General features: G+C 42.0%; 2 long non-coding RNA genes across 3 annotated transcripts in view; both read right to left on the bottom strand.

Annotated features, from left to right (window-relative positions):
* The window catches only part of LOC122421495, a 14,156-nt gene extending 5,157 nt beyond the window's left edge, over positions 1–8,999 (bottom strand). The window contains exons 1-3 of one of the 2 annotated variants that reach the window (XR_006263504.1): positions 8,110–8,999; positions 6,406–6,721; positions 5,489–5,580 (exon numbers count right to left, since the gene is read on the bottom strand). This is a non-coding gene — a long non-coding RNA (uncharacterized LOC122421495). The remainder of the gene's footprint in view (positions 1–5,488; positions 5,581–6,405; positions 6,722–8,109) is intronic. The other variant, XR_006263505.1, reaches the window with a different exon arrangement.
* Positions 9,000–50,557: 41,558 nt separating this feature from the next.
* LOC122421496 lies at positions 50,558–113,815 on the bottom strand. The gene is made up of 3 exons (XR_006263506.1): positions 113,757–113,815; positions 113,108–113,177; positions 50,558–51,006 (listed from the first exon to the last, which is right to left on the bottom strand). It is a non-coding gene; the product is annotated as an uncharacterized LOC122421496 (long non-coding RNA).
* Between the last annotated feature and the right edge of the window lie 30,364 nt (positions 113,816–144,179).

Genomic DNA, 144,179 nt, shown 5'->3' with positions numbered 1-144,179 from the left:
CCCCCAGGCTGCCCTCCCTGGAGATGTCACCAGCCTCCTGACAAGCCACTTGGCAGGTATGGTCAGGGGCACCCTCAAAGGGCAAGGAGGGAACAAGCCCCAGGAAGACCCAGGACAGTTGCTCACGTGCTAGGGACAGGGGGGTGTGTGCAGAAGTGTCACCAGGGAAGCCATGAAGGGCCGGCAGTGGTTCAAGGGCAGCAGGAAACCGGGAGAGGGCGTCACCAATCAGAAGCTGAGACTAGAGTTCAGTCAAGGGAAAAGTTTAGGTCCAGGCTGGTCAGAAGCTGTCACAGGCCAAGCAGCAGGAGTCCTCAGCCTATTAGCAGCACTGAGGCTTGGACAATCCCATTCAGACTTGTGGTGCAAGCTTAGCACCTGAGAGAGGGCTGGGCTGGGCATCAGAACCTCCACTTGGAACCCTAGAGCACACAGCGTGAGGTTCTACTTGAGACAAGGGGACTTGGTCCCCAAAAGAAAGATCTAGTAACTAGATTCTCCTGAGGACCAGTGGGAGTGAGGTTGGGGCACAGAGACAGACCATCCAAAGAAAAATGGGGCAACAGCCTCTATAGCATCTTTGTTTTCAGCAGCTGAACCTACAAGGTTCAAACTTCGGAGATTTAAAACAAGCTAAGTGGGAAAGCTATAAAATATATAAAGGCCACTTAATGACGGGACCTTCAGATGGGAACAGCAGTCACCTCCCTTAGGTTTCCAGGTGTCTAGACACATGCTCAATACCACCTGGGACATCTGGTTCCCACCCACCCCCTGCCAAAACTCACTCAGAGAACCTGCATATAGCCTCCTTGGGGTCTTTTTTCTCAGTATGGGAGAATGGCCTCTCTTGAAACCTGACTATGAAACTGCCAAAGGGACCTCTGAAAAGACAAATGTTAAAGAATAAACATCAGGGCAGTGGCTCTTACTTCCTACCCCTTTGTAATCATAATATGCCCATTACACTGGTAAGAGATGAAGACATTTGCCTGAAGGAAAAAACCAATGTCTATGGACTGAATTGTGTCCCCTCCAAATTTACACATGGCAACCCACTCCAGTATTCTTGCCTGGAGAATCCCATGGACAGAGGAGTCTGGTGGGCTACAGCCCATGGGGTCATACAGAGTCAGGCACAACTGAAGTCACTTAGTATGCATACAGAAATTTATACGTTGAAGCTCTAACCTCTGATGCAATAGTACTCAGAGATGGAGGCTTTGAGAGGTAATGAGGTTAGATGACATCATGAGGGCGGGGCTCCCATGATAGGATTAGTGGTCTTATTACAATACCAGTGCGCTCACTCTTTCTGCCATGTGAGGACACAGTAAGAAGGCAGTCCTCTGCAAAGCAGGAAGAGAGCTCAGAACCTGTCCATACCGGCATCTTGATCTCAGACTTCCACCCTCCAAAATTTTGAGAAAATCAATTTCTATTGTTTAAGCCATCCAGTCTATGGTACTTTATTAAGGCAGACTGAGAAGACTATGACACCTATGAATGGTCTTTTCTTCATTTTTCTCCGGTCTGGTTTTGAAGCTACACTGTTGGCCAAAAGGACTCGGTGAACGCCTTGCACAAGAGCCAGATGCAGACGCCAGCTCTATGCAGATGCTAGTTCTAAATGAGTAAAGGACCCTCTAGAAACTGTCAAGAAAATGCTAGGACCCTGATGATGAGAGGATCATTCACAAAGACAAAGGCCTTCACTAATCTTCAATTGCTCCATCTCACTACCTGTCAGAAGATGATATGTTGATGCTAAGTCCCAAAGACAGTAAGGCCAATGGGGTGAGCAGTGGGTGGAAGAGGCACCAGCCTCCAACCCCATCTGGGACTTCTGGACATTTCAACCCATCAGCAGAGCAGAGAAGGAGGATGAAATGTGTTCCCTCAGACTCCTCACATTGCTTCACAAATACCACCCCGAAGCCCAGGGGATCCATGAGTGAAAAAGAAGGTCTCCAGGACACCTACTACCCAGCTGCCTGGTATAGGAAGAACACTGGACCAAGAGTCAAAAGGCTTGGTGTCTACAGACCAGCTACTCAAATTGTAAGCTGTAGCCTTGGGACAAGTTACTTAACCTCTGTGTGCCTGAATTTCCAACCTATAACATGTATCCACACCTCCCACATTTGGTTATTATGGGGATCAATGAGAGAATAAACAATGGAGGTTCTATAAGGGTTATTTTCCTTCCTCTTCCCTTTTTCCCTACCTTGGCCTCTTGTGTTTACCTGTTTGCTGTTAATTTCATAGATATTTCACAAAACTCACTGATCGGGGAGAAAAATCTTCCCCTTAAAAAAAAAATGATGTCCATCCAGGGGCTAGGGCTTTGTGCTTTCAAAGCAGAGGCACAGGTTCAATCCCAGCATAGGTTCAATCCTGCATGTCACATGGAACAGCCAAAAAAAAAAAGTCATAGTTTTTTTGGAAAGACTATGGGTCTTAGTTCAGAAAAAGACAAGACAAGGGGGAAGAAAAATGTTAATGAGTCTGGCACATAGTAGGTGCTCAATGAATATTTGAGAAAGGAACTCTGCAGAAAGAATGAGTCCTTCTCTCATTGGGCTCCTGTGTCTTAACTACAGTGCACACTCAGAGATGTGGGGGTCCCACCTATGCCTGCCTCTCTCTCTCCCTCTCTCTCAAGTCTTGAGTTCAACTAGGACAGGCACTGCCTAACACTGAACCTGACCTTTGGCAAAGCTCAGCAAACTTGGGGTGAACAGAAAGAGAGCTGTGAGTTTTTATACACGATAGACATGCAGATTACCAGACTCAATGGCATGGTTTTCAGGCTAGCAGGAAGCTCTTGGCACCTGACTCTTAGAGGATGGGTGGCATGTGGGTAAGAAGAAGGCAATGGCAACCCACTCCAGTGTTCTTGCCTGGAGAATCCCAGGGATGGCGGAGCCTGGTGGTCTGCCGTCTATGGGGTCGCACAGAGTCGGACACGACTGAAGCGACTTAGCAGCGGCAGCATGTGGGTAAAACAGAGTGTGATCCTTCTTTAAGAAAATGCTAGCTTCAAAGACATGAAAACAATCAACTTGATCCAATAAGAATCAGAAAAATACACTTTCCATGAATTACTATTGACAGTGCCAAATTTGTGAGGTCACAGAAATATTTATCTTTCTGCCCCTCAACAATCTCTTTAGTCCTTGTCTGCATAGTGTGTTGTTCTTTGATTTTTGGTAGTTTGACTCAGATGTGTCTAGATGTGATTTTTTTTTTTTTGAATTTACACTGCTTAGGGCTCTAAAGGCTTTCCTGGTAGCTCAGCTGGTGAAGAATCCACCTGCAAAGCTGGAGACTCCGGTTTGATTCCTGGGTTGGGAAGATGTGCTGGAGAGGTTTAGGGTACCCACTCCAGTATTCTTGGGCTTCCCTTGTGGCTCAGCTGGTAAAGAGTCTGCCTGCAATGTGGGAGACCTGGGTTCGATCCTGGGTTGGGAAGATCCCCTGCAGAAGGGAACAGCTACCCGCTCCAGTATTCTGGTCTGGAGAATTCCATGGACAATAGTCCATGGGGTCACAAAGAGTTGGAAGTGACTAAGTGACTTTTACTAACTCACAGGGCTCTAAACAGATTCTTGAATCTGTGGATTTATGTATTTCATCAACTTTGGAAAATTTGTGGCTATTATCTATTCAAAAATTGCTCCATTCAGTTCTCTCTCTCCCTGTCATTTTCTGGGGCTTCAGTTACAATTTTGCTAAAACCTTTTACTATGTCCAAAATGTGATACACTCTTTCTGTATTTTCCATTCTTTTATCTCTTGGTGATTCATTTCAGATTATTTTCTATCTTCCAGTTCACCTCTCTTCACCCGTCTAATCTACTTTGAACTCATCTAATATGTTCTTATTTTTAATTACATTCTCTCAGTTGTAAAATTTCCATAGATTCTTTATATACATATATATATATTTCTATTACCTGTTGGAATTTTCCATTTTGTCTTTATCTCCTGAAATGTATTGATCAGAGGTTATTCTATCAATATGTGTCTATATCTGATAACTCCAATAACTGGATTTCTGTGAATCAGTTTATATTATCTACTTCTTCTCTTGGTTAAAGGTGACTTGGTCTTATCTCCTAGTATGCCTAGTAAATTTTGATCAACTGCAACATGTTGTATACAAAAGGCTGTAGAACAAATGTTGTATTATTGTAGGTAATGCTTTCTCCAGAGATTTTCTTTTGCTTTTGTAATGCAGTTAGTATAGAGGCCGACCATCTTAATCTCATTTGAGTCAAAGTTGAACCTTTGTGAGAGTTGAATTGGTCCTTTTTTGATTTGCCCTTCCTACTGGTGTAACCTTTCAGAGTGAAGTCACCCAGTCGTGTCCGACTCTTTGTGACCCCATGGACTATAGCCTACCGGTTCCACCATCCATGGGATTTTCCAGGCATGAGTACTGGAGTGGGTTGCCATTTCCTTCTCCAGATTTTCCTGACCCAGGGATTGAACCTGGGTCTCCCGCATTGTAGGCAGACACTTTATTATCTGAGCCACCAGGGAAGAGACCTTTCAGAGATCCTAACCAAAAGCCCAGGATGTTACCAGGGTCTCTGTGAGATTGCCAAAGCTTTTCTCAATTTCTTAGCATTGAAATTACTGTTTTTAGAGATGCCGTAAGGGGAATGAATAACAGTGCTGTTATGTCCTGAATATTTGTGCCTCCCTCATCCATATATTGAAGCCCTGGCCCTCAAAGTGCTCATATAAGGAAGTGAAACCTTGGGAAGGTAATCAGGTTTAGGTCGGGTCAGGGGTAGGGTGTAGCCTCTGCAATGGGATTAGTGCTCTTGTAGAATGACAGAGAGACACCAGAGCATCCTCTCTGCCATGTGAAGACAGACACAGAGAGAAGGTGGCAATCTGCCAGGCAGCCTTCACCAACAACCAAATCTGCTGACACCTTGATCTTGGACTTTCAGCTTCTATAACTGTGAGAAAGAAATGTCTATTGTTTAAACCACCCAGACTCGGGAAAATTTTATAGCAGCCCAAGCTAAGACAAATGTCAAATGTCAGGCTCACCTTCCTGTGTTTCCATTCTCTCCAGGATCTTGCCCTGTCAGGTTCTCACTATCAGATATATTTGTTAAATTATCCAGCTGTTTTACTTGTTTGAGGTAGGAAGTTTAGTTTGATCTAGCCTGGTGTTCCAGAGCCAGAAGCAGAGGTCTCAACTATTCTTATAGCATAATTCCTCACTTATAATGATGGCTAGCACAAAAATTAAGGTTTAGGTTATTAGCTTTGGTGTAATAAATTCCATCTGGGTGGGTAAAAAAAATACAAATTGGTTCAACCGATTGGAAAAAGTAGAAAATTATAGTTTCCTATTAAGGTAAATTATTCTAATTAAATTAGTATAAGAAGCTTTTGAGCAGTCACTGGAAACATACAATATATCATAGCTAATTTCCCAATATTTTCCCACAGTGAAGTATACCTTTGGTTTACAGCAGTAAAAATTAGAGGAGCTGCTAGCATTCCCAGCCCTCCACCAGGCTCTGGATCACACTGCGGGATGCTGCCAGGTCCCTAAAAAAACAGCATATTTGACTCAGCATCATAGCCCAGGCAAACTCATTCAACAAACACAGAGCAACCAAATTTAAACAGTCATATCTTACTTCTCCAAGAGTTTCAGAAATTGTCCTTTTAAAGTACAAACATCCACAAAAACCAAGAAAATGAAAAGAGAATAATTCTCCATAATGGAGTAAAGATGTGATACTGCCAACTACTTGCTAAATGACAACTAGTGTTTTAAGCTTTGCCCCAACAGATGGTTCATGTCACATGGGTGAAAAGGCCATCAAAGCACAAAGTTTGACCTGTTTTGGCAGAGTATCAGCATGAACAATTAACCTGAAGGCCAGGCTGCATGCTGTATATTAAACTGCATGTCCTACAGGAAGAGAGGGAGGTTAAGAACAGTTGGGAAGGCTGAGAGTATTCACTACAGGCACCCATGTTTTGAGGAGCAAATGGGCTTTACGACCAAGGCTGAGTCTTGGTAGAGCTAAAGTTACTAAGTGAAATGCCTTGGGAACCAGATAGACAGAAATAAATCTAGGAGCCCAAGAGACCATTCCCAAAGAAGGTTATAGACTGGTTAATATGATGATGCTTTGGCCTTCAAACACAACTGGGGGACTCAAGTTTGGATTGTCTCAGCTAACAAAATAAAGGATGATGACAGGAAGTACACGGGGCGGGGGGAGGGTGGTGCAGGCAGTGGGGGTGGGGCGTTGCTCAACTCCCTGGAGGGACACACAGAGAATAAAACGTTGGTTACAGGCAAGTTACAACCCCAGAATCTATTAGGATTAAATGGATGTAGACCTAGTCTAACCACCTTACCTTATAGAAGATGAACTGATGCCACCCTGGGAACTCCTTTTCATCTGTCAGAGTCCATATCAAATGTCAATTCTTTTGCAAAGCTTTCCATGCTGCTATTTGGCAGCTTCCTTCTTTGTTATTTTCTAGTCTAAAGTGTCAGCACCATGATTTAGAAGCCCAAGCAGACAGGAGGTTCTCCAGAGTTTTTGTTGAATGGCTAAGTGAAAAGTGACATGTACAGTCACAGAGCAAGACAAGGGCCTGCCGTCCTGAGCTCCATCCCAGGTAATTTTGTCAGGCTTCAAGGCTGGTTCCCAAGTTTGAGAATACCTTGCTAAAAGCAAAACATAAAAAAAAAAGAATAATAAAATGAACCACCATATACTCATTACTAATGTTCAACCCTGTTTCCATCACTTACTTTTTCTTATTTCTACATAAAATTATTTAGAAATAAATTCCAGATTTCATATCATTTCATCTGTATTTTAGTACCGCATCTCCAAATTTCAACATACACTGAAAATCTTCAAATGTTTGTAAATACTTAAAAATATAACCATGATATTATCCATCTGAAATAATGTAATAATACTTTAAAAATATCCAATACCTAACTTTTGTGGATTCATTTGAAGTCTGCTCAAAAGTACCACTGTCAAAACCACTAAAATGTATGTAAAAAAATTGTGCTGTAAACTAAAATAAAATTGTTACTTGGACTTGTTAAAAAAAAAAAAATAAATAAATAAATAAAATATCCAATACCCAGTAGTGTTTAAATTTACAAGTGTCCTATGAATGTCAATTTTTCCTTTCATTTATTCAATTTAGAATCTAAATATAATATTTTCCATACAATTATTATTAAAGAACTGGGCCATTTATAGTTTCACAAGATGTAGATCGTTTTGATTATGTTCCCACACTGTTGTTGATCTAGATGACCCTTGATCAGATGCTGCTTTGATTTGTGTGAGGGCAGGGTTGTAAGGAGTATCAAGATGATTTCATAGCTGGTGCTGGGTTTTTTCATTAGCATATCATGTGGGTTCTCCCTTTTTAAGACTTAGTAGTCATAGCTTATCATGCCTAGATCCAATCATTCATTAAGAATACAAAATGGTGATGTTCTGTCTATAATTCTTTCTTCATTTATTAGCTGGAAATACTTTCACAAAGAGAAATTTCCCCCCATCTACCATCTGGCCACCCAAGCCCAATTTTAAAAGAATTTGAACCAAGACCATGCTTTCTCTCAAAGTAGAATCCTCTGCAGGAGGATGAACAGCTTCAAGGAAACCTTCATTTATTCTTTATTTTTTAGTCAAGAACTAACTGAGAGACAGTGGGCCTGACAGCTGCAGAAAGACCATCTCACTAGGTTCTGAGGACCTGCCTGCCCTGAGATTTTCTTTAGAAGCATTGCTCCTGGGCTTGCTCTAAAGGTCTACCTTTTCTCTTTGAAAATGTTTTCTCCTGTAATTAAGGGAGTTTCTAATTTGGAAAATGGATAAAAATTCATCAAACTTATATTTTAAAAAATCCTGAAGCTGCAAATATCTGGCTCCAGGGAAATCCTGGATGGAGGAAAGATGCTAATCAGGATAGAATTTAAGACAATAGTTTATAATCTTTCATCCTCAGAACCGAGACTAACCCAAGGAAATGCCAAGCAAAAAAGTAAAACCGGCGATTGATTCTGCATTTTGAGAAACTGACCAAGTTTCTTGATCAAATGCTGATTGCAAGTCTGACTCAAGGTTGAGCATATAAAAGAATCCTCCGGGGTACCCCGCTTTCGGTCTCAGCATGCTGCGATTTTGAAAAAAACAAGACTCTGGCAATCAGAGACCTCACTCGTTCCACTGCCGCAGAGGAAATGAAGGATGCTTCGCCTCCAGTTCCTGGCTCCTGCTGACATGCCCTCGGGTTCATGCTGGCGCCAGGCTGGGAGGGAGAGTGGTCGCTGTCTTACTGTCTGCAGAGGTTAAACGGAATCTCTACTCCTCGACTGAAGAAAGAAAGGCCTTTTCCTCATTAATTTCGTGAGCCTGGGGACCGCGCGGTGATCCTGCGAAGCTGTCAGGGCAGCGTGCCCAGACCTTCCTGCGTCCCTAGCCCCTCTCTTCTACTCCACACCCTCAGGACTCAGGTCCTGGGGGAAATCCTGGCCTTCGTGGGGTCTCTCCTTGTAGGCTTTCCCTTGGCTTCCTCGTGGTTGGCTAACTTAAGGTGAGGCCTTGGCATAGTGTGTGCCTCAGTTTCCCCAGTTGTAAAGTAATAAGGTTAGACTGGAGCCTTGATTCGCAGAATCACCCAGGAAGCTTCAACATAAACCTTCGGTCAGGGTGCCCTTGGCGAGCCACCGGATCGGAAAGAGGGGCTCCAGAGCTCGCAGCCCGGGCTGGAACCCAGGACCCGGGCTCTCCGGCCTCTCCAGCCGCTCCACCCACCCGCCTGCTCTCGCCCTCGGCCCGGGCGGGGTCGTTCATGTCTGCGAGCGGGTTCCGGGAGGCCGGGCGGGGCGGACCCGGCTGGGCAGCCCCACCGGAAAGACTCGTTTCAGCCGGCGCAGGCGGAGACCGGGAGGAAACAGACTTGTCGCCCCCGCCTCGGGCCGTCCGGGTCCCCAGCCCCCAGCGCAGCCCCACCGAAGTCGGAGAAACGCCGGCCGGCAGCTGGGCAGCCCTGGGGTCACCCACTCCCACGCCCGTCGGGCCCCAGCCCCCCAGGCCACACCTGGGCTCCGCCTCGGGTCCCGGGGCTCTGACTCTGCAGAGCTTCAATGGGGGAGGGGAGACCGACCCAGAAGAGGGAGGGCGCGACCCGTGCAAGGGCCCCGTTGCCTAGAAACCGACCCCGCCTTGGGCACAGGCCGCGAGCAGCCGCGGCGCAGCTGCTTCTTCCCCCTTCCCCCACGCCCTCCTGAGCAGCCCTGGTAGCCGCAGTGCTCAGGCGACCCCAGGCGGAGACCGGAACCTCGGACGGCTGCTCTGCCGGTGAAAGCCCGCGGGCACGCCAGCGGACGACCCCCGCCCCGCCCGCCCAGCCCGCCCCGCGTGGGCCGCGGGCGCCGCGCCTCTGGGCTCCGGGTGGGGCCGGCCGGCAGTCACGCCACCTCCGTGGGCCGCACCTCCTCATGGGGCGCTCGGGCTGAGCTGAGCCTTGTGGCGGCGAGACCCTGACCCGGGTCTGGGGGCTGCCAGAACCCGCCCGGGGTCTCTGGGGTTTGCAGCTCAGGCCATCTGGTCAGCCGACGCGCCCAGGGCCTCCAGCTTCGCCCCAGGGGCGTCAGGGCACGAGAGAGGCCGGCGCCTGCTCAGGCTGCGGCCCTGCTGAGCCGGACAAAGCACAGCCTCCTCTGGGGCCTCATCTCTGCCTTTACTGTTGGGTAAGATCGCCCCCTCCCCGGTTTCTGCTACAGCTCCCCTAGGGACACAGTGACGCACGGGGTTGGGCATCCAGGCGTTTTACACGCCCTCTGTGAGAACGGAAAACTATACAGAAAACAGCCCTTTCGGGGAAGACGCGCAGGTGACCAAGAGCGCCTGTCGAAGACCAAGAGCATGTCAGATCTCTGCTTACTCTCTGGCAATTTATGCCAGGCGAGGAGGGCAGATCGGCAAGTACGGCTGTTTGGAAAATACCCACAGTAAGCCTTGGCCTCTGAGAACAAATGCTGCTTAATTGTCAAGCTGGGTTTAGACGGAAACCAGTCTGGAGATCGGTTAAGAGAGAATTGCCAGGACCAAGGCCCCCAAACTGGGCATCAGGAGACTTGAGAGCCAGGGCTGCCCAGTCCCATAATCCTGTGTGACTTGGTCAATGTATGTAAAGTCTCTGAGCTTCACAGTGTTCTCATGCCTAAGAAGAGCCTGCCCTACTTCAGAGCACAACAGGAGACAGCAGACATGACCGCTGACTGCTCCCGGTTTTCTTACCCCCTGGAAAAGAATGTACAACTGCCAAGACTTCTGGGAGGGAGAGGATCCCATCCCTGAAGGAGGAGAACTTAAATAAGAACTTTATTTTTCCTTCTGCAAAAGTATAATTCCATCCTGGAGAAATGTAAAAAATCAAGGAGTCATTAGAAACCATTTATTGGGTTTTAACTTTTTTTTTTTTTTTTTAATCACAGAGATGGATGGAGGGTGGACAGGAATGCTGGTGTTCTAGATCTAAGAGAGTTAAGAGCATCAATTATGGAATCACACATATCTGAATTAGAGTCCCACCTCTATTTACAAGCGTTGTTACTTCAGATAAGTGACTTAACGTCTCCGAGCCTCAGATTGCCTAGCTATCAAATGGGGAAAATAATAGCACCAGAAAATAATAATACGGGGCTGTTAGAAAAGTGACATGTTTATAACAGTGCTTGGTACAGGCCCAGCATATTGTAATACATGATAAGTGTGAACTAGTGCTTTTTCTTTTCACAGTGGTTCCTACGCTTTCCCTTACCAACATTCTATTGTAAAAAATGTCAAATATACAGAAAAATTCAAAAAATTGTGCAGTAAACACTTATGCATGTTCCATCTACATGATACAATTAATATTTACAATACTTGCTTTATCACATATCTGTTCATCTTCAGGCCTTCAGGACTGTGAGAAATTGAATGTCTGTTGTGTAAACCACCCAGTCTATGGGGTTTTGTCATGGTAGCCCTAGCAAATACACATAGAACACTTTAGGATTAGATGAAAATTTGAGTTATCAGTGCAAGTACATGGTTTTCAATGTACATTAAGATAGATATAAAAATAAATGCAGAAGTAAGTGTGTGTGTATTATATAAATGGGTGTATGTGTGTTTGCATGTATGTATATGCATTCATGTGTTTCCTATTTCTGTTCCCATCCCTGTTCACTGAGAATCCCTGGGTCTTGCTTTCTAAGTACCATTCTCCACTAAAAGGGCAGAGTAGGGAAAGAATAGGATGAGCCTGGAACATCTTGTGGTGCCAGAAAACAAGGAAGTGCCCGAGGAATGATACGGACAGGTCAAACACACAGAAGGCGCTCCCCCTGGGCACGTCTGGGGCACCTGAATGAAAACCCATGAGTCTGTACTGATACTCATGAGTAAATGGGGAGAACAGTAGAATGCTTCCCCAGGGCAGAAGGCCAGCTGTGTAAAGAACAGTGGGGTCAGAAAAGCATCATTTCACAACTAAGAGTAATTCATTTAAGAATCACCAGTGGATGTTAGAACTAATAGGAGGAAGTTTGATGAGGAATGAGATAGTATTTTCAAAACACTTTCCCCACAAAATGTTTACTAATTACAAAGGTAAAAAGTAATTTTGTAGTAAAGAAGCTTGGTAGATACAAATACAGCTTAATCAAGTTACCATCATCAGTAAAAATTATCTATAGAAGATATACAGGTGGCAAATAAGCAAATGAAAAGATGCTTAACATCATTTGTCATTAGGGAAATGCAAATCAAAATGGCAATGCAACATATTAGAATGGCTAAAGTCCAAAAAGCTGACAATACCAATTGCTGATGAGGAAATGTGAAGCAACAGGAACTCATATTCCTGATGGGAATGCAAAATAGAGCAGCCACTTTGGAAGATCATTTGGCAGTTTCTTACAAAGTGCAACCCAGTCTTACCAAACAACCCAGTCATACGCCTAGGCATTTATCCAACTGGATTGAAAGCTATGTCCACACAAAAGTCTGTCCATGAATGCTTACAGTAATTTTATTCATAATTATTCCAAACTGGAAGCAACCAAGATATTCTTCAGTAAGTGAAAGAGTGTGTGTGTGCGTGCACGCACACACTAAGTCGCTTCAGTGGTGTCTGACTCTATGCGACCCTGTGGACTTGTAGCCCTCCAGGTTCCTCTGTTCATGGGGATTCTCCAGGCAAGAGTACTGAGTAGGTTGCCCTGCCCTCCTCCAGAGGATCTTTCTGACCCAGGGATCAAACTCATGTCTCTTATGTCTCCTGCATTAGCAGGCAGGTTCTTTACCACTGGGAAGCCACCTGCCACCTGGGAAGCCCCAAGTTAAAGGATAAGCAGTGATAAATCCATTCAGTGGAATACTATTTAGTGATAAAAAGGAATTGTTGCTGTTTAGCCCATCAGGCTCCTCTGTCCTTGGGATTTCCCAGGAAAGAATACTGGAGCGGGTTACCATTTCCTTTTCCAGGGGATCTCCCCAACCCAGGGGTCAAACCAGTGTCTCCTGCTTGGCAGGCACATTCTTTACCACTGAGGTACCTGGGAAGTCCAAAAGGTTAAAAATCAGTTACATCAATTGAATTAGAAAAATCAATTTTTCTAAGTTATGTTGTTTAGTCACTAAGTCATGTCCAACTCTTTTGCGACCTCATGGACTGTAAATATGGGTGAATATTAAATATATATTGCCAAAATAAAAGAAGCCAGTCTGAAAAGGCTTTTTTGATTTTTTTATATCATATTTTATGATTCCATTTATATGACGTTTTAGAAAAGGCAAAACTGTAGAGATGGTAAACAGATTAGTGGTTGCCAGAGGTTTGGAAAAGGAGGCTTATTTGACTAGGCAAAACACAGGTGATTTTTGTTTTTAAGGCAGAGAAACTATGGATACATGACATTATGCATTTATCAAACCCATAGAACTTTACAGAGCAAAGAATTTAAGCTGTGTAAATTTTAAAAAATCATTTAAGAGGTTGGAGAATCCCAGGATAGAATGCAGATGACAAGAGAATTTAACTGTATTAGAAATGGATGAAGTAACTTTATTGAAGGGAATGGGACAGTAACTTAAGAAATGAGTGGAGGGACTTCACTGTCAATCCAGTGGTTAAGAGTCCATGCTTCCAATGCAGGGGACACAGGTTCAGTCCCTTACAGTCAGGAAACTATAAGATCCCACATGCTTCACAGCACAATTAAAAAAAAAAAAAAAAAACAGCAGCAGCAGAGAGAAGACTTAGGACTAAAGGCAAAGGGAACTATACCTACATACTAAACTCTATACAGTGTTTCTCTTGGGGGTTGTTGTTATTCAGTCACTCTGTGTCCAACTCTCTGTGACCCCATGAACTGCAGCATGCCAGGCTTCCCTGTCCTTCTATATCTCCCAGAGTTTGCTCAAACTCATGTCCACTGAGTCAGTGATGCCATCCAACCATTTCATCCTCCGTAGCCCCCTTCTCCTCTTGCCCTTAATCTTTCCCAGCATCAGAGCCTTTTCCAATGAGTTGGCTCTTTGCATTAGGTGGCCAAAGTATTGGAGTTTCAGCTATAGCATCAGTCCTTCCAATGAATATTCAGGGTTGATTTCTTTTGGGATTGACTGGTTTGATCTCCTTGCAGTCCAAGGGACTCTCAAGAGTCTTCTCCAGCACCACAGTTCAAAAGCATCAATGCTTCGGCATTTAGCCTTCTTCTTCTTAGTTCAACTCTCGCATCCATACATGACTACTGGAAAAACCAGAGCTTTGACTATACGCACCTTTGTTGGCAAAGTGATGTCTCTACTTTTTAATACACTGTCTACGTTTGTCATAGCTTTCTTTCCAAGGAGCAAGCGTCTTTTAATTTCATGGTTGTAGTCACTGTCCGCAGTGATTTTGGAGCCCAAGAAAATAAAGTCTGTCACTGTTTCCATTGTTTCCCTGTCTGTTTGCCATGAGGTGATGGGACCGGATGCCATGATCTTCATTTTCTGAATGTTGAGTTTTAAGCCAGCTTATTCACTCTCCTCTTTCACCTTCATCAAGAGGCTCTTTAGTTCCTCTTTGCTTTCTGCCATTAGGTTGGTGTCATCTGCATATCTGAGGTTATTTATATTTCTCCCAGCAATCTTGATTCCGTCTTGTTCTTCATCCATGCTGGCATTTCACATGATGTACTCTGCATATAAGTTAAATTAGCAGAATGACAATATATAGCCTTTCCCAATATATTCCTTTCCCAATTTTGAACCAGTCCATTGTTCCATGTCCCATAGGGGTAAGGGTTAATAATTGTAAAACTACTCAATATATATAATAATTACATAAATGGATGGTGAATGATCAGAGCCAGGTTTCTCACTAATGGAGTGTTGGTTTACACCTAAGCAATGGGAAGAGACTAGAATGATACATGCGGTATTAGATTAAAGTTGGAGACATCAGTATGAACTCATGTTTAACTTAATATAAATAAATATGGCTACATTTAGACATATTTAGAGATGTGTATGTGTACACAAGTTAGCATATACACATATATTTTCTTGTTCTATCATTTGAGAGGCGCCAGAAGCAATAAGACCCAGGTAGTAAGGAACACATCTATTGCCCAGATCTTAGCTTCAATATCACACTCCAATGAGAAGGAACTAGGGTTCTATGAAGAAACAGCTGATTCTAGGACTGGAAAGAACCTGGAGCATCTTACAGTGCTAGAAAGTAAGGAAGTGCTCCATAAAGGGAGAGTTATGGAGGTATATCAGAGACATAAGGAACCAACTGAAAAAACTCCCATTGGAGCACGTGCCACATTGAAGGATCTGCATGATGCAACAAAGATCCTGTGTGCCACAACTAAGCCTTGATACAGCCAAATAATAAGAAATAAATATTTTTTAAAACTATTTTTAGAACTTTTAAAAGTTTGATATTACATTGGAGAAACACACATTAATCAGACCTCAGTTCCTATGGTCACTCTACCACGTGTGTGCAACACTAGTTAGAGGCTCTTGCTAGACAGAGGTTGTGTGGGGGATTGAGATATGCTTGGGAGCTCCGCCGGTCAGGGCCATGCTGCTGGTACTGCTGTCCCTCAGTCATTAAGCGACCTTTCCTCCCCACTGGTCCCTGACTAAGACACAGATTCAGTCTGTTCCTCCATCCCTGAATGTGGAGATTCAGTCATTGCAAAGACGCAGTTTCCCTGAAGGAACCCTCAAGACTTGTGCGATGCCTATAACCATGTTTTCTGAGTGCTCCAGAGGTAGACTTTAAGAGTGCTGTTCTCATTCACATATTTTTTCCCAATACTTTTGCACACACTCCCTGTTTTACACAATCATCTCTGAAAATGCTGTCCCTTTAAACCATGGATCCAGAAAGGGGACAATGCATCCATGTCATTGGCTTTTAAAGTAATAAGGTCATCTCTGATTTTAAAAATAAATAAATAAAAGTGGAGTAAACAGGCAACCTATGCTTTTCTTGAGGAAATCCAAAGCAAGGCAGAGCACAAGATTCATTCTTGTGTCAGATCAGAGTTCTTGCCTGGGCCCAGTGTGGCTTGGGTAACTATGGATTGTCAGTGGAGAAAGTTCCAGGTCAAAGTAAGAGAGAGAAAGAAAGACAGGAAAGAGACTTCCCTGGTTGTCCAGTGGTTAAGCATCCGCCTGCCAATGCAGGAGACACAGGTTGAATCGCTGGTATGGGAAGATTCCATGTACAGCAGAGCAGCTAAGCCCATGTGCCACAGATGCTAAGCCTGGGCTCCACAACAAGAGAAAGTGTTAGTCAGTCGTGTCCCACTCTGTGTGACCCCATGTACTGAAGCCCGCCAGGCTCCTCTGTCCATGGAATTCTCCAGGCAAAAATACTGGAGTGGGTTGCCATGCCCTCCTCCAGGGGATCTTTCCAACCCAGGGACTGAACCTGGGTCTCCTGCACTGGCAGGCGGATTCTTTACCACTAGCGCCACCTGGGAAACCCACTGCAATAAGAAGGCCACACATCACAACGAGAGAGTAGCCCCTACTTGGTGCAACTAGATAAAGTGTGTGTGCAGCAATGAAGACCAGGACAGCCAAAATAAATAGTTTTGAAAATTAATTTATTTTAAACAAAGGCAGGAAGGAAGGAGGAAGGGAGGGATGGAAGGTAGGCTGGGTCCTGTCCCATCCTGGACTTCTTCAAAAGGCTGGTAATCTAAGGGAAGGAAAGTGAGCAAACCAAAACTTCTATCTATGGTGCATCCAGATAGAGAGGTGGAAGGTCCCCTCTTAGCTTTACTAGGGAGCTTGCAGTGGTTTCAAGTGTGCTCAGAGAAGTGATTTTAGTTGCATAGCGGTCCTCCTGGAAACTGGCCAAGGCTGACATCTCCTTCTTTCAGAGGAGCAGGCTGAGTTCAGGAGAGCAGACAGATTGTCCACTGTCAGTGAGCAGGAGCTATGGACGTGACACCTCAATGACAGGCACAGGCCTGACCTCACCAGCTTGAGAGATGCTGCTGCTGCTGCTAAGTCGCTTCAGTCGTGGCCGACTCTGTGCAACCCTATAGACGGCAGCCCACCAGGCTCCCCCACCCCTGGGATTCTCCCGGCAAGAATACTGGAGTGGGGTGCCGTTGCCTTCTCCGCTTGAGAGATGAGGGTGTATCTAACAAGGCTTCCAAAGATATCCGCACCCGGGATCATCACTGTGTGAGATGAGGAGCAGCTTGAGAGCTGCCTCCAGCTGGGCACTTCAGACAGCATGCAGGAAAGGTGATGGTGACACTGTCTTCTATTCAGGTTTTTAGACTAGTCAAGTGTACTGCCAGACAGATGGATCAATAGAAATTTTATATTCTTTATCTCTAGAATTTAAAATCGTTTGGGCAAGCATACTAGAACACCTAATAAACTCGTGGTCGAGATTGATGGATGCCAGGAGCCCATTTGAAATGTTCCAAAGTTGCTTTGGACCTTAGCTACAACAAGGAGACCTTTGGGAGGCCCTTGGTCCTTAAGAAAAAGAATTTTTTTTTTTTACAATTAATAAGCTTTATTTTGGGGACTTCCCTGATGGGCAAGTGGGCTAAGACTCTGCACTTCTGATGCAGGGGGCCTGGGTTTGATCCACAGTCAGGGAACTAAAAGTCCTGCATGTCGAAACTAAGACCCAGAACAGCCAAATAAATCAATAAGTATTTTAAAAAATAGAGTTTATTTTTTAGAAAGCAGTTTTTGGTTTACAGAAAACTTGAGTAGAAAATAAAGAGAGTTCTCATATACTCCCTCTCTCCCACACAGTTTCCCCTATTAACACTGCATTCATGTCGTGGGTGTGCATTTGGCTTATCAGTTATAACAAATGCATTCATGTGGTACATTTGTTATAATTGATAAGCCAATACTGATACACTATTAACTAATAATAACACTTATTAGTTAATAGTAACTCTCAACTATTATAGTAAGGTTCACTCCTTCTGTGGATTGCCACATATCTCCACCCTTATAGTATCATATAGAATAGTTCCACTGCCCCTCAAAAATCCCTGTCCCTTCATTCCTTCCCCACCTGTTCTTCCCTGAACCCTGAAAATCACGTCTTTTTTTACTTTTTCCTAGTTTTGTCTTTTCCAAAATGTCATCGAGTTGGAATGATATAATGTGTAACCTTTTAGATTATGCCTAAAAATACGCATTTTAGGTTCTTCCTTGTCTTTTCATGGCTCCATAGTTCATTGTTTTTATAGCACTCTATAAATTCCACTGCATGGATGTTGCACAGTCTGTTTATCCAGTCACCTATTGAAGGATATCTTGGTTGGTTCCAAGTGTTGGTGATTATGAATAAAGTGCTATAAACATATGTGGGTGGACATAAGATTTCAACTCATCTGAGGAAGTACCAAACAGCATAATTGCTGAATCATACGGTAAAAGTAAGAGTACGTTTAGTTTTGTAAGAAGCTGCCAAACTGTCTTCCCAAGTGGCTGCATGTACTATTCTGCATTCCCACCAGCAATGAATGAGCATTCCTGTTGCTCCACATATCACCATCATTTGACATTGTCAGCATTTTAGATCCTAGCCTTTCTAATAGGTATGTAGTGGTATCTTATTGTTGGTTTAATTTGCAGTTCCCTGGTGAGCATATTTTCCTATTTTATTTGCTATATTTTTGTGAGGTGTCTGGTAAGAACTTTTGTCCATTTTTTAATTGAGTTGTTTATTTTCTTATTGTTGATTTTAAAGAGCTCTTTGTAGATTCTGGGGAGCAATCTTCCATGAGATAAGTGTTTTGCAAAGATCTTCTAGTCTGAGGTTTGTTTTAACCCTCTTAACAGTGTCTTTCCCAGAGCAGACGTTTTTAATTTTAATGAACTCCAACTTACCAACTCTTTCTTTCGTGGACCGTGCTTTTGGTGCTACATCTAAAAAGTCATTGCCAAACCCAAAGGGCATGCAGTTTCTCCGAGGATATCTTCTAAGAGTTTTATAGTTTTGTTTTTTGCATTTAGGTTTATGAAGACCTAGTATGAATTGAAAACCCCAAGGGATGGAACCAAATCATCAACACTTAGAACACCTCAAGTGAAAATAATAGTCATTGAAGGCTGAGTTGCAGTTGAAAACACCCACAACAAGGGTGGCCGGTGAGATCTAATCCTTCTAGAGAGAAGGAAAGTTCTTCTTTCAGACAGAGATGCCAGAGACTTGTCCCCCAAGGACATGCTGCTGCTTCTTCATGTTTCCTGACTCCTTTTCAGCCACAAGAGGAGTTAATCTTATCAGGGAGAGAGGCAGGGATAGAAATATTCCTGCTTGTGCCCTGAGGGTCCCCATCCTCAATTTAAAACAAAAAAAGAATTTTGAATTATCACTAGTTTTTGATTAATATTTTTTTTTCTGCTGCACTGTTGTTTCTTTGCGTCTGCTTCCAAGAAAAGGACAGACTCCAAGGAGAGGTTCTGGAGTGGTTACAAGCTTCTGTGAGCTTCTGTTCCCATCCTCCGTGTCATTCACACTGCACCGGAGGGGCAGGAAAAGAGAAGGGAAAACCATCCTCCTGCTCATATGATGGGGAGCGAAGGAAAAAAGAATTTCAGATTGGGACTTCCGTGGTGGCCCAGTGGTTAAGAACCTGCCTGCCAATGTAGGGGACACAGGTTTGATTCCTGGTCAGGGAAGATTCGACATGCTGCAGAGGAATTAAGCTCGTGGTGCCACACTCTAGAGCTCATGCTCAGCAACAAGAGAAGTCACTGCAATGAGAAGTTCAGAGCAGCCAAAAATAAATAAATAAATATAACATTTTTAAAAAGAATTTCAAATTATTACTTGTTTTGGGTTAATTTTTTTTTTTCTTTCTGCTATACTGTTGTTTCTTTGCATCTGCTTCCAAGAAAAGGACAGACTCCAAGGAGGGGCTCTGGAGAAACCACACTTCCGTATCCCTGCAGGATTACTTTGCTTGGAGGTGAGACCTGAAAAGGGCTGCTGAGGAGGCTGCCGATGGAGGCTGGAGGTTTGCAAGGGAAGTTTTCTTGTATGTGTGAGGCTTGAGCAAAGATGTCCCAGGACAGGGCTGGGTCTTCTGATCTCCAAGACAGCCCCAAACCTGTTCAGTGAAAAGGACACCATCCATTTGGAATATACTACTGAGAAGTAGAAATGAAAGGGCGGGTGAGTGACAGGGGGAAGGACAAATGGAAGGAGGAATCAGGGAGGCCTATGGAGTTCTGGCTCAGGTAACCCTCTCCAAGGAAGAGATTCCAGAGCTCTCTGTTGAAATGTGCCAAGTCTAAAGTACTTGAGGACATCTGAAAAGTAATGTGTTCCTGGTAAAGCCCTAGTAGCTGAGATCAAGGGGGCTTCCTGGTCCCTGGGAGTGCCTAGCTGGTCAGGGGCAAGCATGAAGATAAGTGGTCCAGCAAAGACCAACCTTAGAATTAAAATCACTTTGAGGTCCAATGGGCCTTGGGCCAAAGGAAAGAAAGAGTTCATGAAAAAACTAAAAATAATTCGCCTATTTCTTAGCTAGGCTGGCTTTGCTCAAGTCTTGGAAAAGGCAAGAGGAAAGAAAAAAAAAAAAAACTTGAGAGCAGAAATCCATGGCAACAAGCAACTTCTGTTTAAGAATTGCATCCTAGGGAAAGTAAATGTCTGGCTGCTATAGAACAGAAATGCACGTGAAGTCATATGTATCCATTTATCTTCCAATTGAGCAAAAGAAAATTCATACCTGTTCTATATATTCATGAGAGATATAGTCTTATATTTTTGTTTGACAAGACATATGCTGTATTGTTTCAGGAGTTTTGAATAAAGATTATAACATACCACTCTGATTGCTGACCTAGATTGCAAACTGACTTTCTATAGCCTGGATTACCAAGAAGAAAGGGGCATAAGATGAAAGGGGTGTTCATCGGTGGAGGTTTTGATTTCTCTTTAAAATATGTATTTTATTGATTGATTTTACTTTATATTTGGCTGTGTCAGGTCTTAGTTGTGGCATACAGAATCTTCGTTGCAAGATGCAGGCTTCTCTCTAGTTGTGGCTGCTGGGCCCAGTAGCTGCAGTGGACATGCTTAGTTGCCCCTCGGCGTGTGGGATATTTGTTCCCAGAACAGGGATTGAACCTGAGTCCCCTGCACTGGCAGTCGGAATCGTAACCAATGGATCACCAAGGAAATACCTGGCGATTTTAATTCCTAATTAAGATTCCTCTCACTTTTTCACTTAAACCATTGACTGCCCTCCTTGATTCCTTTTTAAAATTATAATTGGTTTCAAACATACAGAAAAGCAAAATGATCCACATTCAATGATCTATAAATATTTTAAACACATTTTTGAATGTCTTTCAGTTTGTTCTATTATTGCCAGTTCTTGAAATGTCAATTACTCTGTTGGAGCAGACTTTCTCTTGTGATGGTTTGTAATTTATTATTGTGAACTCAACTTCAGTAGAGGTTTCTTTGTCTGGGAGTCTCGTTTGCCTTGATTGCAAAAGCAACATAAAGTGTTGTGACATAGAAGTGGTGTGAGCCTCCCCTCCAAGACCTCGAGGCTCTGCTCTTATTCCTGACCTGAGCTGCTCTCAGGACCCAGTAAACAGATCACTACAAATGTCTGTGTCTCATGTGTTTTTTAAACTTTTTTTTTTTTAAAAAACATGCGTTTTTTAAGTCATCTCTCCTGAACTGATGAGAAGAGCCAACTCATTGAAAGAGAGCCTGATGCTCAGAAAGAGTGAAGGCAGAAGGAGAAGGGGGCAACAGAGGATGAGATGGATGGATGGCATCACCAACTCAATAGACATGAGTTTGAGCTAACTCTGGGAGATAATGAAGGACAGGGAAGCCTGGCAGGCTGCAGTTCATGGGGTGGCAAAGAGTTGGATACAACTTAGCAACTGAATAACAACTCCTGCCCAGGGCATTGGTGCCTGTCCTGAAAGATGTTCCTCTCCATGAATAAGGACATTCCCATTTCATATTTTTTGCTTCCTCCTTCCAGGGTTTTTGGCCAATCAACACTTTCATCCATCAGTATTCCTCCCAAGCTAAAGAAATGCCTCTGACACTATAAAGGCAAACAGGGGCTGCTTCACAGATTTTGTTGGCACTGTCCCTGTTCCTGTTTCATAGTCTTGAAGTTGTAAACAATTAGAAAACCATGCTCTGAAGGAGTGTGACTCGAAGGGAAAGTCTTTACTATGCTGATTTATCTTCCCTTCTTTAGACTCACAGAATAGTCTGACTTTATCCACAACACACCACTGTCTCTTCGGCTGCCGTGGGGGAGTCAGCCAAGCAAGACTGAAGAGACGGATGACAGGGAGATGGATGAGGGAAGGACAACCAGAAGGCTTGGAACTTGGCATAGGAGGCAAGAAACAAAGAGAATGAATAAGAGCGGCCATCCTTTATTAGGGAAGGATCACTATGGAAGTCTGGGAGAGGACGGCTGCAGGGAAGTCAGAGCAGCAGGACAGAGAGGGGAGGGCAGAGATGGGAACGGGGGTCTGGGCAGGTGAGCAGTGTGCGGCAGGTGTCCAGGAGGAAGGCTGGTGTCCTTGGATGAGGTGAGAGGTCAACCCTCTGAGGTCACATTGTCTGGCAAGCAGGGTCCATCCGGCCTTTGGTCAGAAGATTGCCATCCTTTTGGCCCCTCCATCGTGGGAGACCCTCAGACTCTGACACCACTGTTCCCTTCCCATCAATCCTGCTGATACCATTCATCAGATGAAGGGGATGCCTTGAACTGGAAGACATTTCCAGGCTCAGTGAGACAGCAGCTTGGGAAAACTGGTACCAAGCCAGGGTCCCTGAGCCCACACTGCTCAGCCAGCACTCCCTCTCAAGGAGGCCTAATCCTCTTGAGCTTTGTAGGTGAAATGAGAGTTCTTTCCTGCCTATAGAGGTGGGGCAAGAAGAAGGGGGAGCAAAATCCCAGAGATAGGAATAGCAGTGGGGTGACAGAGCCACATGGGGATCTGTTACCCAAAAAGGACTCTGCCTGCAGCACAGAATGCAGGACAGGGCACCTGCAATCAGGTCCAGGTGACTGGACACAGGGGGCCCCCTGACTCACACACCCACCCCTGAGATAGCCAGATCTGGGGATGTGAAGTGAGACATTCAGAACCAGCTTTGAGCCCTCAGGTTCTGATCGATTTTCCATATACTGAACACGTTCAAATGGTGAGGTTTTCACCCGGGCCAGGCACTGCACATGGTGTAAGTGCACATCACATTTCAGTGAGTGCCTATGGCCAGCTCCTCAGCTGCTAACAGACATGGGCCTGCAGTTCATTCTGCTTCTCAGCAAGTATTCACAGAGAGTCTTCCAAGTCACAGGTGTGGTTCCAAACGCAAAGGGTCAGTGTGAATGGGACAGACCAAGACACTGTCCTCATGAGATTCACATTCAGGCCAGGAGAAATAACAAAACAACAAATTAATACGATAACTTCAGAGAACAATGAGCACTATAAAGAAAATAATACATGTTCATGGTATTTAGGGGCTTCCCTGAGAGCTCAGTTGGTAAAGAATCCACCTGCAATGCAGGCGACCCTAGTTCGATTCCTGGGTCGGGGATATCCGCTGGAGAAGGGATAGGCTGCCCACTCCAGTATTCTTGGGCTTCCCTTGTGGCTCATCTGGCAAAGAATCCACCTGCAATGCAGGAGACCTAGGTTGGGAAGAACTCCTGGAGAAGAGAAAGGCTACCCACTCCAGTATTCTGGCCTGGAGAATTCCATGGACTGTATTGTCCATGGGGTCGCAAGAGTCAGACACAACTGAATGACTTTCACTTTCACCACTTTCTTTCATGGTATATAAAGTAACAGTGGGATGGGAGGTGGCACAGACCTGGTGATGGGAAAACACCTCTCACAAAGTGGTTTTGGAATTTCCCTTGTGGTCCAGTGGCTAAGACTCTGTACTCCCAGTGCAGGGGGCCTAGATTTGATCCCTGCTCAGGGAACTAGATCCCACATGCCACATCTGAGAGTTCAAATGCTGCAACTAAAGATCCTGAGTGCCACAACTAAGATCTGGCACAGCCAAATAAATAAATATTAAAGAAAAAAAGGTGGTTTTGAGCTGTGATCGAATGACAAGGAGAAGTTAACCAAGAAGATCAGAGGGAAGACATTTCCAGGCAGATAAATAGCAAGTGCAAAGGCCCTGAGGCAGGAAAGGGCTTGAGCCCTTTCAAAGACTGAAGAGACCAGGGTGGCTGAAGCCTCTAGGAAGGAGAGTGGAACAGAAAAAGTGGAGAGGAGAGGTCATGCAGAGGCAGGCCAGCCTCGGGCCATGATTACAGCTGGAGTCAACTCCAAGTTGAGCAGGAAATCCTTGGAGGGTTTGAGGTTGGGGCATGACATGCCAAATCATCTTTATTTATCTATTGGCTGTGTTGGGCAGCTTGCAGGATCTTAGTTCCCCAAGCAGGGATTGAACTCACGCCATGGCAGTAAAAGCACTGAGTCCTAACCACTGGACCACCAAGGAATTCCCCCAATCATCTTTTCAAAAGTCCCCCTCTGGAGCTTTCCTGGAAGTCCAGTGGTTAAAACTGCACTTGCAATGCAGGGCGTGCAGATTCGATCCCTACTTGGGGAACTAAGGTCCCACACGCCACATGGTGCCGTGTTCCCACCCCCGCCCCCCAATTGTATGTTGCCACTAATGTTAAGTGCAATCATTGTCATAAATGGTTGATGGGTGAGTGAGCTTTTTAAAAAGTAATGGAGGGGCTTCCCTGCTGGATCAGTGGTTAAGAATCTGAGCTTTCATTGCAGAGGGCATGGGTTTGATCCCTGGCTGAGGAACTAAGATCCCACAAAAGAATGGCAGGGCGCTAGTGGAAGCTGTCATATTTTTCAGGTGCGCAGGGATGGAGCGCCTAACTCAGGTGAGTTAGGACAGCTGTGCAATTGGTAAAGAAACCTGTTTCACCTGGTTCGACCTAGTACTTCCCAAACTGCCTGGACAGTGGAACCCTTTTCTCCTGTAGCCCCCTTTCACCTATCCCAGCAGCTTGGGTGTTCCCTGGAACACACATCGGAATATATGGCTGTCTGCTCTGCCTATTTCAGCTAAATTCATGAACGCCATCTTCTCTGCTGGTTTTGTCCCTGCCAGTTGGTCTGGGTGTGAAATTATACTATATTTACTTGACTACACAAGTCAGTTATTCCAGAATCTCGGGGGCACTGACGCATGGCTTCTTCTGAATTTTTTTAACATACAGATTCAGAAAAGAATGTAGAAAACTACCCAGCCCTCGACTTAAACATTCATCATTTATTGATACAGGTTTCCGATGAATGCCCCTGCACTCAGGTCTTTTGGAGGTCTGTAGCATCAGCAGAGCTCTGCAAAAGTAACATTCCCACGAAGGTTAAGCAGTGACTCTAAGTGCAAATTACACACTTTAAAAATGCAGGGCATTATTCTAATCAGAATAATTACTAATAGTATATGTGCCAAGACAAAGGTGAAATTCCAGACATACAAGTTGCCTGTGGTGGGATCAATTATCATACCTCACTGCCGTGCACTTCCTTCATTCCCAGGAGCAATAGCTTTTGCACTAAAGATTCTCACCTCAGTCCTACTGTTATACACTATCTGCAAAACATGACACTAATGTAAGCATCTTTGAAAACACTTACATGTACACATGTTAATAGTGGGAAAATAAACTAAACTGAAATCAGCAAAGTTGTTGCTCTTCAGGGAGTGAACAAAAGGTACCGACATATAAAGATGCAGCAGCATCTTCCACAGTCAAGATGCCTTCCCCTCCCACAGTGTGCTGGGACTGATGCCTGAGGATGTCAGGGGCTCCCAGGATGACGGTTCCATGGGTTCAGGCTCCAGGCTCAGATCTGCTGCTGAGCCCAAGGATGCACTTTGGAGCCCATCCTGACTGCACACAAAACACATCTCACGCTTCCAGATTGCCATGGTATTGGGGAATTAAATCAATTGCTTCCAACTGTAATCCTTGGATGTACCATAACAGAAATATCTTGAAATATGCTGTGCTCACATTACGGGGGCCTGCTAGAATGTATACATTAAAACTCGATGAAAAAAAGAAAAAATAAATTTAAATGAAAACTTGACGATGGGACTTCTCTGGTGGTCCAGTAGTGAGGAACCCACCTGCCAATGCAGGGGACACAGATTGGATTCCTGGTCTGGGAACTAAGATTCCATGTGCCTCAGAGCAACTAAGCCCATGTGCCACAACTACTGAGCCCATGCTCCAAAACAAGAGAAGCCGCCGCAATGAGAAGCCTGAGCATTGCAACAAAGAGTAGTCCCCACTCGTCGCAACTGAGAAAGGCCACTCGTAGCAACGAACACCCAGTGCAGGCAAAATTAAAATAAAATTTTTAAATTAAATCTTTTTAAAAAATGATGATGACAACTGGGAAAGCCCACAGATTTCAACCTCAACCTGTCAGATTACACTCTCTTGTTCTATAAATAAAGGAACAGGACCAAGGAAACACACGGTGCTTGGTTTCCAATGCATTTCAAAGGTCAAACAGAAGAAAATGCTTACCCATGAGATATAGAAGAAATCATGCACAGTCATCTAGACAGATGCTCACCTCTCCAGCTGGGGACAAAGTTCAGGTGAGTTTGCCTGGTTGCCTCTCAAGGGCTGGAAGCTATTGATGTTGTTTGGTTCTCTGCCTTTGCCTCCACTGAGCTAGCTGGGATCTAAGTCCATGACAAAGAAAGAAAGTTGTCCTGTACATGCTAAGTTTCTAAGAACAGAGGTGTACTCGTGACGCACGGGGAAACAGCCGCAGCACGCACCTTCCTGAGACTTCTGCAGCAGGACAAAACGGTGCTTTACTTGAGACTTCTCATGGGATTTTTAGATCGTAACTCTTTTTTAAAATTAATTTTTATTGGCATACAGTTTCTTTACAATGCTTGCCAGTTTCTATTGCACAGCAAAGAGAATCGCCCACACACATACACACATCCCCTCCCCTTTGGATTTCCTTCCCATTTAGGTAACCACAGAACATTGAGTAGAGTTCCCTGTGCTACATGTAGGTTCTCGTTAGTTATCTATTTTACACATATTAATAGTATCAGTAGTGTTTAGCTGTCAATCCCAATTTCCTGGCTCTTCCCACACCTTGCCTTTCCCCCTTGGTATCCATACAAGGGAATATGACTCAGCCAAAAGAAGGAAAAACATTGAGTCATTTGTAGAGACGTGAATAGATCTAGAGACGGTCATACAGAGTGAAGTAAGTCAGACGGAGAAAAACACGTATCGTATATCAACGCATGTATGTGGAATCCAGAAAAAATGGTACAGGTGATCTTATTGGCAAATCAGAAATAGAAACAGACATAGATCATAACTCTTTTTTAAAACAATTCTTTATTTTTGGCTGTGTTGGGTCCTCGTTGCTGCACCAGCATTTTCTCTATGATGGTGAGCAGGGGCTACGAGAGTATTGCGCAGGCTCCTCATTGTGGTGGTTTCCCTTGTTACGGAGCACAGGCTAGGCTGTACAGTGTGGGTTTAGTAGTTGCATTCCCAGGTTCTAGAGCACAGGCTCAACAGTTGTGGTGCCTGGGGTGCTCCCCTGGTGGTTCAGACGGTAAAGTGTCTGCCTGCAATGCGGGAGACCCGGGTTCGATCCCTGGGTCGGGAAGATCCCCTGGAGAAGGAAATGGCAACCCACTCCAGTATTTTTGCCTGGAAAATTCCATGGACTGAGGAGACTGGTAGGCTACAGTCCATGGCGTCGCAAAGAGTCGGACGCGACTGAGCGACTTCACTTTCAGGTGGCACAGTAGTAAAGAATCTGCCTGCCAATGTAGGAGACGTGGGTTTGATCCCAGGGTCAGGAAGATCCCCTGGAGTAGGAAATGAAAACCCATTCCAGTACTCTTGCCTGGGAAATCCCCTGGACAGAGTAGCTTAGAGAGTTACAGTCCATGGGGTCACAAAACAGGCGGATAGGACTGAGCACGGACACACGCAGAGGCTTAGTGGCTCCGTGGACATGTGAGATCTTTCTCGATCGGGGATCAAACCTGTGTCTCCTGCATTGGCAGGCAGATTCTTTACCACTGAGCCAACAGGGGAGCCCTCGTAGACTGTAACTCTTGGTGATGGCTTTCACTTCGGGGAACACTGGTGCTGTTATGAGAATTCTGTTAGAGGTTGCATCACAGAGACATGCCAGCAGCCAACCGTGGGATCAAGCTTTGTTTGCTGACTCATCTCAGCTTATGCCCTTCCCTGGGGTCCTCCTCTATTCCTGGGAGCTCAGGTGGACTCTCATGGGTTGGTAGAGTAGACAGGCTTTTCTGGGGACTGGTGAGATGAGGAGCTACAGTAAGGTTACACTCAGGTGCTTAGCCAGAGACAGGGGTAACCAGTATCTGCTTCCTGCGCAGGTACCGCCCTGCTGCCCAGAGCGCTCAGAGGACCCAGCACAGAGCCAGCTCAGGGAGGCTGTGAGCAGTGGACAGGGGAGGTGCGGGGTGATGATGGGTGTCATGGGGCACTGTGTGGATAGCAGCTGACATGCAGACCCAGGAGGGTCAGTCCCAGGAGAGCTGGCCTGTCTGCAGAGGGGATGGAGGATGTAGAGAGAACCAGTGGGTGACAAGGCTGGTCTTAGGGATGCTCAGAGAGACCTAGTAGCAGACAGCCCACAGACTACTGTCCAGAAGGAAACAGGTTGCTATTACATAAAACAAGACTCTGGTAAAGCAAGGCCATCAAGACTCTATTTCAATGACACAGCTGCAGCCTGACCACAGACAAAGGTAGCAAATTATTTTTAACAGCAGTGGTTCAAGAAACTGAGGAGGGGGCTGGCATTCAAATAGGAGGCTGTCTTGCCCTCTCTGTGGCCCCAACATTGCCATCAAGGGGGGCAGGTGGGAAGCAGCCTTCCTGAAATCCCACCTCCAGGAAATGCAGGAGGATCATGTTCTAGGCTTCTGTGGCTGAGCTTCAGCCATCTGCCCTCAGGCAGCAACCCCAGGGACCTCCGGCAGGCAGCTCAAACACGCTGCAGCTGGCTTCAGCCTGAATCAGAAAGCGTGGCCCTGAGAAGAGCTGGGATGTTACGTGGGAGCTCAAGGCAAGGCCTGGATGAAGCTTCTTCAGTAAGAACTATTTACACTGAAGCTTGAACTTCACAATCTAAAGCTTAGCATGGAGATCAAATCCAGTGTTTTAAGAAAAAGCAGAAGAGGAAAGAAACTTCTTCCTAGCAAATTACAGTTTTATCTGCAGGTTTCAAACTTCCAGGGATGTTCTGAATTCAGGCCCCAAGGGTGCTTACTGCAGCTCCATCCAGATATTCTCAGAACCCAGGACTTGGCCCAAAGAAAGCGGGTTTGGGGGACACACCAGACGTGTCCTTGGGGCGGAGACAAAGTCCACAAGCCCTTTCTCTACAGGCAGCTCATGGCCTGTTTTCACCTGGAATGTCTTTGGCCCACATCCAGATTAAATGCCAGTTAGAAAGCTCTGGCCGCTTGCTCTTTCCGGGCAGACAGCAACAGTGGTGAGCGCTAATCATTTACAAAGGTCACGATCGGGAGCCAGCCCTGGAGCGGTCATTTAAAATTCGATTGATCCCTATTTGTAGTCAAGGAAAGAAAATGGGCACTTGGACTGTATTGTAATTATGGGGCTTCCAGGCAACCATAAATAGATGTGCAATCTCGATACTGGCAAATACCTGGGAGAAGAAATTATTACTCTGGTAGAGCACATTGCTAGGAAAGGTTGAAGATAAAATTGCGCATAAAAAAAATCAATCATCTTTTGGCTAATTTGCCCTGTTCACCACCCATCAGGGTTATCACAATTGTCAGATATCTGCTGAATATATGAAGATGAGGGTCTACTTGCTAAAAATGATCGCCAAGAAAGCTAAGGCCTCACAAGGCAGTGGGGACCCTGGAGTGCTGACGCTGGGAGCTGGGTGGGTTCAGCGTACAAAGAAGGGGACTCTTACTGAGGGACACGGTAGTAGGAAAACCAGCATCAACTCATGTCTGAGATGCCCTTCTCAGTGGGCACTGCAAACACCAGCCAGCCCCAGGCACACCCCACTGACGACTGGGAGAAAGCCATCCGGATGGAGGAGGGTCTGCCATCCTGTAAATGGCAGTGGGGGAGTGAGGGTAGGCACATTCTGAGCTGCTTGCTTACACAGGGCTGGGCCTGGCATTTTGACACCCATAACCTTAAGCTTCACTACAACCCCCGGAAATAAATATTATTAGCACCCTTTGAAAGAAAGAAAGAAAGTCAGTCACTCAGTCATGTTCAACTCTTTGCAAACCCATGGACTGTGTAGCCTGCCAGGCTCCTCTGTCCACGGGATCCTCCAGGCAAGATTATTGGGGTGGGTAGCCATTCCCTTCTCCAGGGGATCTTTTCGACCCAGGGATTGAACCCAGGTCTCCCACATCACAGGTGAACCCCTTTCTGTCTGAGCCACCAGCGAAGCTCACTAGTGCCCTTTACTGAAGGGAAAATGGATCACAGTGAGGTTCAGAAAGGTGGCCAAGGTCACAGGGTGGTAAGTAGCAGAGTGGGTTCAGAGTCAGCTGGAGGTGGAGACCAGGGTGTCCGGGCGACTCATTCCGCTCCAGCCGAGGTCACACCAGCATCTCTGGAAGAGCTGAGGGCAGGGGCTGGCGGCAAATCTGCAAACCCCTCTCCACACATGCCTCTGCCTCTCCAGCACACCCTGGAGAATCTCTCCCTCGGCCTCTCTAGAAACCTACAAGGACCAGGCAAAAAATGATACTGGCGGAGGTGCAGGCAAATTCTGTTTGGTCCCACTTACATGAAGTACAGAGAACAGTCAAATTCACAGAGTCAGAAAGTACACTGGTAGATGCCGGGGGTGGGGGGAGGGGGAGTTAATGTTTAACAGAGACAGAGTCTGCATGTGTGCATGCTAAGTCACTCAGTCGTGTCCATCTCTTTGTGACCCCATGGACTGTAGCCTGCCAGGCTCCTCTGTCCATGGGATTCTCCAGGCAAGGATGCTGGATTCGGGTTTCCATGCCCTCCTCCAGGGGATCTTCCTGACCCAGGGATGGAACCTGCATCTCTTATGTCTCCTATGTTGGCAGGTGGGTTCTTTGCCCCTAGGGCCACCTGGGAAGCCCGAGTTTCCATTTAGGAAAGTGAAAAGCTTGGAAGGATTGGTGGTGAGAGCTGCAGCACAATGTGAATGTACTTATTGCCCCTGAACTGTATAGTTAAATACAGTTAAAATAGTGTTTTTTTAAATAGTATGTTTTATACTGTGTGACTTTTTAAAGTTTATTTTTAACTGGACGATAATTGCTTTACAATGTTGTGCTAGTTTCTGCTATATAACAACATGAATCATCCAGAAGTATACATATATCCCCTCCCTCTTAAACCTTCTTCCCACCCATCCTCATACCACCCCTCTAGGTGGTCGCAGAGCACCAGTGAGCTCCCTGTGAAAGATACTAGCTGGACAGCAAATATTCCCCACAAGGACTGGGGGTGGCAGCGGGGTGGGGGTGGGTTCTGTCTTTCTTCTGAGCTGAGTCTACCTTATGGGAAGCAGGCAGTCTGGAGAGGTCAGTTCTGCCGAGGATCGTCTCTAACATAGGCACTCTCTCGTCAATCCTACCTCCTAAGGTCGGTGTGCACAGAGCCTTGGCATCCCAGGAGCTCTGTGACGGCTGTCCAGAGGGATGGGCAGGGCCCCTCTCAGAAGCCAATGTGTGTTAAGCCAAGATGCCCCTTTCTCCAAGTGGAGTCAACAGCATCAGGACACAGGCGGTGGGCTGGGCTTCCGCCAGAGGAAGTGCCAAAGGTCAGCCTTTCTGAAATCAACCTGCCACCATGGAGCAAACGTCTATAAGCATTCGATATCATACCCAAGTAGTTCTACTACTAAAAATCCATCCCAAGGAAATAACCAAGGGGTAGATAGAGATTCATGCACAGAGACCCTGATCCTAGCGTTCTATATAGTGTGAAAAACTGTGGGACTTCCCTGGTGGTACAGTGGATAAGAATCCACCTGCTAATGCAGGGGTCACAGATTCAATCCCTGGTCAAGGATGATTCCATATGCAGAGTAGCATCTAAGCCCATGCATCACAACTACCGAGCCTGTGCACCATAACAAGGGGTCACACGTGCTGAAAGTAAGACCCGACTCAGATGAGTAAATAGAAGGTGAATTACGGCATTTCCATATGGCCTTCATAGTGCTTTATACAGAGCTTCCAGTGATACAGGGAAATGTTTATAAAAGAGTGCTAAACGGTCGCAACAATAAAAACCCAGGTATCAAATCGTAGAAAACTTTGTAAGGAAAAATTCATAGATAACTACAAGGATTACAGGGGATGTGGTGCAGCTTTCAGATACTCTAGTTCTTTTCAGAGTTGTCTACATTTAGTTATTATCCTCCAAGGTGGCTGCGGTCCAGGCCTGGGCCAGATCCAGCCAGGCCACAGCAGCTCAGGAAATCCAGTTTGGGTGAATCAGAATGGATATGAGAGAGGGACCACAACGAAGGCTAAGCGCCAAAGAATTGATGCTTTCGAACTGTGGTGCTGGAGAAGACTCCTGAGAGTCCCTTGGACAGCAAGGAGATCAAACCAGTGAATCCTAAAAGAAATCAACCCTGAATATTCACTGGAAGGACTGGTGCTAAAGCTGAAGCTCCAACACTTGGGCTACCTGATGTGAAGAACTGACTCATTGGAAAAGACCCTGATGCTGGGAAAGATTGAGGGCAAAAGGAGAATGGGGAGACAATGAGACAGCTGGATGGCATCACTGACTCAATGGACACGAGTTGGAGCAAACTTCAGGAGATAGTGAAGGACGCAGAAGCCTGGTGTGCTGCCGTTCATGGGATCACAAAGAGTTGGACACAACTTAGCGACTGAACAACAATATCCCATTGAATAATAATTCTCTACTCTTCCCTCCTCCTAGCCCCTGGGAATTGCTATTCTACTTTCTATGTCTATGGATTTGCCTATTCTAGGTACCTCAAACAATGTTTGTCCCTTAGTGTCTGTCTTATTTCACTTAGCCTGACATGTCTTCAAGGTTTGTCCAAATTGACACACCCACCCTACTGTTACCTCCATTTTCATTGAACTTAGAATGGGCAGGGTTGTTCCCATTTCAAGATGAAAAAACAGAGGCTCACAAGGGTAGAGCGGGGACTTTTCCTTGGGTTGACTGAGTCTATCCCTTGCTGTCAGCCATCAGTGGTCCAGGGTCAGACAACGAGGATTGATCTGGCCTCTTTGCCGTGCTTATCTAGGTAAAAATTAAGTGACTAAGCATCTCCCTCACCAAAACCAGAGAATAAAAGGTACATTTCAACCAAAAGCTTTCTTTAAAAAAAAAAATTTACTTATTTGGCTGTGTTGGATCTTAGTTGCAGCACTTGGGGTCTTTCGTTGCAGTACATGGACTCTTTACTTGTGGCACATGGGCTTAGTTGCTCTGTGGTATGTGGGATCTTAACTTCCCCAACCAGGGATTGAACCTGCGTCCCCTGCACAGCAAGGTGGATTTTTAACCGCTGGACCACCAGGGAAGTCTGCCTCCTGTAGACTTTCTTGAGGTCAGTAGGGTCTGGCACAAGAATCCCGCTCTTTCTGGGCAGTGGGAGCCGGACCGTTTCCAAAGCACAGCTCTGCACCCTGGCTCTCCAACCTTCCTCTCCACCTGTGGGCATAAGTGAGCAGACACCCTTGCCCACAACCCACCCACCACCCACGCCACCTGCTGCCCTCCCCCTGCAGCATCTCCTGGCTGAGTAAGCAGCCTGAGTGCAGCCTTGCCGAGAGCCTTCTCACATCCTCCTTCCAGATGCATCCTCACGGGGGACGTGGTGAGAGCCGGGGCAGCAGGGTCTAACTGTCCCCAGAACAGGCCTTCTCCTAATGCTGGCCTTTTACCCCTGCCCTGAGAAGCATTCCCACTCTGAAAGTTCCATTTCAGTCATGGGTGGATTGTGAAAAGCCAACCGCTATTAAGGGTATATTTTCCAGTATGGAGGTTTCCCGAAAAATTAAAAATAGAACTACCATATGATCCAGCAATTCCACTCCTAGATATATATATACAAAACAAACAAAAATAAACCCTAATTTGAAAGATACACACATTCCTATGTTCACAGCATCATTATATACAATAGCCAAGATATGGAAGCAACCTAAGTGTCCATCAACAGATGAATGAATAAAGAAGATGTGGTTCAGACTTCCCTGGTGGTCCTGTGGCTGAGAATCCGCCTGCCCATGCAGGGGACATGGGATCAATCTGTGGCCTGGGAAGATTCCACATGGCTTGAGGCAACTAAGTCCATGTGCCATGACTACGGAAGCCTGTGTGCCTAGAGCAGGTGCTCCGCAACAAGAGAAGCCACCACAAAGAGAAGCCTGCGCATCGCAACAAAAGGTAGCCCCCACTCACCACAACGAGAGAAGGCCCACGCACAGCATTGAAGACTCAGCACAGCCAAAAGTAATAAAATAAAATAAATGTTAAAAACTTCTTAAAAAGAAAATATATATATATGTATATATGATACACACACACACAAAATGGAATACTGCTCAGCCACAAAAAGAATGAAATTTTGACATTTTCAGAAACCTGGATGCACTTGGAGAGAATTATGCTCAGTGAAATAACTCAGACAGAGAAAGACAAACACTGTATGATATCACTTATATGTGGAATCTAAAAAACACAACAAACTAGTGAATACAACAAAAAATAAACAGACTCACAGATACAGAGAACAAACCAGTGGCTACCAGTGGGGAGAGGGGCAATTTAGGGGTAGGAGAGTAAAAGGTACAAACTATCATGTATAAAATAGGCTACAAAGACATATTGTACAGCATGGGAATTATAGCCCACATTTTATAACAACTATAAATGGAGTACAACCCTTAAAAATTGTGAATCACTATACTGTACACCTGTAATGTGTGTAATGTTGTATAGCAACTATACTATGATTATAAAAAAATTAAAGGTACACTTTTCCTGACCCAATCACAACAGTTCATTAGCTGATGGAGTCCTTCTAAACAAGTCTTATACCTGCTAACAACACACACCTCGTAGAATACATTACCTGTGAACTGATGCTAGGCAATTATCAAGTTTCTCTCTATTTAAGACAACACATTACATCACTACGGTGGCACAGTCACAGCAGTGACTTAGAAAATGGTAATTTTTGTCCTTCTGTGTATTTCACTTTGATCCCAGCATCCCCAGACAGGCCTGTTCCTGCAATGCCCGTCTTGGCCCAAACCTCTCCCACCATCACCTAGGCTTCCCAGGTAGCGCTAGTGGTAAAGAACCCACTTGCCAATGCAGGAGACTTAAGAGATGCAGGTTCCATCCCTGGGTCTGGAAGATCCCCTGGAGAAGGAAATGGCAACCCACTCCAGTGTTCTTGCCTGGGAAATTCCATGGGCTGAGGAGACTTGCGAGCTACAGTCCATGGGATCACAAAGAGTCAGACATGACCAGGCATGAACTTGAAAAAAAAACCTCCCACCATCCATAGCTTGGACAACCATGGGGCCTCTTCACTGCCCTCCCGGCCTTCAACCTTGCCCTCTTTGAGTCCATTCTCCCCAAAGCCAGAGTGACCTTTTAAAAAATTGGTATTCATGTATTTGTTCGTTTGTTTGGCTATGCTGGGTCTTAGTTGTGGTAGGGGGGTTTTCCATCTTCATTGGGGCATGCAGGTTCTTCAGCTGTGGCATGTAGGACCTTGTTCCCTGACCAGGTATCAAACCCAGGCCCCCTGCATTGGAGGCATGGAGTCTTAGCCACTGGACCACCAGGGAAGTCCCCAGAGTGACCTTTCAAATATGTAAATCATTCCATATGTAAATCATTCCCTGCTTCAGAAGCTCCAACGGCTTCACACGACAACTAGCCTCACCTCAAGCCCCCATGGCCTACAGTGCCCTGGGTGGTGCCAACCAGCAGCCTCCTGTCCTTGACCCCCTCCAGGCCCATGGCTTTCCCCTCTCCCTCAAACATCCGCCCCAGGGTCTTTGCACGGGCACCCCCCCCCCCCCACCTCAGTTCTCCGCCCAGCCGGGTCCTTCTCATTCCCCACAGCCACGGCAGTTTTCACCTCAGAGAGACCCTCCCTAACTAGTCCCAACAGCTGAAGTACCCTGTCACTCACTTGCACATCACCCTGATTTATCTCTTTGTGCTTCTTGTCAATATCTGAAGTTATTTTATCTTTCTCTTTATTTATGTATTTATTTGGCAGGATCTTCGTTCTCTGACCAGGGATTGAACCTGGGCCATGGCAGTGACAGGGACAATGACCACTGGACTGCCAGGGAATTCCCTTCAGTTATTTTATTTTTGTTTTATGTTTACAGTATCTGAAATTGTCATGTTTTCTATACACGTTTACTCTCCAAGGACAGAAACTTAGTGTGTGTTGATAATGGTGGTATCCCCAGGGACTGTCATAGATACAGTTCAGTTCAGTTCAGTTGAGCAGTCGTGTCTGACTTTGCGACCCCATGAATCGCAGCACACCAGGCCTCCCTGTCCATCACCAACTCCTGGAGTTTACTCAAACTCATGTCCATCGAGTCAATGATGCCATCCAGCCATCTCATCCTCTGTTGTCCCCTTCTCCTCCTGCCCCCAATCCCTCCCAGCATCAGGGTCTTTTCCAATGAGTCAACTCTTTGCATCAGGTGGCCAAAGTATTGGAGTTTCAGCTTCAGCATCTGTCCTTCCAATGAACACCTAGGACTGATCTCCTTTAGGATGGACTGGTTGGATCTCCTTGCAGTCCAAGGGACTCTCAAGAGTCTTTTCCAACACCACAGTTCAAAAGCATCAATTTTTCTGTGCTCAGCTTTCTTTATAGCCCAACTCTCACATTCACACATGACCACTGGAAAAACCATAGCCTTGTCATAGATTAGGGGCTCAATAATGCTTGTGGACTGACAGAATAATCTTTTTCTTAACTTAAATCCTCCTTTTACTCTGACTCTCACTCAACCTCTGTCCTATGGTTCTCCCTGAAGGGACTGTCCTTGGCTGTGGGCATCACATCACCCCCTCACACACTCCCCGCTGCAGTTAGACTCCGTCCCTTTGCTCTTCTGCACTTGGTCTCACCAGGACCCCTCACCCACTCTAGGGCTCCAGAGCTTCGGCTACACCCCAGCTCAAGCTGCCTCCAGGCCCTGGCATATGAACACCCAGCCCATTGCTACTAGTATCTGTGCCCCCTCCCCAGCCTGGCTCCTCCTACTGGGTTCCCTACTCCCCTCCTTGCCCAAGCCAGAAGTTCAGGAACCTGAGGTGGATGCTTCCTGTGCCCCAGCTGCATCCCCCAAACACACCTGATTTCAGCACAGCAGCCCCACCTCCAAGGCGCCCCTCAGCACTCACCTGATTTTTCAGTGGTCACAGGAGACCACTCAGCAGGGGACGGAGGGACAACACTCTAGGGCCTGTGTGACGGTTCATTCGTGTGTCAACCTGACTGGGCCATGAAGTGCCCAGATACTTGGTCACACATCACCCTGGGTGTATCTGTGGGGTGTCTCTGGGTGACGTTAACACTTGAATTGGTAGACTGAGTAAAGCCGAAGGCCCTCCCCAGTGTGGGCCTCCCTCGTCCAGTTTTCTGAAGGTAGGAATGGAACAAAAAGGCTGACACTCTTGAGAGTGAGAGAATTCTTCCTGTCTGTTTGAGTTGGGAACATGGGGTTTTTTGTTCCTGCCTTTGGATTTTAATTGAAACATTAGCTTTTCCTGGGGCTTGAGACTGCTGGCTTTCAGTGGTCTTCTACCCCCACTGGCTGTCCTGGCTCCAGCTGGCTGACTGCAGATCTTGTGATAATCATGTGAGCCTCCATAATCATATGAGCCAGTTCATCATAAAATATCTCTCTCTCTCGATACACACACACACACACACACACACACACATAGTCGCTGTTGTTTAGTCACTAAGTCATATCCAATCTTTGGTGACTGCATGGTCTGTAGCCTGCCAGGCTCCTCTGTCCATGGGATTTCCCAGGCAAGAATATTGGAGTGGGTTGCCATTTCCTACTCCAGGGTATCTTCCCAACCCAGGGATTGAACCTGGGTCTCCTGCACTGGCAGGTGGATTCTTTACCACTGAGCCACCAGGGAAGACCTATATATATATATATATGCATATATATATACTTATTTTTGTTACATGTTACAAATATAGATATTTATCACATATGAGATATGTATATGAGAGATTAATTATAATGAATATTTAACATATTTATATTAAATATAGTGAATATTTACATAGTTCATTGGTTCTGTTTCTCTAGAAAACCCTAATACAGGCAACCGTCAACCACTGGGACATGGGAGCTAGTGGATAAATGCCCCAGCTCCCTGTCCTCCTGAGGGACGATTCAGGTGAGTGTTCCACGTGGTTTCTCTGCCTGCTACAGTCACCAGCTCAATCACACACCTTCACAGGAGTCTCTTCCTTCCCTGGGTCCTCCCTCTGCTTCCCGGGCCTGCTCCTACACCTCTAACTGAGCCTCAGGCTTGCTTTTGGCAGGAGCTAGCTTGGGTACCTCCTAGACGTCTCCCTTCCCTGCAACGAATCCATTCACTCAGTCCCCAGACTTGTGGGTTCTACTCCTAAGTCCCTCTGACTCTGCTTGTATTAGTTTCCCGTGGCCGCTGTAACAAGTCACCACAAACCCCGGGCACGAAGGGTAGGGGGATGGGGGTGTGGTTAAAATGACGCAAGGGTGTTCTCTCACAGTTCTGGGGTGGAAGTTAGCAATCAGCGTCCCAGGGTTGAAGCCAACAGGGAAGGGCTCAGTAGATAACTGTAGAATAATGAGTATGCCCTCATCCTTAAGGAAATCAACCCTGAATATTCACTGGAAGGACTGATGCTGAAGCTCCAATACTTTGGCCACCTGATGTGAAAAGCTGATTCATTGGAAAAGACCCTGAGGCTGGGAAAGATTGAAGGCAGGAGGAGAAGGGAACGACAGAGGATGAGATGGTTGGATGGCATCACCAACTCAATGGACGTGAGTTTGAGAAGACCCTGGGAGATGGTGAAGGACAGGGAAGCCTGGTGTGTTCATGGGGTCACTGAGGTGGACACGACTGAGTGACAGAACAACAACCTCAAGCTTAAGAAAGCATCACACATTTCATTTTCTGAGCAGAGCCCCCAAATCACAAAGTTTTGAAATATAAATATGGGTTAAAGTTATATCAAAATGAGTCCTTTGATTTAGAATTCAAGATTGTTTGGTCTATTCTAGCAAAGGACAGACAGGAAAAAAGAGATGCTGCCTGAATCTAATGGGCAGATTCACTAGTCCCTGATTTATACACCGTTTGCTGCAAGCACTCAGCAGCCTTCTGTAGCTGGGATACCTGCATCCATCTGCACACATCTGCATGCCCCATATCCCAGCTCATCAATACTACTGTGGGTGGGACTTCTCTGGTGGACCAGTGGTTAAGACTCCATGCTCCCAATGCAGGGGCACTGGTTCAATCCCTGGTTGGGGAACCAAGATCCCACATGCCACATAGTGTAGTCAAAATAAATGAATAAAATAAAGAAATGTTATAAAAATATTTGATATTAAAAGTCCTCATGTGAGTGAGTAAGTGAAAGTTGCTCAGTCGTGTCTGACTCTTTGTGACCCCATGGATTATACAGTCTATGGAATTCTCCAGACCAGAATACTGGAGTGGGTAGCCTTTCCCTTCTCCAGGGGATCTTCCCAACCCAGCGATCAAACCCAGGTCTCCCTCATTACAGGCAGATTCTTTACCAGCTGAACCACAAGGGAAGCCCCAGAATACTGAAGTGAGTAGTCCTCATAGATCTTAATAAAATACTACTTTGGGCAACATTGGGCTTTCCAGGTGGCACAGTAGTAAAGAACAGGCCTGCCAATGCAGGGGACACAGATCCCCTGGAGAAGGAAATGGCAACCCATTCCAATACTCTTGCCTGGGAAATCCCATGGATAGAGGAGCCTGGCAGGGTATATAGTCCATGGTGTCACAAACAGTCGAACATGTCTGAGTGAGCACACATGCACACATTTTAACATAAAACGTGGACAATGTTACTCATTCTTATGAATGTGAATGACACTCACTTATCTGCCTTATATACACCAACTTGACCTCACCTGTCACTCATTCCAGACCCCTACTAGGAAGGAGAGGGCTGTCACTTTAGGTAAATCATGCTAGGAGTTTATATTCATATTAATTATTACTGCAAAAGAATATCACAATGCTTAGAATTTTTCTGTCACCTCACCACAAAAGTCCATTAAAAGAGTTAATTTTACAATAATCAATGCACAGTAAGGAAGCTCAATTTCAGAAGACAAAGTGTAAAATCAACTAGAGTGTTGGTGGGTTTCAGGCAGGGCATATGTTTGGCTGAAGCAAGCTGGAACAGTCATTTCTAAACAGGTCAGCAACTTTGCACTTTCCAAATTGTCTGTCATCATCACACACTAACACACATTACCTTTAGAATCAAGCAAAGGATGAAATTCTTAAATGTGTGGAGAAACTACTGATCAGTTAGCACAGGCTCCCCAAGAATCCATTGTGCTGCTGGACTCTGCACCACTGGGGCACCGGGCAGTGGGCAAGACCCTGCTCTCCTGGGACACGTCACAAACTTAAGAAGCTAGAGCACCAACATGGCGCTCAGCCCAGAGGCCGGAGGACAGTGGAGTGGTTGACGGGTGGCCAGCAGACTGAGGTCCATGGTGGGAAGTCTCACGTCCTGGGAGAAGCCTTATGGGGATTTCAGTTGCTATTTTAATACTACTTTCACTTCACTGTGTGTGTGTGTGTGTGTGTGTGTGTGTGTGTGTGCCTCTTCATGGTACTGAAGCAAATGACTTGCTAAAGGAACAACCTCTTGTCTTCTTCAAAGACAGAGGTTTTGGCCTGAGCACCAATGTGCTTGTGAGAGGTAGGCCTTTCCTGAGAAGCTTCTCCCAGCTGCACTGGTTCTGGAAGGGGCCATTTCAGAGACCAGCTCACTGCCTAGCATCCATCAGTGACACTGACTGAATCCTGAAGGGTTACAGATGAAATTCAAGCATCGTCTCTAACCCTGCATGTGCAGTTATGAGCATTAAGGAGCAGAATTGTGCCTGGGGACTGTCCCAAGGGAGAGGAGACTATGCCGGTTGATGGTTCCTTTTAATCAATTCAGTCACTCAGTCATGTCCAACTCTTTGCGACCCCATGGACTGCAGCACACCAGGCTTCCATGTCCATCACCAACTCCTGGAACTTGCTCAAACTCATGTCCATCGAGTTAGTGATGCCATTAATCCTACGATATTTAGATAGCATTATGAGCCCCATGAAGTGATCTGGAAAGCTCACTCCACACACAGGACTTGTTCAAGAAGGTGGTTTCACCCCCTTGCAGATGAGGTTGTGTCCAGGTATTCCTGAATTAAAAGAAGGTACAGGTCTGGGCCACCTGACTTTCTCTCCCGCCTGGTGCCAGGCTGACCACACCTTTCTAGGGAAAAGAGATTTTAAAGGGGGGAGCACACCATATAAAGTGGGTACAGCTTTCAACTGTCATCTTACAACCAATTTAGAAGCAGCGGTGTGTCCTTGGGGTGATGAATTCATCATCGAATCCAACACCACCTGGACGGTGGGTGTGAATATGGCTGGATTTTCCATTTCTGTGGCTGTAAACCAGTAAGCTGTGAAACGAGAAGTCTCACTTAGCTGAAAGAGACAACTGCTAGACTCCACATATAGAAGGCTATTAATTCACTCTGATGCTCTGTCCCCAAAGCTGGAAGCCTCCTTCTGGAGGGTCCCTGCACTCTCTTCTCCCACGTTCTATTTTTTCCACCTCAGAATCTTCTCCAGTCCATGCTGGTTCAGACCCTGGCTGCCTGGATGGGCAGAGAGTCTCTGCCTTCACCTTGTACAACACCTTACAAAACATCAAGGAGAGGAAACATCAGGGAAAGCACCTCTGGTGTGGTACAACTGAGTGGGGGAGGGATTGGCCAAAGCCTCCTTTATGAATTTACATCTGACCCTGTTTTCACTTTGTCCTAAAACCTCCCAGTGGGAGGTGACTCATTTGGTACAGAATCCACCTACAATGCAAGAGACCTGGATTCAATCCCTGGGTTGGAAAGATCCCCTGGAGAAGGGAATGGCTACCCTCTCCAGTATTCTTGCCTGGAGAATACCATGGACAGAGGAGCCTGGTGGGCTACAGTCCATGGGGTTGCAAAGAGTCAGACACGACTGAGCGACTAACACTAACACTAAAACCGCTGATCCTCTCCCCCTGGGAGACCCTACTACAAACTCTCTAGGTTCATTCCAAGGTGGAACTTGATGAATTCTTGCAGCCTCTGAACCCACCATGCACATTCACATCTCCTCACTCTGCACTTACCGCCCCTTGTTTAGAAAATCCTCCCCCACTACTTCATTCTAATCAATTTTCCTCATTCTGGAAAACTCAGGGTCATGTCACCTCCCCGGTGAGGCCTCTCTCTCCAGGCTGCTGCTTTGAAATTAACACTGTGTCCTCTATATTCTCTGCAAACACCACTTCTGCCATCTCTTGTGAGCTTCTTAAAGAGAGGAGATAGGGCTTTTACATCTTTGCATCCCTGGCTATTCGCACTCCCCTGAAGAAGGAAATGGCAGCCCACTCCAGTGTTCTTGCCTGGACAATCCTGTGGACAGAGGAGTCTGGAGGGCTACAGTCCCTGGGGTCACAAAGAGTCGGACACAACTGAGCGACTCTCACTTATCTGCACTCAACCCAGCAAAGGCCAGGTGCTCAAATCCCACTTGAGGAACTGAACAAGGTGTTTGGAAAAGTGCTACATGAGGACCCATACTGCACCCTGTGACCCTCAGTAAAATTTTCAAGGTCAAGCAGTGGGAGGCTTTTGCAGAGGCAGCTTCCTTTGCCTGTGAGAGTCCTGGCAGGTCAGTATCCATTCCATCACCCTCTACTCCCTACATTTCATGGGCCCTGGCACCCAGGGCTGGAGCTGTGCAGAGGGTAGATGGGTCGAAGGGGCTGAGCACATTTCTGCATCCTCCCATGGGGTTCTACAGACCTGCATGGGCTCCTCCTAAGCCAAAGCCCAGGCCTGCGGTGGCCACACAACTGTCCCCTCTGCCCCCGACTCCCCACCCGGGCTGGAGGCTATAGCAGAGCCAACAGCAATGCTGTGCACCGAGCTAGTGTCCAGGGTAGAGTGCGGGCCTTGGGGACCTGAGCAGTGCGCCCCTCTCCCCTGCAGCCCTCTCTCCTCCAACTGACTCATCCTCCAGCCTTCCCTCCACTCACACCCCTGCAACAGGCCGTATTTCCACACCTTTGCCCGTGCCGTGCTCCCTGTCTGCAAGTCCTCCTCCGCTTGGCCAGTTCTGCCTGGTCCCTAGTGGCCCTCACAGAGTCCCTCCCTCTGTGCTAACTGTTTTTGTAGGTGCTTTCCCCACCATTTCCCCACCAAATGGTGGCCTCAGCCCCAAGTCCCCTCCCCTGGAAGGCTCCCCAGTACCCACCACTCAGGGGTAATGACTTGCTTCTTTTCTGATTCTTTATTCCACTCATATGCGGGGTCCTGAGGACAAGGATGACCTCTGTGTCATCCTGAGGCTTCCCTCAGGGCTGGGGCAGTATTCTGCAAGCAACAAGTGCTCAGTGCGTGCTCATGGGCACAAGACTGGATGTTGAGAATGGTGGGGAAAGCACCTACAAAAACAGTTACCACAGTCTGTGTTTTTTCCAGGAAGAGCAGGTATAAAATGCTTCCTTTTTCTAAAGAAACATTTGCAAATCTTTTGCCAAAAATCTCTGTAAGTGAGCACGTACAATGATTGCAAATGCTCTGGTTGAGCAGAAAGGTGAACCTCTTTAAGATATTCATTAACCACCCAGACTGATATTAGGGTTATTGAACAGCCTTCTCAGCAGAGACACCCAGACTTGGTGGGGCTGAGCCTCGCCTCTCTCTCTCTTTTTATAAAGCTACACCTTTCAACCAATGAGAGGTCACTCTCTTTTCCATTCTCGTTTAACCACAATACTTCTTTTTAACCAAGCAGCAGGAGAGAAGGCCACTGAAACTTATTTCCAAAGTGTTTTGCAGGTTAGAATAGGAGGTGATGTAGTGCTTAAAGGCACTACTGCTTCTGGTATGGCATCTAAGCCAAACTACTATTTAAATGTTTGGTCTTTTAAAAGATACACGATAGGGACTTCCCATGAAGTCCAGTGGTTTAGATTCCATGCTTCCCAGGCAGGAGGTGGCATGGGTTCGATATCTGGCTGGGGAGCTAAGAACCTACATGCTGGGCAGCACAGCCAAGAAAATACTTTTAAGAAATAAACTTTAAACAAACACTTTAAAAAAAAAAAGACACAGTACATTTAAAGTCTCGGTTCTGGGCGTCCCTGGTGGTCCAGAGGTTAAGAATCCATCTGCCAACACAGGGCACATAAGTTAGATCCCTGGTCCAGGAAGATTCCACATGCCTCGGGGCAACTAAGCCCATGTGCCACAACTACTGAGCCTGCGTCCTAGAGCTCATGCTCTGCAACAAGAGAAGCCACCCCAGTGCGAAGCCCATGCACCGTAAGGATAGGCCCCGCTCACCGTAACTAGAGAAAGTTCATGTGTGGCAATGCAGACCCAGCATAGCCAAAAAATAAAAAAAAAAAAAAAAAAACTATTTTTTTTTTTTAATTAAAAAAATAAATAAATAGAAATTTTAAAATGAAATAAAATTTCAGTTCCAAGAAGTGCAGGTCTCTATTACAAAAGACCGTGTCCAACAAAATGACCTGTTGCATCTTGCTTCTTCCTGAGCAGACGGGGGCCCAGGGGCGACCTGGGAAAAGGAGCTGGTCAAACTCCCTCCTTGGATGACTGTGTTTCAGAGGCTTCCCTCCTTCTGTGCAGGCGAACAACAAACCACCGGACCAGACTCCGACAGCTCAAACGAAGCAGCTGTGTTTCTCACTCAACACCCTCCTTTCCCAGATGAAGGACACTGATTCACGGAGGGAAGACACATATTTCAGGCCATTTTTCATACACTGACAAGAAGTAAATTAGGAAATCATGTAAGTACAATACCCGAGTCATCCCTTCCTATTGATCACATGTAATTTACATCTTACAGAGATGTGAGTTCTTGCATTCTCACTCCACAAGGAAAATCTCAATGATTTATTCATTTCAAATGAAAAATAGAAGGTAGATGAGAAGAATGACTTCACAGACGCATCGTTCTCGGGGCACTGGTGCGAGGCTGTCTCGCACACTGCCCGAAGGGCTCCGTGTGCAAGTCCCTCTAATTAACAAGGTGAATCAGGCGGCAGCTCTCTAATTAGTGAGCATGACAAGCCAGCGGAAACAGGCAGGCAGACTGGTACACATAGCTGGCCAACAAAGGCTCGGCACATTTCAAGTGAAAAAATGCAGATTTCTTCTAAATAACTATTAAAAGTAAGACTGTTGGGGGGAAGAGAACACCTCATTTTAATTCGCACGTTTCATGTGCATTCTTCCTTCATTCTCAGGGATAACCAGCTCCTTTGGTAAGATAGGGTTTGTGTCAGCCCTTTGTACAACCTTTCCAGGCAGAGCATTGCTGAAAACACAGGCATTTTTGCTTGAAATAAGAATCAACATCTTAGTTTGGTATTTATGATCAATTTGTGTGTGTTTTAGTCTAGTAAGCAGTATCTGCCATTTATCTTTATTTTTTCTTCTTCCAGAACTCAGAGATGTCTGACGGGAAACTCTCTCTGGAGATTTTGCTCAGTGCTGTTCAGTCCCTCGGGAAACACTGCAAGGAGCCCCCACAGGACAGAAACTACTAGCACCTCCACCTTCCAAAGAGGGGCAGAGCCCCTGCAGGGTCACACCTGGTTACCAGCTCGATCTCAAGGTGAGCCTAAACTGCCGCTAGACACAGGCTTGGCCCCCTGGTTATTGCCCTGGTTTTACCAGTCTTTGCTCATCTGCCAGATCTGTCTTTGCTATCTTGAGGGCAGCAGCCAGGCCAGCTCCCCTCTGCATGAGCCAGCCTCCCTGGGTGCAGCCTGCAGTCACCCAGAGCACAGCAGCATGTCGCTGGGGACACCATCATGCATGTTCACCTCCTAAGCAATGGCTCCCAAGTACTGGGCTTGCTGCCCGATGGGTTGGACTTCACCAAGGATGGTGAACAACCTCTGTGTCTTTTCCATTCTAGCTGCTTGCAGTGTCTCCTGAAAGGTATTTTCTTTCAGCATTAGGGATTTGTTATCAGGTAGCTGCTAAAAGAGTCTTGTGAATGGAGAACATATTGACTCAGATTCAGCTACAACAGCGGTTCCCAAACTTTTTGCCACCAGGGACCGGTTTTGTGGAAGACAATTTTTCCACAGACCTGTTGGGGGGGTGGGTGTTGGTTTTGGGATGATTCATGTGCTCTGTATTTATTGGACACTTTATTTCTATTGTTATTATAGCAGCTTCACCTTAGATCATCAGGCATTATATCTCCAAGGTTGGGGACTCCTGACATAGAACACACGTCTACTGAATCTGGACACCGTTCTGGACACTTCCTCTGGAGCAGGCAATGATGCTACTAGTGTTTACAATTTATGGTCAGGAGGGATAGAGAGGGTGTCCTGGGTTCCTCAGCTGAAAGATGCTGCTGGAAGCAGATGACGAACTCTGGATTTATTCCGCAACCTGAAGCCTCCGCTCCTCTCCTCACTAAGACTCACAAGTTCTGATCCACAGACCAGAAGATGTCACTTCATAAAACTCACTGCTCTTCCCACATAAGCACACTCTAACACCTGTGAGCAGTTCAACAGTTGTTTGCAAAGAATAGTCTTCCTGCCTGTCTGGAGAGAACTAAGAGGGACAGCTTAGAAACATGGGGATCCTTGTAAGGGTACCTCTTCCCTGCATTTTACTGTCCCTGAAGGACTGAACCTCGTGAAAGATTATTTCCAGGCAAATATAAGTGAAAAAGATCTGAAAAGCAATCATGGGGGTGGGATGCAGTCAAGAAAGAGAAGTCAAAGGAAGCTGGGCCAATTGGGAGGCTGCAGGAGCCCTGTTCCACTGTGCCCTGGGCTCCCCTGCCACATGTGTCAGGCAGCACCCATATTAAATTTCTACAGGGTTTTCTCTGCATCCAAACAAACATCCCTCCACACGCCCTCTCTTCCCTCTTCAACTCTTCACTCATGATCAGGTTTATCTATATAGTCTCCATCCCGTGTAGAAACTCAGCATTTATGAGTTTGTAAGACTTCCCTGGCAGTCCAGTGGTTAAGACTCCATGCTTCCCATAAAGGGGGTACAGTTGCCCAGCAAGGCCAAAATAAAAGTTGCCAGCGCACACTGGCCCCCAGGACAGTGGTGGCCGAGGAGCAGGGAGGGCAAACGTGTCACTCCTTCCTTCTCTCTGCCCTCCCATTCATTCCTCACCAGCTCTGCCTGCAGAAGCCTTTGGAGCCCCTCTCCTGCACCCACTGTTCCATGGACTTACCCTCATCACCACAGCCCCTTCCTCTGAATCCCATAGGAATCCGATGCACTTTTTGAGCCATCACCTTCTGTTTCACACCGTACTGTCACTCAGGCAGCAGGACAAAACTGTGTTTTCAGTCAGTCAGACCGGGGCTCCAATTCTGCCTCTGCTAATTTCAGGCCATGATACTCTACTTCCATCCTTAAGTTTCTGTTTCTTTAACTGAAAAAAGTAGAAATAACCCGCCAATCTTGAAGAGGTGTTCAGAGGATTAAATGAGATAAAGCTGAACGAGCCTCATGTGTTATCTAGCATATAGCAGGGGTTAAGGTCTAATTTGGGCTTCCCCGGTGGCTCAGTGGTAAAGAATCTGCCTGCAATGCAGGAGACCCAGGTTCGATCCCTGGGTCAGGAAGATCCCCTGGAGGTAGGGCATGGCAACCCACTCCAGTATTCTTGCCTGGAGAATTCCCATGGACAGAAGAACCTGGCAGGCTATAGTCCACAGGGTCATAAAGAGTTGGACATGAATGCTGCTAAGCAACTTAGCAGCAGCAGCAGAAAGGACTAATTTAAGAAAAGTTCTTTTCATTTTGGAAATTTTAAAAATAGTATAATTTTTTAAATGGTGTATTTGAACTTCATTTATGTCTGGTACCAATCCCAGGCAGGTCAGTCATGAACAAACTATGTGACCTTGTGCAGGACACTAAACCCCTCTGAGCCTTGGTTTCCTCATCCGTAATACAAGGTTGACCATACCTGACTCCCAGGTGTGGTTTAATGAAGCAGTGGATGCCAGAGCCCTCAGCACAGGGGTCGTTCAGTAAATGTCAGTCAGAAGTAAGAACCCTGTGTGTGCCCGGACCTGACAAAGAATTTGAACAAGAGGAATACTCTCAATGAATGAAAATTTGTGGAAGGAATGAGAAGGGGCGAGGTGTGCTAGATACATGTTCTTGTTGCAGTTTTTATTCTTTATGGCTTTAGACATGCCACTTGCCCTTCTGAGTCTCAGCATATTCAATCTACAAAATGGGAGAAAATCTGTCAACCTCATTGGCTTGCTTCCAAAACTAATGTTTAGAAAACATAAGTCTGGGGGAAAAGTACATCAAATTATGAAACAAGGACTACTTCAGAAATTTAGTTAACTAGTTCAACAGGAGTGAATATTATAGATGAAAGCATCTATGATATTCATTATAATCCTACATTCTTACCTGGTGAAAATTTGACGGTTGATTTTTGCTCAGTACGAAAAGTTTCTGCCTTTTAAACTGTGCAGGTAAGCCACCTGAGCTAATTCATGACAGCTGCTTGTAATTAGTCATGGAAATTTTTAAATTTCATTTTAAAAATATAACAAATTTTATGTGAGAAGAGTTTGAAATGTCTGAACTTTCCTATTGAAAAGTTAGTATGTGGTTTAAAATTCCAAAGTAGATTTTTAGGGGTTTGCAAAGCATTGAAGTAACGTTTACTTATGTTTGGGGCAGGACGGGAAACACCTATTTAGTAAATTATAATTTGTCTTTAGGAATATCTTTTGGTGCTAATGCCTTCTAATACATTGCCAAAATGCTTATCTTATCTGAAATGAACTTTTGAAAAATTAAAAAGCATTAGACAATACTTACTCAGCCCTGCAGAACACCTGTGCCAGCTGGGAAAAATTCCCCATAGCCAGAGATTCTCCAGGGTCACACCAAGTTTGCCTGAGGGTATTTTATATTCTTAAGGCATTGCTTTTCCAGCAACAGGTAATGTCAGGGACCAGGGCTCTGACATCAATGGTGAATCATAATGAACAGCTTTCCCTGGGGGCTCAGTGGTAAAGAATTTGCCTGCTAAGCAGGAGACTTGGGTTTGATCCCTGGGTTGGGAAGATCCCCTGGAAGAGGAAATGGCAACCCACTCTGGTATTCTTGCCTGGGAAATCCCATGGACATAGGAGCCCGGCAAGCTATAGTTCATGGGGTCGCAAAGAGTCAGACACAACTTAGGGACTAAACAACAACAATGAACAGCTTTAATTAAGAATTCCCTGGTAAAGAGTCTGGTACTAGGTGTATTAGTTTCCTAAGGCTACCATTAAAAAGTTCCACAAATTGGGTGGCTTAAAATAACAAAATTCATTCTCTCCCAATTCCAAGGCTAGAAATTCAAAATCAAGGTGTCATCAGTACTGGTTCCCTGTAAGGGCTGGGAGCCTCTTCCATGTTTCTCGTATCTTCACATCACCTTCTCTTTGTTTTTCCCCTCTTAAAAAAACAAAAAACTTTATTTATTGATTCTGGCTATGCTGGTTCTTAGTTGCGGTGTGCAAGATTTTTTAGTTGTAGTATGTGGGATCTTTAGTTAACAGTATATGAACTCTTAATTGCAGCATATGGAATCTAGTTCCCTGACCAGGGATCAAACCCAGGCCCCCTGTATTGGGACCACGGAGTCTTATTCACTGGACCACCAGGGAGGTCCCTCATCTTCTTTTTGTGCCTCCAAATTTCTCTCTTTAACAAAGACACCAGTCAAACTGGATTAGAGTCTACCCTAATCACCTCATCTTAACATGATCATCTGCAAAGACCTATTTCCAAATAGGGTCACATTCACAGATACTGGGGGTTAGGACTCCAGCATCTTTGTGGGGTGCCGTTTGGGCCTATAACACAGGGAAAACTGTCAAAGAGTCACTGGTTTAGAAGCCTCCAAGGCTGTCACTTGGCAGGGAGCAGAGGTGTGTAGCTGGCCTGCGCTTGCCAGGCCTCCCAGAAGGCAGCTGGCAGAAGTGCCACAGTGCAGGGTCTACCCATCGGCCCTGCAGGGAGGGAAGCTGAGAGTTGCCAACAAGTGGAGAGTGCCTCCATCTCTCAGGAGCTGTGTTCCATGAGGCAAGCACTCAGGACTGTTGTACAAAATCAGCACGCCCATTTACTGATAGAGAGAGACCATCCACAGGGAGGGTGATGCCTGGGTCTACATGACCTGCACATTCTCCTCCAGGCAAATGTGTAGCTGTGCAGAGAGTGAGTTTGCCTGTTTCAGGTAACATGGCTTGGTCTCCATCTCCATCTCCATCTCCACCTCCATCTCAAGGGGAGTCTTGCTCGCAGGGGGAGTGCTGCCAGGATTCCTGGGGAGAGCCTGGAGGGGCCACTCATAATCTCTTCCTGCTAATCTCAAGTGGACCAGACACGCTTCTAACAGACACTCTTTCTTTTTTTTTTTTTCTTCTTTTTTTGAGATATTCCTGGGAAATTTCCTGTTGACAAACTGACTCTGAAGAATTCAGCTTTGATTCAATTCCATAGATTTCATCATTTAGCTCTGAGGTCATTCTCGCCTCCCTCATTTCCCAGTTCTTGGAGTACCTCACTGTAGTCCCCAACTACACACTCACAGCCTTCCTGAGAACATGTTTGCCTTAATTAATTCTCTCTTTAAGAATAAACAGAACCCGACCTTCTGACTGTGGCATTTTATTCAGTGCCCATCTTGGACAAGGTCTGCTTCTCCTCTTTCACAAATAGGGGCCGATCAGACAAGTTCATCAAGATCCATGCAAGCAGGCTCTGAGCCGAGCTGGCACATGTGTGAATGGCCAGGAGGGGCTGGTCTTTGCTGAGAGGTGAAGCCAAGTTGGAGGGGACTGCTGTGCCAAAGAATTAAGGAAGTGCTGTAAAAATTCTCTTCTTTAGGACCAGAGGCATTTGTAGCTCCTGAAAAAAAAAAAAAAAAAGCCTGCAGTTTCTCTTGTTCCATGTAAAATGTGCAAGTAGATAACTGATGTCAATTATACCTCAAGAAAGCTGGAAAAAAGTAAATAAAAAGAAACAAGATACAGTAAGTCTCCTACACATGAATGAGTTCCATTCCAAAAGCATCTTTGTAAGTCCAATTTTTCCCTAAGTCCAACAAAGTCAGCCTAGGGACTCAACTAATACAATCGGTTATACAGTACTGTACTGTAACAGGTTTATAAAACTTTACACACAAATAATACATAAAAAACAAACAAAAAATAAAGAAAACATTTTTAATCTTTCAGTACAGTACCTTGAAAAGTACAGTAGTACAGTACAACTATTGGCATACAGGGGCTGGCACTGAGTGAACAAGCAAGAAGAGTTACTGACTGGAGAAAGAAGAGGAGGCGTGATATGATCGAGCTGAAGGATCATTAGCAATAGGAGATGGAGGGCAAACTGCAATTTCACTCACATCTGATGTTGATGGAACACATGTTCACGTCTTTGAAAGTTCTCTTTTTTTTTCCATTTATTTTTATTAGTTGGAGGCTAATTACTTTACAATATTATAGTGGTTTTTGTCATACACTGACATGAATCAGCCATGGATTTACATGTGTTCCCCATCCCGATCCCCCTCCCACCTCCCTCCCCATCCCATCCTTCTGGGTCTTCCCAGTGCACCAGCCCTGAGCACTTGTCTCATGCATCCAACCTGGGCTGGTGATCTGTTTCACCCTTGATAGTATACTTGTTTCAATGCTGTTCTCTCCAAACATCCCACCCTCACCTTCTCCCACAGAGTCTAAAAGTCTGTTCTGTACATCTGTGTCTCTTTTTCTGTTTTGCATATAGGGTTATTGTTACCATCTTTTTAAATTCCATATATATGCATTAGTATACTGTATTGGTCTTTATCTTTCTGGCTTACTTCACTCTGTATAATGGGCTCCAGTTTCATCCATCTCATTAGAACTGATTCAAATGAATTCTTTTTAATGGCTGAGTAATATTCCATAGTATATATGTACCATAGCTTCCTTATCCTTTCGTCTGCTGATGGGCATCTAGGTTGCTTCCATGTCCTAGCTACTATAAACAGTGCTGTGATGAACATTGGGGTACAGGTGTCTCTTTCAGATCTGGTTTCCTTGGTGTGTATGCCCAGGAGTGGGATTGCTGGGAATTTGTATGTAGGGAACTTACTGTATTAAAAAAAATAGATCGCTCATTTTTCTAAGTGACAAGATAACTACAAATAAATAATAAAAAGAAGTCTTATTCCAAGATCAGTCATATACATCTCTATTAATTATTAAAATATAATAATTTGGGGGTAAGCAAGTATTCATAGAAACGATCATGCTCTAACTTAAAAAATCACTTTATTTATTTATTTTTTTCAATTGAAAGAAAGTCACTTTAAAATCAGCAGTCAAAATGAGTAGTTGAGATCATGGAAATAAATAAGTAAATAATTTCTTACTAAATATGAAGTGATCTTTCATCTAGCTTCTATTTCATCCACATCTTAACAAGAGTGAACATTTCAATCTTTACTATCTTGCTGAATATAATTAGCACTTGATTCCTGCTCTGTAGTCCGACAAATTTCCCATTTATATCTCTGACACCTCCTTACAGCCTATTTGACTTTCATGACACATTTTCAAGGTATTAGGAAGACTCCATGCAAAAGAGAGTTTTCTTGTCCTTACTACTGGGGACATGAAGAGGTTTTTGGGAGGCTCAACATTTGGATAGAATCTCTGGCAAAAAAAAAGGGTGAAAAAAGACATTAAAATAGAATTATCACTGGTTTTTAAAATAGGAATACCTTAAAGAAGCTCCCTCAGATACTGGTATATTTAAAGATTTATTTTAAAGTGTGTCTATGGTGTTTCTGTTTAACAGCAGAATCTGTATAGCAGACAAAGATTCCCTTCATCCTGCCCCAGAGAAATGGCAAATTCTATGACCAAGACAAAGGATGCAGAACTAAGAAGCCATGGCAGTTGGAACTAAGAATCTGTATGATCTCACCAGTGAAGAGACTGACAAAGCTGTGAGACAGCAAACAAAAGGCATAGACATGAAGAACATGGGGCTTTTGAGAAATGCAGTGCTGCGTTTGAGGCCATACCAGTTGTGGAACTTGTTCTGTTGTCCTGCCTGGGTAGGAAAGCAGATTTGAAGCCCAATCTACTATAGAACATAGCCCCCAATCTAGCCCAGCTAGGGGCCTGGCTAGGGGCCTGGCTGGAGTACCCAAGGGTTGCGTGGCCCATCCTACAGTCCTACTTACAGTGGTACCTGAGCAGAGGAACAAGTCAGGAGCTCTGCCCACATGCAAAACCAAGTCAGTGGCCTTCTCTGGTCAGAGAACTCAGTGGACAGTTCTGCCTGATTCAAGTCCCTAGCCAATAAGCTATGCCATCCTTGGAACCTGTTCTGCCACCCCACCCAGAAAGGGAAGCAGGTTCATTGTATATTCCTGCCATGAGAATAGCCCACAGTTCCACCTGACCAGAAGGGTTAACTAGAGCATCTCGGAGACTGTATGGCCCACCATTCAACCCAGCTTGCAGAGATACCCAAGCTGATAGCCCAGTCAGTGAGTGGCTGTGTTGTAGGATAGACATAAAGCTACAAAATATCATCAAATCACAAAAGAAGACAGCAATATAAATGAGGAACAAAGAATCTACAAAACAGTCAGAAAACAACAGGCAACAGTAAGTCCTTTCCTACCAATAATTACTTTAAATATAGATGGAGTAAATACTCTCATGAAAGACACAGAATGGCTGATAGATTTCAAAAAATAGGATCTAAAGGAGATAAACCAATCAAGAAGATAAAACAATTATACATATTTATGCATCCAACATCAGAGCATTTATATAAATCAAAAGCTAACAGAATTAAAAGGAGAAATAAACAGTAACATAACTATAGGTAGAAACTTTAATACCTCACTCTCAGCAATAAATAATCATCCAGCTAGGTAATCAATAAAAAAACAATGGATTTTAACAGCACTATAGACCTAACAGACAACATTCCCAACAACAACAGCAGAATACCCATTTTTCTTAAGTACACACAGAACATTTTCTAGAGTATGTTAGGTCACAAAGCAAATCTTAGCAAATTTAAGAAAACTGAAATCACACCAACTGTCTTTTTCAATCACAAGAGTATGAAACTAGAAATAATAGCTGAAGGAAAGCTGGAAAACTTAAAAATACATGGAAATTAAACTACAGAGTCCTGAACAACCAATTGATCAGAGAAGAAATCAAAAGAGAAATTTTAAAATACCTTGAGACAAATGAAAATGGAAATACATGTACCAAAATTATAGGATATAGCAAAAAAAGTTCTAAGAGGGAAGTTTACAGTGATAAATGCACACATTAAGGGGGCAAATCAATCTAACAACCTAAATTTATACCTCAAGGATGAAGAAAAAGAACAAACTAAGCCCACCTGATGCAAAGAACTGACTCATTGAGAGAGACCCTGATGCTGGGAAAGATTGAGGGCAGGAGGAGAAAGGGGATGACAGAGGATGAGATGGTTGGATGGCATCACCGACTCGATGGACATGAGTTTGAGCAAGGTCCGGGAGCTGGTGATGGACAGGGAAGCCTGGCATGCTGCAGTGCGTGGGGTCACAAAGAATCAGACATGACTGATTGGACTGAACTGACTGAAGCCCAAAATTAGCAGAAGGAAGGAGGGAATAAAAATGAGAGCAGAAATAAAAGAAACAGAGGACAGGAAAATAATAGAAAAGATAGGCAAAAAAGAATTGGTGTTTTGAAAAAATAACCCAAATTATTAAACTTTTAGCAAGACTAATCAAGAAGAGAGAAGAGCCAAATAAATAAGATTATAAATGAAAAAGGAGAAATTACAACTGACACTACAGAAATACAATGAATCATGAGACTACTATGAAGAACTATAACCCCAACAAATTGGACAACCTAGAAGAAAAGGATAAATTCCTAGAAACATACAACCTGCCAAGATTAAATCATGAAGACGAGAAAATCTGAACAGATCAATAGCAAGCAAGGATTGAATCAGTAATCAAAATTCCCAACAAATAAAAGTCCAGGACCAGATGGTTACACAGGTGAATTTCACCAAATAGTCAAAGAAGAATTAACACCAATCCTTCTCAAACTTTTCCTCAAAAACAATCAAAGAATATACATGTTTCGATGCTGTTCTCTCGAAACATCCCACCCTCCCCTTCTTGTATATTACCTAGGGTGAAACAGATCACCAGCCCAGGCTGGATGCATGAGACAAGTGCTCGGGCCTGGTGCACTGGGAAGACCCAGAGGAATCGGGTAGAGAGGGAGGTGGGAGGGGGGATCGGGATGGGGAATACATGTAAGTCCATGGCTCATTCATGTCAATGTATGACAAAAACCACTACAATATTGTAAAATAATTAGCCTCCAACTAATAAAAATAAATGAAAAATAAATAAATAAAATGAGCAGCATTTCAGATTTTCCACTAAAAAGAAAACAAAAAAACAAACAAAAAAAACAATCAAAGAAGAGAATACTCCCAAACTCATTTTAAGAGACCAGAATTAACCTGATACAAAGCTGTACAAGGACACTACAACAAATAAAAACTACAGGCCAATATCTCTGATGAATATAGATGCAAAAAATCTCAACAAAATACTAGCAAACTGTAATTTAACACCACATTAAAAGACTCATACACCATGATCAAGTGAGATTTATCTCTACTCTGCAAGGATGGTTCAACATGCATGAATCAGTAAAAGTGATATAAAAATCACTTTAATATAGAATTAAATATATATATTTATATACTATATAAATATATATAAATAATATATTGTATTATACTATATTATACAATATATAATATATTTAATATATATATTTATTACATTATTATATATTATTATCTATTATAATATTATCTATTATATCTTTTACATACATATTTAATATATATTATATATATTTTATTACACATATACTTTATATATTATATATACTGTATTATACTATTATTATATATTATAATATATTATATATTAATATTATATATTATATTAGATATAATATATAACTATAATAATATATACTACAATATTATAATATATAAGAGGTATATAGATATAATATTATATTATATTATAATAATTTATCTATATGTTAATTTATTAACATTATCAATATATTATCAATATATAATTAATATAGTATAACAATTAATATAATAACATATTATATATTATAATATATACTGATATAATAATAATATAACTAAATATATAAAATTATACATATAAATATATAGAATGAAATATATATATTAATAACCACATTAATATAGAATGAAAGACAAAAAATCATATGATCATCTCAGTTGATGCAGAAAAAGCATCTGACAAAATACAAAATCTTTTCAAATAAAAACTCCTAACAGAGTACAGAAGGAAGACATGCCAACATAATAAAGGTCATATATGACAAGTCCAGAGCTAACATCAAATTCAATGGTAAAAGGTTGACAGTTTTTCCTCTAAGGATCAGGAGCAAGCCAAGAATGCCCACTCTCACCCTTGTACTCGACATAGTACTAGAAGTTCTAGCCAGAGCAATCAGGCAAGGGAAAGAAGTGAAAAGTATCTGAATCATAAAGGAAGAAGTAAAATTGTTTCTATGGTTTTATATATAGAAAATCTTGAACACCACCAAAAAGTGTTGTAACTCATCAGTGAATTCAGTAAAGTTGCAGAACATAAAATCAACATACAATATTCAGTATCATTTCTATACTCTAACAATGAATTATCTGAAAAAGAGTAAGGAAAACAAACCCACTTACAATAGCATCAAACACAATAAAATACTTATGGATAAATTTAACTAAGTAGGTAAAAGATCTCTACCCTAAAAACTGTAACATATTGATGAAATAAATCGAAGACATGAATAAATTGAAAGATATTCTGCATCCATGGAGTAAAATAATTAATATTGCTAAAATGTCCATATAAACCAAAGCCATCTACAATGCCATCCCTATAAAGATTCCAATGACGCTTTTTACAGAAATAGAAAACACAATTCTAAAATTTTTTTGGAAGCACAAAAGACCCTGAATAGTCAAAGCAATGCTGAGAAATAAGAACAATGCTACGGGCATCACATTTTGTGATTTCAAACTATACTACAAAGCTACAGTAATCAAACTGCATGATACTGACATGAAAACAGATCCACAGACCAATGAAACAGAATTGAAAGCCCAGAAATAAACCCATGCATGTATGGTCGACTAATACTGGACAAGTGTTCCAAGAATACTCAATAAGGAAAGGGTAGTCTCTTCAATAAATGGTGCTAGAAAAACTAGATATTCATATGGAAAGGAATAAAACCAGACCCCTATCTTACACCATGTGCGAAAATTAAGCTGAAATATATTCTGTTTAAATGTAAGACTTGAAACTGTAAAACTAGAAGAAAGAATAGGGGAAAAGTTCTTGTATTGGTCTTGGCAATGATTTTTTGGTTATGAAACTGAAAGCACAAGGAACAAAAGCAAAAATAAGTAAGTGGGACTACATCAAACTAAAATGTTCCTGTATAGCTGAAGAAATAATCAAGAAAATAAAAAAGCAATCTATGGAATCGGGGGGAAATATTTGCAAATTATATATCTGATAAGGAGTTAATGTCCAAATATATAAGGAACTCATTCAACTCAATAGTATAAAACCAATAATCCAATTTAAAGATGGGCAGAGAATTTGAAGGGCTTTCCTGGTGGCTCAGCAGTAAAGAAACTGCCTGCCAATGTGGGAGACACAGGAGATGTGGGTTTGATCCTAGAGTTGGGAAGATTGCCTGGAGAAAGAAATGGCAGCCCACTCCAGTATTCTTGCCTGGAAAATCCCATGGACAGAGAAGCCTGGCAGGCTACAGTCCATGGGGTTGCAAGAGTTGGACACAGCTTAGCAACTAAACAACAGCAACAGAGAATCTAAACAGGCATTTTTCCAAAGAAGGCATATAGATGGCCAATGGGTGAAGATGTGCTCAACATCACTAAACACCAGGGAAATGCAAATCAAAACCATAATGAGATATCACCTCACACCTGCCAGAATGACTATTAACAAAAAGACAAAAGATGACAAGTGTTGGCAAAGCTGTGGAGAAAAGAGAATCCATTTTTACTGTTGTTGGAAATGTAAATTGGTGCAAGCCAGTATGGAAAACATTATGGAGGTTCCTCAAAAAATTAAAAGTAGAGCTGTGGTATGATCTAGCAGTTTTCACTACTGGGTATACATCCAGAGGAAATGAAATTATTATCTCAAAGAGATATCTACACTCCAATGTTCATTGCAGCATTATTTATTAATACAACAGCCAAGACATAGAAACAACCTAAGTGTTCATTGATTAATGAACAGATACAGAAAATGTGGTATATAAAATGAAATATTATTCAACCATAAAAAGGAAGGAAATCCTGCCATTTATGAGATATGGATGGGCCTTTAGGGCATTATGCTAAGTAAAATAAGTCAGATAGATACAGACAAATACTCTATGATCTCACTTATATGTGGAACATTAGAAAAAAAAAATCAAACCCATAGAAACAGAGAACAGATTTGTAGTTGCCAGAGGCAGCAGGTGGAGGTAGAGGAATTGGTTGAAGGTGGTCAAAAGGTACAAATTTCTAGTTACAAGATAAGTAGGTTCTTGGGATGTAATGTACAGCCTGGTGACTATACTTAGAACTACTGCATTATATATTTGAAAGTTTGAGAGAGGAGATCTTAAAAACCCTCATCATAAAAATTGTAACTATGTGAAGTGATTAATGCTAATTAAACTTATTTTAGTAATCATTTTGCAATATACACATATATCAATGCAGGAGACCTGGGTTTGATGCCTGGGTCAGAATGATCCCCTGGAGAAGGAAAGGGTAGCCCACTCCAGTATTCTTGCCTGGAAAATCCCACGGACAGAGGAGCCTGGTGGGCTACAGTCTATGGAGTCATGAGTCAGACACAACTTAGTGACTAAACCACCACCATTACCATGTTGCATACCTTAAATTTTTGCGTAACTTGTATTTCAATAAAATGTTCAGATTCTTTAGCCATCATCAACTGTACCATAAAGGATATGTTCCATTGGTCTGTAATGGTCAAGATCAACTACAGTGTCTGAAATTCAGGAAGACTGGCATGATCCTATGGTTGTGGGACTCAAGTCAACAGGATCTTGCTTTGTGTGAACATTTTAAACCCTCAGTGTCTTTATAGCTTCTCTGACTCTTCATATATTCCTTCTTTCTGTTATATAAACACTATATGCCTAGCCTTTATCTCCACTTGCATGTCTAAACAGCCAAGTCAAATTTAATATGTCTGAAGCCTAGTTCCTGAAATTCTACCCCTAATCTGCCCTAGCCACAATCTTCCCCATTCCAGGTAAAGGCAGTTCAATTCTTTCTGGTACTTGTGTGAAAAAGCCTGGAATCACTCAACTCTTTTATTATCTCAAACTCCATACCCAGTGCATGAATATATTGTGTAAGCTCTGCTTCCCAAATATATCTAGAATCCAACATTTCTCTCTCTACTTTTACTACAGCTACTCCGGTGCAGGTACCCACCTTATCTCTGGGGACTACTGCAATGGCCCCAGTCAGACTCCTGCTTCCACCTAGATTCGTCATGGTTATTCTCAACATAGCCTGACTGGCAATTATAGACATTACTCTGTCCATGGAATTCTCCAGGCAAGAACACTGGAGTGGCTAGCCATTCCCTTCTCCAGAGGATCTTCCCAACTCAGGGATTGAACCTGGGTCTCTTGCACTGCAGACAGATTCTTTATATCTGAGCCACCAGGGAAGCCCCACCTGACTGGACCTGTGATCAAATAAGTCAGATCATAACCCTTCCATTGATCAAAATTCTCCAGCAGTACCCCATTTCACCCAGAGTAAAATCTGTATATGTTGGAGTCTTAGATGTATTTGCCTGTTACATTGTTGTTGTTTTTAGTTCCCTGCTGTGTTTTTGTGGGAGGTGACAGTGACCTGCAGTAAATAGCAGGGATAGAGATAAAGAGGGGCAGATAGACAAGAGAGATGAAACAGGGAAAAGGAAAAAGGTATGCGGCCAAATCTAACAAACAACTTCCAATACTTCTTAGCTTAGAAAGTCCTCCCCTCTCCTGAGATTTGGTGAATATTCAGTTGAGATTTTCATGTGCTTTTTTAAAAAAATTAATTCATTCATTAGGCTTTGTTGGGTCTTAATTGCAGCATGATCTTCCATCTTAATTGTGGTGTGTGGGTTCTTTAGTTGCAGCATGTGGGATCTAGTTCCTTGACCAGGGGTTGAACCCAGGCCCCCTGCGTGGGGAGCACGGAGTAACCACTTGACCAGCAGGGAAGACACATGTGCTTCTTTGTTATAAGGTAAAGTTTTTTTGGTCTGCTGTTACCATCTCTAACATGCAAAGATCCCATGAATCCTTTGCTTCCAATGAGTCAAAAGGCTTAAGAGAAGAGAAGTTGGGGCAGGGGTAGGTTGGGTCATTTATCCTTTTGATGCCAGCCCATCTTTGTGTGCTAAATAAATCTGTATTTCACTGACTACCAACTGACTTATTCTTTAGATTTATACAGAAACAAGAAAATTTAAGCAATGAATATTTATTAATCAATAATTATCTTCTTTTAGCCAGAGTCAAGATAAACAATCTATAACTTTCCACTGACTTTTAGGATAGTCAACAAAAATACTAAAATTTATCAGTTCATTTTGAACACCACCAGTATCTGATCAGTAGAAAGATTTATCATATTTTCACTACTTTCATAAGTCCCACATTGAAATCCTAATTAATTTTAGTGAGTGATTAAGTGAGTGCTCAATCATGTTCAACTCTTCGTGATCCCACGGACTGTAGCCCACAAGGCTCCTCTGTCCATGGGTCTTTCCTGAGAAGAATACTGTTAGTGGGTTGCCATTTCCTCCTCCAGGGGATTGTCCTGATCCAGGGATTGAACCCACGTCTCCTGCGTCTCCTGCATTGCAGGCAGATTCTTTACGGCTGAGCCACTGGGAAAGCTCCAGCTAATTTTAGTAGACCCTCCTAAATACATAGAGAATTCCTTCCAACTCTCAAATTACAAACTCACTCACTGTAAGAGAGATTTAGGAGAAAAGTGACCATACTATTGACACTTACTTACTTTAAATGACACTTATTTACTTTAAAAAATGTAACTGGAGGGAGAAAACATTTTTAACAACATGCTAAGCAGCATATCATTATTCAATTAAGATGATATCCTTATAAATCAGAAAGCTCCTTAACAGGCTGAAAGGTGAGGTATTTCCCACACAAATGAGAAATTTAAAATAGATATTCAAACAAGGATTCTTTAGTCATCTCAACACCAATTAGTGATACACTGCTTAATTTACATATAAGCTGAGTTTGGGGGCATATAACTATATATTGCTTGGCTTTAGGTTTTTGATACTTTGGGAAAATGGGAATTTTTGCATACCTTTGGGCAATTGGTTGCACAGATGGAAAATAGTATCACAGATGCAACCATGCTATGTGCCCTTACCTGAAAGGAAAGGAGCAATCAAAGTCAGTCTTCTAACTCCACAAAAGGCTTGACTGAGGTCCTTAATCACGCTTGGCTTTATCCAGAATGGCTTGTCCAAACAAGTTCATAGGTCAAGGCTGGATCCAAAATTCTTCTCAATTTAGACAAAATCTTTTATCAGTTTTTACCTTTCATTGGGCACCACCAACTTAGGGAACAAAAGCTAGATAGATCGTTACAAATTAGAGTTTCTTTTACTTTATTTTAGGTTTCTCTCTCTTAAGTATTCTACCTTCTAGGGTTCAGGGAACAAGAGCATTAATTCAGCATCAGGAAGACTGATTAGATGCTCTCCCCAGTGCTCGCTTTGGCAGCACATATACTAAGATGCTCTTCCCACCTTGCCTTGCCTCTTCTGGACCTGCCATATTTACTCTCCATCCTGTGAGTGTGCATGCATGTGGCTAAGCCACTTCAGTCGTGTCCAACTCTGTGCAACCCTATGGACTATAGCCTGCCAGAGTCCTCTGTCCATGGGATTTTCCAAGCAAGGATACTGGAGTGGGTTACCATTTCCTCTCCCAGGGGATCTTCCCAACCCAGGGATCAAACCCGTGTCTCTTATATTTCCTGCACGGGCAGGCAGGTTCCTTATCATTAGCATCACCTGGGAAGCCCTCTCTCCTTCCTGAGTATCTGCTCAAGGTAAGTCACAGCTCAGCTGGGGCTGTCAGTGGTCCTTGAGGGACCACCTGATGACAGCTAGACCTGCACCATTCTGCAGGTCAGCATCACTCAGTGCCCACCTAGGAGAGTTCACAAGACCCCATCTTACCTACCCCTTCTTGGTCTACTCCACGTCTCAGTGAAACCAACCTCAAATCTCACGCCTGCAAAGGACTTCCTTCCAAACCCAGAGGTCCCTGTGCTCTGTGACCTCCAGATTATGGATAAAGAATTTTTTTTTTTTTAAAGGTAACTGACACTAGTAAGGCTCCTGATGGCTCATCTCTATCCTCATGCACCTTTTAGCCAGCTTTCTACATGCCAAGACATCAACCCCCACTCTCACTGGAATGAATTTTTTAAAAACATTCTCCATATGAAATGTTGTCAGTGTCACCACCTTGAGCCCTGCAGCTGCTTATGATACCCAGGGACATCCCGAGTCTGATTCCTTCCCTACCTCCTCCCTCAATCCTCTTTACCTTTTTTACTTCAATGACTTTTTATGTGCTGGGAAGTATTAGAGCTCTTATTTAATTAATTTTTAATGAAAAAATTTTAACATGATGCCATATTATTTGCTTCAAGTTTTTTCTCTTGTTTTTTGTTGTGTAAGAAATAAAAAATTACTACTCGAGATGAAGTCCCTGTTTTATTCCTCTATCCCAACCTCCACTTCTCACCCAGTGGTGACTGGAAGTTGGCGTGTATCCTTTCTGTTCATGTTGTTACATCTTTACAACTTCTGTGTACATATACATATTTTAAAGAGCTTATTGTATTATTTCCCTTATGTATTTAATAAAAGATTCTTCTTATATAATTTAATTTATTTTGGCTGTGCTGGGTCTTTGTTGCTGAGTGGGCTTTTCTCTAGCTGTGGGGAGCTACTCTGTAGTTGCGATGCGTGGGCCTCTCATTGCAGTGGCTTCTCTTTCTGCAGAGCACACGCTCTAGGGTGCACTGACTTCAGTAGTTATGGCTCATCAGCTCAGTAGTTGCAGCTCCCAGGCTCTAGAGCACAGACTCAGTAAATGTGGCACATGATTAGTTGCTCCAAGGCATGTGGGATCTTCCCAGACCAGGAATCAAACCCGTGTCCTCTGCATTGGCAGGCGGATTCTTTACCACTGAGCCTCTAGGAAAGCACTGTTTCTCTTACTTTCACATTTTGCATTATGTCATACTGTACATCACCATTCAACATGGCCTTCCTTTCATCAAATACATTCTCAAGATTTATCCATGTTGATGCACATAGATCTAGTGAATAATTTTAACTGCTTTGTACTAATCTATTATACAGAATATCTCCGTTTTAATCTCATTTTCCTATTGAGGGACACACAGTTTGCTTTCCTTTTTAATTACCATAATAGTGCTGCAGTAGAGACCCTGATATGTCTCTCTGCATACATTCAGTACCTCAAGAGTTTATAACTAGATTTGGGATGGCTGGTTCAAAAACAGTACATGTATTGAACTTTCAATAGATATTACCTATTATAATTAGCTGTTCTCATTTGTACTCTGACTTACAGAGTGACTTCTTGTCTCTCCAATATGTTTTAAAGAATTCTATGTTTTTTTTTTTTAATTTTGATAATATGATGGGCGTGAAACAGTTCATTGTTTTAATTTTGAGTTACCTGATTCCTGGAGAGTTGAGCATCTCTCACACATGTACTGGTCACTACACCTTCTTCAGACAATTGTCTATATCTTTTGCCATTTTTCCCTATGGGCTTTCTTTCTTTTTTTAAAAAATATTTATTCTGGATACAAACCTTTGGTCAGTTATGGAGGCTTAAAAATTATTTCTGAAATGGACTTGCATTTTAACCTTAGCTTTGGTGACTTCTGTTCTTATGAACTTTATATTTTATTTGGTCTAAATTATCAACTATTTTTAAAAGATGCTTTCTGGATACTTCTGCTTTAAGAATATCAAGATAGGGTCCTCTATTTCCTACTAAAAGTCTTAAGGTTTTGCTTTTATTTTGGCCTTTAATTCATGTTGAGTATATTATTGTACATGAAGTGATGCAGAGGTTCACTTTTCTCAAGACAAGCCAATTTTCAAGGGAAAAAACTAAGCAGAGCACTCCCGCTTCAGGTAATGGTGGGCGAGGTCCCGCTAACCCACAAGAGTTAATGAGAAAATCTGGAAAATGAAAATAAAACCTGCTTGAACACACTTTATGGTAGTAAAGAATTACCAGGATTTAAAAAAAAAAGAACTAGGATCTGGGGAAAGGGGGAGACTCTGTGAGTAAAGCATACATTTGGGGTCACTTTGCCCAAGAGCCATTTGCCAGTCCTCAGATGGAAAAACTGAGGAGCCAATAATTAAGCTATAATTGTGCCAGCCTTGAGTGTGAGAGGGATTGGTGTTCAGGCCTGCCAAGTAGGGAGACTAGTGATGGAAGTGACCAGTGATGGGAGACTCCCATCACTTTGGCATGGGCCCACAATAAGTCTGTGTCCTGGATGAACCATATGTAGGCTCTTTCAAGAACTTCAACCCAACTACAAATTCTATCAAACACTAGAATTTTCTTCCCTCTCATTGTGTACTTCGACTATGTGTGTGGGTATTAATGAGCTTCCCAGGTAGCACTAGTGGTAAAGAACCCGCCTGCCAATGCAGGAGATGTAAGAGACATGGGTTCAATTGATGGATCAGGAAGACTACCTGGAGGAGTACATGGCAACCAAGTCCAATATTCTTTCCAGGAGAATCCCATGGACAGAATAGCCATAGGGTCACAGAGAACTGGACATGACTGAAGTGACTTAGCACACATGCACACACATGCTTTTAATATAAATTTACATAACTGTAACCTTGCTTGTCTGACTTGGCTGTGTATTATTTCTGCTGGCTCTCTTATGTTGCCTCCATTTGTGTATATTTTGAGTATGTTTTTGTTTATTCAATTTTACTGTATGCTCATATTTTTCTGGAACATCATCTACGTAAATTCTTTGAGCTCATAAGGAAGGTGAGTTCCTACAGAAAGAGATTTTCACTTGTTTCTATTGTTCTGGAGTGCTTCAAGAATGGGAACATTCTACCCTAAAACTTCAGTAAATCTCAGGTTGAGATTTTCTTCGACCATATCTAGGTAGCGTGGTGAAAATCTGTATAAAGACCTGACCTGTCTGTGGTTACAAACATTGAGGAAGGATTGCTTCCCATGTGATTTTATCATTACATTTCAAGACTGGTCATTTTCTTTGAAATTCCTTGGGGTAGGACGGTGGGTTTATTTCTAGTTTGTCCTTATTTTAAGGGTGTAATCTCTAAGGTCTCAGTTTTATGATGGAGGACTCCTATTACACTTCCTACATTTGAATGGGCTGCAAGTTGTGTCCTATACTTCACAGCCAAAAAGGAAATAAAAATCAAAATTCAAGTTCATCTTATTTAGCAAATATGCTCAACATAAAGAGGAAGCATCTATGTTTCCCTTTCTGAGTTTCTCTCTTTTCTTGGTTTTTGGTTTGAGGGCTTCTTAATTTCTTGCCACTTCACTGATTCATTTAAAATTTTATATTAAAATTGTTTTCAATCAAGAACAAGATGGTGGAGGAGTGGGTGGACATGGAATATATCTCTCTCCACGGATACATCAGGAATACACCTTCAGACACAGAAATGCATGCAGAACACCAGCTGAGAGCAGACAGGAGTACTTGACCACTGGAAACAAATATATAGAACTGTCACGCGAGTGTATGCTCCTCGGTTCTGTCTCGTCACAACAAAGATTTGGAGTGACAGACATTAAAGCCCTTGGCGCGTCACAGCTGTCGGGTCTTGGACAGACCGTGTTGTAGCTCTTAGACAAATCAGTGTTACAGCTCTATTTTATTTAGAAAATAGCAGGAAGTCCATTCTTGAGGCGTGAGGGTATGCCAACCCAAAGATGCGAAGAGGAGAGAGTGGGGGAGCGCGCCAGCGCACAGGAGAGAGAGAGAGAGAGCACTTTGGCTCCTCCTTTTATGCTTTTTCCTCCGCCTGGGCCTGCCCTATGTAAATCGGGCTAGCCAGGAGTGCTGTTTGTTCTACCTGAGGTCCTCACTCCGGTCCTCGGACCTTCCTTTGACCTTCTTTTGTTCTATTTTCATGGGCTTTTCCCTTCCTTGTCTTTTAGCCACCACCATTCTGGACTCCTGTTTCATATTCTAATTACCTAACATTCCCCCCTCAAGAGATGGCAGGTCCAATTCTTTGGGAATAGGGGCGTCGAGGTCTTTCTGGCTACTTCCTGCTGAACCAGGATGGTGAGGGGTATTGGGCCTCCCCTCTTGCTAGTCTCAAGCCTCAGAGTCCTTATAGCAGTGTCCATCTAAGGGTGAGTGATATTTTCTGTGGTCAGCTATAGTTTAATCTCTTTGTTGAACTGGCACTGCATGTTGTAGCTTGTTAACCTGGGCAGAGAAGAAAGAGGTTAGACAATTGATAATACATGGAGCAATCACAAGCAGCATCAATATGGCATAACAAGGACTAGTAGGGGCATTAGCCAATTTCAAATTCACATCGCCAGGATGGCTCAAGTCCCTCCCTTTTCAGGGATCAGAAGATCTATCTCCTGTCTGTTTTGGAGTACAATCCCTGCCAAGCTGTGTTGGCTCTTTAGAGCTATCCTGAGAAATCTTATCCCCAGAAACCAGATTTCAGGGGTGTTCATTAGAGTGGCACTCATTTGTAATTCTGAATAGGTATCTGAGATCTCCCAGGGGCTCACAGGTGTATTGAGTGTCCTCTTCTGTTTTCCTCCATGGTTTGACTCATGAGTAGTAAATCCAGGAGTCATGTCCTGGTACCTTGACTGCTGTGGGGGTAGAAAGTATTACAGGGTAGGGGCCCTTCCATGTGGGCTGGAGTTGAGTCTTTGGGGACCCATCTTTCCAGACTTTAATTAGGACTTGAGTCCCTGGAGCATATAGTGGTGACTCCTTAGAATCTTTTGGGTCCTGGTTCATACCCCACAAGCATATATCCTGTTGGAATTGCCCAATGGCCATGGTATAAGACTGGAGGGTCTGAACCTCTGGATCTAGGAAGAGGTCATTGACATAAACAAAAGGTCTCCCATAGAGCATCTCATTAGGACTAAGACCAACCTGTTCCTTAGGGGCAATACAGGTGCGGAGGAGAGCTATTGGTAAAGCCTCCATCCATCCCAGGGAGGTCTCCTGGGTTATCTTTTTTATCACTGATTTTAAGAATTAATTGGCTCTTTCTACTTTTCCTGAAGACTGAGGCCTCCAGGCACAATGGAGATAATAAGTAATGACCAATGCTTTAGAGACCCCTTGGGTGACCTTAGAAGTAAATGATGTCCCATTGTCACTTTGTAATGACCTAGGCAGACCAAATCTTGGAATGATTTCATGGAGCAGTTTTTTACCACCTCTTCAGCCTTCTCAGTCCGGGTGGGAAAGCCTTTAATCCATCCTGTGAATGTATCTATCATGACTAATAGGTATTTATATCCTTGAGAAACTGGCATCTGGGTGTAGTCCATCTGCCAGTCCTCTCCTGGGTAGGCCCCACGTCATTGGATGGGCTGGGCCAGCTGGGGTCTTCGAGCTCCTTGGAGGGTGTTTAATTGGCAAGTGGGACAAGAGGAGACCATCTGCCTTATAGTTGTTTGGAGGCCTGTTCCTCTGAAGGACCTTTCTAGTAATCTTTGGAGGGCCTTTTCTCCTAAATGAGTGGTGGCATGTAAGGAGTTAACCAACTTCCATTGGAGGTTTCCAGGCAGAAAAAGGAGTCCCCCCTCTTGCAACTACCCCATATGATCTTCTTGAAAGCCCTCACTCTTAGCTTTAAGAGTCTCACCTTCAGTATATGAAGGAGTTTCTGGCAAATTAGTCTGTGGAACTAAGGTGGCAATCCCTATTAGGTCATGGTTCTGTAATGCTGCTCTCTTAGCTGCCTCATCAGCTGCTTGGTTCCCTCGTGCCACTTCTGTGTTCCCTTTTTAGTGTCCTTTACAGTGGGAGACTGAAACCTCAGTGGGAAGATGGACTGCCTCCAAGAGTCTAAGGATTTGGTCACCATATATGATTGGGGACCCTCGGGTGGCCAGGTGGCCCCTTTCTTTCCAAATAGCAGCATGTGCATGTAGCACCAGAAAGGCATACTTGGAGTCAGTGTAAACGGCTACTCTTTTTCCTTTTCCCAACTCTAAAGCTCAAGTCAGGGCTATGAACTCAGCTAATTGGGCTGAAGTACCCGGTGGCCGAGGCTTAGCCTCTATTGTCTCAAAATTGGAGACTACTGCATATCCAGCTCTTCTTTTGCCATCTAAGACAAAGCTGCTTCCATCAGTGTACCAGATATCCTCAGGACTGGTCAGAGGATCTTCTGACAATCCCTCTCGGGGTTTTGTCCAGTGGTCCAACGTTTCTAGACAAGAGTGAAAGGGGAGAGAACCCTTGGGGGTAGGCAGGAGGATGGCTGGGTTAAGAACCTCACAAGGGGATATAGTGAAGCCTGGATTTTCCATCAGCATTACTTGATATCTGAGGATTCTTTGATCATACATTCATAAATGGCCTCTCCCATTTAGGAGTTGTTTTACTTGGTGGCTGGTAAAAATACTTAGTTTGTCCCCAAAGGAGAGTTTTAAAGCATCTTCTATCACGATTGCAATAGCTGCAAGATTTTGAAGGCAGGGGGGTCAGCCTTGGGTGGTTGGATCGAGCCTCTTGGATAAGTAAGCTACAGGCTGGGGCTCAGATCCCAACCTTTGAGTTAACACTCCCAAGGCTATTCCCTCTCTTTCATGGACATAAAGTTGGAATGCTTTTTCTGGGTCTGGCAACCTCAAGGCAGGTGCCTGAGTTAAGGCCTGTTTTAGTGTAGCCTCTGCCTTCTTTTGAGGAGTTCCCCACATCAGTGGGATTGAATCATCTTGTCCCTTTAAGCTTTCATATAAGGGCTGGGCAATTAGACCATAGTTGGGTATTCAGATTCTACAATACCCAGTTAGCCCCAGGAAAGCTTGCAATTGTTTTCGAGTCTTGGGGGAGGGCAACTGGAGGATTCCTTGCACCCAATGAGAGGACAGACTCCTGGACCCATGTGTAATCTGAACTCCCAGGTAAGTGACCTTTGTCTCGACCATCTGTGCCTTAGCATGGGAGATTTTATATCCCCTTTCTGCCAAAAAGTTTAGAACCTGAATTGCATGTTGTTGGGCACTTTTCTCATCTGGAGAGCAGATTAGTAGGTCATCTACATATTGTAATATTTTCCCATTAGGTCCCAGGTCCAGATATAGGAGATCTCGGCTAAGGGCCTGTCCAAACAAGTGGGGGCTATCTCTGAACCCCCGAGGTAATACTGTCCAAGTCATCTGTTGGTGTTTTTCTCCTGGGGCCTCCCACTCAAAGGCAAAAAGATATTGGGATTCTTTAGCCAGTGGTATGCAAAAAAAATGTATCTTTGAGGTCCAAGACTGTAAACCACTTGGCACTGGGTGGGATTTCTCCCAAGATTACATAAGGATTGGGTACTGTGGGATGGAAGGGGACTACAGCTTCATTTATGATCCAGAGATCTTGAACCATTCGCCAGGTTCCGTCCTTTTTCTTTACTGAGAGGATTGGGGTGTTACATGGCGAACTGGTGGGGACCAATAGCCCACAAGCAAGGAATTTATTTATTAAAGGCTGTAGTCCCTCCTGAGCCTCTCTTTTGCGGGGATATTGTTTCCAGTTAGGAAACCGAGTGGGATCTCAGAGGACAGTGATGACCAGTTCAGCTTGGTGGGCTCGCCCAGGAATCCCCTGGTCCCACAACTGGGGGTTAATTTTGTCTTCCATAGTTTTTGGTCCCTCCCTATTGGAGAAGGTGTAATGGGTTCTTCAGTAGTAACCAGGAGCTGTAGGGCTCTAGGGGCTGAAAAGTTTCCCATCACAAGGGTGGTCCCCAGTTTAGTGAGTATGTCTCTTCCCATTAAGGGAGTAGGACACTCAGGGACCACCAGGAACTGGTGGGAAAATGTTTGTCCATCCCAGCAACAAAGAAGTGCTTGGGTGAATCTTTTAGTAGTTGTTTTTCCTGTTGTACCCAAAATGGTACAGGTTTGGGAGGAGAAGCCTCCGGAGTAGGAGATCAAGACAGAATAGGCAGCACCTGTGTCAATCAAGAAATTCTCGTACCTATCTGCCACATCCAGTTGCACGCTTGGCTCCAGCCCTGTGATGGTTATCTGTGACAGGCAGGCTGGCTGGAGCGGGCCACTTCAGTCCTCTTGAACTATCGTGAGGGAAGGCTTGGCACTTGACCTAGAGGCTCTTGGGTCCCGAGGGCAGAGTGCTACCCAATGGCCCAGTTGATGGCATTTGTAGCAAGCCGTTTTAGGAGACTTGTCATGGTTTAGACACTCTTTGGCCCAATGCTCTGCCTGCCTACAGATTAGGCATTTGCCTCGTGTCTTGCCCTTCAAGGACTCGGGGTTTGCTATAGGGCTTCCCTGGAGGGTGCCCAGCATCTGGGCATATCTTGTCTTTCCTTCTCTCCCTCTCCTGAGCCTTGGCCTCCTTCTCCTGTTCTCTGTTATTAAAGGTATTGGTAGCTGTCTGGACCATTTCATTTAAAGAGGAAGCAGGGTCCTGCTGCTGTAGCTGTTGTAACTTAATTCTGATATCTGATGCACATTGGGACAGGAATTTGTCCTTTAAAATCATCTGTCCCTCCTAAGAGTCTAAGTCCAGATTGGTAAACTTTTGGAGGGCCTCTTTTAGCCTTTCCAGAAAGGCACAGGGTTCTCATTGGGCTCCTGAGTTATTGCTGAGACTGCGCACAGTCCCACAAGTAATAGGCTTCCTTCTGTTTCCATGGGTGGACTTCCTTAGGGGTGAGTCTTTCTGAAGCTTATCCTATCCAGTACTGTTGCAACCTGAGAGCCAGGCATTACCGGGTCAGGGTGCAGATCCCCAGGCAGGCTGAGGCATGACAGCCTCCTAGAGATAGAATCCCCCGGCAGGTCGAGGCATCACGGCCTCCTGAGAATTGGGTCCCTGGGCAGGTCGAGGCGTGACAACCTTCTGGGACCCCTGGACTGGCGGATCCCTGAGCAGGTTGAGGCGTGACAACCTTTCGAGGACCAGATCCCTAGGCAGGTCAAGGCAGGTTGACCTCCTGGGACCCCTGGACTGGAGTTGGGTGTCCCCAAGATCTCCAGTGTGACCACTGTTGGGTAGGATTAAGGGGTTGTAATCTTAACTCATTGCTGGTTTGTCCACTGTGGATGGGAATAGATATCATGATGTAAAGCAATCCAAACCTGTGCCCTGAGACTGGGAAACAGTGTAACAGTCATAAGCCTTATCTTCTTACTGCTCTAAGGGGCTGTAAGTCACTGATTTCTTTCCCTAGTTCTCCATAAGAGCAGGTTAGGGTATCTCCAATGGTAAACATTTCGTTGTTGTAGACCCACTTTAGGTAATAACAGAAGTAGTGACAAAGGAGTGGGTTATCTGGCCCTGTTAGGGACATTATGGTATTTTAATAGTAGGCTGGGTGGAGCAATGTTGCCTACAAGGGGGCAGGGTCCTGATTGTAGGAGTTAGTAATTGGCTTAAGAACAAATTTGTTTAGAGGCAACAGACCAAATGTTCCATAAAAGTGGAGTTGAGATTTGATCCGGGGGTATGTTTGTAACTTTAGGAGATGGGTGGTAAGGGTTTGGGCCCAAACGGCCTGTGGGGCTAACTCCCAAAGTGGCCACATCATCCCTGGAAGCCCAACTGCCTTTGAAGGGATGCCAACTGATGGACGTCTAGCAGGCATTGTATGCCTGTCGCCCACCCTAGCGGGTTCACTGAGAGATGCTGATGTTGCACATGTTGTAAGAAACATGGAAGATGAAGGCCTAAATATCTAGAGGGATTGGATATCTAGAGGGAAATCAGGATTTCCCTCCCAAGGGCCACCTATTTTTTGGTTGTCCCTCCATAAGATTGTAGAGGTGACATTGTGGGCCTGGCAGTGGGGCTGAGGAAAAGAGCATGAAACAGGAAGGAAGCGGGCAGAGCACAATCTTTGAAAGAATGACACAACACAAGGGCATAATGTAAACTGGTTAAAATCAATTGGGTCCAAGATGACAAGTCAAATTCAAGCAAACCTTATTCCCCAATCTGTAAGCCAAAAGACACTCTCAGGGGTGGCAGGACAGCTCTAAGGCACTGTCAAAAGACAAAGGCGTAGGTGGTTCCCTAATGGCTGGGATGACCCTCCCACTCATTAGCATATGAATTCACCCCACTTGCAAAACCTAGCCAGGCTGCATTCCATGGCATGTACCCTGTAGAATGGGCACTTCTCTCTGAATCTTAACAAGTCTACCTCTTACCTATCGCTTTGTCTCTCACTGAATTTTTGCAATAAGACATCAGAGCCTGAGCTTCATGGGTTTTGGCCGGGCTTGAGTCCTGGGAGAGAACTGAGGACAGGAGGAAAAAGCAGTGGGAAAAACGTGCCAAGGGATCCCCTTCATAGCCTGCCAGAAAATCTGCTAAATACCTGACCTGTGCTCACAGTTTTCATTGGCCTGATCCTTGGCACAGAGAAGATAAAGGACAGAGGAAGCCCCACTGGCTTGGGTAACAGCTACTGGGGTTCAGCAGATAGTGCCTTTGGGACATACCAAAGAGTAGCCTCTCCAGAGTCCCTCAATTGCACCCACTGCTGCCCATCTTTTTGGGGGGGTTCGAGGAAAAAAGAAACGAGAGATTGTAAAGGAATTAAGATTTCTTTAGGCATATGTCCCTTCAGCTATAGGAGCAAGGACCTCCTACCTTAACCAGAGGTCTTCTGGAATCCGAGACTGAGCCGCGTGAGTTTTCTGCTAAGTTCGTTTCTCGGTGTCCTGGTTTCCAGCACGATGGGCCTCTTGTCACTTCCCTTGCTTTCGCTGAGTTGGGCTTCTGCTGTGCTTGCGCCAAGGTTGTTTCAGCCAGGTTAAACCCAAGTCACGGCACCGTAGATATCAGGCGAGTGTATGCTCCTCAGTTCTGTCTCGTCACAACAAAGATTTGGAGTAATGGACATTAAAGCCCTCGGCGCGTCACAGCTGTCCGGTCTTGGACAGACCGTGTTATAGTTCTTAGACAAATCAGTGTTACAGCTCTATTCTATTTAGCTAATAACAGGAAAATCCATCCTCGAGGCATGAGGGCATGTCGACCCAAAGACAAGAAGAGAAGAGCGCCCCAGTGCGCGGGAGAGAAGGAGAGGGAAGGAGAGGGAGAGAGAGCGAGAGCACTCTGGCTCCTCCTTTTATGTTTTTTCCTCCCCCTGGGCCTACCCTATGTAAACTGGGCTAGCCAGGAGTGCTGTTTGTTCTACCTGAGGTCCTCACTCCAATCCTTGGACCTTCCTTTATTCTATTTTCACGGGCTTTTCCCTTCCTTGTCTTTTAGCCACTGCCATTCTGGACTCCTGTTTCCTATTCTAACTACCTAACAGAACCATGCAAAACTCCGTAAGCAGAACAAAGGAACTAGGGGAAAAAAACAGGAGTGGTAGTAGGACTGGAGTTGCCCTCGGTGGGTGGGGGAACTGAGGCAGGGATCCAATCCCCACATCAGGGCAATCATCTGAGTCAGAGGAGAAACATTTAAGGTTGAGAGTGAAACAGCTGATCTGTGGCAGCCTACATGGAATGATAATCAGATAGTCCTTGCTGCAGCCATACATACTCCGGACAGCAATGTAGGTCCCCTGGAAGGCACAGCCACTGAGAGATGAAGTTTAGGGATTGTGGAGCAATCCCAGGGCGAGGGCTGCTGTTGACTGTGGAGAGATGAGTTGAGGGGATGTGAGGGAGGAGATTGTGGTGGGAAATGCTTGTGGAGGAAAGACAGGCAGCCATGGAAGCAAGGCAATACTGCTGAGTCACACATAGGGGGTGGAGCCATCACCATAGCTTCTCTCCCTGCACAGGCCAGTATTGGCAGCTGAACAATAGAGAGTCTGGCCCATCAAACGCCTGATGCACTGAACTACAGAGTAGGGGCCCACCCAGGATGTCCCTTTAAGTGCCTAACCTACCAAACCATAGAGAAGGACCCCAGACAAGGGAGCCCTCTAAGTGCCTGAATGAGCGGGGCTACAGAGAAACACTGGCCAAAGAGGCCTTCTGATTGCCAGCTACCAGAGGCTCGAAAAAAGACTCTAATAGGGCCATAACTCCTGCGGTGGAGGTAGTCCGTGTCCCTGCATACTTGGCGCTGCCAGGGTCCCCGCAAGCCAAGCAGCTGTATCACCTTCATGCTCAACTCTCACTGGGGCAGTGCTGCCACAGGCAAAAAAAGACTTGCGTCTATGTGCGCAGGGTCACTTTGGTAGTGTCCAACTCTTTGCAACCCTGTAGACTATGGCCTGCCAGGCTTCTCTGTCAGGGAGCCCAAGCAGTTGCACCACCTCCACATCTGGCCCTCACAGAGGCAGATCCAAGTCCTCCAGGGAAGCCTCAGGAGCAAACCCCAGTGGACGACCCACATGCAGAGGTGAAAATAAAACCACAATTGAAACCCAGGGGCAGTATGGCTAAGGAAGAAGATCCAAAACCTTCCCACCAGCTATACAAGCTGCAGATTAAATCCACACGATCAACTAGGCAGACTCTGTGTCTATGAAATATATAAAAGGCCATTGAGAGCTCCCGCAAAAGAAAATGCACAGTTCTGATAGCTGTGGACATTGGTGGCAAGAACACATAGGAGTAGGACCAGATTAGAATCTGAGTTGCCCCCTACAGCAGGTCCAGAGAGCAGCTCAGTGTTGGAGGGCATCTTGGGGAGGTGAGGTGGTCTGTGACTCCCAGTAAGGGAAAGGACTCTGGCAGCAGTGACTCAAGAAAAACATTTATTGTTCTTATGTTTTGACTTGTTCTATAGATTCTTTTGGATTTTTTTCTCCCCCTCCCCTGTGTGGTTGTCAATTTTATTGGCACCATGAAATCTAATTAAGCTTTTGAGCTTTTTTTCTCAGTCACATTTTTTATTGTTGTTATAAACCTCTGCTTCTATTTTGGGCTTTTGCAGTTCTGTGGCATCTTCCTTTTTTAAATTTTCTTTTCTGGTTGTTTTTTTTTAATTTTAATTTTTAAACCTATTATTATTTTTCTACATTTATTCCTTTGTTTTCCTATTGTTCTTTTCCCCTTGCAGTTAATCTTTAATGTATATAATTTTTCTTTATCTACCTCTATTTAATTTTGCATATCTATTCTTTCTTTTCTTTCCTCTCAACATATTTGTTAGTTTTGTTTTCATTGCTTTATTCCCCAATTGGCATCTTGCTTTAGTTTTGTTTTCCAGTTTGTGCTTTAATTAGTTTTCTTCTAATAGATATAATTTTTGGTTTCCTTTATTCATCAGGTCAATCTACTGTATTTTATTTTTGTTGGACTGTTTTGATTTTGCTTATGCGTGTATATGTATGTGTATATTCAGTCACACTTTTTATTGTTGCTATAAACCCCTGCTTCTATGTTGGGCTTTTGCAGTTCTGTGGAGTTTTCCTCCCCCGCTCCTTTTTTTTTTCTTCCGTTTTTTTTCTTTTCTCTTTTTTTATAATTTAAATTTTAATTTTTTTAAACCTACTATATTTTTTCTACATTTATTTCTTTGTTTACCTTTCCTACTGTTCTTTTCCCCTTGCAGTTAATCTTTAATGTATATAAAGCTTCTCCATCTACCTCTATTTAACTTTGTATATCTGTTCTTTCTTTCTTTCCTTTCCTCTCAACATATTTGTTAGTTTTGTTTTCATTGCTTTATTCCCCACTTGGCAACTTACTTTAGTTTTGTTTTCCAGTTTGTGCTTTAGTTTTGTTCTTAACTGGTAGATATAATTTTTGGTTTCCTTTGTTCACCAGGTCAATCTATTGTACTTTATTTTTGTTGAACTGTTTTGATTTTGCATATGGATGTGTATGTGTATATTCCATTATTTTAATTATTATTTGCCTGATTTTGTAACTGCCATTTGTCCGGGGTTCATCTTTGGTTTCTTGTTTTTGGATATTTGTTTTAATCTCACTTAATACCATGACAAACCACTTGTGGAATCTTCATTCCTGACCAGAAATCAAGCCCTGAACCTTTGGAGTGGGAGCACTGACTCCAAGACCCTAGAATACCAGAGAAATAACCCTAGTGGTAGTAGTAGTTTAGTCGATAAGTCCTGTCGGACTCTTGGCGACCCCATGGACTGTCGCCTGCTAGGCTCCTCTGTCCATGGGATTCTCCAGGCAAGAATACTGGAGTGGTTTTCCATTTTCTTCTCCAGGGGATCTTCCCAACCCAGGAATCGAACCCGGGTCTCCTGCATTGCAGGCAGACTCTTTACTGACTGAACCCTAGGGAGTATCAAATAGTGAGAACTCACACAAAGGAAACCACTTGAATACAAGACCTGGCATCACCCATCCACCAGTAGCACTCTGTGCAGGATACCTCATCTAAACAACAAAACAAAAATACAAACTCAATCATCAGCAGACAGGATTACCACCTCCCTCAGCCTTGCCCATCAGAGGAAAAACAAACAAACAAACAAAAACTCAGCACACATTTCTTCCTATACAAAGCTTACACAAACCACTGGACCAACCTTAGGAGGGCAGAAACCAAAAGAAAGAAAGAATTCAAACTTGAAGCTTGGGGAAAGGAGACCTGAAACACAGTAAGTTAAAATAAAATAATGAAAAGGCAGAGAAAGACTATACAAATAAAGGAACAAACTAGAAACACAGAAGTCCAAATAAATGAAGAGGAAATAGGCAAACTACCTGAAAAAGAGTTCAGAATAATGATAGCAAAGATGATCAAAAACCTTGAAAACAAAATGGAGAAAATGAAAGAATCAATTAACAAAGACTAAAATAATTAAAGAATAAACACACAGAGACAAACAACACAATTACTGAAATTAAAAATACTCTAGAAGGAATCAATAGCAGAATATCTGAAGCAGAAGAACAAATCAGTGAGCTGGAAGATAAAATGGTGGAAATAACTTCTGAAGAGCAGAATAAAGTAAAAAGAATGAAATGAAATGAGGACAGTCTCAGAGACCTCTGGGACAATATCAAATGTACCAACATTCAAATTATAGGTGTCCCAGAAGAAGAGAAATAGAAAGGGTATGAGGAAATTTTTGAAGAGATTATAATTGAAAATTTCCCCCAACATGGAAAAGGAAATAGTCAACCAAGTCCAAGAGGCACAAAGAGTCCCATACAGGATAAACCCAGGAGAAACACGCCAAGACATATTCTAATCAAAGTAACAAAGACTAAACACAAAGAAAGAATATTAAAAGCAGCAAGGGAGAAGCAACAAGTAACATACAAGGGAAACCCCATATACTTAACAGCTGATCTTTCAGCAGAATCTCTGCAGGCCAGAAGGGAATGGCAGGATATATTTAAGGTACTGAAAGAGAAAGATCTACAGTCAAGATTATTGTACCCGGCAAGGATCTCATTCAAAATTGGTGGAGAAATAGAAAGTTTTTCAGACAAGCAAAAGTTAAAAGAACTCAGTACCACCAAACCAGCTTTACAACAAATGTTAAAGGGACTTAAATAGTCAAGAAACACAAGAGAAGAAAAAGATCTACAAAATCAATCCCAAACAATTAAGAAAATGGCAATAGGAAAATATATATCAATAATTACTTTAAATGTAAATGAATTAAATGCTCCAACTAAAAGACACAGACTGGTTGAATGGATACAAAAACAAGACCCATATATATGCTGTCTATAAGAAACCCACTTCAGACCTAAAGACACAGACTAAAAGTGAGAGGATGGAAAAATATATTCCATGCAAACGGGAAACAAAAGAAAGCTGGAGTAGCAATCCTCTTATCAGACAAAATAGGTCTTAAAATAAAAAATATTATAAGAAATAAGGAAGGACACTACATAATGATCAAGGGCTCAATCCAAGAGGAAGACGTAACAATTGTAAACATCTATGCACCCAACACAGGAGCACCTCAATACAATAAGACAAACACTAACAGACACAAAAGGAGAAACTGAAAGTAACACAATAATAGTAGGAGACTTTAACACCCCACTCACACCAATGGACAGATCATTAAAACAGAAAATTAATAAGGAAACACGTGTCTTAAATGATGAGGTGGATCTCATTGATATCTTCAGGACATTCCATCCAAATGCAGAAGAATACACCTTCTTCTCAAGTGCACATGGAACATTCTCCAGGATAGACCACATCTTGAGTCACAAATCAAACCTCAGTAAATTTAAGAAAAATTGAAATTGTATCAAGCATCTTCTCCTACCACAATGCTATGAGACTAGATATCAATTACAAGAAAAAAACTGTAAGAAACACAAACACATGGAGATTAAACAGCATGTTTCTAAATAACAAACAGCTTATTGAATAAATCAAAAGGGAAATTAAAAAATTTCTAGAAACAAATGAAAATGAAAACACAACAACTCAAAACCTATGGGATGCAGTAAAAGCAGTTCTAAGAGGGAAGTTTATAGCAATAAAATCTACCTCAAGAAACAAACAAACAAAAAAAAAACATTGAATAGACAACCTAACTTTACACCTAAAACAACTGGAAAAAGAAGAACAAATAAACCCCAAAATTAGTAGAAGGAAAGAAATCATAAAGGTCCAAGTAGAAATAAGTGAAAAAGAAAGAAACAACAGTAAGGTTTAATAAAACTAAAAGCTTGTTCTTTGAGAAGACAAGCAAAGTTGACCAACATTTAACCAGACTCATCAAGAAAAAAAAGAGAAGAATCAAATCAACAAAATTAGAAATGAAAAAGGTGAGGTTACAACAGACAATGCAGAAATACAAGGATTATAAGAGAGCATTATGAACAACTTATACGGCAATAAAATGGATAACCTGGAAGAAATGGACAGATTCTTAGAAAAGTTCAATCTTCCAAGACTGAACCAGGAAGAAATAGGAATTATGAACAACCCAATTACAAGCACTGAAATTGAAGCTGTGATAAAAAAATCTCCCAAAAAACAAAAGCCCAGGACCAGATGGCTTCACAGGAGAATTCTATCAGAACATTTAGAGAAGAGCTAATGCCTATCCTTCTAAAACTCTTTCAAAAATTGCAGAGGAAGGAACACTTTCGAACTCATTCTACAAGGCCACCATCACCCTGATGCCAAAACCAGACGAAGACAACACAAAAATGAAAACTACAGGCCAATCTCACTGATGAACATAGATGCAAAAATCCTCAACAAAATTTTAGCAAACAAAATTCAGCAACACATCAAAAAGCTCATAGACCATGATCAAGTTGGGATTATTCCAGGAATGCAAGGATTCTTCAATATATGCAAATCAATCAATGTGATACACCATATTAACAAATTGAAAGATAAAAACTATATGATAATCTCAATAGATGCAGAAAAAGCCTTTGACAAAATTTAACACTCATTTATGATTAAAACTCTTCAAAAAATGGGCATAGAAGGAACCTACCTCAGCATAGTAAAGGCCACATATGATAAGCCTATAGCAAACATTATTCTCAGCAGTGAAAAACTGAAAGCATTTTCCCTAAGATCAGGAACAAGACAAGGGTGTCCACTTTCACCACTATTATTCAACATAGCTCTGGAAGTCCTAGCTACAGCAATCAGAGAAGAAAAAGAAACAAAAGGAACCCAGACTGGAAAAGAAAAAGTAAAGCTCTCACTGTTTGCAAATGACATGATACTGTACATAGAAAATCCTAAAGATAGTATCAGAAAGTTACTAGAGCAAATCAGTGAATTTAGCAAAGTTGCAGGATACAAAATCAATAACAGAAATCACTTGCATTTCTATATACTAACAGTGAAAAATCAGAAAGAGAAATTAAGGAATCAATCCCATTCACCATTGCAACAAAAAGAATTAAATATCTAGGAATAAACACACCCAAGGAGACAAAAAACTGTACACAGAAAATTGTAAGACACTAATGAAAGAAATCTTTGGAAGGAAGGTTATGGCCAACCTAGATAGTGTATTAAAAAGCAGAGACATTACTTTGCCAACAAAGGTCCGTCTGGTCAAGGCTATGGTTTTTCCACTGGTCATGTATGGATGTGAGAGTTGCACTGTGAAGAAAGCTGAGCGCCGAAGAATTGATGCTTTTGAACTGTGGTGTTGGAGAAGACTCTTGAGAGTCCCTTGGACTGCAAGGAGATCCAACCAGTCCATCCTGAAGGAGATAAGTCCTGGGTGTTCATTGGAAGGACTGATGCTGAAGCTGATACTCCAATACTTTGGCCATCTCATGCGAAGAGTTGACTCATTGGAAAAGACCCTGATGCTGGGAGGGATTGGGGACAGGAGGAGAAGGGGATGACAGAGGATGAGATGGATGGATGGCATCACCAACTCGATGGGCATGAGTTTTCCGGGAGTTGGTTGATGGACAGGGAGGCCTGGCGTGCTGTGATTCATGGGGTTGCAAAGAGTCGGACACGACTGAGCAACTGAACTGAACTGAACTGAATGAAAGAAATCAAAGATGACATAAACAGATAGAGAGATATTCCATGTTCCTGGGTTGGAAGAATCAATATTGTGAAAATGACTATACTACCAAATGCAATCTACAGATTCCATGTGATCCCTATCAAATTACCAATGGCATTTTTCACAGAACTAGAACAAAAAATTTCACAGTTCACATGGAAACACAAAAGACCCCAAATAGCCAAAGCAGTCCTGAGAAAGAAGAATGGAGATGGAGGACTCAAACTTCCTAAAACTTCAGATTATACTACAAAGCTGCAGTCATCAAGACAGTATGGTACTGGCATAAAAACAGAAATATAGACCAATGGAACAAGATAAAAAACCCAGAAATAAACCCATGCACCTATGGGTACCTTATTTTGGACAAAGGAAGCAAGAATATACAATAGGGCAAAGACAGCCTCTTCAATAAATGGTGCTGGGGAAACTGGATGGCTATATGTAAAAGAATGAAATTAGAACACTTCCTAACACCTTACACAAAGATAAACTCAAAATGGATTAAACACCTAAATACAGAAACTATAAAACTCTTAGAGGGAAACATAGGCAGAACACTTGATGACATAAATCAAAGCAAGATCCTCTATGACCCACCTCCTAGAGTAATGCAAATAAAAACAAAAGTAAACAAGTGGGACCTGATTAAACTTAAAAGCTTTTGCACAGCAAAGGAAACTATAAGCAAGGTGAAAAGACAACCCTCAGAATGGGAGAAAATAATAGCAAATGAAACAACTGACAAAAGATTAATTTTCAAAATATACAAGCAGCTCAAACAACTCAATGCCGGAAAAACAAACAACCCAACCAAAAAGTGGGGAAAAGATCTAAACAGACATTTCTCCAAAGAAGATGTACAGACAGCTACCAAACACATGAAAAGAAGCTCAACATCACTCATTATTAGAGAAATGGAAATCAAAACTACAATGAGATATCACCTCACACTGGTCAGAATGGCCATCGTCAAAAAGTCTACAAACAATAAATGCTGGAGAGGGTATGGAGAAAAGGGAACGCTCTTGCACTGTTGGTGGGAATGTAAATTGATACAGCCACTATGGAAAATGGTATGGAGATTCCTTAAAAAACTAGGAATAGAACCACCATTCCTAGGCATATACCCTGAGGAAACCACAATTTAAAAAGACGCATGTATCCCATTGTTCATCGCAGCACTATTTACAATAGCTAGAACATAGAGCTTCCCTGGTGGCTCAGATGGTAAAGCATCTGTCTGCAATGCGGGAGACTGGGGTTCGATCCCTGGGTTGGGAAGATCTCCTGGAGGAGGAAATGGTAACCCACTCCAATATTTTTGCCTGGAGAATCCCACAGATGGAGGAGCCTGGTAGGCTACAGTCCATGGGGTCGCAAAGAGTCGGACACGACTGAGCGACTTCACTTTCACTTTCACTTTCAGAACATGGAAGCAACCTAGATGGAATATTATTCAGCCATAAAAGGAATGGAATATTATTCAGCCATAAAAAGAAACACCTTTGAGTCAGTTCTGATGAGGTGGATGAACCTATTATACAGAGTGAAGTGAGTCAGAAAGAGAAAGATAAATATCATATTCTAATGCATATATATGGAATCTAGAAAAATGGTACTGAAGAATTTATTTACAGGGCAGCAGTGGAAAAACAGACATAGAGAACAGACTTATGGACATGGGGAGAGAGGAGGAGAGGGTGATATGTATGGAAAGAATAACATGGAAAGTTACATTACCATATGTAAAATATATAGCCAATGGGAATTTTCTGTATGGCTCAGGAAATTCAAAAAGGGGTTCTGTATCAATCTAGAGGGATGGTATGGGGCGGGAGACAGGAGCAGGGTTCAAAAGGGAGGGGATATATGTATACCTATGGCTGATTCATGTTGAGGTCTGATAGAAAACAACAGAATTCTGTAAAGCAATTATCTTTCAATAAAAAAATTAGTTAAAAAGAAAAAAGTGTTTTCATCTAGCATTTCTAGTTGTTTTCAGTAGGAAGGTTAGCCAGGGTCTCTCATCCATTGCACTGCTAACTGTAGATATCCTCTAGATTGATGTTTCTGAAACACCAACCAGATCGTTTCACTTTATTCCTTAAACATCATTAGTGCCTTCCTACTGCTTTCACAATCACACGGAAGCTCCTTAGCTTGATACTCAAAGACCTGGCCTCTGCTCACCTCTCTAGCCCTACTCTCTGCCATAGCATTCTCACATCTCCCTGTTTTTGTATGTAATCTCTTCTCTCAGCTTAGGCACCAGTTTTCTAGTCCGGGTACATGCTCTCAGTCTGTTCACAAAAACACTACAATGCTTATCCTCATTGTACTGTAAATCATTTGCTTGCTAGATCAGTACCAATAGAAACCACAGAATATATTTTTCTCACATTATAGACTCTAGCCTATAACAGGTATTCAACAAGTATTTCTTAAATGAATGAACGAAAAAAAATGAATGAATGAATGAACCATTATTGTTATGGTTCAGAGTTTACAGAGTGTTAGAATGGACAAAGAAGATTTAATTAGGGTAGGAAGTTTTAGCCAGAATACTTCATAAGACTTGAACTTAGAAAAGATTTGGATAACCTTAATCTGATACTTCCCAACTGGGGCTTCCCAGGTGGCACTAGTGGTAAAGAACCCACCTACCAATGCAGGAAACATAAGAGACAAAGGTTTGATCCCTAAGTCAGGAAGATCCCCTGGAGGAGAGCATGGCAACTCACTGCAGTATTCTTGCCAGGAGAATCCCATGGACAGAGGAGTCTGGCATGTTAGAGTCTATAGGGTTGCAAAGAGTTGGACATTAAAAGCAACTTAGCAGGCACACACAATCTGATACTAATTTTCAAAAAAGTTCAAAGTTTTAAATTTTCTCACAAATCATATATTCTGAAATATTTCTGTAGAAAAACCTAAGGCAGTTAAAGTGAAGAAGCATTGTCTTCATAGGCTTGCATCTTTCTAACAAAATTCTGAGTAGCACAGACTTACCCATTTCTGACTTGCTTAGAAAAACAAACACAGCAGGTCAGGTCTCATGGAGCAGAGCAAAATGAAGGAAGAATTGCTGCTGAGGGATGGGATAGAATTGGGGAAGTAGGGGGAGATATGGTCCTTTTTATATACATGATGATTGATTCGTACTAAGAGTTGACCTAAATTTAATTTAGTCAGTAGCATCAATCTTTACTAATACTGGTTATAGAGATTTGTCCTTACTTTTCCCCCTCCCTCAGAGAACTGTCTATCTGCTGCATTTTCACCCTCCACAATAACCAAAACAGTCCAATTTTAAATCTAAACTCCCCAAAAAACAAAAATTCCAACTAAGACAAAAAAAATCATATGCAAAGACATTCATTTTCACTGTTATTGTTCCAGCTGTTATACTGTTAATTGATACAACCTATTTATTCATAAATAAATATATTCATAGCAAAAATATGAATAATCAAACCTGATATAACCATCTGTCTAAACACTTAAATTCCTCCAACCTTAGAATATTCTTAAATGCTATTAGTAATCAGTGGCTGGAAAAAATCTTTCTTAACTTACAGTATCTTCTGCATTTTGGTGAAGGTAAAAATTCTTAATTTAGTAATTTGGGAATGGATTAGTGTGTTTTCATGCTATACAGTTGGGTCAAAATTAATTAAGGATACATGATACAATTCAGTTATTGTGCTAATACATTTATCTGGTGGCTACTATAACATCCCCACAAAGCTCCATAGGTTTGATGGTATTTAAAATTTTGTATACAGGGGACTTCCCTGGTGGTCCAGTGTTTGAGAATCTGCCTTCAAATGCAAGGGACTTGAGTTTGATCCGTAGCTGGGGAACAAAGATCCCACATGCCACAGAGCAATTAGGCCCACATACCACAACTAAGGAGCCCATGGACTTTACAGCCCATGCTTCACGACAAGAGAAGCCCACACACCACAACTAGAGAAAGCCTGAGCACTGCAATAAAGACCTAGCATTGCCCCCCCCAAAATTTTTAATTTTAAATGAAATTTTGCATATTAAAATTTCTATACTGCTACTAAAGACCAAGAACAAGTAAAGCAACTTCAACATCCAAGTGATGACCATTATGAAATGGTGTGATCAAGGCTAAATTATGCTGAATCACAGTTATTCACTCTGTTTGCCAATCTCCTAGAGACATCTGGCAGTTCAACCCCGGCCAGTTGCCAAGGCTATCTTTAAATGGAAGCAGCTTTAAAATGGATTTCTGAATCATAATAGGTGCCCACCTCCCCACCAACATTTCATACTACCCTAGGCTTTCAGAAGACCCATGACCCATAAAGGCAAGGATAGGACAACTGTTCTCCAGAGGGCATCCCAAGATGCAGAGAGAGGCTCGGTTCCCTGCTCCTGGCAAGGCCCACATGCCAGCCTGTCACTCTGGAGCCTGTAGCAATGAAACTTTACTACATCTGCCTTCCCAGTGGAATATCAGTCTAAGCCTTGTTTTCTCTCTTTCATATCTAGAAATTAAAGAAACTCAAGACACAATGCAGGCAACCAAACTTAACTTTTCTTGGTTATTTCAGTATCACTGGTTCAAAATTGGGAAAGGAACATGTCAAAGCTGTACGCTGTCACCCTACTTATTTCACTTATATGCAGAGTACATCATGTGAAATGCCAGGCTGGATGAAGCACAAGCTGGAATCAAGATTTGCCAGGAGAAATATCAACAACCTCAGATATGCAGATGATACCACTCTAATGGCAGAAAGCAAAGAGGAACTAAAGAGCCTCTTGATGAGGGTATAAGAGGAGAGCGAAAAAGCTGGCTTAAAACTAAACATTCAGAAGCCTAAGATCACGGCATCCAGTCCCATCACTTCTATGCAAATAGATGAGGAAAAAGTGCAAACAGTGACAGATTTTATTTTCTCGGGTTCCAAAATCACCGTGGACTGTGACTGCAGCCGTGAAGTTAAAAGACATTTGCTCCTTGGAAGAAAAGCTATGACAAACCTAGACAGCATATTAAAAAGCAGAGACATCACTTTGCCAATAAAAAGTCCATATAGTCAGAGCTATGGTTTTTCCAGTAGCCATGTATGGATGTGAGAGTTGGACCATAAAGAAGGCTGAGTGCCAAAGAACTGATGCTTTTGAACTGTGGTGCTGGAAAAGACTCTTGAGAGTCCCTGGGACAGCAAGGAGGTCAAACCAGTCAATCCTAAAGGAAGTCAACCTTGAATATTCATTGGAAGGACCAATGCTAAAGCTGATGCTCCAATACTTTGACCACTTGATGCAAAGAGCCATCATTGGAAAAGACCCTGATGAGGGGAAAGATTGAGGGCAGGAGGAGAAGGGGGCAACAGAGGATGAGATGGCTGGATGGCATCACCGACTCAGTGGACATGAGTTTGAGCAAACTCCAGGAGATAGTGAAGGACAGGGAAGCCTGGCATGCTGCAGTCCATGGGGTCTCAAAGAGTCAGACATGACTTAGTGACTGAACAGCAACAACAACAACAACAACTGATAAACCATGGTGTTTAATCTATCTGAGTCATAGTTTCCTCATCTATAAAATCAGAATCTGGTCATCAGCTTCACACAGTTGTAAGAAAGTTCACAAAGAGCTGTCCATATCACAATTCCCCCATCTAAACGGCAGATGCTGGGGACAGGGACTTCCATAGTGCTTGGCATATTATAAAAACTGGTAAATATATGTGAACTCATAACATTATGAAATAAATGTTAGTTAAATATTCTATTAATAGTCATCTTTTTCCACTTAACAAATCACCCCAAGACTTGGGAGGTTAAAAACAACAAACAAGTATTATCTTATATAAGTTCTGAGGATCAGGAATCTGAGAGTGGCTTAGCTGGGTGGTCCTAGCTCAAGGTCTCATGAAGTTGTAGTCCACCTGTCATCAGGGTTTCCATCTTCATGGGCCTTGACTGGAGCTGGGGGATCCACTCCCAAGCTCACTCATATGCTTGTTATTGGGTCTCAGTTTCTCACGGGCTATTGACTGGGGGCTCCAGTTACTTTCCGCATAGTGCTCTCCCTAGTACTGCCCACAACAAGGCAACTAGTTTCCCCCAGACAAAGCAAGAGAGAACCTTCTAATCTTAGAAGTAAGGCATCTTCACTTCTGCCATATGTTACTGGTCATACAGACCAACTCTAGTACAATATAGCTGTTGACTACATCTGGGTATGACTATGGGGAGGTGGGGGATCATTGGAGACCATCCTTGGAGGCAGGTTGCCACATCAAAGGAATGAATAGGGATGTCCTTTAGGAAACTTCTGTGCCCTGTTTATCACGAGGAGAGTTCCCCTTAAATACTCCTGGCTTCTTGTCCCAACTTTTACTACTTGCCTTAGCTAGAAATGGGGTACAATGATGGGTGACAACCAATGGCCCATATTTCTTGGCTGGATGGAATTAATATATTTAGGTTTACAAGTAGGAATGTTCTCTTCTACTTGAACTAGTTCATGGCAGAAATCATGGTTAAGTGAGTCCACTCTGCAGACCCAAACTTGCCTTTAGATGGACAGTTCGAAGGTTTAGACTGTCTGCAGGGAGTTAGAATTCACCTGGCCTGTATTTCAGGCCACTCTTTTCAATATATCATTGCTATAACAGAGGTAATATTCAGTCTCCATCCATCTGAATTCTCATTTCTCTTCCTAGTTGGTTTGAACTCAGGCAGGGAACAAGGGTATCCTTTGTTTGCACTCAAACCTCAACAAGAAGGAATGTTATGCCAGAATGAGGAAATGTCATCTAATGACACTGGGATGTGTGTGTTGTGTGTTGTGTTCAGTCACTAAGTCGTGTCTGACTGACCCCATGAACTGCAGCATGCCAGGCTTCCCTGTCCTTCGCTATCTCCCAGAGTTTGCTCAAATTCACGTCCACTGAGTTGGTGATGCTATCTAAGCATCTCACCCTCGGCCACCCTCTTCTCCTTTTGCCTTCAGTCTTTCCCAGCATTAGAGTCTTTTCCAATGAGTTGGCTCTTCACATCAAGTGGCCAAAGTACTGAAGCTTCAGCTTTAGCATCAGTCCTTTCAATGAATATTCAAGGTTGATTTCCTTCAGGATTGACTAGTTTGATCTCCTTGCAGTCCACGGGACTCTCAAGAGCCTTCTCCAGCACCACAGTTCAAAAGCGTCAATTCTTCAGTGTTCAGCCTTCTTTATAGTCCAACTCTCACATCTGTACATGACGATTGGAAAAACCATAGCTTTGACTATATGGCTTTACCTTTGTCGGCAAACGAATGTCTCTGCTTTTTAACACACTGTCTAGGTCTGTCATAACTTTCCTTCCAAGGAGCAATCATCTTTTAATTTCATGGCTTCAGTCACCATCCACAGTGATTTTGGAGTCTGAGAAAATAAAATCTGTCACTGTTTCCATTTTTTCCCCATCTATTAGCCATAAAGTGGATGCCATGATCTTAGTTTTTTGAATGCTGAGTTTTAAGCCAGCTTTTTCACTCTCCTCTTTCACTCTTATCAAGCTCTTTGATTCCTTTTCACTTTCTGCATTAGAATGATATCATCATTGCTTTTCACTTCTCTTCTTTCCTCAGCTATTGTTGTCTGAAAGCCTCCTCAGGCAACCACTTTGCCTTCTTGCATTTTTTTTCCCTTTGGGATGGTTTTGGCCACTGCCTCCTGTACAGTGTTACGAATCTTTGTCCATAGTTCTTCAGGCAGTCTGTCTACCAGATCTGTCTACCAGATTAGAACTGTCAACCATATCTAATCACTTGAATCTATTTGTCACTTCCACTGTATAATCATAATGGGTTTGATTTAGGCCACACCTGAATGGCCTAGTGGTTTTCCCTACTTTCTTCAATTTAAATCTGAATTTTGCAATAAGGAGTTCATGATCTGAGGCACAGTCAGCTCCAGGTCTTATTTTTGCTGACTGTTTTTTCCATCTTCGGCTGCAAAGAATATAATCAATCTGATTTCAGTATTGACCATCAGGTGATATCCACGTGTAGAGTTGTCTCTTGTATTGTTGGAAAAGGGTATTTGCTATGACCAGTGTGTTCTCTTGACAAAACTCTGTTAGCCTTTGCCCCACTTCATTTTGCATTCGAAGGCCAAAGTGAAAGTGTAAGTGTAAGTTGCTCAATTGTGTCCAATTCTTTGCAACTCCACAGACTATACAGTCCATGGAATTCTCTAGGCTAGAATACTGGAATGGGTGGCCATTCCCTTCTCCAGGGGATCTTCCCAACTCAGGGATCAAACCCAGGTCTCCCACATTGCAGGCGAATTCTTTACCAGCTGAGCCACAAGGGAAGCCCTTTGAAGGCCAAACTTGGCTGTTATTCCAGGTGTCTCTCAACTTCCTAATTTTGCATTCCAATCCCCTATGATGAAAAGCACATCTTTTTTTGGTGCTAGTTCTAGAAGATCTTGTAGGTCTTCATAGAACCAGTCAACTTCAGCTTCTTTAGCATCTGTGGTTGGGGCATAGACTTGGATTACTGTGATGTTGAATGATTTACCTTGGAAACAACCGAGATCATTCTGTCATTTTTGAGATTGCATCCAAGTACTGCATTTTGAGTTCTTTGGTTGACTATGAGGGCTACGCCATTTCTTATAAGGTATTCTTGTCCACGGTAGTAGATATAATGGTCATCAGAATTAAATTTGCCCATTCTAATCCATTTTAGTTCACTGACTCCAAAAATGTTGGTGTTCACCCTTGCCGTCTCCTGCTTGACCACCTTCAATTATCCTTGATTCATGGATCTAACATTCCAATTTCCTATGCAATATGGTTCTTTACAGCATCAGACTTTACTTTCACCACCAGACACATCCGCAACTGAGCATCATTTCTGCTTCAGCCTAGCCACTTCATTCTTTTTTTTTTTTCCCCATTTATTTTTATTAGTTGGAGGCTAATTACTTTACAATATTGTAGTGGTTTTTGCCATACATTGACATGAATCAGCCATGGATTTACATGTGTTCCCCATCCCGATCCCCCCTCCTGCCTCCTTCTCCATCCCATCCCTCTGGGTCTTCCCAGTGCACCAGCCCTGAGCACTTGTCTCATGCATCCAACCTGTAGCCACTTCATTCTACCTGGAGCTATTAGTAATTGCACTCCGTTCTTCCCCAGTAGTATACTGGACACCTTCTGACCTGGGGAACTCATCTTCTGGTGTTTTATCTCTTTGCTTTTTCATATTCTTCCTGTTCATGGGGTTCTCACAGCAAGAATACTGGAGTGGTTTGCCATTCCTTCCTCCAGTGGACCACGTTTTGTCAGAACTCCCCACTAGGATCCATCCATCTAAGGTGGCCCTGCATGGCATGGCTCATAGCTTCACTGAGTTATGCAAGCCCCTTTGCCATGACAAGGCTGTGATCCATGAAGGGGAAGGCATAGGGATATTTTATATAATTACAACTGAATAGGATTGATCATCAGTTTAGGAAGTTTATTTGTTGATTTTCCTCATTGAGACAGAGGGAAATTTTAATATAGTAATTAGGTTACTTCCCCCCCGCCCCCCGGAAGTTTAAATCTTTAATATTCTTTATCTTTGCAGTGGTGTTTACTCCATACAGAGTGCTAAATCAGAATTTTAGCTTTGGCCTTGTAATACATTCAGGGTTTTAGTTATTTGCACTCAAATTGCAATAGAATAATCACAAGATGCTAAACGATTGCAATAAGGTTGAGTCACTTCTGTTTTACATACAATTGGACTCCAACTGAGCCAACTTTTGTAGTCTGATTCTTGAGATCATATGAGATTTTAATGTGATTTTTCAATTTTAAGATACATTTCCCCCACATGTTAATGTTTTAAGGATCAATATGCCAAATGAAACTTGCCAGGGCTTTCTTTTATTTTTATAGGAATAATGCCTTCTAAAATTAGTTTTTAAATCAAAGAAGTAAAAATTTATGGCACCTGGGCTTATGGAAATCTTTCAGCTTGAATTATATAGGTGAAAGTTATTCAACAATAACTTTTGGTAAACTTTTCCTGATGGTATTTGATATGTAATTTGCCTGTGTCTCCTGGCAATCTTTTTTTTTTTTTTTTTAATGGGTAGTCTTTACTCAGTGGGGTTTCCCTGATAGCTCAGTTGGTAAAGAATCCACCTGCAATGCAGGAGACGCCAGTTCAATTCCTGGGTAGGGAAGATCTACTGGAGAAGGGAGAGGCTACCCACTCCAGTAATCTTGGGCTTCCCTTATGGCTCAACTGATAAAGAATCCGCCTGCAATGCGGGAGATCTGGATTTGATCCCTGGTTTGGGAAGATCCCCTGGAGAAGGGAATGGCTATGCACTCCAGTATTATGGCCTGGAGAAATCCATGGACTGTATAGTCCATGGGGTTGCAAAGAGTCAGACACAACTGAGGAACTTTCAGTTTCACTTTCACTTACTCAATGTCTCATGTTCAGACATCACAAAAGTCCACATTATCACTACAAATATTATCATTATCTGAGTATTAACAACATGCACATTCTTTTCTATTTTATTTATTTTTATTTTTTTCATCTTTTTGCCACTCCACACAGCATGCAAGATCTTAGTTCCCTGACCAGGGATCAAACCTATGTCCCCTGCACTGGGAACATGGAGTCTTAACCACTGAACCACCAGGGAGAAACAAGGGAAGTCCTTCTCCTGGCAATCTTGACTGGCTTTGATCTCCTGGAAGACCTCTGGAATGCTAAACCAATGACATGGGTGGCTAGATAGGCTATTCTCACTGACATGAGTGGTGACTACACCAGTGGACACTTGATATCCTTAGTTCCCAGCTGTTTTGTATTCCTGCTGGTGCCATCTAAGGATTCAACTCTTCCATTTGAGTCCTGCTGATGCCATATAAGGATTGAAACCCTTCCATTTGAGTCCTGGAAATTGACGTCAATATAATTCTGCCAGATGAGGTAGGAGCAGGTCCCCAGGGAGGCAGTAGAGGAAGGAAGGTGCCCATCTAAAATGTTAGAAGCACAGTCTGGAGAAAGAGTCCAGGATTAAAATGGTGGAATTTTAATACTTAATTAAACTTATACTAGTCTTGGAAAAAGGGAAGCAGCAGTGAGGAGAAAAAAAAAGAGAGAGAGAGAGGAAAATGACAACAAGCTGCCTCCCTCAGGAATTAAGCAGATGTCTGTACATGAAAACCGGAGTTGATGTGGAAGCAAGCAGTTAATATTCTCAACTACACCAAATATTTATTTACTACACTGATGCAAGAAAAAGAGTAAAGATTTGGGAGATTAGATTCACCCAGTAATAATAGAATTCACAGCTTAATGTTGCTGGCTAGGACATTAATTTGAAATTATTTGTGAATTTCTGTATTGGATTTATCTATAAGCCCAAGAAGAAGTGGAGGTGAATATAAATTAAAGACACAGAGTCCGCTGTAAGCCATAACATGACCCATGGCAAGGAATAATCCATGAGTGATGAAACTGTACTATCCAAACCAGCAAAGGGCACAACCTCAGGCCATACATTCTCATGGCAATTTACAAAAGCCCTAATTTGGAGCCCAAAGTAAGGATAGCCATTCTGTGCAGTTATAGCTATTACATGTATAAAATGATCCCTTATTTAGTCCCTATAGCTTCATGCCATTACTACATAATAATAAAGCATGAAAAGAACTCCATCTTTTGGGGTGTCTCCCACCTCTGATATAAAGGTGAACTCTTAGCAGCTATGTCTGTACCACATAACTAGGCTCTCTGGCCACAGCCAGATGATGAGTGGACAAGCATCCAGTTGGACCAATCTGATGCTGAGAATGAGGAGCTAGTTCTGCCTGGACTATTTCCTTGAATGACAGGACATGAACCTAGAACCTGGGGTGTGTCTATCACAGCCTCTGAGGCAGAGAAGGAAGAATGAAGGCAACTCTCTAGAAGTGGAGGTAAAAGACCTGGAGAGGGAATTCCCTAGCAGTACAGCGTTTAGGACTTGGAACTAAAAAAACAGACCTGGAGAGAGGGAGAGGGAAAGAACATGAGAGAACAGGAGTCCAAAAGGTCCTGGGGGTTCCTGGTCCCAGTTCTTCCTGAGAACTGAGACTCAGCTACATGTCCTACTTCCTGAGAACTGAGGCTCTGGCCGTCTATTGTACAATGAATGCAGTACCCTCCGTTTACTTCTGCTAGCTTGAACTTTATAACTTGACACTTAGAGTCCTAACCAAGATGTAGTTGGTCAGTTGCTAAGTCATGTCCGGCTCCTTGAAACCCCATGGACTGCAGCATGACAGGCTTCCCTATCCTTCACTGTCTCCCAGAGTTTGCTCAGATTAATGTCCATTGAGTTGATGAGGCTATCTAGCCATCTCATCCTCTGTTGCCCCCTTCTCCTCCTGCCTTCTATCTTTTCCAGGATCAGGGTCTTTTCCAATGAGTCAGCTCTTTGCATCAGGTGGCCGAAGTATTAGATCTCCAGCTTCAGCATCAGTGCTTCCAGTGAATATTCTGGGTTGATTTCCTTTGACTGGTTTGATCTCCCTGGTGTCCAAGGGACTCTCAAGAGTCTTCTCCAGCACCACAATTTAAAGGTATCAATTCTTTGGCACTCAGCCTTCTTTATGGTCCAACTCTCACATCCATACCTGACTACTGGAAAAACCAGAGCTTTGACTATACAGACTTTTGTTAGCAAAGAGATGTCTTTGCTTTTTAATATGCTGTCTAGGTTTGTCATAACTTTTCTTCCAAAGAGCAAGTGTCTTTTAAATTCATGGCTGCAATCACCATCTGCAGTCCAAGATAGGCCCATAGATTTAATATAACTTAATCTACCTCATCTAACTGTGAACCACATGGTTCCCTACCTCTACTTCAGTACAAAGCAGGCCAAAGAGATGAAGGAATGGGAGACACAGTGTTAATATAAAGGTGAGTCTTTTTGTAGAGAAAAAGATATGAGAAATATAACAGATGCTATAAAGATATAAGAGAAAAATAGATAACATAAAACAATTAAGACCTCTTTATTCTCTGTTAGCTATATTCCCAGCCTTAGAGCAATGACTACATATAGTAGGGACTACTAAATATTTGTTCAACTGAATTTAATGTCTCAAACTAATGACTGGCAGTGAGCATCATACTTCATGGGGTAATGTTAGAGGCACTCCCTGTAAATGAGGAATGAGAAAAGAATAGATGCTATTCCTGTTATCATTTTATGTTACTGCAGAAACACTAGCCAGTACACTAAGTAAGAAAAAATTATGCAACAAAATGCTATATAATGTTCTGGGAAGATGGAATTGATTTACATTTCCCTATTCCTCCAGCTAAGTACAGTTAAAACCCCTCCACACTATATATAATGTGTATATATATAATGAACATAAAACTCCAAAAAATGGAGAGAAAAAGGCAACCTAACTAGGGAGGTTGGGGATGACTATCAAGGAACAGCATGTTAGTGAGTTCTCTGGATTTCCTTTTTGCCTGAAATATTCCAGACTTGTAGCTAGAGGCTGTAACCCAGAAACATCAAACTGCACAGAGATCCCCACTCAAATAAGCCCCAGCAGAATTCTGCATTTTCAAGCCAAAGGACCAGGAAAGAGAAGACTAGAAGGACAAAAACATTTAGACAATAACAGTTCTACTCTAGCCAAACAACACAGAAAAACTGTAGCCCCACTTGCCTGCAAACAGTGAGCAGGAAGCTTGGACTTCCACCCTCACCAGGCTGTACTGAGGCTGTCCCAACCCCCCTGAGAAGATACTGTCAGAGAAGGCTGAGTAAGGAGCTGAGATTTCCACCCCCAACCAAAGTAACAAGACAGCTTCACTCTCCCCACAAAGGTGGTGGGTTAGAGAGACCTAAAGAAGAGTCAGGACCTTCACCACAGCCCTGTGGTAATGAGGCTACTTCACCCCTTCTGTGGTATCAGAAAAGGGCTAGTGGGGAGCCAAAACCCCCACCCCCAGACACTGGTAATGAGGAGCCTATTTCCTTCATAGGGAGGGGTCAATAGAGGCCAGGACTTCCCTGGCAGTCCAGTGGTTAAGAATCCGCCTGCCAATGCATGGGACACAGATTCAATCCCTGCTCCTGAAAGATTCCACGTGTCTCGGGGCAATTAAGTCTGTGTGCCACAACTGCTGAGCCCATGCTCTGGAGCATGCACTCTGCAACAATTCAAGCCATTGCAGGGAGAAGCCCACACACTGAAACCAGAGAGTAGCCACAACTAGAGAAAGCTCACATGCAGCAATGAAGACGCAGTGCAGCCACAAATAAATAAATCTTTTAGAAAAACAGAAGCCAAGTAGGAATCTGGATTTCCACCACTGTCTTGCAATGTCTTGTAATGAGGTAGCACCTTTTCTCCCCTGCTGGAACACTGTCAAAAGAAACCTGCTAACATAGAAAGTTTAAATAAAATTCAGATTCTTATACATATGATGCCTAAGATGTTGAAGTTTCAAAATCAAAAATCATTCATTATACCAAGGGAAATCTCAATTTGAATTTTAAAAGACAATCAAGGGACTGACAAATATTTCAAAGCAGCCATTACAAAATGTTTCAACAAGCCATCATGAACAAGTCTGAAAAAAATGAAAAAATTAAAAATCTCAGCAAATAATAAAAGATATAAAGAAACAAATGTAAAACTGAAAAAGCACAATAACTGAAAAAAATTTAACTTAGTGAAAAGGATAAACCTGAAGAGGACAGATGAGGATGAACAGAGGAAAGAATCAGTAAACTTGATGTTTGAACAATAGAACTTATCCAATCTGAATAGCGAGAGAAAACAGACTTAAAACAATGAACAGAGCCTTAGGAGCCTATGGGACTATAGCAAAAGATTTAGCACTTATGTCATCAGAACCCCAGGAAAGGGTGACACCGAAAAGTATTCAAGGATTTAATGGTTAAATCCTTTCATGAGAAACACTGGGCTGGATGAAGCACAAGCTGGAATCAAGATTGCTGGGAGAAATACCAATAACCTCAGATATGCAGATGACACCACCCTTATGGCAGAAAGCGAAGAAGAACTAAAGAGCCTCTTGGTAAAAGTAAAAGAGGAGAGTAAAAAGTTGGCTTAAAGCTCAACATTCAGAAAACTAAGATCATGACATCCGGTCCCACAACTTCATGACAAATAGATGGGGAAACAGCGGCTGACTTTATTTTTGGGGGCTCCAAAATCACTGCAGATGGTAATTGCAGCCATGAAATAAAAAGACTCTTATTCTTTGGAAGGAAAGTTATGACCAACCTAGATAGCATATTAAAAAGCAGAGACATTACTTTGCCAACAAAGGTCTGTCTAGTCAAGGCTATGGTTTTTCCAGTAGTCATGTATGGATGTGAAAGTTGGACTGTGAAGAAAGCTGAGCACCGAAGAATTGATGTTTTTGAACTGTGGTGTTGGAGAAGACTCTTGAGAGTCCCTTGGACTGCAAGGAGATCCAACCAGTCCATCCTAAAGGAGATCAGTCCTGAGTGTTCATTGGAAGGACTGATGTTGAAGCTGAAACTCCAAACCTTTGGCTACCTGATGCGAAGAGCTGACTCATTTCAAAAGACCCTGACGCTGGGAAAAACTGAAGGCAGGAGAAGGGGACAACAGAGTATGAGATGGTTGGTTGGCATCACCGATTTGATGGACATGAATTTGAGTAAACTCCAGGAGTTGGTAATGGACAGGGAGGCTTGGTGTGCTGCAGTCCATGGGGTTGCAAAGAGTCAGATACAACTGAGTGACTGAAGTGAACTGAATGGTTAAAAATCCCCAAATTCCGGAAAGATATAAGTCTTCTATAGATTGAAGAAGCTGGAAAAATATCCCTACTAGGACAAATCTAAAGAAATACACATCAAGATGCCTCATAGTTATACTTCTTAAAGCTAAAGACAAAGAATATGTCTTCAAAGCAGTGAGAGAAAAACAATGCCTTACTTACAGGGCAAAAACAATTTGAATGACTGCAGATTTCTCATCAGAAATCAGGGAGGAGTTTCTGTCACACAATCAGTTAGCTCATTCAGCTGTTAACACAAAGCATTGTGTTTGAACCCACCCAGGGATGCCCCCTTGACAGAAACCATGGAGGCCAGAAGAAAGTGGCACAGTTTTCAAGTGCTGAAAGAAAAGGACTCTCAACCCAGAATTCTATATGCAGTGAAAATATTCATTAGGAATAAAGTGGAAATCAGAACACTTTCAGATGAAGGAAAACTAAGAGAATTTGTTGCCGGCATCACCTGAAAAGAATGGCTAAAGAAAGTTCTCAAGACGGAAATGAAACTTTAAAAGGAGACGTTTTGTAACATCAGAAAAGGAGGAAGAACAACATAAAGAATGAAAATATAGTTAAATACAATTTCCCTTCTCTTAGGTCTTCTAAAGTCTGTTTGACAGTTAAAGGAATTAGATAGGAATACTGTCTAATGTGATTCTAAATATATACACATGAAAATCTTAAGACAATTATAAATAAGGGAGGGTAAACAGACATAAAAGGAGATAAAGTTTCTATACTTCACTTAAACTGGTAAAACATGATAAGTTCTACCTATATAATGTAACAACTAGAGCAACCATTAAGAAAGCTATACAGAGAAATACAGTGGAAAATATTTTAGATAAATTAAAATGGAATTCTTAAAAAATTCATAGGAAAGTAGAAAAAAATAAAACAGAAGAATAAAAAGCAGAAGACAAAAAACAAAATAGCACTCAGCCCTAATACAGTTGACCCTTGAACAATATCGGTTTGAACTGCATAGGTTCACTTATATGTGAATCCTTTTCAAGAGTAAATACTAGAGTACTACATCACCTGTATTGGTTGAATCTGTGTATGTAGAACCTCATAAACACAGAACTACAAATGCGAAGGGCCAACTGCAAGTTACATGTTGATTTTCAACTGCATGGAGGGTCAGTGCTCCAACCCTCATGTTGTCCAAAGGGTCAACTTATATCAGTTATTATATTTAATGTAAATGGCCTAAATATATTAAAAGATTGTTAGAGGCTGTTAGAGTGGATCGAGGAAGATGACCCAACTAATCACTACACTGTATACCTATAATACACTTAAATAAATTAAAAAAAGATGACCCACCTATATATGTTATCAGAAACTCACTTCAGCATGAAAATTGTCTTAATTCATTTGGGCTACTATAACAAAATACCATAGAAGGGGTGGCTTATAAATAACAAATATTTATTTATTACAGTTGTGGAGGATGGGCAGTCCAAGATGAAGGCATGATAGATTTGGTGTCTGGGGAGAGCCCACTTTCAAGTTCATAGACAGTCATCTTTTCACTGTACCCTCACGTGGAAGAATGAGCAAGGGACCTCTCTAGGGTTTATTTCATAAGGGCACTAATCTCATTAATGAGGCAGAGCCCTGATGACCTAATCATCTACCAAGGGCTCCACTTCCAAATACCAACACACTGTGGATTAGGCTGGGCTTCCCAGGTGACTCAGGAAAGAATCTGCCTGTTAATGCAGGAGGTACAGGAGATATGAGTTTGATTCCTGGTCAGGAAGATCCTCTGGAGAGGGAAATGGCAACCCACTCCAGTATTCTTTCTGAAAAATGCCATGGACAGAGGAGCCTGGAGGATTCCTCTGAGCAAAGAGTTGAACATGACTGAGCAAATGAGCATGTGGATTAGGTCATAATACGTGAATCTGGGGGAGACACAAATATAGCAATGAGGCAGGCATAATGAAAGTAAAAGGATAGAAAAAGCTATAGCATGCAAACATTACTCAGAAGAAAACAGGAGTGGATGTGTTAATATCAGGTAAGGTAGATTTCAAAACAAAATTTGCCAGAGACAGAGATTCATTACATAATAAAAAAGGGTCAATCCATCTAGAAGACACAGCAATCCTGTGCATGCACCAAATAAGAGAACTAGAAAATATGTAAAGCAAAACCTGATAGAAATGGAAGGGGAAAGAGACAAATTCACAATTATGGTTGGAGACCTCAACATCTCCCTCTCAACAATAGAGAAATTAGACAGAGAATCAGTAAGAATATAGTCAACAATACCATCAACCAACAGAGTCTAATCAACATTTATAGAATATTCCACCCAACAGGAAAATTCACATTCTTTTCAAGTGTCTATGGAACATATACTAAGATAGACCATATCAACGGCCATGAAAAAAAATTTTAACAAATTTAAAATAATTGAAACCATGGAGGGAAAAGAACTTTTATGCTGATAAAAGATCTGCAAATTGGTCAGTTATAAAATAAATACATAAAAAGCAATAAGAACATTCACGTAAACTATGGTACCAAAATAATCCTATTCACAGAAACAATAAACAAAATAAAATATCTAGGAATACACTCAACAGTAAATGTGCTGGCGTTACATGAGAAAAACCATAAAACTTCACTGAGGACTAAATCTTGTAGATATACATGAGCTTACTTTAAAATTTGTATGGAAAGGTAAGGAAGCTAGAATAGCTAAAACAATTCAAAAAACAAGTATATGGTGGGATGAATCAGTTTACTCAATTTCAACTTATTACATAGTTATAGTAATCAAGGCTGTGTAGTATTTAATACTGGAAGAAATCCATGAATCCTCAGATAAATCTCCAAATGCAAAACAATTCCTATAATTTCCTATACTTGAGAAAAGACACACCTGATTCAGCCAAGAACATTTTGCAAAAGGGTAATGGGGTTAGACTTACAATACCAAATATTGATATGTATGATATAGTTTCAATAATTATTTTAGGGGTAGAGGATTACACAGACAGAACCATGGAAGAAAATAGAAAGTTCCTAATCAGATCCATGCAAATGTACAAATTTAGTATGAATTTATGTACTTAAAACAGTTGTTTCATGAATTTTGATAGGTTTTCTAGTTGTGGCAAGATGGTAAATCAAGTCCTGCATCTTCCTTATACTAGAAACAGATATTCTCTGGCTGCTTTCAGAGAATAAACTGTAGGGTGTTTATTCTCTGAGGCTCCATTGTGATCCAGACAAGAGTTTGGAACAGGGGAGTGTAGGAGGGGGGTGGTGGTTCTATGAAACGCACCTGGATTTAAGCTGATTTTGAAGGAAGAGCCAACAGAATTTGCTACTGAATTAGATGTGTGGGTGAGAAGGAGTGGATTCCAGGTTGACTGAGTGTCTGGAAGAATACAGTCCTGAGCTGGACAAGCCTGCAGAAGGTACAGGACACAGGGTGGTTCAGGCTGATGCTTATCAGACATCCAGGTGAAGGTGATGAGTGGGCAGAAAATAACAGTACATGCATATAAACATATATATCTGTATTTTTTAAGTTTTCCATAAGGAATTATACTATTTTTATATTATTTTATCTGAAAAGATATTCTAGAAGTCACTGGTGGGGCTTTCCCTGTGGCTCAGTGGTAAAGAATCCGCCCTCCAATGCAGCAAACCCGGGTTCAGTCCCTGATCCAGGAAGATCCCAAATGCCATGGAGCAACTCAGCCCATGCACAACAACTACTGAGCCAGTGTTCTAGAGCCCAGGAGCCGCAACTACTAAAGCCTGGCCGGAGCCCGTGCTCCACAACAAGAAAAGCCACGGCGATGAGAAACCCACACACTGCAACTAGAGAGTGGCCCCCACCCTTGGCAGCTAGAGAAAAGCCTGTGCAGCAACAAAGACCAGCACAGCCAAAAATAAATAAATAAAATTATTTTTTTAAAGTCACTGGCTAAGGTCTTCCCTGGAGTTTCAGTGGTTAGGATTTCACCTTCCAATGCAGGGGGTGCAGGTCAGATCCCTGGTCGGGAAGCTAAGATCCCACATGCCTCTGGGCCAAAAAAACCAAAACATAAAATAGAAACAATATTGTAACAAATTCAGTAAAGACTTTAGACAAGGTCCACATCAGAAAAAAAAAAAGGGGGGGTGGGTCACTGGCTATATTTTACTGAATTCAGAACTCCTGAATCTTATTCATTTCTAAGTTAGCAGATTTTCCCCCTTAACAGTTCACAAGAGGTTGAGAAATACATGTGAGCTTCCTAGAGGGAGCAGTGAGTTAAGGACATGACTCCCTGGGAGCCTGGAGGAATCTTCTTAAGAAGGAAGAGCGGGCCCAGCCTCCATACCACCAGAAAGAGTCTCCATACCACCAGAAAGAGTGACAGCCCAAACCACCACTGAGACAGGATCCAGAACCCCCAAGTTTTTCTTTTTCTTTCTTTAAGCAGAGAACTCAAAGTGGAGGAAGATCTTTCCTCACTCTGCCTAAGAGGTCAAAATGGCAGCTTCCAAAGTGGAGAAAAGGTACTAAAAGAATGACAGTAAAATAGGTGAGGAAGCTAGAAAGTAGCTGGATTATAGCATGATATGCAATAGCCAATATTATTTTAAGCTAATTCCATGTGATACCTAATATATACAGGTATAAGAAAATGCTGTGGAATAAGCCCAGGATGTATGGGTAATGTTCCTGCAGGTCTTTCTGTAAGTAAAAACAGCACTGGCTACAAATGGTCAATGTGTGATTGGGAGCCTTTTCAAGTAATAGTCAATATAAAGTTAAACATCAGTCTTAGTGACTTATTCCATGTCACTCCTTGCCATCATTTTGAAATTATCAAATGGAACACAGTTCAGAAAGGAAACCTGATGCCTTTACGAGAGATGGAGCCCATTTGTGCTCTGGGTGGGATCACCTCTGCAGGAGAACGTTACGTCTCCTCTTAAAGCAAAATTCTTGTAGGTTTTTGCCTCTTTACTTTATATTTACATTTAAAGTTGCACTTGTTCACCTACCATTGTTTAGGAAATCCTATATTTGGGATGCTTCTTCTATAATAAAATCATCATTTGTCAAAGTAAAATAAAGGGGTGGGGGGGGGGGATAGAGGCTTAGTTAGACCAAACATCCAGGTAAGAAAGCAGGTTGGATTCCACAAACATTGATTACTTGCTATTTGCCAGGGACAGAAGCTACAAATAGAGTCCTAAGAAGGGATTTGCAATGCAATAGGGAAAAATAAAATCATGACAAAGAAGGGAAAAGGCAAGGAATGAATGTTTATTAGTAATCACTCATTTGCCATTTATTTCATCACAATTAGGCTATAAGTCAGGAGTCCAGGTTTGCAGAGGCGAAAGGCAAACACTTCAACATGAATGCCCAGATGCAGGGGTGAACCCAAAACATTTAACCACAGACTGGTGAGAGCCTCCTGGCCAATTACCAATCCTGTCCAGACAGGTGGTGGGGAAATCCACTGAGAAATGAACTCACACTTTGTCTTAAAGCATAACCAGAAGTTTCTTACATGCAAGTAACCTCTCTGGCATTGGCCTTCCAGAAGACTGAGTTCCTTATGGAGATTCTGAGTAGGGGAAAAAAACAACGGGGCAAAAGCTGAAATTGGGGGGATGGAGCAGGGCACAAACAGAGCACAAGCACCCATGGGGGGACTGAGTCAGCAGGTGCCATACCAGTGGGGAGAGCTAGGCCTCACGGAGAGGTCCCAGCTCAGTGTACCCCAGAGGATAGAAACTGAAACCCAGGCTCCCAGCACGGGCCATTCTTCCAGGACCAAGCTCATGTGAGAAGCAGCAGAGCTACCTCCTTCAAAGGAGCTTGGAAATGAGGTCACTGGGGGACTGAGAGAGTGAAGATGGTCTCCTTCCTCATTGTCCAGGCACCAAGGAAGCTTCTCAGATCCTGGGAAGAAGGACACTTTATTCACACTCCCCAGGATGAATGTGATCAAATTTCTCTCAACCCAGCCATGCGGGAATTCAGAATTCAATTTATTTTGATTTAAAGGGAATAAAGGGAAGCTTCATTTCTTTCACACAGGGGTCTGTGGACTAAGATGAATACTCTTCATAGAGGTTTCACAGCCCCCTAGTCATTCATTTATGGAGCAAAACTAGACAGGGTGAGTAGAAGAGATGTTCAACTGGAGCTGTGGTTTTTATAGCTCTCTGAGGACAGCTTCCTACATTCTACAAATAATGTTCTCATTCCTGCTATGGGCAGCCTCTGGACTAGCTGTTGGCAACACAAACTTAACGAGGACATGGACCCTGCCATTAGGGACATCAGTCTGGAAGAAGAGGCAGATGTGCCCACAAAGGATTCCTGAGCTCCTTGTGGGTGAAAGAGACACAATTCAAGAGTTGGTTTGTCGCCATTCACCTGAGGAGACATTCCCTGCTTGGTCAGTGGTCAATAACAAGGCACCGACACCCAGAGGCAGGTACCAAAATTGTAAGCTAAAAACCTTCAAGGTCAGAAACAGACTTAAGGGTATGCCCGGAAAATTCAGTCCAATTCAGTGCTAATTCACAGCATCCCATACTGAGAACCCTGCTCTCTAAAGGCCTCTATGACCAATAAATATTGTGAAATTATAGGAAAATTCCAGGATCCCTAACAAACAGTGAACCAGAATGGTAATAGAGGATTAGGACCTTAAAGTCTTAGCAGTTGTTGTTAAGTTGTGTTGGCTGTTTTACGACCCCATGGGCTGTAACCTGCCAGGCTCCTCTGTTCATGGGATTTCCCAGGCAAGAATACTGGACTGGGTTACCATTTACTTTTCCAGGGGATCTTCCCAACCCAGGGATCGAAGCCACAACTCCTGCTTTGGCAAGCAGATTCTTTACCACTGAGCCACCAGGGAAATCCAAAAGTCTTAGTTAGGTTGCAATTAATAAATAGAAACAGTATACATGGAAAAGTTAAATGCTTTTATTTATTTATTGGCTGCGCTATGTGACACTTGGGATCCCCAACCAGTGGTAAAACCTGTGCCCCTTGTAGTGGAAGTGCAGAGTCCTAAACACTGGACCACCAGGAAAGCACCAAGTTATATGCTTTTAAAACTACCTGAGATTCCCTGACCCAATATAGTGGGCCAGGCAGATAGGACTTATGTTCTTTTTGTATTATAGAGAGTCCCATTGGGAAATAAAACAATATTTAAAGGGGATCAATCAAAAAGAGTTTAATAGAGAGATTATTTACAAAGTTGTGGGTGGGGTGTAGGGAAACCCATAAAGGATGGGTGGTGCCCTAGGGTCAGAAAGAAGGATCCTTTGCAATATCTGCCTGAAGAAGCAAGGCTACTACAGAGGCCAGAGGAGCCAGAGGAACCACAGGCCTATGTGAAGACAGCCACCTGGGAAAAGCTGTGACTTTTAATAGGGGGCTCAGCCTGGGACAACTTCACAGAGAGAGAGCTGAAGGAATAAATACCATGGCCTCATTCTTTCCTTCCTCTAATCCTCTGCTAGGGTCCCCATTAGCTGGATCCAATCAGACACAGAAGGCAAGGATGGTAGTCAATGTATCTCTACAGGTCAGCCACCTGGAACAAAGGTCAGGATAGAAGAGGGTAAGGAGTGTAAATGGAAGACATATGACATACTCTTCCTCCTGAGTCCCCAAGGAAAGATAGTAGGCAAATAGAAACGATTCACTCATTCATACTATACTACTATGGTATATATAAATATCCACCCTTTATTTCTCATCCATACTATGCAGAGAACAGGGGGGGAGCCACTGGTGGGCCAAAGGTTTGGTTGAAAGGGATGGACAATGTGAGTTAGCTGGGGAGGCAGGGCAGAGAAAGTTGCTATTTGAACATAGGTAGGAGGCCTAGAGCTGTGGGTAGGAAATCAGCTGTAAGAGGTTCTAGACTCAGACAGGTCAAATTTCACACCCACAGAGTCAGCAATGGGGCTGGAAATAAGGAGCTTAATTAAAGGATCTGTATTCTGAATGATCTGCCATCTGCCTACTCAAATCCAAATGGAAAAAAGCCACCAGTCAGGTGTTCATTCTGCCCTTGAGCATATGGACATAATGTGGGCCTTTAAGGTAAGAGGGTCTCTCAAAGTTTCAGCAAGCTGAGTGTAAAAGACAACATAAATATATCCCTGTTAAATTTCAGAATACCAAGAAGAAAGATTTGAAAAGACTCCTGAAAGAAACAAAGAGTTAACTATTTAAAAAAAAAAAAAAAACCAGAATCAAACTTACATTATATTTCTCATCTGCGACACTAGACACTTGAAGACAATAGAGCAGAACCTTCAAACTGCTGAGAGATATTTAGATCTAGAATTCTATACCTAGCCAAATTATCAATCAAATTTGAGGACAGAACAAAAGCACTTTTCAAACATGCAAACACTCAAGAGTTTCCCTCCCATATACCTCTTCTGAAGAAGTCACTTAAGGAGTTAATTCTGTGTTTAGGGGTCTGATACAGAAGAAGACATGGAACTGGGAGGACAGGGAGGTGCCAGAATGTCAACTACACAGCAGCTGAAGATGCCAGTAGCCCTATCTGGACTAGGAAGAGATCAGGCTTTGGAAGAAAGGTGACCAGGAAAAGATGTGGGGGGATTCCATAGGCATATATGACAGGACTTTATAACTGAGAATCTTAAAAATTCACAGAATGCAAGGTAAATAAGGGGAAAGATACCTAGAAAACTCTAGGAAAAACTAACAACAGCATCACAGAGTTATAACAAAATGATGTAAAACCAGAGCAGATTTGAGCAGAAGTCAATAGATATGAAAAAAGAATTGCAGTTCTAAGTAATGGAGAAAATAACTGTATGTTATTATTATGTAACTGGAAGGTACATATAATGAATAAAATAGATTTCTTCTTTATCAAGAATAAAGAAAGGTAACAGCAAAGGTGGTAGGGGAAATACACAAGAAAAGTATGATCCAAAAGTATGATCCAAATATCATGTAGGACACTCCCCTGGTAGTCCAGTGGCTAAGACTCCATGCTCTTAATGCAGGGGGCCCAAGCTCAACCCCTGTCAGGGAACTAGATCTCACTTGCCACAACTAAGAGTTGGCATGCTGTAACTAAGACCCAGTGCATCTAAATAAATAAATAAAATGTAAAGGAAAACATGATGTGACTATGAGCAATTAGCCAAGCACAAGAACAAATTCTTTTGAATTTTGAATTCTTCTGTGAGTAACAAAGAGTGGGGTCCCTGGAAGCACTGGGAAGGAATGTTGTCATAGTACCTTCTTAGTTCTATGGCAAACAATACTTACTCTTTATAATGTACATGTACTTACTGCCTACAACTCTTTCCCCCAATATCCACATGGATTACCCCCTTACTTCCTTCAGAGCTTTACTCAAATATCACCTTTTAGAGAGCTTATCTAACTATTCTACCTAAATTACAAAACACACAGGTATGTGTACACAGATGTAAACACATGCACACCTTGTACCCTTTCTTAGCTTCATTTTTCTTCTAAGCACAATAATCATACTAAATATTTTACTTCTTTATCTTGTTTATTTTCTGTCTCCACCTGACCCCCCACTAGAAAGTATGTTCCACAAAGGCAGGAATTTTTCTTCGCTACTGCATTTACTTCTGTTTTCCCAGGACCAAGGACAGGGGCCAGCTCATGGTAGGTCCACAATAAATATTTGCCGCATTCATAAATGTTGAATCAAGCCATAGGCAAGTTACAAAAGCCATAATTGTGTTTATGTGATAGAAATTAAATGTTATTATGCTTGGCAACGCAAAAATGAAGGCACAGCATACAGAAGTGGGGGTGGAAGGGCAAAAAAATGAGAGAAGGAAAGTTAAAAGTGCTAATATCCTTATATTACTATGTGGATAATTAAGATACTTTCCAGAGTTGATGAATAAGAAATACAGGTTTAAGAAGGTTATTTAAAAAAAAAATAAGAGAATGTAAAGCCAAATAAACACATACTGAACTTTAAAAAAAATTAAGTTACATGGGTAACAATTAAATGTAACTATATTGGTATGACTGAACAACACTGGTATGGAGGTGAAAGACACATAAATTAAGTTAAATTTCATCTAACACAGCAAAAATCCACCAGCTAATTCTAAAGTTGAGGTATTCAGACATAAGCATAGTATTTTTAAGCATGGAAATAACTGCAAAAGACCTTATACTAGAAATGGTTAAACATGATTGCTGTGAAATTGTGGTTTAAACTATGAAAGACTGTATTGTATCAGACTACCACTTCTGTAGATAATAATTATAAACTCTGAACAAAATGTTTGAAAAACTGTTTGAAGGCACTAGAAAGTGACCTGAAACAGGCATAAAGAGCTAAGGATTCAAGCTTTGAAATAAGGGAATTGTACTGGGTAAGATCTATGTTCTTATTAATTTTCCCCAAAGGCACTCCCTAGTCTCTATGGGGTGGAACAGCTTGAACTGAAACAGAGTCTGAGTTGACTTGAAGTGTTAGAATCTGAAGCAGCCGGAGAAGCCAAAAATTGACAGGGAAAAAGTCAGGTGGGGGAAAAAAGGAACCACAGGATGGGGAGTCACCAAATTTGCGTATAAACTCCCCTCAAAACCTTAGCTCACCGTGAACTGCAAATATGCAGGGAAACTCTAAGAAGCCTGTTGAAAAGCAGCTGCTGAAAGAGAAGAGATTTCAGCTTTCATCTACTGCAAGGAAGACAGTTTGGGCTTAGCATCCTCCCAAGTTTAGAGGAATTTGGTCAACACTTAGGCTTTCCAAAGAACAAAGTCTCAATGAACTCTGAAATAATATTAATTGGTCAAGCATATGTGATTGAAGTTCCAGAAGGACGGGGTGAGGAGCAGAAAATCCTTGAAAAATTAACACTGTTCACTGATGCCTCATTGGAACTAATGCTGCCAGCTGACAATGGAATTACATTTCTAAAGATGAAAACATGAAGAAAAATGCTGTCAACACTGAATTCTATATTTAATGAAAATAATCTCCCAAAATGAGATGAAATAAAAATATTTTCAGATGAATCAAAGCTAAAAGAATTTGTCATTAGACTTTTAATACAAGAAAATGCTAAAGGAAGTTCTTCAGAATAAAGGAAAGTGATACCCAATGGGAACTTGAATTTACAGGAAAGAATAAACACTAGAAATGGTAAATAACTTTGTAAACATATAAAACTTTTTTCTTCCCACATTTACTTTAAAAACTGACTGTTTAAAGCAAAATAATAAGCACTGTAAGGTGGGACTTATAGTTAAGTCGCTCAGTCGTGTCCAACTCTTTGTGACCCCATGGACTATAGCCTACCAGGCTCCTCCATCCATGGAATCGTCCAGGCAAGAGTACTGGAATGGGTTGCCATTTCCTTCTTCAGGGGATCTTCCCAACCCAGGGATTGAACCCAGGTCTCCTGCATTGCAGGCAGACGCTTTATCGTCTGAGCCACTTGGGACTTATAAGATATATAGAAATAAAAGATTTAACAACAGTAGCATAAAAGATGGGGTGAGAGAGTGAATACATAGAATGATTCCATTTTAAGGTTATTGAATTTGTGAAGTATAAACTGTGATGTGGGAAGTAGTATAAGGTGTGAAATGAGAATCGGTAGATGTGAACAATAGTACAATGTAATTCTAAACAGGCTTTGATACATCAAGGATACATATTGTTAGCCTTAGAACAGCCACTAATATATAATAAAAATAGATGCAATTCAAAAATTGATAGAAGAAATAACATACAAAAACATTAAATTACTCCAAAAGAAGGTAAGATATTGTAAAAGGAAGTATGAAGGCCAAAAGAAGAAAATAAAAAACAAATCACGAGGCAGTGGACTTAAAATCAAACCACACCGATAACTGCACTAAATATAAATGTAGTATTTATTTCAATTAAACAGCAAAGAATGTCAGACTACATATAAAAGCCATATTCACTATATGCTACCAATAAAAGATGCACTTTAAATACAAAATAAAGTCTGATTGAAAGCAAAAGTGTGGGAACATATATATCATGTAAACAGTAAGCATAAGAATGCTTCAATGGTTATTTTAATGTCAGAAAAGCAGACTTCAAGACAAAGAGTATTTCTAGAGAATAAATGGAAAATTTCATAATTATAAAGGAGCAATTCATCATCAGGAAGATATAATTATCCTAAATGTGTATGTACCTAATAACAGAGCTTCAAGGTTCATAAAGCAGAAATGACAAAAATAAAGGCAGAAATCAACAACTACACAAAAAATTAATTTGAAATGGATCATAGACATAAACTTCTAAGATAAACCACAAAACTTCTCTAGAGAGCAAGGAAAATCTTGCCCACAGTAGTAGATATAATGGTCACTTGAACTAAATTCACCCATTCCAATCCATTTTAGTTCACTGATTCCTAAAATGTCAAAGTTCATTCTTGCCATCTCCTGTTTGACCACTTCAAATTTACCTTGATTCATGGACATAACATTCCAGGTTCCTATGCAGTATTGTTCTTTACAGCATCAGACTTTACTTCCACCACCAGACACATCCACAATTTGGCGTTGTTTTCACTTTGGCTCAGCCTCTTCTTTCCTTCTGGAGCTATTTCTCTGCTCTTCTCCAGCAGAATATTGGACACCTACCAACCTGGGGAGTTCATATTTTCATGGCATGTCTTTTTGCCTTTTCATACTATTCATGGGGTTCTCAAGGCAAGAATACTGAAGTGGTTTACCAGTACTCTAGAGAATAAATGGGTTTTCTGAGTTCTGTGAGCCACTCTTTTAACAAATGAATCAAACCTAAGGATAGGGTTGTGGGAACCTTCTGTCTGTAGCTGGTTTGGTCAATTAGAAGCACAGGTTAACAATCTGAACTTGCAGTGGCACCTGAAGTGGAGGGCAGCCTTGTGGGATTAAGCTGTGTAATCTGACCCTATCTCCAGATAGCGTCAGAATTGAGTTGAGTGTAAGACATCAGTTGGTGAAGGCACACTGCTTGTTGGTGTGGGAAACACTGCCAACCAACATTGGAATTGGGGTGCAGGACAAATATAGGCAAAGATCTCTAAGAACACAAAAAGCACTAGCTATAAAATAAAAAAAATTTATAACATGCACTTCATCAAAATTAAACTTTTTTTTTTTACCAAAAATCAGAATGCTTTCCTCCTAAAACTGAGAACAAGACAAAATGTGTACTCCTAACATTTTCATTCAACACTATACTGAAGGTTCCAGACAGGGAAATAAGGCAAGAAAATGAAATAAAAGGCATCCAGATTGAAAATATAATCTAAGTATATAGAAAACCTTATGAAATCAAGTTTAAAGAAAAAAGAAGACTACAACTTAATAATGAGTACAGCAAGTTAGCAAGATAGAAGATATCAACAAACAAGAATCAATTGCACTTCTAAGTGCCAGCAATGAACATCTGAGTGAAATTAAGACAGCAGTTCCATTCATAATAGTATCAAAAAGAATAAAAGACTTAGAAATAAATTTAACAAAAGAAGTGTAAAACATACTCTGAAACTATAAAACATTATTGAAAGAAATTAAAGTAGATCTAAACAAACAGAGAGACAATTACATCTTCATGGATTGGGAAACAATATTGTTAACATGGCAATTTTCTGCCAACTGATCTGCCTCAATATAATCCCTATCAAAAGTCCCAGCTGGGCTTTTTTTTTTTTTGGCAGAAATTGATGAGCTGCTCTAAAATTCACATGGAAATGCAAAATGACACAAAATTGCTAAAATAATCTGGAAAAAGAAGAACAAAGTTGGAGAACTTACACATCTCAATTTCAAAACTTATTACACAGCTACCATAAATCAAGACAGTGCAGTACTGGCATAAGGATAGACATTTAGGTCAAAGGAAGAGAATCGAGACTCCAGAAATAAGCCCTTACATTCATGGCCAAGTGATTTTCGACAAGGCTACCAAGACAATTCAGTGGGGAAAAGAACAGTCTTTTCAACAAATGGTGCTGGGACAGCTGGAGAGCCATATGCAAAAGGTTGTATCTGGACAATTGCCTCACACCATACATAAAATGTAACTCAGAATACATCAAGACCTAACATAAAATTAAAACTACAAAACTCTTAGAAGAAAACAGAGGAGTAATTATTAGTGACCATGGTTAGGCAATGATTTCTTAGAAATGATGTGAAAAACGTAAAAGATAAAATTTTTTAAAAAACTGCTAAATTGAACTTCATTACTCCCTCTAGTGGATTTAAAATATAACCACATTTATAACTATTTCATCTTTTTTGAAATAATAGTAAAAGAAATTTCTATAGCAATCACTCTAATCAGTGGTCATTTTAACAGCCACTATGGTGAATTAATTTTGGGGCTTCCCTGGTGGTCCAGTGGTTAAGAATCTGCCTTTCGATACAGCGACACAAGTTTGATCCTTGGTCCAGGAACTAAGGTCCCACACGCCATGAGGCAACTAAGCCCGTGAGTCGAAACTAGAGAAGTCCATGGATTGTAATGAAGATCCAGCACAGCTAAAAAAAATAATAATAATAATTTTTATATATATATATGTGTGTATATATATATATATATAAACACACTGGAAAACATTTAACCAAAGAAAAATACTATATATATATAAAAACACACTGGAAAACATTTAACCAAATAAAAATACAATAAAGACAAATTAAAAAAAATTTTTTTTTGACAAGAAGGGGCAGGAGGGCATTTTCTGAAATGACAGAAATGACCTGGACCTTGAGTGTGGTGGTAGTTACACAACTGGACCAATTAATCAAAACCAATTTACTTGAAGGCTTTCAAGTGTGCGTTTCAATGTATGTAAATTTCTGAGGAGTGGTATGAAAGGAACGGAAGATGAGCCCAGTGTTATACTTCCATTGCAAGCCCTTCAGTACTTCTAAACATTTGTAAAACATTGTGTGTTAATTACTTTAAATTCTGTAAGTTTTGGAAAATAAAACATTACATTTGAAGCTTCTTATTATTATCACTTCATGGAAAAGAGAAGACCAGATGACATCTTCTATCTGGGAGGGTGTCATTTACCCACCAAGCCAAAGCACTGGTCAGGCAGACCACCAGGAGATCCAGGAACAGAGACATGCTCTTGAAAGCCACAGTAGAAATGAAATGGTAATCATTTATTCCCTGTTGTGGGGCTTCCATACCAAACACACAATCTCTCAAAAAATGAAAGTCAGAATTTCAAAAGCTTCCGATTTTCTTAATGCTAAAGCTTATTTGCATATCAAAATTGCCTCAGGACAGTAAGCAGAATTAGAAAATTAAGGAATTACATTAGAAGGGAGAGAAAGAAGTAGGACAAACGTGTGAAAGTATAGAGCATTCCTCTCTGTCACCGAAAAGCTGGTTTTGGGTTTAAATCAACCACCTAGCAACATTCGCAAATAAAAAGAGACTTAAAATATCACGGCTGTTAAATTTTGATAATACTATTACCACAAATTTATTTACCAACTCAATGACAAACAGATCTTTTTAAAAGTACCTATCTGTACAACATTACTCCCTCTAGTGGATCTAAAAAACAACCATGGTTGTTAACGATTTTATCTTTTGGGGAACAATAGTAAAAAAAATTTCTGTAACGATGACCCTGATCAGTGGTTATCTTACTGATCACCATGGTGAATTAATTTTGCTTTCCTGTGCAGTATGCTTTTTCCCATTCCTTCTCCTCTTAGAAAAAGGTACTTAACATTTACCTGAATAATTAACCACTCAGAAATCAGAATATGATAGACATTTCAAACATTACTTACAAGGATAAAAATCTGAAAGGTTTTATGATACTCAGCATAAATCATAAATATTCAAAGAATTTCACAGTCACTTTTGAGTAAAACACAACTTAAAGGGCCATTTCAACAGCCCATTCACCCATGTGTCACTGCAAGGCATTCAAAATGGGGTGAGCAATCCTTTTCCAATGAGTAATCATTCAAGTTTCCTATCTACTTATTTTCATAAAATAAAATTTCAAACGTGATCTAGTTATTCATTGGATCCTTGAATCTCAAATACTCTTTAGAAGTTTTTGGTGGACATTTTGTCATGCCATGACTACATTTTGCATTGGGGGACATGTACATATTGTAAGGAACAAGATGACATGTTTTAGTTGGCGTGACTTACGTTTCTGGACAACTGGGTTTACTGCAACTCAATTAGTCAGGCACAGCTGCCACTTCTAGGAAACAGGCACCTTAAAGAGAGCAAAGATAATGACATTCAGTTGAGCTGATCTCTGTAGCCTAACCTAAGTGAAATTTTAATAACCAGACAGCAAGCCCTGTGATTAGATGATTTGGGATGAGTTTTACTATTACAAATAATCAAATGGAGTTTCACACATCTTTCCAAAATGAAGAATTTGAAGTGGCAACACTTCTTAGAAGTGTGGGACCTTACTGAAGTGAATTTAGGTAAAATATTGATGACAAGGTTTCACATGCTTCAAAAGTCACATTTAATGGCAGGCAAAGAAATACATTTCCCAACCAAAATCGACTGCCACCACCATCAACAACCCCACAGAGGCTCAGCTACCTAAAATGGAAATGAAAACATAATGTATGGAAATATTCTCTTAGAAAAACTCCTTAAGGCTTCACATGTATTAATGTATTAGTTTGCAAACATTAAGATCAAAGCCAAAGCAACAAATACATCCTAAAAAGTTTTTCGTCAGATTTTTATTAACGATATACAAGTAGCAGGGCATAAAAAATTAATAGGCAAAAGCCTTGAAATGTCAAACCCAATGATCTCGAGCCATGCCTACCTCCTTTGCTTTTTGTTTCAGTCTTGCTGTCTCTGGGTCTTCTTGCCTTGAGCGACTCTACATGGTTAAAAAAAGGAGAAAGAAAGGTTAACAGATGGTTTAAGAGCCCCTCATCTGTTGCAGTAAGTTAAAAACAGCAAAGGAGGGAGAAGAGGATCCAAGGTGTCAAAAACGCAAGGCCTAAATTCATAGACGTGTAATTTCAAGCCTTTAGGCTTACCCAATTAGCTGTTAAGTATTCAGTTTTAAATAAAATCTACTGTAGGTTTAAAATAAATCAACCCACTTTACTTATAATATTGCTCACTTCAAAATAAGTTTCCATTCTTTTTTAGGTATTCAAAATGCTGTACACCAAGTCCTTCCACATTAATTAGACCCTCTATATAATTATGCCCCCAAATCTTTTATTTCCAGGAAGCCCAACTCATCTGATGGAGAAGTAGCTACGACACAGGAGATAAAGAAGTATGTGAAATGCACATGTCCTACTTCCTGGATCCCAAAATAGCCTGTGATGCCAAGCTTTCAGTCCCCAAATCTCTTGGACAATGAAATCAATCCTTAATTGCTAACAGATCTTTGCACATCTATCACAGGAAAATGCCAGCAACATAAGGCAAAATTCCCTCCTTCCATGCTGGTTAGCATGTGCTGACATACTTGGGGCTTAAAGTGAAGAAGCAAATAAAAATTTTAAATATTTGATTTGAAATTCCAAAAGAAAAAAAATATGCCTGGTCCTAATCCAATATTTATTGGCAAAACAGTTGAAAAGGACAGAATGAAGAATGACATGCTAAGGTCCTCCCTGGTGGTCCAGTCAGTGGGTAAGACTCCACAGTCCCATGCAGGGAGCCCAGGTTTGGTCCCTGGTCAGAAAACTAGATCCCACATGCAACAACTAAGACCAGGTGCAGCCAAATAAATAAAGAGATGTTTTTATAAAGGAAAAGAATGACATGCTAAAGCTAAAATACACCCATTTAAACAGAGAACAGTGGCAGAGACCATCAGAGGGACCTGAATTTGGACACTGACACCAATGAGGAGTTGTGATGGGAGGGGAGAGACAGCATTACCGTTTACAGAAAGAGCCTCCTGATGCTGGACTAATGGGCAACCCCTTCTCTCCCAGTCTGAGCTTTCCTCGTAGCTCAGTCAGAAAAAAATCTGCCTGCAATGCAGGAGACCTGGGTTTGATTCTTTGGTCAGGAAGATCCCCTGGAGAAGGAAATGGCAACCTACTCCAATATTCTTGCCTGGAGAATCCCATGGACAGAGGAGCCTGGCAGGTTACAGTCTGAGTTGCAAGAGTCGGACACAACTGAGCAACTAAACTACTACCCTCTCTCCCAAGAGAGGAGCCCTAGCTGCTCCATGACTGCTGTCCGTCTCAGTCCTGGCTGCAGTGGTTGGACCCTCCCCATCAAGCACACAGCTGTTCATGCAGCTTCTGATGTAGAAACCGCCTGCTTTTCCTTCTTTAGACAAGCTGCACCAGATTCTCCCAGTTACAACGAGGTGTATGCGTGCTTTAGTCATGTCCAACTCTTTGCAACCCCACGAACTATAGACTGCCAGGCTCCTCTATCCATGGAATTTTCCAGGCAAGAATATTGGAGTGGATTGCCATTTTCTCCTCCAGGGTATCTTCATGACCCAGGGACAGGACCTGCGTCTCCTGCATTTCAGGAGGATTCTTTACCGTTGAGCTGCCGTAATCCCAGTAACAACAAGATCTGCCAAACAAGATCAGGGGGCTTGTCTCACCGCCCCCGCCTTCCTGCCATCACCAAAGCCTCCTTGCTTTGTTGTATGAAACTGGTAGGAAGAGAAATAAAAGGGAAAGAGAGGGCTAGTGGGGAGAAACAAATGAAGGCAGAAAACAAAAACCACATATTTCCTAGTTTTTTTGGAGTGAGGAACTAGGTGAATGGTGGTGTTATATCCGGAAATGGGAAAATCAGGCAAGTATAAGGAGTAACTCAAGAGTATGTTTTGGGACACACAAAGTCTGCTGTATCAGAGAACCAGGAGACAGCATCAAGTAGGAAGTTGTATATAGGTGACAGGGATGCAGCGGGGAGGTAATGGCTAAAGATAAGACAACTGACAGACTTGCCCTGGTGGTCCAGTGGTTGAGAATCTGCCCTCCAACGCAGGCGACACAGGTTTGATCCTTGTTCACGGAACTAAGATCCCACATCCCTGGGGCAATTGAATCAGACTGCTGCAACTACTGAGCCTGCCTACCACCACAAAAGAGAAGCCCCCAGGCACCACAACTAAGACCCCTCATGCCACAACTAAGATTCAATACAGGCAAATAAGTTAATAAATATTTTTAGAGAAGTAAAAAGGAGATGATAAGAATCTATCAAATCTGCTAGAAGCTCATGTAATAGGAGGACCAAGAATTAACCACTGAGTATGGCAAGAAGCAGGTGTTCTAAGATCTGTTTCAGAGGAATGCTGGGGACAAACATCTGATTACAGTCATTTAAACAGAAAACCCAGGCAGAAGTGTATTCTAAAGTTTGTACCCAGGATTTGTTTGAATCAGATCTGGTAAAGTATTTCCATTTCACAAACATGGAAATGACTGTCATGAATGAAGAAGTTTATACCTACAGATCCCCAGAAATGGGCTTCCCTTGTGGCTCAGCTGGTAAAGAATCCACCTGCAATGCAGGAGACCCCGGTTCAATTCGTGGGTTGGGAAGATCCCCTGGAGAAAGGAAAGGCTACCCACTCCGGTATTCTGGCCTGGAGAATTCCAGGTACAGTCCATGGGGTTGCAGAGAGATGGACGTGACTGAGCGACTTTCACTTTCACTTGTAGTGGTCAGCCCAAGGAATGTCCTCGCTCATACTCAGTGCAACTCTCTTCCTGCTTCACAGAGAAAGTGGGGGGGGGGGGTGAATCCAGTAGAATCCCCAGAAATGGGAGACCTGGCATACCCTTCAGGGCCACATGGGAAAGAACCAAGGTCAGCTAGGAGGCAGAAGGGGAGAGAAGAGCGTGGTCCAGAGCAGAAACTTTACTGGGATTTCCAAAGGAAGGAATAGATGAGGCACAGTAGGTAGGTTTAAGTTTATGATTATCTTGTCTGGATCACTTCAGCAGGCTGTGGGCTAAAGGAATGGCCCCTAGTTGTCCAGTACCTGGCCTTGGGGTGACTTAGGGCAGGGGAAATACTGGTTTGGTGTGTGAGAGTTTGATACAGGAGATGGTTGGGGTGTGAGCTCTGAACTGGTTAGTTTGTATATCAAAGATGCTTGCAGGGCAGTCCTTTGCTAATTCCAGGAATTACCTAGCTCCAGGAGTGGCAGTTTCCCAAAGATCAAGACCCCAAACACCAAAGCATCAGGAATACCAAAAATAAGAAAATAAAGTCAATATAAAGTGAAAATGGTCTACCAGCTCTTGAGAAATTCTACCATAAAGGCAAGCAGAGAAATGTGGTTGTGGGTGATGCAGACATTAGGACATGTTTTTAAGATGGTTGAGTGCACAGCACGCTTCTGTGCTACTGGGAATGAAGGAGTTGAGAGGAAAACTGATGAGTGGAAGAACGAAGGAATGGTCAAACCCCGTCAGAAGCAAAACGACTGACTAGGAGAAGGGATGGGATGCAGAGCTTGTATGGGGGTTGCTCACAGCAAGAGGAGAGTCCGAGTGGGAACAGTGGCCAGAAGGCTGGTGGGTGTGAGCTGATGGCTGGGCAATGAGACAGCTTTCACTGTATTGCTTCTGTTTTTCTCTTTGAAATAAGAAACAAGGTCATCATCTGATGAGAGGGAAGGAAAGGGTTTTAAAGATTGGGAGAAAGAAAAGGCAGCATAAAACAGTGGTCTTAGAAAGTGGGAGGGTGAACCAACTGGGGAAGTGGACTCACATTGCTGAGCTGTGCTAAGGGTCCCCTTGAGGTTTTTGGTCATAAAATTAAAGTAGGACCAAGTTTGGGTGTTACTGAGCAAACAGGAGGGACAAGGGAGTTGGAAGTGTTCTAAGGAGAGAGGGTAGTTATGCACCACACACATATAGACAACTAGATTTCTAGTTCCCTAAAAAGGACCAGAAGGATTTAAATCAAGTGGGAAGAGAGGCCATCTCCAGGAAATGAAATTATAGGTAGTCTTTGTTAACCTCTTTGTATTTATAGGATTTTCTTAAGCTTTTGCAGAGAGTATGTATTTCACTTTATAAACACATGAAGACAATAAAGCTATTTCAAGAAAAATTTTAAAAACTAAAAATCCAGCAAAATGAGGTTTTGTTAGGAAAGAAAGCAACTAACCCAATTTCCTATATATATATTAAAAAATCGCTGCCCTAAATTTGGATACTTCCTTGACTATTAATTTGTATATTAATGATAACCCTCTACAATAGGAAACATACTAATGAATCACTTGGGGAGAATAAAGAAAAGCACAGGACTGGAAAACATGCCACAGACAAATCTGCAAAGCTACTGAAAACACAACGGGATGTCAACAGGAGCTGCATGTCCTCTTGGAGATTTCCAGGTGAAACAGTTGGAGATAATTTTACAGCCATCCCGAGAAGGGGCTGTAAAGAGGAAAAATTCCCTCCTGGATCCATCTATGAAATAATAGAGCAGAAGCTGAGGGAAGCTTTGGGAAGGCTGGAGATGCTTATGGAGAAACCCATGCAATGGCTGCTGATATGTATGGTCCCCTCGGCCTCATGAAGCTAGGACAGGGGCCCCATGGCCTCTTCCTGGTCACACAGCTGGCTGGGCAGAGGTCTGATGTGGGAGGGAACAGGGTATCCCCAGCTTTCTGAGCTCTGAAGGCCAGTGGGATGTAGCCGTCCCGCTCACCCAGGACAGCCATTCTAACATGCCTGGTGCTTTCAAGAGGTCCCGTCCATCAGCCACAGCTGCTCATGTAAAAACTGAATCTTCTGAAACTATCAGTGCTGTTGGGACTCAATGTCTTTTGGCTTTGTCAAGTATGTGGACTTACGGGGAAAAAAATTCCTTATAAATTTACCCAGATTTACCAGCTTTTAGTTTGTTTTCACTAAATCTCAGTTTTCAGTTCTTGTCAGAAGACACGGGGCAGGTACTTGACTGAAAGACCCTTCGCCTTCTCCCACTTTAAATTTTAGGGATGATAAATTACCGTGAAATTAATTTAGCTTTACTATTACACTTTTACTGTGAGTCCTGAGCCAAGGACATTTTTATGTTAAAGTCTTTGTAGATGTAACATGCGGTATGCCTGAAATACCTCTGTGTATAATACTGATACTGGGGAAAATCTATTAATATTTTGTAAAGTGATGTGTCCGGTACGACATTGGGCTTTTCTGTGGGTGGAGGGCGGGGAACATAATTCTACAAAATATTAGAAATTCTACTGAGGGAACTGCAGAGGCATGACAGATACACTGATCTCAATAGGCTGAGGTCCTCATGAATGCGAAACTATTGTTTGAAAACATACTTTCTGATATAAATGGAAATTAGAGAGGGGGAATCTTAAGATTCTCCATAAATAAAAATACTTTCCTGAATACCTTATTTTGTAGTCAAGATAATTAACTAACTCCTCAAGCCACTCCCACTGGCACAAAGACTGTAGACCATGACTTTCTCACAGGGATTTTGCTACAGTCAGGTTCAGCACATTCCAGAATGACTGTTTGTTTCAGACACTTGTCAACTTTATGAGGTTGGTAAAAGTGAGGAGGAATTCTGCTTTGCCTGACCTCATTTAGGCACAGGATACACATTCTTTTACAGTTTGAAACCTCGCGTATTCATGCTTTAATCTTTCAAACTCGCACCTTCCCAGGGCACCCTCGGCTTTCATCAGTGCTTTTCTCATAGTCATGCCTCTTATAGTTTTATAATTTTTTTTAAAGTTAATACTAGAAGAGTTTAAGGCATTGGTATCCTTTTTCCATTAAATAAAGTGTCAAAACTCCTGATGCTGTACTATACTCACCACCATATCAACCATTTCAATTTTAAACCCATTTTCCCCATTCTGATAAAATTAGAACTTCACCCATGGCACTATTACCTTATAACTTTCATTTTTAATTAAAGAAGTTAAATTGGCAACAGAAAACACTTTGCTTTCACATTAACTTCGTTAATAAAAAAGTGAAAGTTAAAAGCAGTGTATCTATGGATAAAATCTAGTTTCAAACCCCAGTTTCTCCTTTATCACATAAAGTTAAAGGTCTATGCTTATGACAATCTTAAAATAAAAGGAACAATGAAGGTTGAATATAATAAAAAACCAACTAAACTAGAATAGATATTTCTCTCAGCAAAGGTTTCACAATTCTGAGGACACTTTGGTACTTAATTAGTAAAGACAGGCAGCAAAATCCCAAAGAAAGTGAAATAATAATTCTTCTCAAAAAACATGGTAGATATTGATGCAAACCTGTAATTATCAAATCTAACTAAAGAATTAATGTTAAGATATGACAGCAATATAGAGATGTAAAGGGCTTTTATTGTCATAGTTTGGAAAAGACTGATGCTGGGAAAGATTGAGGGCAAGAGGAGAAGGCGGGTGACAGGGGATGAAATGGTTGGATGGCATCACTGACTCAATGGACATGAATTTGAGCAAACTCAGGGAGATAGCGAAGGACAGGGAAGCTATCGTGCTATAATTCATGGGGTCACAGAGTCTCACATGACTTAGTGACTAACCAATAACAATGAACAAATTAAAATGTTTTTCTTTGGTTAACATAAAGAAAGGGGAAAATCTGAATGTCTTATTTATCATATATATATTTCATATATCATATATATTCATATTCTACAATTAGAGGGAGGCTCTATTCTAACCAGCTGGAAAAAAACCAAAAGAGCAGATTTCCAATTAATTCTCCCAACTTTCTAATAGATGCCTCTGTTACCTGTTATAAAAGAAAACAAAACAACAACAGTAAGAGCTTGAAATGGAACTAAAACAGCAACTAATACTAACAGAGAAAGCAAGAAAAAAACAGTCAAAGTTTGCATAGAACACAATTTTGTTAGAATCCATAAAACAAAGAAGATTGACCATCTCCTCTTTTTCTTAATTTAAGACTTCACCAGAGTTATAAAGAGCTTAGGTAAAGAACAAAAACACAAGTTCATGAAGACAAAGAGAACTAAAAAGAAACACCTATAGATGGATGTGTCAAATGTCAACAAATGTTTGAAAGACAAAATGGATGAAGTAAGAAGGAAAAAGTACACTCCACCCTGTCTCTCCCACTGAATGCAGTTGTAAACTGTAGACAGAATGAATGAATCAGCTATTTGAGGACTCAAATGAAAATGATAGACTGGGGGAGAGACATAATTCAAAGTCACCAAATCACATTTTTCCCCAGCCTGGAGGCAACACAGCTGAAACCTGGATTGGGCAGAACACAGTCCTTGCTCTGGTTTGAAGAGCAGGAAAGGGGTCTGCTAATGCTCAGAGTAAATGGGAGAAACATCATCCCCTTTTTGTTCTCCATTTCCTCACACTCCCAGCCCAGTGCACAGACGGGCAGGATAAATAAAGCTTCAGCTTTCTGACCAAGAGGAATAAAAAGAGGATACCTAGGAAATATGAAAGTATCTGAGAGAGTATGAAGAGGCAGAAGCTGGGAAAAGTGACCCCATAAAACCATTTATGAACTCCTGGACAAATCTCTGGACTGTGTGTGTGTGGATCTAGTCCTAAAGTACCTACCATAGACTTTTTGAGGGGAACAGGATAAGCCACAGCCCAAATCCCAGACTGACTGCTAGTGGAACCTACCTGGGATAGATCCAATAGCACTGCAAAGGCTCTGCAAATAAAATTGACATTGGAACCATAACCCATAGATCTGGTTGGAACTTGTAGCCTGAAGCCAACTGGGTAGATAAAGGTTTAATACAACTATAATATATCAACAACCTCAGATATGCAGATGATACCACCCTTAGAGCAGAAAGTGAAGAAGAACTAAAGAGCCTCTTGATGAAAGTGAAAGAGGAGAGTGAAAAAGTTGGCTTAAAGCTCAACATTGAGAAAACTAAGACCATGGCATCCGGTCCCATCACTTCATGGCAAACAGATAGTGGAAACAGTGGTTGACTTTATTTTTAGGGGCTCCAAAATCACTGCAGATGGTAACTGTAGCCATGAAATTAAAAGACACTTACTCTTTGGAAGAAAAGTTATGACCAACCTAGACAGCACATTAAAAAGCAGAGATACTACTTTGCCAATGAAAGTCCATCTAGTCAAGGCTATGGTTTTTCCAGCAGTCATGTATGGATGTGAGAGTTGGACTATAAAGAAAGATGAGTGCTGACGAATTGATGCTTCTGAACTGTGGTATTGGAGAAGACTCTTGAGAGTCCCTAGGACTGCAAGAAGATCCACCCAGTCCATCCTAAAGGAGATCAGTCCTGAATGTTCATTGGAAGAACTGATGTTGAAGCTGAAACTCCAATACTTTGGCCACCTGATGCGAAGAGCTGACTCATTTGAAAAGACCCTGATGCTAGGAAAGATTGAAGGCAGGAGGAGAAGGGGATGGCAGAGGATAAGATGGTTGGATGGCATCACTTACTCTATGGACATGAGTTTGAGTAAACTCCGGGAGTTGGTGATAGACAGGGAGGCCTGGCGTGCTGTGGTCCATGAGGTTGCAGAGTCAGACACGACTGCTCAACTGAACTGAACTGAACTAAACAACTATAATAAGTCATATTAAATAAGTTGCACTAAATAATTAATAAGACAACCATAAAATAAAGGGGATAAGGATAATAGGCCCTACATGATGGTAAGTTTCTACATTCTACCTGATTCTAAGTAGAATGAAAAGTTAACTCTGTCTTTTGTAATCCTCAGAGCAATGAAACCATTCTAAGTGATATCATACAAAAAAAGATAAACTAATATTGAATACTAAAAAATGTAAACATTACATAAGTATCCATAGCAAATTTATTTGTAATAGTAAAAAACTGGGATTGTCCTAGAATGTTCTTCAACAGGTGAATTGTTAAACAACCTGTGGTACCAATATGCCATGAATTATTATCCAGCAATAATAAGGAACAAACTATTAACCATGCAACAATGTAAATGAATCTCCAGAAAATTATGCTGGGTGAAAAAGATCAATACTAAAGGTTATATGCTATACAATTCCATTTAAATAACATTTTAAGATAGAAAATTTTAGAAAGACAGGAAAGACTGTGGTTGCCAAGAGTTAGGGCATAGGGAGCTGAAGGAAGGTGAATATGCTTATAATGTAAGAGACCAAGGGACCCCTGACTGGGGTGGTAGATACAAAAACATAAAAAAGTGATTAAATTATATAGAACTTAATACACACACAAATGAATACAAGTAAAACAGGGAATCTGAATAAGACTGTATTAATGTCCATATCCTGATTTAATATTATAGTTTTGCAAAAGTTTATAATTAGAGGAAACTAAGCAAACAGACCCAGATAGCATATTAAAAAGCAGAGACATTAGTTTGCCAACAAAGGTCCGTCTAGTCAAGGCTATGGTTTTTCCACTGGTCATGTATGGATGTGAGAGTTGGACTGTGAAGAAAGCTGAGCGCCGAAAAATTGATGCTTTTGAACTGTGGTGTTGGAGAAGTCTCTTGAGAGTCCCTTGGACTGCAAGGAGATCCAACCAGTCCATCCTAAAGGAGATCAGTCCTGGGTGTTCATTGGAGGGACTGATGTTGAAGCTGAAATTCTAATACTTTGGCCACCTCATGCGAAGAGTTGACTCATTCGAAAAGATCCTGATGCTGGGAGGGATTGGGGGCAGGAGGAGAAGGGGATGACAGAGGATGAGATGGCTGGATGGCATCACCGACTTGATGGACATGAGTATGAGTAAACTCTGGGAGTTGGTGATGGACAGGGAGGCCTGGTGTGCTGCAGTTCATGGGGTCGCAAGGAGTCAGGCACGACTGAGAGACTGAACTGAACTGAACTGAAGCAAACTGAACAAAGGATTGCCATTATTTCTTACAATTGTCAATGTAAGCTTTTTTTAAATGTTTAAATAACCTGAAAGAGGACTTCCCTGGTGGTCCAGTGGTTAAGAATCCATTTGCCAATGCAGGGGACATGGGTTTGATCCCTGCTCTGGGAAGATTCCACATGCCACTGGGCAACTAAGCCTGTGAACCACAATCACACAGTCCATGCTCTAGAGCCCATGAGTTGCAACTACTGAGCCCATGGGCTACAACTACTAAAGTCCAGGTACCCTAGAGTCAGTGCTCTACAACAAAAGAAATCACTGCAATGAGAAGCCCAACACTGCAACTAGAGAAAGCCCACTCACAGCAACAAATATCTAGTAATAGATCTAATAATAAAAGCAAATAAATAGATCTAGTAATAGATCTAATAATAAAAATAAATAAATAAATAAAAATTTTAAAAATAGCTCAAAAGAAGGCAAGAAAAGGTAAACAGGAAACAAAATAGAAATAGAACACAACAAAATGATAGGCCTATTAAAATATATCAATGATTATATTAAATGTAAACAGTCTAAATAAACCAATTAAAAGATATTTAGAATGAATAAAAATGATCAAGCTAAATGTTGTTTACAAGCAATTCACTTTAAATATAATAATACTGGTAGATTGAAAGTATAAGGATGGAAAAATATATACCATAATGCAATAATCAAATGAAGACTTGGAATGGCAACAATTATATTAGACAAAGTATATTTTAGACCAAAAAATTACCTTAAATAATAAGAGACATTGCATAATGATTAAAGGATCAACTTAAAGCATAATAATCCTAAATGTGTAAGCAGCTAACAACAGAATGTCTCAGTCGTGTCTGACTCTTCACGACCCCATGGATTGCACCTACCAGGCTCCTCCATCCATGGGATTTTCCAGGCAAGAGTACTGGAGTGGGTTGCCATTGCCTTCTCCCAGTAATCCATGAATCAAAGGGAAAATCATAAGGGAAATTAGAAAATATTTTGAACTGGAAGAAAATGAAAGTAAACATTTCAAAATTTGTGAAGTGCAGGTAAAGCAGTGCTCAGACACGACTAAGCAACTTCACTTTCATTTTTCACTTTCATGCATTGGAGAAGGAAATGGCAACCCACTCCAGTATTCTTGCCTGGAGAATCCCAGGGACGGGGGAGCCTGGTGGGCTGTTGTCAATGGGGTCACACAGAGTCGGACATGACTGAAGTGACTTAGCAGCAGCAGCAGCAGAGGAAAACATAGCATTAAATGCTTATGTTAGAAAAGAAAGTTCTTAGATCACTAATCTAATCTTATCTTCAGGAAATTAGAAGAGGGACTTCCCTGGTAGCGCAGTGGATAATAATCTGCCTGCCAACGCAGTGGGCATGAGTTCAATCCGTCATCCAAGAAGACCTCATGTGCCTGGAACAGCTAAGCCCATGTGCCAGAACTACTGAAGCCCAAGCATCTAGAGCCTGTGCTCTGAAATAAGAGAAGCCACTGCAATGAGTAGCCTGCACACTGCAATGAAGTGAAGCCCCTGCTTGCCACAACTAGAGAAAGCCCTCACAAAGCAACGAAGACCCAGTGCAACCAAAAATAAAATAAATAATTAAAAAATAATAATAAATTAGAAGAGCAAAGAAAAAAGCAAATCAAATAGCAGAAAGGAAATAATAAAGTTAGGGTAGAAATCAATAAAATTGAAAAGAGAAGAACAGTAAACAAAATCAATGAAATCAAAGCTGCTCTTTGAAACAATCAATAAAATTGATAAATCTCTAGCAAGATATACCAAGAAATAAAAAAGATATAAATTACCAATATTAGGAATGAAACAGGGGATGTCACTACAGATCCTACAGACATTAAAATGATAACATAGGGGTACTGTGAATAACTCTACATGCAGAAATTCAATAACTTAGATAAAATCTGCCAATTTTGAAAAACACAAATTATCAAAGCTGACTCTAGGTTAAACAAAAATTCTGAATAGTCTTATAAGTATTAAAGAAATTGAATGCCTAATTTAATTTTTTTTCTAGGAAAAGGAAACTCAGATGGCTTCACTGGTGAATTTTACCGAAGATTCAAAGAAGAAATTGTGCTAATTCTTCATAATCTTTTCCAATACATAGAAGAAGGAACATTTTTCAACTCATGAGAACCAGCGTTACCCAGATAGCAAAATCTAACAAAGACAATATAAGAAATGGAAGTTATAAACCAGTACCCTTCATGGATACAGACACAAAAATCTTTAATAAAATATTAGCAATGAATTATTACAATGAAATACATTATAAATAAGATATATAAAATATATTAAAAGAATAATAACACCACAATCAAGTGGGTTTATCCTGGGCATGCAAGTCTGGTTCAACATTTGAAAATCAATCAATGTAATCTACCATTTTAACCACCTAAAAAAGAAAAACTACATAATCACCATATAAATAAAATTTTCAATTGATATAAAAAAGCAGTTGACAAAATTAACCATCTATTTATTGAAAAATCTCTCTACAAATTCGGAACACAAGGGAACCTCCTATGTTTGATAAAAAGGCATCCACAAAAAAAACTTTTTAAGCAACCATCATGCTTAATTGTGAAAGACTTCCCCCAACACTGGGAAGGATGTCCACTGTCACCATTTCTAGTCAACATTATACAAGAAGTTCTAGCCAAGGACATCAGAAAAGAAAATGAAATACAAGGCATTCAGATTGGAAAGGAAGAAAATAAGCCTTATTTGTAGATGACATGATTTTATATGGAAAATCCCAAGTAATCTACCATAAAACTATTGGAAGTAATAAATGAGTTCAGTAAGGTTATGAAATACATGATCAATATACAAATTCAATTGTACTTTTATACTTGAGCAACAATCAAAAAATGAAATCTTTAAAAAATATTCTATTCACAATACCATCAAAAAAGAAGAACATACTTAAGAAATTTAACAAAAAAGTACAAAACTATACTCTGAAAACTACAAATCATTGTTGAAAGAAATACAAAAATATCAAAATAAATGGAAAACCATCCCATGTTTTTGGATTGGAAGACTTAATATTTAGGTTTTATATATAAATGTTAATAAGTTTAATATTTACTATATTAAGATAGCAACACTTCCTGAACTGGTCTACAGATTCAATGCTATCCTCATCAAAATTCTTGCTGGATTCTTTGTAGAAATTGATAAGCTAATCCTAAAATTCATGCAGAAATGCAAGGGATCCAAAATAACAATGGAATGGTAAACAAGATGGGGGTGGGGGGGAGGCAGGGGGTTATTGGCATAAGAGTAGACATATAGATCAAAATCCTCACATCTAAAGTGAATTTATTTTCAAAGGGTGCCAAGACAGTCTAATAGGAGAGGAATAGACTCAACAAATTGTTCTAGGGACAACTGAATAGTCACATGCAAAAGAATGAAGTGAAACCCCTACCTCACATCATAGCAAAAAAGTTGACTCAAAATGGGTCAAAGACCTACATTTAAGAGCTAAAACCATGAAACTCTTAGAAGAAAATATAGGTGTAAATTTTCATGACCCTAAGCAATGGTTTCTCGGACATGCATCAAAAGCACAAACAACAAAAGGAAAAAATAAATAAACTGGGCTTTATCAAAATTAATAACATATCTTCAAAGGACACCACTAGGGAAGTAAAAAGATAAACCAACAATGGGAAAAAATATCTGTAAATTATATATATGATAAGGGATTCATATCTAGAATATACAAAGAACTTTTATAACCCAATCACAACAACAAATGACCCTTCTACTCTTGTATTTGTGTATATATGCATATATTGTGAAATGGAATGAACTTTAATAAAATTATTAAAATAATTTCTGCATGGTAGAGTATTCATTGACTTTTACTTGTTTCTTTGTACTTTTCTGTATTGCTGGATTTGTTAAAATAATGAGTATGTATCTTTGTTAAAAATAAACAAAGTTATTTCTCTTCAAGAGTCTGTTAAAATGATAATTTGAACATATGCATCCTTTACTCTGAAAACCTCAGTAAAATTATAATAAAGTTATTTTCTCAAGAAAAGGAGACATAATCCCAAAGAAAATAAATCATAATAGAACAAACAATAAACTTTTGGGAGGTGAAAAGCAGGTGGAAGAGTGACTTAACAAACAAAAGAATGTCAGATCCTAAAATGAGAACTGATCTAATTTACACTATGCTACCTGCAAATGCCTTCTATGTATACAAATCTCATCCATTCTCCAAAGGCCTCCTACTTTTGGACATTCATATTGCAGCCCATCCTCCACTCACTCTAAAATCCTACCTCTATGCTCCTAACAACAACAATAAGAGTAATAATAATAAACCTATGGAGCATTTACCAAGGGCCCTAGTAAAAAGCCAAGGAGTTAAAGAATTAATAGACTTTGACATTTGCTTCTTATTGTTCAGTATTATTTCCCAAATTTGGATATAAACTCCTTAAGAGGAGAAATTCTATTTTATCTAGCTCTAAAATCTTTCACAGCACCAGACTCCAAATTGATAATCATTAAGTATCTGAGTTGGCTTAGTTCATAGAATACACACCTACTGATTTCTTTTAGTGTCAGTTAGCCAATGTCCAATTGGCAATCAAAAATCAAGGGAGCATGCCTCTATTGCCATTTTAGGTCTTGCCACCAAAAAAAAAAAAATGTGCCTGTTGTCCCAAAGGACAGCAGGTGGCATATCTGAGACTCATCTATCCATTTACTGCAGGGTGACCTGCCTAGTTTAGCATTTAGCAGTCAGACTTCTAAATAGCAATAAACCCCATGCTGAGTAGGCAACAGATGAAAAAAAAAAAAAAAAAAGACGCCTTTTATGGCACTTCATGATAATGGCTTTATTGCCAAAAGCCATATTAGCAGAAGATGGAAGATTCAATTTATAGAATCTCCTGAATGTCTGTCTGTTCAACAACAGCCTGTTTATACCCAAGAAGAGATTGGTGCCTGTGGAAAATGTATTGGAAGGACAACCCACAATGCTACTTTCTCTGCCAAGTGAAAGAATTCACAGCCTTTTCTTTTTTAAGCCAAAAGGGGGCAAAACTAACTAAATGAATTAGTGCAGTCTGCTCTAAACTTTAGAGTCAAACTGGAGCACTGAGAATTAGGACCACCCCACTCACTGTGATGATCTAAAAGTCACTTAAGACAATTCACAGAAATGCCAGGAAAACTTTCTTCTTTTTGAGATAACAAAAGCAGATGGAAAACTGCTAAAATGGCTCAAGTATGTGGCACTTTTATAACATTTATGTGGCTCTTGAAAAAAAAAATCAGATTTAATTTACTTTTTGCTTCCCATGTCCTAGTTCTGTCAAAACCTCTTCTGTTTTTTTCAGGGATTTAAATCAGAGAACAAACTATTCTGAATATACCTTTAATTACTACCATTCAGAAACAATGTACTTCTCCGGTCCTTGCCAAAAACAGTAAGGGAGGAGGGTGGTGGAATGGAAAGTTGTAAATAAAACCTATGGCATTAAAAATGAAACAAACAGAAAAACTACACTGGCAATAAATTTTGTCAGGTGACCTAACAGAGCATTCAGCTCCTTGTGTGACCTGGAAAATTCCATGAAATCTCTTCTTTTCTATCATCTCCATATGAAGAATAAGGAAGTTAACATACTTCTACCTCAAATACCAAATATCAGAGCTGAAGGAGGCCTTGATACTCACCTTATTTATACCTGCCTTCATCTATACATGAGTGCCTTGAAAGGCATGCTGTGGAAAAAAATGCAACAATGACAGTGCTCTGATTCTCAGAAGGTGTAAGTAGTGGGTTTAAAAAACAAACAAGCAAAAAAAAAAAAAACTTTCACCTTCTTTATGGACAATTTTGACCTTGGGTTAACATTCTGCCTCTGACCCCTCTGGAAACCTGGTCAAAGTGTAATGTCAACTTGTTCCCAGATTGTCACTGGGTGGGGGGAGGCAGACAAAGAGACTAAGCTACCTGCAGTGAGTTAATAATGCTAAGTGGGGTTGATTTGGGTCTTGTGGGTCTACAAGTCTGGTTGCTAAATCACTTCAATCGAGACCAACTCTTTGCAATCCTATGGACTGTAGCCCACCAGGCTCCTCTGTCCATGGAATTATCCAGGCAAGAATACTGGAGTAGGTTGCCAGTCTGGTTAGATCTAAGAAAATCCCTAAGATGAGGGGCTTATTAAAACAAAAATCATTATACAAATTTTCTAAAGTATGGGTATATTTTAGACACCTTATCATGTTTTTTCTCTTTTTTAGCCTTTTTAAATAAAATAAACATTCAGTTCAGTCACTCTGTCGTGTCTGACTCCTTGCAACCCCATGAATCACAGCACGCCAGGCCTCCCTGTCCATCACCAACTCCCAGAGTTTACTCAAACTCATGTCTATCGAGTCAGTGATGCAATCCGGCCATCTCATCCTCTGTCGTCCCCTTCTCCTCCTGTCCCCAATCCCTCCCAGCATCAGGGTCTTTTCCAATGAGTCAACTCTTCGCATGAGGTGGCCAAAGTATTGGAGTTTCAGCTTCAGCATCAGTTCTTCCAATGAATGCCCAGGACTGATCTCCTTTAGGATGGACTGGTTGGATCTCCTTGCAGTCCAAGGGACTCTCAAGAGTCTTCTCCAACACCACAGTTCAAAAGCATCAATTCTTCAGTGCTCAGCTTTCTTCAAGTCCAACTCTCACATCCAAACATGACCAATGGAAAAACCACAGCCTTGACTAGACAGACCTTTGTTGGCAAAGTAATGACTCTGCTTTTTAATATGCTATCTAGTTGGTCATAACTCTCCTTCCAAGGAGTAAGCGTCTTTTAATTTCATGGCTGCAATCACCATCTGCAGTGATTTTGGAGCCCAAAAAAACAAAGTCTGACACTGTTTCCACTGTTCCCATCTATTTGCCATGAAGTGATGGGACCAGATGCCATGATCTTAGTTTTCTGAATGTTGAGCTTTAAGCCAACTTTTTCACTCTCCTCTTTCACTTTCATCAAGAGGCTTTTTAGTTCCTCTTCACTTTCTGCCATAAGGGTGGTGTCATCTGCATATCTGAGGTTATTGATATTTCTCCCGGCAATCTTGATTACAGCTTGTGCTTCTTCCAGCCCAGTGTTTCTCATGATGTACTCTGCATAGAAGTTAAATAAGCAGGGTGACAATATACACCCTTGACGTACTCCTTTTCCTATTTGGAACCAGTCTGTTGGTCCATGTCCAGTTCTAACTGTTGCTTCCTGACCTGCATACAGGTTTCTCAAGAGGTGGGTCAGGTGGTCTGGTATTCCCATCTCTTTCAGAATTTTCCACAGTTTATTGTGATCCACACAGTCAAAGTCTTTAGCATAGTCAATAAAGCAGAAATAGATGTTTTTCTGGAACTCTCTTGCTTTTCCATGATCCAGCGGATGTTGGCAAATCATTTTTTTAAAAAACCAAAACCTTGTAACCCTCACCAAAGTCAAGACATACACATCTAGCAACAATCCCAGAAATCCCTCCATAAGCTCAGTCTCAATGTCAAGCCCCTCCTGCTCCCCAAAAGGAACTACTATCCTGTTTTGCTTATATGTGTATATGTGTATGTGTATGTCTGACTCTTTTTCCCTTTTTTTAATATATATTTATTTATTTGGTTGTGTCAGCTCTTAGTTGCAGCACACTGGATCTTCACTGCATCACGCGGGATCTTTGTCGTGGTGCACAGACTCTGTAGTTGTGGCTTGAAGGCTCAGGAGCATGCGGGCTTCAGCAGTTGCAGCACGTGGGCTTAGTTGCTCCAAGGTATATGGGATCTTAGTTCTCTGACCAGCGCTCAAACTCACATCCTCTGCATTGCAAGGCAGATTCTTAACCACTAAACCACCAGGGAAGTCGCTGTGTGTCTGATTGTATCACCAAGTATGCACACCTAGTGTGTACCTTGTCTTGCCCTTTGGGAAAAAGTAATACGTCTTGGGTCTCTCTTAGTTTTACAGGTCCCTCTCCAACTCTTTTTCATTTATAATTTATCTGTTGAAAAGCTGGCGCATTTGACCTATAGAGTTAGTTTTGCTGATGGATACTGTTGGTGTAATTCACCATGTTCCTCTATATTTCTTGCAAATGAGCCGCTGGATCTAGAGGCTGGATGAGAGTCAGATTCAACCTCCCTGGTGATACCACAAGGGTGTCAGTTTTTTCAATAGAAGGCACATAAAGTCTGAGAATCTTTCTTCTTATGATGTGAGCAGCTGTCAATGCACCATGCTCGGGTCCACTAAAGTGATGATATTCTAATTCTGACGTTTCTTATTTATTTGTTGGAATGTTTTTATAAATAGATGCATCCCCTCTTACCATTGGCCCAGGTCATTTAGAAAAGTCAGAATAAAGGCTTTAATCTTTCCCTTTGTTTATCAATTTCAAGATAATAAATTGAATTCCTTTCATCTGAAGGTGAGCAACCGGGCTGTTATTTTAAAAATCATTACACACTCGTGAATTTAAACATATTTGATAAGTTTTGATTCATTACAAATACTTCTCTTATTGTAGATCAAATAGTCTCAAACTTGGCTAATAAAATTCTTTTCAAATTATCTCCTGAGTCCTTCTGACATGAACTAATAGTTTCTGTTAGCTTCCTCACTATTTGTTAAGATGTTTTAGATCATCTTGCACATTTTCCATCCCAGACGTGGAATCAGCCATTTCTCCAAAAGCCCTGGTTTTTATATTTATATATAATATATATTTAATATATATTATTAATTTAATATATTAATTTATATATATTAATTTAATATATATTATGTATAATTTTATTTATTTATTTACGGCTGTGCTGGGTCTTCATTGTTGTGAGGGCTTTTCTCTAATTGCAGCAACCAGGGGCTACTCTTCGTTGCAGTGTACAGGCTTCTCATTGCTGTGGCCTCTCACTGTTGTGGCTTCTCATTGCAGAGGACAGCTTCTAGGGTGCACGGGCTTCAGCAGTTGCAGCTCATGGGCTCAGTAGTTGCAGTTCCTGGGCTCTAGAGCACAGGCTCAATAATTGTGGTACATGGACTAGGTTGCTCTGCAGCATATGGAATCTTTCCCAGCCAGGGATCAAATCCATGTCTCCTGCATTGGCAGGCAGATCCTTCACCATGGAGCCACCAGGGAAACCCACAGCCTGATTTCTTCTGATGGGAAATGACATGATAAGGCTATATGGTCTGGGCACTGAGAATGCTCACTCATAGGCCTTCTCATTAGTCAGGGCTAGAAATATACATTCACACACACACATTTATAATATTTTTTAAAATAAAATAGTTCTTGAGTTCATACTGATAACTCCTCATTTAAACTCAAGACCACTACTGTTTCATACAGTCTCTCTTTATTACATCTATGTCTCCCTTCTTCCACACTGGGAACCCTAGTTCTCTAAAACACAAGAGATGATAGAATATCTCAAAACTATTCATTTACTTCATCCCACATCATACACACAATGGTCTCAGATTACAATACTAATACTATCACCACCGATCTAATTACTGAGAACAGTTTTTAAAAATTTGTGTATGCTCTCTCCTTTCTCCCCTATTATAGTTATATTGACAGTATCAGAGCATACAGCCATTACATACCACAGTCTCTCCCTTTTGCCTTCAATTCTTTATATTTACCAGCAGTCCTTATACTGGTGTCTTTCCTGTCATTTGGATAGTCCGAATCTCTTTCTCTAGTAGGCTCCTAAAGAAGGGTACATGGAAACATTATTTTCTGAGTTCCCATAAATTGATAACAGTAATCTTTTTAGTTGAAAGTCAGTTTTCTTGGATATAAGATCTTTGGCCCCCATTTTCTTTCTAGGAATATCTAAATATGACTCCTTTTTTTCTGGCATAAAATGTTGCTGTAAAAAATAAAAGTCAATATTTCATTGACTTTCCCTTCTCTAAGTCACTTCCTCTTCTCACTTAGAAAGTCAAAGGAATTTTAATCTAGTTATTTTAGCAGAATAAGTCTTGGTATTGGTCATTCTGAATTAATATTCACTCTGGATCAATATTCTAGGTAAGTGGTGAGTTTTTTTAATACGCAATTTCAAATATTTTTTAATTTTAGAAAACTTTTCTGAAATTATAGATTTTAGCATTTATTCTCTTCCCTTGCTTAGTCCTCTTCTTCAGGGTATCTTATTACTTATATGTTGGACTATCTTTGCCTATCTTTAATATTAGTCACTTTCTCTAAAATACTTTTATCTCTTTCCTCATTTATTTTTTATGTATAACATTTTCATCCTTTTAACCATTTTAAGATATTATCTGTTGTTTTATTTGTGCTTGTATTTTTTCTAACTTGTCTTCATTCCTAAAATAATTTTCTCGGACTTCCCTGGTGCCTCAGTGGATAACAATCCGCCTGCCAATGCAGGCGGTACAGGTTCGATCCCTGGCCTGGGAAGATTCCACATCCCATGGGTCAACTAAGCCTGCGCACTATGCCTAGAGCCTGTGCTCTGAAACAAGAGAAACCACCACAATGAGAAGCCCACGAACCACAACGAAAAGTAGCCCCTGCTTGCCACAACTAGAGAAAAAAGCCCTCACAAAGCAATGAAGACCCGGCACAGCAAAATAAATAAATATTTAAAAAAAAAAACAAGAATCTTTAAAAAATAGTTAAAAGAAACAAAACTTTTAAATAAATTAAATAAAATGCTTTTCACTTTTATTTTTAAAAGAATTTTGACACCTTTTTATATTTTTCTAATTCTGATTTATTCTTTCATGTCTTATATAATTTCTTAGCATCTTTTCCCTTATGTTGAAACAGAAGGTTACAGTTTGGATTTGTTTTATGGGCATATCTTTATGTGTGGTTTCATTGTCTGAAAGTATGTTATTCTGTCTTTTAATTTCTCTTTAAAATAATAATAACAACTTAGTGCAGGATTTGGCCTCAGTTTCCTGCTCATTTTTATGTAAAATTCATTTTCCTGAAATTTTAGAAGGGGTTAGCTTTTTTAATTTCACGGAGCACTTGCTCCTATTATTTTCTCCATATGTTAAAAAAAAATATGAAGGTTTGGGGATTTCCCTGGTGGTCCAGCAGCTAAGACTCCCAATGCAGGTCCTAGAGCTCTAGTCAGGGAACTTGATCCCACATGATGCAACTAAGAGTTCACTTGCTGCAACAAAAAAGATCCCGCAAGCTGCAACCAAGATCCAAGATCCCGAGTGCCACAACTAAGACCTGGTGCAGCTAAGAAAAAGAATATATGAAAATTTTTCAATGGAGGTCTGCTTTCAGAGATTTCCTGGCTCTGTTCCCCTTCAGCACTTTTATCTGGGCTTTCTCTTTCCTTTCTCTCTATCGTCCCAACTCTGCTCAACATAATTTCCATTGCTAGCAGTGTTTTCCTGGTATGGGGACCACACCCAAGAAGGCACAAGCTGGAAGAGTCCATAGAGCCTAGTCTAACCCTGTCCTTCAGACCTTACTGCAGACCTACCCAGGACAAAAGGTGCAGAATCCCCCATCTCTGCTACTGTTCTCTAATTGTCCCACTCACATTTTGGTGAATGTGGCTATTTTGGGGGTGCTATTATTCTTAAATCCATCAAATGTCCCATTAGCTCTCTCTGCATTCTTCCACAGAGAGACTGATGCTCTAAAGGTCTGTGGTTGTTAGTTTGTCTTCACCCTTGGGGATTTAGGGTATGGGGGAGTCCTTGTTACTAGTTTTGCTGCCAATGTCATCCATGGCTTTGGTTTTTCCATCCAAGGGTCTATTTTTATGTGTAAATTTAGAGAGATCAGAAAACTCCCGCTACAACTGTTAGCATCTTCCCAGAATCTCTCATTATTATTTTAAGTTTAACATGATCATCTGAACCACTAATATGAACGCCAGATACCAGGATGGGTCTACATGATGTGCTTATGGTGTCAATACAAGAAACTGGGATGAACATAAAATTCTCAAGTATTATAATAGGTACTCAAAAATTGTCTTGCCAATTTTTTTTAAATGATGTGTATTTTGTCATGCCTATTTGTTTTGGCACCTCTATAAGAGATTCACGTTTATGATTCCTTTCTGCCTTAATTCCATTGTCTGTGTAAAAAAGCATAGTGTTTTTAAAATATTAAAAAGACATAATTTTTATTCCCTTGTGGTCATAATGCATCAACTAAGATTTGATGTATCAGGAGAGGAATAAGTGGCATAGCCAAAAACAGATGGGTCCTAATCAGCTTTCCATCGCAAAACTAGCTTTTTGAAGATAACAGAAGGATCAATATCCTGAAGGCTGAGTTTTCTTGAAAAAGAAAAGCTTCTCTGGTCTCCAACTCTAGAGTTCCTCTATAATCCAAACTGAGAAGACTTACCCTAGGGAAGACCACTTCCTGAGGTAGAGAAGAATCAAACTGTGACAGAAGGGAAATTCCCACTGGACAAGTAAGGAAGAGCCTTCTGTGATGAAGAAGCACCAAAGGTTAAGGAAAATTTCAGAAGGAATCCGTCTTGATCTGGGTTCCCACAAAAGCAGAACCTGTGAGGTATATTCATTCGTGATCACGAGTAGCAGATTGCTGGCACAGGAGGAGTGAAACAGGAACAGCCAGTTCAGGGTGCACTCTTACATTGGCTACCACGTCAGACATGGTGACTCCATCCCACGGGACCACCGCAGGAGCTTTATAAAACATCTAGGAACCACCACCCCCAGCCTCTCCCCACCCAAAGAAGAAAAGTGATGGCACCTGTGCCCCAAGGATTAAAGGTTTCCCTGGGGGTAATATCTCCCCTGCATTTCCAGGTTGCTCAAATGGTTGCACAAGTGTCAGTGCTGAACGGGTACCCAGGAGCAGCCCACGTCACAGCATCAGAAGCCTCAGGGCAGTAATCAAGAGCCATCAGGAGGTGCGGACTGGTTTCACCTGTGTGTGCAGAACTGATCGCTACTGCGGCCACAGCGACGGCTGTAAGAGCTACATACACAGGCGGTGTCCAATATAGGACCCACTGGAGCTCTTGCCACGGTGACAGTGAAAAATTTAATGAGATGTTCTAACTTTCATAACAACGTGATTAGTCACTTTCTGCGTATCTACAGACTCTGCCAACATCGGATTTTTATTCATTTCATGTGCAATAAAGGACACACAAAATGCTATATAAAATGTAAAAGAGGAACTTCCCTGGTGGTCCAGGGGCTAAGACTCTGCACTCCCAATGCAGGGGATATCCCTGGTCAAGGAACTACATGCCTAAACTAAGAGTTCTCATGTGGCAACTAAAGATCCCATAAGTGGGCAACGAAGATCAAAGATCCCCAGTGCTGCAATTAAGACCTGGCACAGCCAAATACATAAACATTTTAAAAGTGCAAAAGTAGACTTCGTTAGTTAATATCTTCACAGACAGCAGACCTGCCCCTGCTCTGATGGGAGATTCACTTTTCCCAGATCGTATGGGATCTGCATTTTTGTTACAGAGTCCTCTCCACCTTCAGAGCACTTAGCAAGCTCTGCTGCGGGCTGACACAGTCCAGGTTCTCTCCCCTGCCCCCTGACCATGCCAAGCAAATGAAGAGCAAGTCTTCTTGTTAGATGGCGTTAGTCTCACCAGAACCCAGGGAGCTCCCAAGTTTCCCATATCACATATGAAACACCAGCAGACTCCTCGGACACACAGCCAGCCTCCCCCAAGAACCATTCAGGAGCTGCTTTTTTCAGTATCCTTGAATCAACAATGTCATTACTGAATTTCTGTAGCTTAATGTAAGCTTTTAATATCCTTTCACCCTTTAATATCCTCTTCAAGCAGGATAATGTTCTCCTTACAATACTATCTATCTTGTCACTTACATAACATGATGAAATTACGTGTCTTCCTTCAGGTCAGCAGCCATGTCTGAGCACCTCTGCACCCACCAGGATATAGCAAACAGAATGGCTCAATCAATTTTAGTGAAACTGAAATGGAGGAACTTCCCTGGTGGCCCAGTGGCTAAGAATCCACTGCAAGGGGCCTGGGTTCGATCCTTGATCAGAGAACTAGATCCCACATGCAGCAACTAAAGATTCTGCATGCCATAGCTTTTCAAAAGAGCCTGAATCTTGCAACAAAGATCAGAGATTCAGCATGCCACAATGAAGAACAGAAGCAGTCAAATAAAAAAACAAATAAATATTTTTTAAAAATCCGAAATGGTGTTTTAAGTTTAATAAATATCTGAAATATGGTTATCTTTTGGTAACTGCATATTTATGGTGTTCATCTCAGCTTAGATGGCAGGCTTCTTTTTACAGACTGGGGTCCTCAGCTTGCTTCATCATTGCATTAAACCATGATCCCTGGGCTGGGGGTGAGGCAGACTCCCGCCAGGTTCCACCTGTCGAATGACAACTAGAGCCAACATTTACCAGGTGATGGATAGCACTCTATGTCCTTTACAGATTTTAACTCATTTAATGCCCCAGTCAACCCTTTAAGGTTGGTACTATTGTCATCTCCATTGTACAGGTGAGAAATTGAGCAAGTTAATTCACTAAGGTCCCTCAGCTAGGAAGTGGTGGTTTTATTTCCAACATGTAAAGTGTCTTTTGGGCATTTCTTCTCTGAGGGCTGACAGAGCTGCCAAAGCGCTCTGGGCTTCTCTTTGATGCTGCCTTGGTTCCTCCCTAAACCTTTTATGGCTTCTAGCATCCCCATTTCCACAATGAACTCTGTCTCCTTTCTGAGAAATTAGAACCATAAAACAATAACTGTGGTTCTTTCTACTCTGAACACATGTCTATCCTACTTATCCCTCAAGGACGGTCCCTCCCAGGCGGGTAGAGCAGCTGAGCTTGTACTGGGTGCTGACAGCCACTCCTGGGCCCTCACAGTACACAGAGCATCGTGCCAGACATCTTGTGTTCTGGGAACTTGGAAGGAGCCCTAAATCCATGAATACACAAATACCACAAGACCTGCCAGTGAGACATGCAAACAGCATGCCAGAAGAGTTCAAAGCAGGAAGAGAGCACTAGGAGTTGACTGGAAAGGCCTCCCAGGTAACATTTAGGCAGATGGAAAAGACAGCATCTCAGGCAGGGAGACCAAGTTTGGAAAAGGCACAGAAGTGGGAACACAACTGCTGCTTTTGTTATTCTTTCAGTTCCAGGTTTGGTGACTCCTTCTGGGGAGGGAGATGGAATTGCTGGCAGAGACTGCCACTTGCACTTGGAAAGAAGCTCCACGTTATGTTCGATCAGAGGTTGGCAAACTCAGGCTGTTTTTGTGAATGTAGTTTTCATGAATAGCCACAGCCAATCATTTACAACGGTCTGTGGCTGCTCGCCCACTGCAGCAGCAGAACTGATCATGTGAGAGACCAGAGGGCCCAGAGAGCCTAAAATATTTACTATCTGCCCCATTAAAGAGAAAGTTTGCTGACCCTGGTCTAAAATACCAACTCTCCAAAGGGGAAGTGACAGGTGGCACTACTGGTGTATTATATTAAAAATCATTTATCTAAAGCTTCAGAGAAATCAAGATACCCAAGCTAAGTGCATTCTCAAAAAAGCTATCAAAGAAAATAATCTGAAAAAACTGATACTACATATTCAAAGGTAACCCTTTCCATGTGTTTCAAAAGATCCTAGAGCACACTCTGATCTGCCAAATCCCATGGTTACGTAACTGAGGCTCCCAGCGGATTTGGGATTTCATTACCAAATTCTCTCATTCTTTCATAGCAACCAATAAAAAAAAAAAAAAAACAAAAACTCAGAGGTCATCTGTATGCTATTTGTTAAGCATATGTTAAATAAAACATACATGATCCATAGATGTGAAATAACTTTTAAAATTTTATTTATTTATTTTCCACTGCCCTGGTCTTGTCGCTGCACTTGGGCTTTCCCTTCATTGCAGTGCATGGGCTTCTCACTGCGGTGGCTTCTCTCATGGAGCACCAGCTCTAGAGTCCTTGGGCTTCAGTGAAAGTGTTAGCTCCTCAGTCGTGTCAGACTCTTTGCGACCCTATGGACTGCAGCCCGGCAGGCTCCTCTGTCCATATGTATTCTTCAGGCAAGAACACTGGAGTGGGTTGCCATTCCCTTCTCCAGGGGATCTTCCCAACACAGGGATTGAACCCAGGTCTCCTGCATTGCAGGCAGATTCTTTACTGTCTGAGCCACCCGGGCTTCAGTAGTAGTGACTAGGGGGCTCAGTAGTTGCAGCTCACAGGATTAGTTGCCCTGCAGCATGTGGGTTCTTCCCAGATCAGGAATGGAATCCGTGTCCCCTGAATTGACAGGCGGACTCTCAACCACTACCAGGGAAGCCCCTAAAATAACTTTTAAAATTCAGTTGAAAATGTTTTATAGGGATAACGATAACAAAATTAATATGCATTAAAGCCAAAATCATGTTACCAATAATATCACTACACTAGAGAATTCCTCATCCCTCAAAATGATGATTAAAGGAGAATCTGGGTGTGGGTATCCATGTACACTTAAGTATTTGTGAGAATGGGGGAAAGGCATTGATAGACGGGGAGGTGAGAGGCACAGCAGAAAAAGCTTGCCCTAGAAGACACAGGCCTTAGTCAGAACTCAGCCAGGAATGAGGCATGGGTCAGAGCATGTCACCTGGGGCTCAGCTTCTCTGGGAAAGGAATCCTGCTAGGTGATCTCCAGGGCTTTTCCATTTTGCGCTTCACGAAGGTTAACAGAATATGAGAATATATTTTAGATCAAGGGAACATTGATGTCTTTAATGAACATTAACAAAGGAATTCCATCTATAGCCTTCTGTTATTTTTTTGGTTACTGTATTTAAATAGACTCTCTCTACTTGCAATAATACAATTACTTCGTGTACAACCTAATATTACCTAGACTTCCAAGAACCTTATTGTGTTGGACCCTCCCAGATCAGAGAGAAAACTGTAGAGCAAGAGCAAGAGCAAGGAATAAACACAGAAGTCCCCTGAGAAGAGTAATGCTGTTAAGAAACAGCCCGTGGCCTTAAGCAGCTGCATGATCACCCACTAACGGTGCTCACTTTAAGAGGATGTCGCAGAAACAGGGAAACTGCATGCCTACATTCCCTCCTCAGTGCTCATCAACAGCAGTAATGAAGGCTGCCCTCCAGGGAAAATTAGAATGAGATTTGGGAAATGGCAGAAAGTACGTAATAAAAGAAGAGGGAACATGTTAGAGGAAAGCTCAATGTTATCAAAGGAGCAAAGATAATAAAAGAGGGATGGGGGAGATGACTTTCTTCCATGGCTTTGTCTCCTGACAGAGGAAAATGTTCAGGATGCACAGATTCCAAAGAGTCACATAAACTAAAAAACCAGGGACTTCCCTGGTGGTCCAGTGGCTAAGACTCTGCACTCCCAATGCAGGCAGTCTGGGTTCAATTCCTGGGCAGGGAACTAGATTCCAAATGCTGCAAGTAAACATCCCACAGACCACAAGTAAAGATTACCACAGGTCACAACTAAGGCTCAGCACAGTCAAATAAATAAAAAAATATTTAAAAAAAAAAAACAAAAACAGCAACCAGTTGGTGTGGTATGAGGAAGATAACAGATCCACAGGTGTTCAAAAACAGAAGGTGTAAACATGTAAGTGGTGACAAAGTAGGGCTGGTAATCAGATTCAGAGTTGATAGATCAATGGTCTAGAATTGCCACTCAGAGGATGGTCTGCATCCAAGTGGGTGTGTGATCAAAGTTAGGATGTGTGTTAGTTACCCAGTCATGTCTGACTCTTGTGACCCCATGGACTATAGCCCACCAGACTTCTCTGTCCATGGATTCTCCAGGCAAGAATACTAGAGTGGGTTGCCATTCCCTTCTCCAGAGGATCTTCCCGACCCAGGGATAGAACCCAAGTCTCCTTCGTTGTAGGCAGATTCTTTACCATCTGAGCCATCAGGGAAGCCTCAGAGATCACTGAGAGGGAGGTGGAACACCAGAGCCAGGGAAAAGGAGCATCCCCTCAGCTGGACACTACTGAGAACCAGTAAGGAGATGCCCAGACATCAACCACAGAGCAAATGACAAGGGAGTCATTTGGGGCTAATGGGGCTGGCTGTTCCAGTGCAAGGCTGGTGCTGAAAGGTAGTCAGGATTGGGTGGACAGAGAGGGAAGGGGTGTAAGAGGACATGGAACCCTGTGCATGGACAACTCCTTCTGGAATGTGGCAGGGAAGGGTGAGGAGAGTTCTTTAAAAATCCAGACAGATCTGAGCTTGTTAAATGATAAAGAAAGGATCCAGTTTGTAGGGAAAAAATGTGGAATATATGAGGGGGGCAGGAAGGGATGATCTGCAGCAGTAATTCTCAAATTGTGAGCCAGGATCCACCAATGGTTGAAATATCAATTTATTGGCCAGTATTTTAAACATTAAGCTGAATGGATACAATAAAACAGAACAAAATTTAAAATACCAGAGAATTTCCAAATAAGGATTGCTTCCTGAAACCAGTAAGGGAAGCGTGTGTATACATGCTTGTGTGCACACCAGAACACAGTGTAGCCACGGAGTTCAATGAGAAAGTATGGAAGCCATTGATGTAACGGGCAAGGCTAGAGAAGGTGGAGGAGGCCAGGGTTAATGGCATCCATGTGACAGAGTGTTTTAGAGAGAGCAACAGCCCCCGCCCCCCGCCCGTTGTCCCAGAAACAAAGCAGAAGAGGATGGGGTGTTCTTGTAAGCAACAAATCAGAGACAAGATTCCTTCTGATTTGGGCCCCCAACCCTGATTCTTCTCTCTTTCATCCCTTCCCTCTTAGATACCTTCCATTACTAAGGCTTGACCATGAGGCCAGCAGTGAGGAGGAAGATATAATATGAAAATGGAAGGTCAAATGCCAGCAACTTCTATTTCCAAGAAATTTCAGGGTGGGGGATGGGAAGGAAAGGAAGAGACTGAAAGTCTAAGAAAAAGCAGAGCAGTTGATGGCCTGGAGGACCTGGTCAAAGAGCAGCCATGGCGGAGGCAGCTGACCCAGAAGGACATGTAGATGTGCTCAGAATACAATGTCTGAAATAGCAGGACCCAACGATGACAAGTTCAAGGTGAAGTGGCTGAAGTGAGTAATGGAGGTCAGTGGAACCATGGGGTCACAATGCTAGATGGGAGGTACATGGGCACCCTGAAGAACTCCAGGACAACTGCAGGGCCCAGAAGAGAGAAAGGCCACAAACCAGATGCTCAAGTCCTCCACGCCTTGACCTCCTTGGATAATAAAACTGCTGCCCTCTGCTGGCATAGAAATGGGGGCAGTCTCCTAGGAGTACAGAGGCAGAGTCAGAGTTGGAGCTTCTGGGGGCTCTCAGACAGCTTATCATACAATTCCCCTGTTCTTAGGCCCAACTTCAACCTTGGTCTGCCTATTTCTAAGCCTTGGCAGGATTCTGTCATGTAAACTGGATGTGGCTTTTCCCCTGCCAACTTAGACTACAGCTATCTTCTCTACTAAGTAAGTTATGTGTTTTTTAGCTCATTCATGTGCTTTTTAACTTCCAAAATGTTGTATTCTTCTTTCTTGTTTTTGTTATTGTTGTTGTTGAATGTGGGGGAGGGGTTGTTTATTATTTCTGTTTTCTTGGTTGGGGGGGAGGTGGTCCTAGAGGATTTTTCCTTTTTAAAAAAAAATCATTTTAGAACTTCCCTGGTGGTCCAGTGGTTGGGACTCCACCTGCTGATGTAGGTTCAAGCCCTGGTCCAGAAAGATCCCACATACCACGGTGCAACTAAGCCCACGAGCTGTAACTACTAAAGCCCACGTTCCTGTGCAACAAGAGAAGCCACCTCAATGAGAAGCCCATGCACCACAACTAGAGAGTAGACCCTGCTCGCCAGAACTAGAAAAAGCCCGCATGCAGTGACAAAAACCCAGAGCAGCCAAAAATAGGAAAAAAAAAAAAAAAGAAGAAGAAGAAGAAAGAAAATGCTTACTTACAAGGAGGATAGGGAAAAATAAAATTTAAAAACTAAAATAAGAAAAATAAATCATTTTACTCTTGTTTCGGTAGGCTTCAGGAGGGATCATGGGGGCTTCCCTGGTGGCTCAGATGGTAAAGAATCGATCTACAATGAGGGAGACCTGGGTTTGATCCCTGGGTGGGGAAGATCCCCTGGAGGAGGGCATGGCAACCCACTCCAGGATTCTTGTCTGGAGAATCGCCATGGACAAAGGAGCCTGGTAGGCTATAGTCCAAGGGGTCACAAAGAGAGGGACAAGACTGAGCAACTAAGCCCAGACATAGCACAGGACTCTAAGAAAATTCATGTGCTGAATCCACCTTTTTTTTTTTTTTTTAATAATTTTATGGG

This window comes from Cervus canadensis, chromosome 18 (assembly GCF_019320065.1).
Source record: "Cervus canadensis isolate Bull #8, Minnesota chromosome 18, ASM1932006v1, whole genome shotgun sequence".
Taxonomy (NCBI): domain Eukaryota; kingdom Metazoa; phylum Chordata; class Mammalia; order Artiodactyla; family Cervidae; genus Cervus; species Cervus canadensis.
Note: the sequence above shows the minus strand (reverse complement) of the source record. Positions and strands in the feature narration are given on the sequence as shown.